Source organism: Rattus rattus, chromosome 4 (genome assembly GCF_011064425.1).
Source record: "Rattus rattus isolate New Zealand chromosome 4, Rrattus_CSIRO_v1, whole genome shotgun sequence".
Taxonomy (NCBI): Eukaryota; Metazoa; Chordata; class Mammalia; order Rodentia; family Muridae; genus Rattus; species Rattus rattus.
In genome coordinates this window covers 123,185,103-123,315,865 of record NC_046157.1, presented here as the reverse complement: position 1 = coordinate 123,315,865, position 130,763 = coordinate 123,185,103, and the positions used below count along the sequence as shown (strand labels likewise).

The window sequence follows — 130,763 nt, the reverse complement described above, 5'->3', positions numbered from 1 at the left end:
TGTCCCTGAAGCCTCTGAGAGCCTCACCTGGTAGGAAAGGTCAGACCATCGAGAGACTTTTGCAGGGAGAGGTGGGCAGCACCTGAGAGTTGACACTCAAGATTGTCCTTTGGCCTCCATGTGTGTGTGCAAACGATCAATTCTTCTTCACCTCACATGGTTCAGGATGCCTGTGCATCCCTTGTAGTAGTAGTTGACAGAATTTTTGGCCAGGCATAGAACTTTTCTGTATCCATGAATGGATAGCGACATAGTCCAGACTTAGCAAATTGGGTACTGCACACGCTTACTCTAATTCCTGACACAGGGTAAATATTTTTTAAGTTGGCCCTGCACACATAGTGATCCAAATGCTTGCATTAAAAAATATGTCTTGTCAGTGTAATTAATATATAATAAAGTTAACTTTTTATCATGCCAGTATGAGCTCTAACAAACCCAGAGTTTGGAATCACCACTGGAAGGCATAGACTATATATGCCTGGATCCTGAAGAAGGAAAAGTTTTCTCATGGATAACTTCTTGTGTAGACAAAGAGTTCCATTTAACATCAATGGGGGGCTAGTGCAAAGGTTCAGTGTGTAAAACACGCCATAGAGCCTGACAGTTCAGTTCTGAGACCCCACATACAAACTGCAACGTCGCAAGTTGCATCTGTAAGCTGTGGCAATACAGAAGGCAGAGGCAGACTGGGTAGGAACTCAAATGTCAGCCTGGAGCATGCAGGCTGGCAGAAACAAGAGGACACTCCTCAAAAACAAGATGGGAAGAGAAAACTTACTTCTGCAAGTTGACCTCTGACCTCCACATGTGTTCTGTCCATACATGTGACTGCACTCACACGGGGCAAACATCATACAAATAATAAAAAGTAACAGCGCAAGCCTTCACTTCTGCTTGAAGTCTCTGAATAACTCATATCACTCCACGTTTCACTGGAGCAGATGAGTAGAAATTCAGGGGCTCATAAATCCAAACGGCAAAACCCATAGCTTTACTTCCTCTAACTTCTAGTTGACTTTAGATGCCCATCATTTTTAATCTAAGTGCAGCAAATTATAATATACCTTTATATCATATTACAGTTAACCCCATTACATAGTTACTTCAAAATATTGAATATGCAAGGCATGCTTTAGAAATTATGATAGTCAGCCCCACCGCTAGATCTGAAAGGCCACTAGTAAAAAGCACTTACGCTTTGTCACAAAGGCGGTTTTAGTCTGGTTTTATGTGTCACCAACTTCACTAGATAATATATTTCAGTATAGCCGTTTCTTTTCTTTCTTTTTTTTTTTTTTTTTTTTCGAGCTGGGGACTGAACCCAGGGCCTTGCTTTGCTAGGCAAGCGCCTACCACTGAGCTAAATCCCCAACCCCGGTTTCTTTTTTTAATCTTATGAATTTTATTTTATTTAACTGAAGACATTCTCTGAAGATCTTCATAGGTAAAAGTATATTTGACACCGTACCTCTGAGTAAGGACAACGACTCTCAGCAGATCTTTCCCAAGTCTGGAAGCCTCACCTCACGCACTTCAGCTACATCCTCAATTCTCTAATCTTGCGGTGTCTACCCTCTCCTCATATGTCACACATGCTTCATGGTCACATGTGCTTCAGGCTCTAAATAGCCTTCCTGCCAAATGTTCACATGACTCAGCGGAAGAAAGGGTTCAGGCCGTAGCTCCTTCAGCATGGTGTTCCCTCCTTGTCAATGTGCTCCTTGTTTGTCTCCTGCATGCACAGTGACGAAACCCCATTAGCCACACTATCCCTAGAGTCCGGCACAATCCGACCTTAATAAACAGTTAATCAGTGTTTGGACATAGGCTCCAACTCTCCCCAACTTCCCTTTGATTTAGCTATCTCCCAGCTATACCTAACAGCTCACACGTCTGCCCATTCAGAGATGAACCCAGTGTCCTGAAACATTCCCTAACTGCCTTCATTAAACTCATGTCTGTTGCTACTTAGGCAAGGCCAACACAACATTCTCTCGTCAGGATCGACAGTCATTGCCTTAAACATCTTGTATACTTCATTTGTGAAGACACAGAGAAACCATCTGCACAGGGTAAACAGACATTGGGTGTGGGGGTGCTATAAAGAGCTGGCTGCCTCATTCACACTGTCGGGAAGACTTTCAGAATGTATGTGCACGGATCGGTAGGCCTCGGGGCCTGTGGTAAGGTCTGCATGGCTGAATTAACCTGTGATTTCTACCCCCCCAGTGTTTCAATACAGCAGGTATCTGTTTTTGATCTTACGAATTTTAAGTAATGACATTGTTATTTGAATTTAATGATAGCAATTCGTTAAAAATAGTTCCGAGAACTGCTCTGTATCAAGCATTACCCTTCTCATACATGATTTTCCACCTGAGTCACAAAGATTTCTGTGTCCATTTGCTCAATTCTCCCATGGTGAGCATACAGTGTCATTTTATATATTTACAGGAGAGAAGGTGTCCTGACATTACCATATTCTTGGTGAGGATAAATGAAGACAGACAATAATACTGGGGTGGGGATGGGGGGTAGATTTAATAAGTGTTATGAGGGTTATAAAACTGCCATTGAAAGAAGTCAGCAGTGAAGGCCTCTCCTAGCAGGAGGCAGTCCTGCTAGGAGAACTCTGCCTGCTGAAAACTTGGGGGAATTTCAGGAACTCAGCGGCAGATACGCCAAAATCACGTAGGACCCTCTGCAGGGAAAGCTAAAGACACTGCATTCTATTGCAAATGTAGAAAGCCAAGAGAATTTTAAAATATAGGAGTGGTGATATAACATTTGTTTCTTCATTCTGTTTCTGTTCAAATGAACATCTAACAAGGATTCTTTTGAAATAAACATCCCACCCCCACCATTCCTCTGTGTGGAATGGCTTCTACAGGGCAGGGCATTTAGGACTTTGTTCTTGAGTTCCCTGAAGGACTGTTGCTTCAAAATCCTTAATAGATCTTGCTTTTAGTCTCACATTTTCATTTTGCCCTGGGCTCTGCATACTATGTAGATGCTCCAGTGTTCTAATTTGGGAAAGAAACCTGCTTTTGCCTTGTGGGATTTACATATAAACTGTATGTGTGGAAGTCGGGTGTGTATGTGTGTCTGTGTGTGTGTGTGTAATCCCTTCCAAAGAGGCAGGGAAGGGCCAGCTAGGCAGGTCCTTTCACATACTGCCAAAACTAGCACCAAGTTCACTAAGTAGGGTCTTAGTTAAGGAAAGCTACAGAATCTCAATCCCTTGTCTCCCAGATCCAGTTAAGTCATATACATGGCAAACAAGGGCCCAAACTGGTTTTTGTGGGTTTTTTGTTTTTGTTTTTTTGTTTGTTTGTTTGTTTTTTGGTTTGGTTGGTTTTTTGTTTGTTTGTTTTTGTCAGTCAAAATCAGAATAGTTTCCCAGTGTGACTAAACTATTCTCCTCCCTTTGTTCTTCTCCCAAACTACTTTTGTGAACACCCGGAATGGCAGAGGGTGTAAAAGCAGTAGGACATCAGGAAAGGGTGTGCCCTTTAGGCTTTGATCCAATGAAGAGCCCACACCCCCACCCCTGGCTGGAGATCCTAGCTCAGGTGTGCAAGCTTGGAAGGGAGGGTAACCGAGAAGAACATAAATGGAGGGTTAGAACCCTCCGCTCCCTTCAAGTCCCTAGACACGCACTCAACCTCAGCTTTCCCCACGCAGGACGGAACCTTCCATGTCCAGCCAGAGGAGGGGCCCCGAGCCTGCGCAGTCTGCGACGTGCAAGGGGACGTGGGGGCGGGACGGGGCGGAGCGAGCGGGCTGTGGGAAAACCCCCGAGCCCGCGCCTGCGCACTGCCTATCAGCAGACGCTTTCGCTTTTCGGTTTCCTCTCAAAGCAGCAACTTCTCGGTGCTTGCCCAGTTCCCCGAAAGCACGTGGTGCGGCTCTTCCCAGCAGCCGCCTCCCTCCCGCCGCAGTTTGCTAACCGCGTGGCCGCAGCGCCCTCAGTGGCGAACGTAGCCCAGGCCGCCCGAGGGATCCTAAAGTAGAGCCTGGCCAGGGTGCTAATTCTTCAAGGACATTTAAAAAAAAGTATGTGCACGCGATCCAACACTAACAACATTTTAGGGTATTTTTCAGGGGTTTTATTTATTTAAATTTGCAGAATTTTTACAATACAGACTGCCTTTTATTCTTTTTCAGTTTAGCTGTTAGTTGGATCTCTTCCAATGTCTTTGTCTGCATAACTTTGATATTCTGTCATATGAATTGTGCTTTAGTTTGTCAGCTGGAAGACTTTTCAATGATATAACTGGAGCTTTGGTAACTTAATAGATTTCCTATAAATCCAAGAACACTGTAAAAGTTTTAATAGTCTGACTGGATTCTCTACCCGATAACCTTTAAAAATATATTGATTGTTTTTATGTGAATATGTGTATTCCTGCATGAAATTATGTGTACCAAGTATGTCCAGGTGCCCACGGAGGCCAGAAGATGTAGGGTCATCTGGAACGGAAGCTGGGGTTACAGATGGTTGTATGAGTTGCCTGATGTGGGTTCTGGGTACTCAACTCCAGCCCTCCCTAATAGTACGACATGTTCTTAACCACTGAGCTATCTCTCCATCCTCAATATTATAATCTTTGGTAACATTTTGCATGCTGTACCATTTGTAGTTAATAAAAAGACTGTAGTTTGGTGATACATGGCCATTCTCCGAAAAGTGTATTGGGAAGAAAAATATCGTGTGCACACGGCAAGTTTGAAACATGATATGTGCCTTGTGTCTTTGCGAGCTGCCAGATACAGGGCTCCTATAGAATTGCTATTAGCTGGGAAGAGAACCAACACCAAGGTAAGGTATTATCAAAATCAAAAACCAAAGAATTAAAAAACAGTGTATTTCTAGTGTGTTCAACTGTGTTACAGGTAAACAAAAAGGGTGTCTCTCCAATGAAGTGGCATTCTGGGACTGCCTGGTCCCCGTTGCAAGACTTACAATTGGCCAGGAGGGTGAGAAAGCAGTGGCAGGGAGTTTTAGAAATTCCAGTGGATGGACATTAGTAGCAATACTACTGGCAGGAAGGTATGGCTACATTAGAGCGTGCCGACTGAGAATCGAGGGGAAGTCTGCAAACATTCTACTGTAAGTGTATTTGTTGGGTACCTAGCTGCCATAGGATCGAGGAAGAAAGATTCCATATCTAACAAGTTCTTTGATGAGGGTGTCTTACACAAACACACACACACACACACACACACACACACACACACACACAGGAAAAGGTGTTCCTTGAAGAAGATGCTCCAAGGGGCATACTGTGGGAAAGGGAACTAGGCCTGTTCCCCTTGAGAGTTTTCATTTTAGAAATCAGTTCTTAGATGTTCTGCCGCCCGCTCTCCACCCCTTCCCCACCCCACCTCTGTGAGATGTGTATCAGTGATCTGGTATATAGCACATTTACAACAAATGCACCTCATCCTCCAACCCAATGTGGCAAAACAGCCACTTACCATCGCTGGTGAGACTGCAATGGTGGGGAACAGAGTTCTGTTTAACTGAGTCATGCCTGTCAGATTTTGCCTGAGTTTTCTCACAAATTTAAGACCTAAGTGTGGAGAACAGCACTGACCCAACAACATTGGTCCATGTAGTCATCCTTTACTCCCCAAAAGGCTAGCCTGACTGGTCCAGACACGGCAGGATTCTGAGACTCTGTAATGCTACCCTCCAACTGACATGACGCCATATCTGTTGCCTGACATTGTTCAAAACGAGTCACGAGTCAGGCCTAGATTCAAAGGTTAAAGGAAGAGTCCTCTCCATCTGCCAAGGAACTACAGTCACGTTCCAGAGAGGTGCAGACGACAAAGAAGACCATGGCCACTGCTGAAAGTGTGGACCAGACGATTCTTCCTGCATTGGTAGGGCTGTGTGAATGGTAGACAGTATCTAGACATCCGCCTTGCCTGGTTGCATTGCTATATCGATGTATGCTTCTGTTTCTGGTTACTGTGGATACTATAAGTGCTTTGCATAGTTAGATAGGTATAATTACTTAATGTAAGTGGGTAAATGTACAATACAAGAAGGGGTGAATAAGTAATAGGAATGATCTTGGGGTTTTCCTCCCAAGAAAAAAAGATGTTCACTGAATGAGAGATGTAGAATGCGTTCTAAGAGTCTTTCCCCTGTGACATCATGTGCTGGAGTCATTCCAGTGCCTCCATTACTCCTTATACAATTTTATTCCTAGGTTTCTTATCCCCATGTCTTTCTTTTGTGTCCATACCACTTCTGGCACGGTAAATCATAACTTTCTTCTTACCTGATGCTTCTGGTTGATTTCCAGTGACTAAAGGAACCCTTGTCATGTCTTGACAAGGATTGGATTTCAAATCCAAGGCAAGTCTTTGCATTCGTAGTTTAAAATCTACACCATTGGTAAGACGCCCAGCAGCGTTCCAATTTTTTAAGACTATTTACGATGATTATTTTGTCCTTTGTAAAGTAGCTGTTTCAGGGGGTTGGGAGGGGATCTCGGAGATACACAATGAAAGCCAACACTGGACCGTTCTCCACGTGGCAGGCTCTAGAGGGTTCCATGAGCCTCTCTTTTCCGGGTCAGAGTATAGGAACAGCTGCACCATTTCCTGGCACAGGGAAGAGGCAAACAAGAGTGAACTGATGGCAGAGGACGTGGCCAGTTTCAGACATCAGGATTTTTGAAGGAACTCAGAAGTCCGAGGTAGGGCACGGAGAGAAGTGCTCTGTTCTCGGTGAACCCACGAGACTTTAAAGGAAACACCCGATTAGAAAATTGTAATTTACCAGACATGGCATTGTGTTTTTTAGTGTTTTATCTCTTGCCTATCTGATATTGTTGTTACAAAGATTCAGTTTCCCAAGTTGAATGCTGCATGATAATATCCTGTATGTAAAAGTTTCTTTCTTCTAGGTTTCTGTTTTGGTTTTGGTGTGGTTATGTTTTGTTTGTTTGCTTTCCTTACATGTTTTGCCTTTTAGAATTTGAGAATATAATATAATTACAGCTTTTCTCTCTTCCCTCCAAGCTCTCCCTTCTACCCCTCTCCCCGCTCTCCTTCAGAAGCATGGCCTCTCTTTTTCACCAATTGTTTTCGTACGTGTATAACATAAGTAGAATCTCTTCAGTTAGCATAGTTGTGTGGTTCAGTTGTATGGTTTTAGGGCTGACCTTCAGACAACCAGTTGTGGGGAAAAACCACTCCTGTTCCCAGCTTTCCTCAGTTGCCTATAGTTCTTTGAGGGGAGGGGGGTTGAGACCTCATGGGCTTTCCCCTGACCAGTTTAACAGCTGACGTATTATATGGTGGTAACCTACAAAATCAGAAAGTGATTTCCTTCCAGAAACTGTAACTCTTACAGATAATAAGACTTGGACACTTCAAAAACGTGAAAACCTTGAGGGAAAATACAGACAAATATGATTAGGTAATTAGACAATGAGAGACCAGACAGGAAGAAAGGCAGGGATCTTCACCAGGAGTCAGTCCTGTGCTACCTGTGTGAGCATGCATGTATGACAAGGAAATAGACTATATCCGTCTATAATATACATGCACACATATATGTGCATCCCTGGAAAATTATTTAGATCTTCTGCTACCTAAAGTTATGTTGTTGTCCAAGGCTTGATTCAAATTCCATCTGTTTAAAGGAACCAATTGACTCTCTAGGTGTGCCTTCTACGGAGACCTAGTTGAGCCTCTATGGTGTCTATGTAAACAAGTTACATTTGACTTGAGGGGTTTTTGTTGGTTTTGCTTGTGTATTTGGTTGGTTGGTTAGGTTTTTTTTCTTTTTTCAAAACAGCGTTTCTCTGTGTGTCCGTGGCTGTCCTAGAACTCACTCTTTAGACTAGGCTGGCCTCAAACTTACAGGAATCAGCCTGCCTCTGCCCGCTGAGTACTGGGATTAATGCTGTATGCCATCACCACCCAGCTGATCCTAGGTTTTGACATGAGTTAGTTACCCATCAAAGAATTTGAGTATACAGACGTTGGCTCAAAGGACTTTTCAAAGAGAACACTGCTGATGAGAAGACTGAGTTTGGGGAAAGAGTTTTGCTTATTCAAAGAATAAAAATGCTGTAGCAAGCAATGAAAAGAGCTGCACAAACGGAGATTAAAGAAAGTGATAGGGAACACGGCTTTATAGAATATATTGAGAAATTTGAACTGTCTAAGAGCAAGAAAACCCATCATTGAAATTTTTAGATTGGTATGACATGATCAACTTTGCAATTAGATTTTTTAAAAAATCACCAAAATGATGTCTAATGAGTTAAGTGGCAGCCAAAGCCAAAAGCCAAAACCAGGCAGTCATCAGAGAAGCCACTGAAATGATCCAGGTATGAGGATGGGGTGGTGGAAGAAGTAGAAACAGGAGCTGGATCCACCGAGACTTGAGGACCAAGTGTAGGGGACTAAATGGACAACTAAGCTTGGCCCGCATTGTTTTCAGACTAAGACTAAGTATGAGGAGAAAGCTGATGACTTGTATTTTGAGTACAGTTGGTTTACAGACTCTGGAGATATCCAAGGACAGGGGAACTGTGGCAATTGGAAGAAGTTTGGCGTCAGTATACATCTAGGAGAGTTCTGGAACATGGAAGTTACAAGGAAGGACATCAAAGGCACAATGGGAGAAAGATAGATAAGGTTCTTACATTCTTTTTTAGTGGTTTAGTAATGGAGATCGAGGCCATAGGGAAGTCCAGCGAGACAGGAAGGGGCAAAGAGGTCCTGTTAGTTATCATGATGGCTAAGCAGAGCACAGTAATGGAGGTGTCAATTGTATAAAGTTTTATTTTTCTTAAATATCTTAATTAGATTTATTCATTTCATTTCATGAAATTTTTGTTTTGCTTCCTTCTAAGTATGGGTACTTCATGCAGCTTTGGTTCCTGTGGAAGTCAGAAGAGGGCACCAGATACCCTGGAACTGGAGTTGGGAACCGCCATGAGGGCACTGCAAATCCAACCCCTGTCCTTTGCAAGGGCAAGTTCTTCCTAACTGCCGAGTTAAGGCCAAGTACACGGTGTTGAATGTTTTTAAGTTGGTAACTTAAGCTCTGGCTTTAGTAACGAAAAGGTTAATCTCTAGTCCCCAGTTCTGAGTCCGCAGTGAAGCGGCTAGTTATTGCAGGATCTCCAAGACTGAGCCTGTGCAAGCACAGAGTTTCCTTTCGTTTTTTTCCCACCGTGTAAACAGAACCTCCAGTCTGCGGTTTGCACCGGGCAGCGGAGCCCCACGTTTCTCACGCGGGGTGGGGAGAGTGGGCCAGGAAGGCTAGGCTGCCGCTACCGAGGCACGGGGGGAGGTGTTACGCTGCTGGAACAGCCGGCCAACCTAGCCGCTGATTGGCAGAGGAGGAAAGAGGCGGGACGCCTTCTGGCTTTTTCTCCTGCCCGGTACTTTCGGTTTTCTGCGCTGGGCCTGTCAAAGCTCCCTGGAGACCTCGGGGACTGCGCCCCTCAGACCCTCTTGGGACGTAGCTGAGTGGCGCAGGGAGATCTGTCTAGACTCGAGCTCCTGAGTGCAGTGAGTGAGCTCGGGGTGCGGGTCCGGGTCCTGATGCGGGTGCGGATGCGGGTGGAAGTGAGGCGCCCCACACCCGTGGGACTGGGGTCTGCTGCCCACAGATGACCTGTCATGCTGCAGAAAGAACTTGAGCGGGACCGCTTGCCCAGCTCCTGGCGCTGGCGCCCTTGTCCCGCCGTTTGCACTGCTAGGGTAAAATGACTTGTGCAATAACATTTCTCCCGGAAGACACTGCACCTTCCTACTTAACTCTTGCTTGCCTCACCTCCGGCCGGCTCTTTCCACCACTGTAACGTTTCCTTTCTTTCGCAGTCATATCAACACTGTTCCATCCTCTGAGCCGACGCCACTCCGTGCATGCAACGGGCGTATAACTTGCTGTGTGTGGTGGTCGCTTGTGTTGAACCCCCAGTCTGCACCCGGAGACAGCCCAGTAAGTCTTCGTGGACACGAAAGTATTTGGAATCTCAGCTCTTACCGGCTTTCTAAAACTTAAAGGTGGGATTTAGTTCCTGTAGAACCGCTAATGGTATAATTACTATCTAAAATGCTTCCGGAACACTACCTAAAAGTTTAGGGGCAGGTGTATGGATGGGTGAAGGTTGCTTTTATCTGGGAGAAATGACTTGAATCCTGGTGTTTCAATGAGGATCCTAGATTCAAACTTGTAGTTTCATCATGGAGTTTGTCTTTTGCTTTCCCACTCCTACTGATACATAGAAGATTTCAGCTGAACAAACGGTCCTGCGCTAAGTAACACTTATGATTAGGCCATATGCCTGGCACTCTAGGGTCCAGAGGACGCTAATAGCAAAAATATATCCCGTCTGAGGCTCTGATTTTTACGCCACAGCAGACAATCAAAGCTTCCCGTGAGGAAGGTTGGAGCTAATGCTCTAAAAACAGTGCAAACCCCAACAAAGAAAGCTAGATGTGGCAGTGACAGATAACTTTAGAAGTGCCATCTCAGGGGTTGGGGATTTAGCTCAGTGGTAGAGCGCTTGCCTAGCAAGCGCAAGGCCCTGAGTTCGGTCCCCAGCTCCGAAAAAAAAAAAAAATGAAAAAAAAAAAATAGAAGTGCCATCTGTACAGAACTCTGATTGCTGGAAGCAGTGTGGTCCGGTCTGCAGCTCAGGCTAGGTTGGGAGGATAGTTTGGTGGAGGCATGGAATCGGGAAAGAGCCAACTCCAACTCTGTTTGAGCTGGGTCCTGCCAGTCTCAGGTTTCATGCCTCAGTGGAGGGCTGGCGTCCTTTCCAATGGTATTTGAAACGGTAGCTTGCTTTGTAGTCTAGACATTTCCTTACTATACATTGGAGGGACATTTGTGCAGCAGACACGACTTCATTTAGCACACGAGTGTTTGAAAACAGGTATTTATCCACAGTTCCACATGCTACGTCAAATTTCAGACCCTTACTCAGAGGTCTGGCAGTACCACAGTCTCTTTACCTCTCTGAATTGTGGTGCTGTCAGTGTGTAGTGGTGTGTACCCTGTCACATGATGGTTTCTAGCGCATCTTACGACTTCCTTAAATTAGGGATTGCTGTAATTTTTAACCTTTAGGATTACAATGTAGAAACTGACTCCGTAGTTATCTGAAGAGATAAATATTACTTTATCCTTGGAAATGGCATTTGGCAGTGCTGTATGGAAAAAAAGACATTTCTTTTTCTGAGCTAATGACTCACTGTGTAGCCCTGTAGGCTAGGCTTGTGCTCGGTGTGCAGCTCAGGCTGACCCTGAACTTATGACCTGCTTGGCCTCAGCTTTCCCAAGTGCTGTGATTTCAGGTGTAGTCAACCAGGCCTGGGCTGTTGTTCCTATTTTTTTTAAAATCATTATTAGGGGCTCTTGAAGATGGCTTACTGCAAATACTTCTCACTGTGCAAGCCTGAGGGTCTGAATTTGGATCGCCAACACTCAAAAAAGAAAGCCAGGCGTACTGACCTGCATCTCTGACTTCAGTGCTGGAGAGCACAGAGTTTGCTGGTGAGCTAGTCTCAAAAAAATAAACTGGAGGAAGGATTGAGGCTGATATTCTGATACTAACTTTGACTTCTACATGTGCCTGCCAGCACATATTAAAACAAAAACAAAAACAAAAACAAAAATAAACAAAAAAAACCCAACAAAATCAGTACCGAGATTTGGGACTTCTTTGCGTCAGATTTATTGTTTGCTTCAGGCACAAAAGAAAAATTATTTCTTTTAAAATGTGTTTAACAAAAATGCTTTACCTTATGAGTCATAAATATAAAATGTCAGCTTAAGCAAGCGAGACGGTTCAGTGGGTAGAAGGCCTCGCTGCTCTGCTGGAGAATTTCATCTCGTTCCCGGGACTCACAGACGGAAGGAGAGAACCAACTCCTGCAGGCCGGCCTCTGACCTCCGCTCGGGTGATGTAGCACACTTGTACACATACATGTGTGCACGCACATACGATAAGTAAAATGTAATAGTCATAAAATGCCAGCTTTACAACATACTATAATTTGTAGAAAAAGCTTTAGGAACTGCTTGTGAACTATATTAAGTCTAATAGCTACTTGCTTGATTAAAGAGTTCTAATTAGTTTTTAATGTAATATTTGCTGGATACCCCGTTTGTACCTGAAATGGTTCCATCTCCTTTTCTTCAGACAAAAAAAAAAAAAAAAAAAAAAAAAGATACAGGATAAAACATGTGATGAGTCACGTGATAAATACTCTGAAGAAAATCATATTAAGGGAAAGGGTAGTGCTTTCCAGGGCAGAGGTGGTTACCATGGAAATACGCTACCAAAGTATCTGCCCTGACATTTGAACAAATACCTGAGCGTATATTTTCTGTAGAAGAAAAAAAAAAGATGATTCCAAAACTCAACAAAAATATTGGGTATGGATGCCATTCAGAGGTGTGTTTTTCAGAAACCAACAGGATAGGGCAGCAGTTTTCAACCTGTGGGTTACGACCCCCGTGTCAACCCTCTATCCTCGAAAATATTTACATTACAACTCATTACAGTAGCAAAACCACCGCTATGGAATAGCAATGGAAATAGTTTTATGGTTGGGCTCACCGCGGCCTGAGGAGCTGTGTTGCAGGGGCAGGGTGTCAGGGAGGTTGAGAGGCACTGGGATGGGAGTTTCGCCTGGAGCTGGAGGTGTCGTTCACGTGCGTGCTCTTTCTGCAGAGGATGTCGCAGTGGTACGAGCTTCAGCAGCTGGACTCCAAGTTCCTGGAGCAGGTGCACCAGCTGTACGATGACAGTTTCCCCATGGAAATCAGACAGTACCTGGCCCAGTGGCTAGAAAAGCAAGACTGGTAAGCAAAGCACGCTCGCCAGGGAATGGAGGTTACGTCTTAAAAGGATTTGTTGATGAAGCGACTTGGAATTGTGCTTTACAGAAAGTGAATGTCACCAATGGCCACAAAACCAAATTTATGAGCCGTTAAGTACTTTGTATTCTCTCTTTAAAACATATTGTTTGCTAATAGCAAAAACTTTAAACAACCTGAAAATATTTGACATGGAAAGCTCAGGCCCCTGCTGACTCTTTTCCTTCCGGAGAGAGATGCCATGAATAATTTTTCTGTACTAATCATCTGGCGCTCCCTGTAATTTTTCATGTCCGTGGTGTGTGATCGAAACACTATTCAAATTGCTGATAAAACAATGTCAACCTAAAAAGAGAACCTTAATTCCTGCTGTCCTAGGGAGCATGCTGCCTACGACGTCTCGTTCGCCACCATCCGCTTCCATGACCTGCTCTCCCAGCTGGATGACCAGTACAGCCGCTTTTCTTTGGAGAATAATTTCTTGTTGCAGCACAACATAAGGAAAAGCAAGCGTAATCTCCAGGTACGGACCGCCTTTGTGCTTCACTTGAAGGGTCTCTGCTGACTTAAAACCTTTGATTTACCTTAACTCAGCAGACGCTGTTAAGTGCACACCCATTGGGCATCTAGAGAAGTTACAGAAGTGCGGATAAACTCTCTTTGTGTGGCTAATGTTTATAAATCAGAAATAAATACAATATCAATCCTTTTTTATGAACAAAAAAGAGTTCTCAGGTTTAAGTGAAAAAAAAATTGGCTAAAAATTGTTAATATTTCCACCAAAGAGCAGGGCCTTCGTTTTCAGAAATTCTAGTGATCCGTTTGGTCTTCGGCCCTTGTGGGTCCAGGTGAAGAATTTCCAGGAAGGTTTGGCTCATTCAAGCCTTACTCCTCAGTAAGTGAGTGACTAGAACTAGACTCACTTTGCTTCTGGAAGACTTGTCTTCCACTGAAGAGAAAGCCAAAGAAGAGTCCAGAATTCAGGGCCCTCGGACACACTCCCCACACGCACTTAGCCTCGCTGCCACGTCCATTCTGCATTGCAGAATTTTTGTGGTTTAATAGAAATGAAACACAACCAAACATTCCACCCCCGGTGGTTGGGAGCCTTTCACTGTGTTTTCTTTTTGAACATATCTATGAGTTTATACCAGGGAGAAGGAAAAGTAGATTACGTGTGTAAAACTTCGCTCTCTGCAGCCGCTCAGCGGTGACTTGTTATAAAGAGCACGATGGCAGTATTTCGCAAAGTAACTGACAGTGAAAACAGAAAACTTGAGACGATGTCTTTGTTCTGTTGCACAAACAGATCCTGTGTTGAGGAATTAGTTAAGGACAATCGTGGACAGTTCTTATGATGTATCTGTATCCTGAAAGAGAATAATTGTCTTCAAAATGTCCAGGACGATGGATACTAGAGTGAACATGTGAGGTGTGATGCAGTGATCAGAGGGCTTAGCCTACCTGAAGCTCTGTCTTTTAAACATGACACTATACCCAACACAAATATTCCACATGTATGAAATACTGTCCCTACCTTCATGATCCACATGTGAAATACTATCCCTAGCACTCATGATCCACATGTGAAATACTATCCCTAACCCTCATGATCCACATGTGAAAAGACTTTTTTTAATTAAAATTTGTAAGTTAAAGCAATTTTGGTCCTAATTTATAAAAGAAGTATTTTGCGTTTATAAAAATACGTTATGTCTCAGGGGATGGTGGCACATGACTTTAATCCTAGCACTCAGGAGGCAGAGGCAGGTGGATCTCTGTTAGTTCCAGGATAGTCAGAACTACATAGAGAGACCCTGTCTCAAAAACAAACAAGCAAACAACAAAAAACAACCAGATAATAATAAATACCTTATTTAAAATTTAGTAGACAAAAAAGTAAGCTTTCTCAGGGAAGAGAAAAATTTTTATTAAGCCAAGATCTTACTGACTTTATACTCATGACCTCTTTTTAATCCAAAAACGTTTTCTATAACTTCAGGCATATAAATATAATATATATAATATATAAAATAGTTACATAAGTCAGGTTTTTATTGATATACGAGTTTTTGATATACTTGTAATTCTATTGTTAAAGATGGAATCACATTTACGTATAGTTAATGGAGTCTTCGTCTAATATGATAAAATCAAAGCTCTATTAATTTCATACCGAAGGGGACATATGCCCTCTTGAGCGTGTGGTGCTGGCAAGCCTTGCCCTTCTCCTGAATTCCTTCTGCCTTGCTAAAAACCCATAGACTACAGTCCTAAAGCCAGCCCCGAGGTCTGTTTCCTTCTTTGGTCACTTCTTCCTCCTGAGGCTGACTACCAAGGTCCAGCTATCGAAGTATTGAAGTCCATCAAAACCCCCCTTTGGCTGCCCTAGTTAACATCCCCAATTAAAGTTAGACGCCTCACCCTAACTTTTCTACAGCAGGAGTTGTGGCTCTACTGCTTTGAAGCACCGGCCCAGGAGCTGTCTCGGATCTGTGGATGAAAGATACATACATTAGCTCATTTTTAACCTGCCTTCCTGGCTCAATGGCTGGGGTTTTGTAAGCCTCCCGTGGCTAGAGTGCCCTTACCTTTACTCCTAGCTCAACTCCTCTAAATCTTTCCTAAACCAGCTGCCTGGTTACCTTCTGCGAAGCCCATTGGTCTTGCTGCCCAGGATGCTTTCAGGCTGCCCTTGCCCTTCCCACCTACATTTTGGAAGATTTCCCCTGCAGCTCCGAGTCTGTTCTGTCTTTCTCCCCCACCCCCACCCCCAAGTATCTCCATTCTTTTTCTCCTCTCTCCTAGCCTGGGGGAGCCTGGAAGTTCTGCCTCTTTCTTTCCTCTCAGCCATTGGCTGCTGGCATCTTTATTGCTTGATCGAGAACCGATTGAGGGCGGTTCTTCAGAACCACTCTTCTGCAGGGTTCCCCTTTTATCTTTATAAACCGCCCTTTTTCTATGGCCCACATCTGTCTCCACTGCTACCCACAGGCAGTCCTTTGTCCCCTCCCAGGACAAATACCCCTTCCCCGTCTCTTCTTTCCTTCCCTTTCTTCCTCCTCCCTTTTCTGCAGTCTTCGTCTCTTATTCCTTGTCCTTTGTCCCTCTGGGGCAAATAAATCTTTGTGCTGAGAACTTGATTTGGGGTGGCAGGAGGTGGGGGCCAATACCTATCAGTACAGATGTGGATTTGGAATGACAGCAGGGACATATCAAAAGCCCTGTTTCCTATAATTAAGCCATTATGGCATTGTAAGGGCAGAAATCATTGTATGTAGACGCAAACCCCACAGTTAATCACATGCAGTGCTGTTTTAGACCCCGTGACACTGTGCTGTGTGGGGGCGGGTGCAGTGCGCAGTATCCGTGGCTGTGCACCAGGTCTTCAGTGGGGTCCAGTGGGGTAGCCCAGAAAGCATGGCCAGCGCCCACCGAGGCTTCCTTATGTGTCTGACTTTTAACTTAACTCCCAGTGCTGCATATTTGAGAGCCTTTCACCGTTGCCAAGATTTCTGTGATCCTCAAATTCCATTCCACTGCAACCCACAGTCATTCCGTGATTTATTTTTATCCCAACCACCCGTGTCTAGGATAACTTCCAAGAAGATCCCGTACAGATGTCCATGATCATCCACAACTGTCTGAAGGAGGAGAGGAAGATTTTGGAAAATGCCCAGCGGTTTAATCAGGTACTTTATTCTGAGTCAATGCTAACGGTTAGAGACGCATTGCTTGGTTCACAGATAGTACCAAGGCCTCTCTCAAGACACGGGTGAACATACCTTCTGATTTTCTAACTTCAGGAAACTGAGACAGTCAGAACCACACGTTTTCTAGAACTGAGCTTTAAGAAGGTCGTTGTGTAATGGAGCTCCTTCCCAGTGAGAACAACGGCACAGAAGTGAGGCATCTGCAGGTAGTGCTAAGAGTGATACTGTCATGAGGTGACTGGGCCAGGCCTAGTTCTTTAGGTCAGGGTCAGGAAACTTCTCCCACAGAAGTGGAAGCAGGTGAAACCTCAGATCCTGGTAGCCGTGCAAAGGGCTGGTCCTGGGAGGTTCACTCAGAGTTCACAGAGGTGGGAAAGCACACAGATCCAGGCTGTTTTGGGACATGGAATTACCAAGGATGACTCTACAGCTGTGACTAAAGTCACTCGCACAATGGTAATGCTGTCCGCCGAAGGAGAAGTCAGAGAGAGGCAGAACAGGGTTACCATAGGACACAACAGATATGGGAAGGTGAGAGAAAAACTAACAGGAAAATAAAAGCTTCATTTTTAACAGGATTAAGGCACTTGTTAAATGTTTGTGACATTACACCGAGATGAGTCGGAGTTGTAGTCTAATGTTGGGGTCACGGTTTTGCTGGACATCCTGTAGGCCCTCCCAGCACGTGGGTGCAGCAAGGTGTTCGAGTTGCGGTGACATTTATATTTCTTCCTTGAGATGTGTGGTGATGAGACCAAGATAGGCAGGTGTCAATGAAACCGCTGTGGTCCGAGTTCCTCTGTCCCAGCCAGTCCAGCAGTGGAAGGAGAGAGAATGCAGAGGACACAGCAAAGTCTGTGCAGTGCATTTCACCAGCAGATGATGCCAGGTGAAATGTGTCAAGGCGGAGAAGGATAGAGAGCAAACGTAATGCTGGCAAAGGCCTTTCTCTCTGTGTTTGTGAGCTTTTGTCACGTTCCTGGAGAGCCTCCCATGGGTATTTAGCTAACTGACCCCCTACAACAATGAAGACACCTTGACGTGTTCGGTACGTAAATAGCATCTGTCCTGTCGTCAAGCTGATGGTTCATTTGGTACCTCACCTAGAGAGCAATCTGGACATCAGCATTAGAGCTGGCTACCTTGACTCCTTTCAGAGGAGAATGCCTGTCTTAAACCCGGATGCACGTACAGAGCCTACAGAGGAAGGTTTATTCATGGGAATACCTCATTCTAACAGTGGCAAGGGTCTCCTTATATTTCAGATAGACTCTCAAGGATAGCTGAGAGCAGAGCTTGGCAGAAGGACAGACTGCCACCTTTGCAGGTTGCTGTGGCACTCTTCACCTTTGGCCTCTCAGCCTAGAGTGGGCAGAGCAGGCAACCAGAGCGATCTCCGCTCTGTCACACCAGCCCTACCCTCTGGCTAGTCACTGGGACTTTTCAAAAGTTTGCCCAGGACCTTAACGTTGAGCCTCCCAGATGAGGAGGGTTGAGCACCTTGCCAAGGCTTCTTTGCGGGTGGGGTGGAGTGGGACTCCGTAAAGTGGGAGGCACAGCAGGCACCCTTTGCACAGTGCTCTGGTCTTGGCTGTTTCCTCACTTCTGAGGTTAATGTCTTTTCATTCTTACATTTGTATGAATAGGATGACGAGCCTGGTTTATGTTAGAAGGTAACGTAGTTTGGGGGACAGTGGCATTGGTGGGATGTGAGTAAAACACTTGTGTGTGTGGCTCCAACAGGTGGACCATGTTAAATTTGGAAAATTCTGAGTCTGTTCATAGCATTCTGAGAGCACAGAATTATACAGATATGTTGACACAGGAAGCCTGTTATTGCTCTTCTGTTCCATGTATGTGTGCCCGTGTGTGTATGCACCTGCATGTTGAGGCCAGGTGAGGACATGGAGAGCTTTGCTGTTTTCCCTACCACTCTCCACCTTATGTTGAGACGGGATCTCTCATTAAACCTGCACTTCTCCTTGGGCTTGTATGGCCACGACTTCTCAGGATCTTCTGCTTGTCTTTAATAACATTTTTAGAAAAACATTATATACATTTTTCTAGAAGGCTATACATGCTTTACTGCCTTAGATACTTCTATGATTGCAGGGTTCCTGGGTTGTTAAAAGGAAAGTAAAAACAAAAACAACAAAAACCTACCTCATCTAAAATTAGTATCACTATAGGAAGTGCAGAGTTGTCTTAATGATATTGGCATTGAGTGAATACCTGTGTGGTCCCAAAGAAGCAAATTTCTTATAGGACATGGGAATAAGGCAGAGGAGTGGAAGCAAAAAGTAAATAACAGTCACATGACTAGATTGGAGCAGGAGGGTAGCTGGGTTCCACCTCAGTCCCCAGGCTACTCCATTAAGCAGCACACAGCAGTAAGACAGCTGTCAGGGAGTGTATCTCATTTGTAACATGACCGTCCATACCCCTTGTCTCATTGGATAGGCAGGGGCTTCCATTTGGAGCCACACAAGGAAGTGGCTCATTCTGCATGGCCCTTTCATTGCATGTTGAATCTGACATATGGGACCGAGGGTGCCCATTCTTTGCACATACTTCTGATACTGATAGCAGCCAGAAGTCTCAAACTCCTGCTGAAATGAAAGTAAACTTCCTGTGGAGCTTGATAAAAACAGGGCAGGAAACACTTACAGACCAGATTTGCTTATTTGCTTATGCAATATCTGCAGGAGAATCCTAAGTGGAAAGGCATAGAACAGAATTAAATGCCACACTATAACAATTCTGCGTCATCACCAAGTAGGACTTATTACAGGGTACAAAGGTAGACTGTGACTAGGGAATCCATTGGTATAATCCACCATCTTACTGGATATGAGAAGGAAAAGTCTTTGCTTCTCTTCAAAGATGTTAGAAAGTCCTGTGCCCATTCTTGATTATAAAGGACCTCATAGGTGAGAATTGGTGGATTTCTCACAGATGTACTGAAATATGGTATCTTATTCGTGTCACCATGTTCTACAGACAGTATGTCACTAAATTATGCCAGAAACGCTGGTAATGATGACTGCTATTCCCACTGTGATAGGTGCCATGTTGGTGGTGCAGTTATGCAAGAAAAAAACAAAACAAAACCAAAAGCACAGGAATTTTTAAAATTTTTAATTAAAAATTAATTCTTTAATTAAAGAGATAAATTAAAAGTAGGAAGGTCAGGAGTTCCAAGTCACATAGCCTGTTGAAGCCCAGCCTTGTCTGTATGAAATTATTCTAAAAAATGCAAAATCCAAACAAAACAAAACATAGAGTAATTAAGAACACCAAATATGAGCTTTCTCTCGCTTAATAATTTTTATGTGATCCCAGTAAAAAAATCATAGTCTGTTTTCTAAAGCTGTACAAATGAATATGAAATCCGTGTGAAAAATAAGTGTGTAATGAGAGGAAGGAAGGAATGCCTGGGAGACTACGGCGATGCACGGGACTAGCGCTGAGCACACTAGACACCGTCTATAATCAAGCATGGCCTAATGGACAGGCGAGAAGGAGCAGGACAGCCGAGACATAAACTCAGATACGTGTAGACATCCGCGAAGCACCGGGAAATTGTACGCCTCCCACAAAATGTAGCGAAGACAGCTTCATGATTACATTAAATAGAGGCACAAACTTCCAGCTCGGCTTGGTAGGTGGTTTGTATCTATAACCTCAGGACTGAGGATGGGGAGACACATGGCTCAGGAGTTCGAGGCCGTTCTCTGTATGTAGTAAGGTCAGGGTTTCTCTGGGATGCTTGAGACTATCTCAGAACAAGGGATTAAGTTACAAATGTTTGATAGACCTCAATGTGACTAAGGGGCAGCTTCACGGTCTTATTTCACAGTAGAGTAACTGTCGTAGCAAATACTGTGTAGCCAGAAGCCTCTGTGTGTGCTAAACTGTGCACGTGACGCGGAGTGGTTTGCCATGAAGAAATGATACATGATTGAGGAGAAAATATGTTTGTTCTGAGTAAAACATTACCCAGTGGTTGATAGACCGAGGTGTCATGTGATCATTACTGTGCGCGTCTTTAAACATTTTCATCTGTTAGTTTAAAAAGATGATATAGAGGATATCTTAAAGGGTAATAAATAAAGAACCGAAAACACTAGGGGAAAGCATGCCAACTTAAATCTTTTAGTTGGGCAAGCTTTCCTAATAGGAGGTAAAACCTAGTAGGGTCTGCACTGTGAGGGCACAGCACGCTCTGTTGGTGGATCTTAGTCTTTATTTCACTGTTCACAGCTGTGTCCAGAATAGTTCTGACACTTACCTAGCTAAGTGAGCAAACCAGGGTCTGCCCAAGGTAGACACAGGTGCTGATTCCTAAATTTCTGATAGGTCTGATTGTGCCCGGGGGTGGGGGGTGAGGTCTGTATTTACTATAGATTTTGTGTTTGGGTAGGGGTTCCATAGCCCTGGACGGCAGTGCTTTTGAATTTTGATGCACCTCTGAGCCAATAGGATGAAGCTGAAATGGTACCCAGGGAGGACTTGAGTTTGCACGTCCAGCCAAGTGTCAGGAGAGGGTGCGGCAGATGTAGGGAAGACACTTTGGGTCACAGGGTCTTAGGGTAACAGTTCCTGGGCTGTATACATAATCCGAGTGCAGAATTTGACCAGCCGTAAGTAATGGTGCCATTAAACTACATGAATTCATGGAAACCGCCAACAGGAATTTGCCCACGCTCCGGCAGCTTTAGCATTAGTTGGCCAGCATTCTCCAGGGCCTAGGGAAGTGAGGGTTTTTTTTAATATACATATGGGGAATCTGTAGTGAGATGTGCAATGTCTTAGAAGGCAGGCCACAAGGTATGGAATTGACTGTGGAATGTAATCAAGTGAGTATAAATAAGTATATCAGAGAAAACGATGGCTGCTAACAGTGTGTTTCCCATTAAAGGCCCAGGAGGGAAATATTCAGAACACCGTGATGTTAGATAAACAGAAGGAGCTGGACAGTAAAGTCAGAAATGTGAAGGACCAAGTCATGGTGAGTACTGACAGAATACATGTGTCGTTGTTGTTGCTGTGTCGTGTTGTTGTTGTTGTTGTTTTTCTATCACCTTGAAGGGAAGAAGTTTCAGTTTCTCTGAGGGTAAACCCAGTCACTAGTAGTTGAGAAGAAAGATCACTCTAAAGTTCTGAGCCAGAAGAAAACTGGTCAACTTCATGTCTTATGACCTCCGTTTGACTTCTAAACCCTGAACTGCTTTTTCTTCTTTGTGGAATCATGCAGTCAAGGTTGACTTTGCCCTCATTGTCCAACAAGCTGGATGCTGCACTTATCAGCCCTGGAGTTACAGGGGCTTCAGGGTAAACATGACCCACCTTCTACAGCACTGTTTTACTCTGAGACTTTTGTTCGGAAGGTGAACAAAAGCCATTTCGTGCAAATATGTCTCAGTACATTTCTGATGAGAATAAGGTGTCTGCAGCAACTTAAGATAAATCCTCGAGATGGTTGATGGCAGCAAATGCCTGAGGGGGTCCCCTTGCGTCTACCCCAGCTGAGAGGTGTAATCGTGTCTGGGTAACAGGAGCATGGCCTGGATCAGGGGCTTTGGACAGCACCCTTCATAACCCCAGATTCATGCAGCAGCTTTCCTCTGCAGTGTTAGGGAAATGCTTCACTGAGGTAGAAATAAGTGGAAGTAGCCACTGTATACAGAGAAATAAAAATTTAGACCCTGAACCAGGTGATATCAGTTTGATTTTTTTTTAAATTTTCTAATTTTGATAAATGACCTTTTTATAATTATAATTATTTTAGTATTAAAAATATAAGGGACTTGCTCAGCAGTATTAATTACTACATAATCAATTTCATTTCTGCCTTAGGCTAACTTATAGAACTCTGTTCTTTTGGAGTACTTAACTAATAACAATGAAAAACAGCTTTCTGGTGGTGAATGATTGTGGATGATTGTGCAAGAGGTAGCAATGAGAAGGTGTCCTTACTACTGAGTAAGTGGGCAACATCCCAGGGCCGCAGTTTCAGAGTCACCCAGCATAGTTAATATTCCTGGAGTAGATGGAGGACGTGTTCATAGGGAGCTTCATCATAGTCCTTTCTTGTTAAATCTAACAAGTCTGCAGACACTTGTTTTCAGTAGCCAGCGTCAGCTTCTTCCCAGTTAGTTAAAAGTGAAAGTCCAAATGTTCATATTTAAATGACCCACTATTCTTCAAAATCCATAAAATAATCACAACAGATAGACCAAGATTAAATGTCCCAATCATTCCTGACTGTTTTGATCTTTATGATGTAGAGGAATACAATAAACAGAAAACACATTTTTTCATTCATAATATCCTGCTTATTTGGGGTCTAAACACAGAGGCAAGAGGAGAATGTTTTCCCACCATGGTACTTAGGGTGTGGTGGTAAGACAGAATCAAGGAAGTCACAACACACACGCATGTGCTAGGAGCATAGGTGGGCAGCCTGCAACCACTTGTGACCTTCCAAGTCTCCATTTCCGTTCCATCAGAATGGATGCATACGAGCCTCTGAGAAAGTCTTTGACTGTTTGAAATGAGTATTCCTGATTTACACAGTCTGGAACTGGAGGAGCTTGACCAGGGCAATTTGTCTGAAGCTAGTTGGACTAATCTGTCCTTCTTGTAGCTCTGGATATCCCATTCATCTTTTGAGTGCTGACAGACTCAGTATCTCCTATCGGGGGGCACCCATCCTGGCCCACTGAGCCACTTTCTAGATCAATCTAGATCATCAGCTGTCTACAGTCAAGCTCATGTCTGTTCACAGTCGCTCTCACCCAAACACTTCTGTAGCTCGCTTAGACCCAAGTTCAGCTTCATCCTCATTAGCAGAGGGGCCTGAGACCTCCAGACAAACTGATACATTTCTTTAGTCACTCCCACCCACAAAGTGACTGTAGTTCCACGAGATGGGGATGCTGGGAGGAGTGAGGACTGGGCTGCCCAGCTTAACTCTGTGCTGTTTCTCTTCCTCACCTCAAAGGAAGTCTCCAGTCCATCACAGAGTCTTCTTTTTCAATAGACAAGCTATAGATTCTGAGAAAAGAGTGGTGGTGAGATCTCAATCCACTGCTCTCCACTGGGTCAAGAGGGATAGGGTATGGAGAGGAAGAGGGACTAAGATGTGCCAGCATATTATAAGCCCTGAGCAGCAAGTAGGTCCCACCAGGGCTGTTCCTGATCATCAGGCTTGTGGCAAACTTGGCACTGGTACTGGGTGAACATAGTGGTAGATAAAACCCCGGCTCTGGGTTGAAGGGGACGCTGTATGGGTGTGGGTGTCTACCAGGTCATGTGGCGCTCTAGTCTTTACGATGGTTCTCAGTCCTAACCGCGTTTACTGTCCAAGGCTACTGACCAGACTTGCTGGTGCCAACGTGTATTTACAGTTTCTCCAAAAATAACTAAGGCATTACGACTGAAGAGAGGTGCCAGGGTAAATTCAGGGTGCCAGAGGGGCAGGACGCATGCCATAACATGTACCAATAAGCCTTCCAGGCATTTCAGTATATATCATTCAGCCGCAGATAAATTCCTCATGCTAAAACCCTTTTCTGGTTTCTGTTTCTGCTCGCATCTTGATGGTTCCCTCAGTAAAGGATGCACTAGGGCTAACCTCTCCTCACATCATGCTCTTAGCTGGAAGCCACAGGTTTGATCTACTCTCTGAAAAATGTTCTTACGTTTTTATTATTATAATCTTTTGTGTAAAAGATTGGAGTTTCATAAGGATGCCCCATCTTTCAGGGCGTTAGGAAACTTATTTCTGTCTTTATCTGCAGTGCATAGAGCATGAAATCAAGACCCTAGAAGACTTACAAGATGAATATGACTTTAAATGCAAAACCTCTCAGAACAGAGGTAAGAACCCCAACAGTTCCCATTGGTTGCATCCCCCCCCCCGTCTATGTTAGTAAATACCTGATGCTTTCAGATCAATTGACTGCTTTGGACCTCTTGATGACCTAGGCCAGTATGTTTTAATCGGTCAGCTCTGACGATGGTTTGGACCAGACATTTTCCTTTGCAGCACAGTCCGGTGCCCTGTGCTGTGTTAGGCAGCATCTGTGACTGAGTTACCAGAGGCTCTACCCTCCAACCTCTAGTAGTGACAATCAAAATTGTTTCCATTCATTGGCAGATGTCTTCAAGGGAGAACGAAGTATTTGTTGGGAAAGACAAAATGGTCCACAGTTGGAATTTCTAGGTCCTAACATCCATGAGCACTGTGGGAGGGCAGTGTTTCTCCAATGTGGTTGCAACACTGTGTTTTATTGTTGCCACTTGTTTTTAATGATAGGTGAAACTAAAATGATTCCAAAAGGCCATGTACAGAACCCCATGCCCGAGTAATCACTTGGTCAGTGGGGAGAGGTTGTTAGTGTAACTTGGAGGAGATGTGTGAGGAGAAAGCCTCAGCCACTCCTTCCTGGTGTGTCTCCTCCCTGAAGGCCATAGACAGGCTCTGTACACACTCATACGTTGCTTTGCACGTGTGCTCATTTAATCAAAACTTGGACAGTGACTTAAATAGTACACTTATTGTCACTTTACGTGTGCTGGTGAGAACCGGCACTTGTTTTAAGTGTGGATGTTTTCATACCTAGGATACACATCGGTAAACTCTGTGAGGAAATACTCTAACAAAAGCAGCTTAGCCTGTAGTTTTAGCTGCAGGTCCAGGTACAGTTCCTCACTGTGGAGTAGTCAGTCAGCTTGGAGCAGCCGCTCACACCTCATCCCCACAAGGGAAGCAGAGAGACACAAATGCACGCACTATTGTTAAGCTCCCTCTTTCCAGTGTGTAGTCCAGGATCCCTGCCCAGAGACTGGCCATGCCCTCAGCCAAGGTCAGCTTTCCCACGTTAGTCACTGTAACCAAGGTAACCTCACAGGCAGGCCAGGAACCTGTCTCCCAGTGAGCCTTGGTTCTGTCAAGTTTAACTCGGACACCAGTCACACTTCGAGTTTTTATCGTGGTTTACCCGAGTTTGTGTGAATCTTGGTTTTAGCTGGCGTTTATCCTCTTTGCACATTCAGACGCACTCCCTGTTCCTTCATTCACAGAAAGTGAAGCCAACGGTGTGGCGAAGAGTGACCAGAAACAGGAACAGCTGCTGTTGCATAAGATGTTCTTAATGCTCGACAACAAGAGAAAGGTAGCGACCGCTTCCCAGTCTTGGAGCCTACGTAATGAGCTTTAATTACAGTTTACTCTGTGGGGGGACGGAGAGCACAGGACATCTCTGTGACTCTCAGGAACCTGGCTTGGCTTGAGCGAGCGCTTAAAAACACAAAACAGAACCCGCGACGTTCAGTCATTACACATGAATTTATCCCTCCCTGTTCTTCCTCTCCTTCAGGAGATAATTCACAAAATCAGAGAGCTGCTGAACTCCATCGAGCTCACTCAGAACACTCTGATTAATGATGAGCTTGTGGAGTGGAAGCGAAGACAGCAGAGTGCCTGCATTGGGGGACCGCCCAATGCCTGCCTGGATCAGCTGCAAAGCTGGTAAGATTTTCCCAGAGTGAATATTAGCAGCTCATGCAGACCACAGACACTCATTGAGTGCCTTTAGGCTGGTGGTCAAACGGCCCTGACAGCACTGCATTGGAGACCCTGACATGTCCAGCTTCTTGCCCGAGAGCATTTAGAAAGAACAGTGATACAAGTGGCTGTTGCCAAATTCAGCCACATCTGCTCGATTGCCTGATTTTGACCATACAAAAACCCAAATGAATAGTAGTTACTGAGCCCACTGACCAACTTGAGACCTGATCCTTATTAAAAGCAAAATGGCTATCCAGACAGTGGTGGCACATGCCTTTAATCCCAGACCAGGTCTACAGCGCAAGTTCCAGGACAACCAAGGCTACACAGAAAAACCCTGCGTCCAAAAAGAAAAAAGAAAAGAAAGAAAGAAAATCCCAGGATTAAATGAATTAATAGTTTCTTATGGTACATCCATTCAGTCATCTATCCACTAAATAACCTGCGAATGTTGGCTGAATGGTAAACACTTTTCTGGGACTTGGACACCCAAAAGAGATTGAATTTTGGGGCTTTCTCCTCAAGAGCTTCGCACTGGCTGAGAGTGAAGGGGGTACTTTAGGAAAACGGGGAGGAATTCTTTCCAGCAAGCAATTCATGTGGTGAAGACGCAGAAGCGGCCTGCTGACTGGCTAGTGCTCACGAAAACCTCACGTCTGTCTGTCCCTCCCCAGGTTCACCATTGTTGCAGAGAGCCTGCAGCAGGTCCGTCAGCAGCTTAAAAAGCTAGAGGAGTTGGAACAGAAATTCACCTATGAGCAGGACCCTATTACAAAAAACAAGCAGGTGTTATCCGATCGCACCTTCGTCCTCTTCCAGCAGCTCATTCAGAGGTAAGGCCAGGCAGACCGACTGCCCAGAAGACCATCTCCGGTCATGTGGACAGTTCCGAAGGGTTTGATGTGTAATGTGGACTTTGGCTACTCTGCTTTGGCTCTCGGCAGTGGGTCATGTGCTTCCAGCCGCACGTATGTGCACAGGCACACACACACACACACACACACACAGAGACACACTCACGCATGTGCACACACACACACTCACACATGTGTACACACACACAGACACTCAGACACACTCACCCATGTGCACATGCACACACACACTCCCAGACACACTCACACATGTGCACATGCACACACACACACACCCAGACACACTCACACATGTGCGCACACACACACAGACACCCAGACACACTCACGCATGTGCACACATACACACACACACACACAGACACCCAGACACACTCACCCATGTGCACAGGCACACACACACACACACACACACACACACACACACCCAGACACACTCACGCATGTGCGCGCGCGCGCACACACACACACACACACACACACACCCACACACCCACACACATACACTTAGCTTATTTTTGAAATGCCTTGGCTACACAAGGGCTGGGCAGTTCTAATCTCCCACGGCTATACCTTCTAAATCTACCTTTAACTTCACTGCCCTGTTAACCTTCAGTGAGGCTCATTGGCCCAAAATGCTTCTGGGCAGCCCTTCCGGGGGCTGTTTTCCCTTTCCTCCTGCATTTCAGACGATCTTCCCTCTGTAGCTCTACATCTGATCCAACTCTCTCATGGCGGTTCTGTTTCCCCTCCCTGCTGCAGCCTTTCCCTGTGCAAGTCCCACCATGTCTCCCTTTGCCCAGCCATTGGCTGCTGGCATTATACTGATCGATCAAAGACCAATTAGGAACAAGGACTTTCAGTGTCTGGATGTGTAGATTCCTGATTAGAGAACCAAATCAATTCAAAGCATTAGAACCAGTTCCCAAGAGGACGGGCTTACCGGGTTTTAAGGGCACTTGATTCTGTGCACCCCTCTTTCATGCCCATGCCTCTTCCTTCTTTTGGCTTCCTAGGAACGGTATAGTCCTTTGTACTCTTTCTGCCCCTTAGCGTGTGTGTGCCAGGCCCAGCAAGTGTGATGTCAGATGTCTGTTCTCCTCTCCCTGTCCTGTGGTCTCAGCCTGCACCAGGCTCACCTGTCATATCCTGCCTCCCACCAGCCTTTCTCGGTCCTTCCCCTAGGCTCTGAAACGCACAGCAGGATTTTGGTCTGGTCCTTCATTTCCTGGTAACCACGTCAGTTCCTCAGCTACATGTTAGGCCTCCCTTCCACACTGACCCATAGGCTCCAATGCTCAAGTGGTTTCAGTCTTTCAAGTTTCCCATCTACTGTCTCTTTAGGGAAAAGTTATTAATTATTTTTCACTGTAATAACTGTAGTAAAATCACTAATTTATCTATATTTCTGGAACGTCGACAGCTCCTTTGTGGTGGAACGACAGCCGTGCATGCCAACTCACCCTCAGAGGCCCCTGGTCTTGAAGACTGGGGTACAGTTCACTGTGAAGCTGAGGTAATTGACATACAACTCCCTATACTGCCTGTCCCAGAAATGGCACCTTTATCCCCCCACCTCCCCGGCTTGCTTCAAGTTTATAATACTCCTACCTCAGCTTTCCAAGTGCTGGAATACACCTAGCTCTTTAATTTCCTTTTATAAAATGCTTCTATGGAGGGATCTAGAGAAAACAATTTTTGAGTAGTCGTTTTAATATGAAATCTTACTTTGAATAGCCAGGGTCTATGCTCAAAATAGAAGTATAAGTAATATAGTTGCATATATACACATGTGCCTGTTTTTTTCTCGTAGTACATTTTTATAGTAAAAGGATATTAGTGTAGGGAACCTCAACGTTAGATCAAGAATCCCGTGGCCAAGTTCTCAGCACAAAGGAACAGAGGACAGGGATAAGGGACAAAGACAGGCTATAGAGGAAAGAAGGATGGGGGGGGGGATAAGGGAGGGGGGAAAGGGGAGGAAAGGCGAGGGGGAGGGGCTATTTGTCCTGTATTAGGACAAAGAACTGTTTTCTGGATAGAGGGGGGCCCATAGAAAAATGGCCGTTTATAAAGGTAAAGGGGGAATCCCATGTTAGGATGAGGTGTTTATTTTTAATTGGGCATGTTAATTAGGTGATCCAAAGGGGCTTTTAATTGCTGGACTTGACTTCAGCACTTAGATAGCTGGACCTTGGTGGTTAGCCTCAGGAGGAGGAAGTGACCAAATAGGGGAACAGACCTTGGAGGTTAGCTTTAGCAGTGTAATGTAATGGGTTTTTTGCAAGGCAGAGTGAACTGAGGAGAAGGGCAAAGCCTACCAGGGCCATGTTTGCCATACTGGAGCTGACCAGAGTGCCTTCTCTTGGAATTTCAGGAATGTTTTTAGACAGAGTCCCAAGCAGCCTAACCCAGATGTGCACTGGCTCATATGAATCCTAGGCAGACAGACACTGAAGAAGTGTGTGAGTGTAGACTGTGGTGTATGAATGTTTCTGCTGAGTGAATTCATACCTCTCACCAGGGTGTACCAATGTTCTTGATCTAAATATCTGCAGACAACGGCAGTGAATCACCCATATCTATCCTCCCATGATTTTGTCCACATGTGTGTGTTTCACACTTAGATGTGTGTACATAAATATATGGCATGTACAGCATTTCAGTTGTTAAAACTAGGATGACATTTGTACACAGTCTGCTTTTGTCCTTGCTACAGTGGCAGGGATGCTCTGTGGATGCTTTGCTGGGTTCTAGGCAGTGGCTGCATCCGGGAATTACTGCTCAGGAGATGAGGGGCCTGGAAGGGCTGGGCTTGCCCTCTGTGGGGTGCTGCTGTGGGTACATAGATGCTGCTTCTCTGCCAGGCAGCCCTACAGCTTACAAAAACACTAGTGGAGTCTGGAATTCATAATGGACAGGAAAGAGGAAAGCCATGCCCTCACCTGCTCCTCACCAGAGGCCCCAAGCTCCTCCCCAGGTCTCTAGCTTTCAGAGCAGAGGCAAATGGAGTCCTGGTCCACTCTCTTTCTACCTCCCTGGAGCCATCCTGCTGTTTTCTGATTATGGGTACTGGTTGTAATTTAATTTCTTGGTGGTGCTTTATCTTTTCTCCCACCAGCACAGGAAATTATAAGTTTTTTAAAGAGTGACATTCACTTTTTTTGCCCATATAGTATTGATGAGAAGTGGGAATTTTGATTAAAGCAGTGTCGACGGTTATATAAAAAAGCAGCTGTTTTTACTAATGTCTTATTACAATAGAAAGTCAGTGCTGTGTCTGTTAGAGTTTAGTGTTAGGATTTTTCCTAGCATTGCCAGCTAGGAACTGACTCTACAAATATACAAAAGAAAAGCCAAAAAGCTATATAAACTTGTCAGTTCATTTTAATAACCATAATCTAAAAGTGGGGAGAGTGGTTTATATAAAAGTTCACAGTTGGGGAATTTGCATAATAAACACATTTTGGTCAACAGCTTTTGTTAAGGTAATGACTATTATTTTTCTTTCCAGACTGTTGGTGAAATTGCAAGAACTGAACTATAACTTGAAAGTGAAAGTCTCATTTGACAAGTAAGATTTCTTTAATCTTATCTAAGATGCTATTTAAAAAGCTGGTTCTGTTAACCAATCAAATAAGCAGAATGGAAATTCTTTCCAGGACTAGGGCTGTACTGTAGGTCCTGAGGCCATGGCCTGTGAGGAGAGGCACCTAATGGGCTACCAAGAGCCAACACAAGCCGTTCTATCAGACTTCCATTACTGGCTCCTTTCTGAGGATTTGCCTAGAGCATGGACTCTCTAGACTAGAATAAACAAAAGAACAGAGGAAAGGAGATTGCTTTCATCAAGTCATAAAGCAGTTGGGCTTCCCACATGGCATCTCCTAGGCCAGGCCCAGAGAAGGGCCCTTAGTGCAACTCGCACAAAGATGCAGGCTTGTGTATCGTAGTCAGGGGGAGGCTGTTCCTGGAATGAGGTGAGAGACATCTGGGGCAGGCATGAGGGGGTGTGATGGGGTGGGTGTGAGGCACAGTAGAGCCTGCTGCATTCACTTACGTGTAGTGGCCGGCACTGAAGAACAAAGAATGGGAACACTATCATGTTATTTTCTCCAAGTCACTCCAGACAATAAGGAATGAGAGAAAACTCACTGCTTTGTGATATCCTCTCATTTCTGGGGCAGCAGAGCATTGCTGTCTGTGGGTCACTAAGTGCTGAGACAGGGGATGTATATAGTTCACTGAGCTCCTTAAACCTGTTAACCATTTACACCCCACAGGTCCCCATAGTGTAGAGCCAGCAGCAGGCTGAATGAGAGAGAAATGTCAGGCAGGTGGCTTAGCACCCGAGACATCCAGTGTTGCTTGATCTCACTTGTGTGGGTGGGAAGTGGACGAGAGGACAGGGGCCACAAGCATAGGCGATCTGCTATTGTCTTATACATATGTTATATGTATATTTTATACATATGTGATGTAGAGACCAGTCTTGCTCTGCAGCACATGCTGGCCTGGAACCCATGGTCCTCTGCCTCTGTCTTATGTGTGTTGAGATTCAGGCGTGTGCCAGTGCCCCTGCTCATAGATCTGTTTCTTCATTCCTCGCCCCTCTTCTCTCCTGCCTTCCCTTTCCTCTCCCTGTTTTAAAGGAAGGAAACATTTACTGAGTAAAGCACGAGAGGCAGTGAGCTAGGAATTAACTATAGTACCACCCGCAGCCGGTATATTCGTTTCCTCTGTTATTTATATGTCTATGTAATCATATGCATCTATTGTGTCTACTAAATCTAATTTCAAATTTACATATATCTTTTTACAGAGATGTGAACGAGAAAAACACAGTGAAAGGGTAGGTGTAGCATTTGCACCATACTTTGCTGTCTTGTTTGTCTAGTAGTTCGAAGCATTTTAAGGATTTATGTCTTGCATTGTATAGATTCCGGAAGTTCAACATCTTGGGTACTCACACAAAAGTGATGAACATGGAAGAATCCACCAACGGAAGTTTGGCAGCTGAGTTCCGACACCTGGTAGGTAGAACAGTTTGCCGTCTTGAGTCTCCTTGCTTGCTTTGACAGGGGCTGTGCCAATCTCAGTAAAGTGCTTTATGATCTCACATGTACATAAATCATATGAGCACTTGTCTCCTCCTTTGTGAGCAGCCTCTATGGTTCCAGCAGCATTCTAAGGAAACCGTTCCCAAGTTCAGTTTTCACCTCTCCTGCCTGACTACCAATGTTGCAAGAGAAGGAGGCCTCAAATAAGAAAGGGAGTTGGGGGCTGGAGAGATGGCTCAGCAGTTAAGAGCACTGTCTGCTCTTCCAGAGGTCCTGAGTTCAATTCCCAGCAACCTCATGGTGGCTCACAACCATCTGTAATGGGGTCGGATGCCCTTTTCTGGTGTGTCTGAAGACAGCTACAGTGTACTCACATACAGTAAATAAATTAATTAATTTAAAAGAGAGAGAGGGGGGGGGCCTCATTCCACTGGGTAGAAGGGTGCTACTCTCCACCGGTCTCCAAGAGGGGGCTGAGCCTGAAGGGAGGTTAATGGTACCTTTTCGCTGGGTACCAGCTTGTGAACTACAGACTTCACAGCTTGGGAGCTACACGTGAGGTGAGAGCCTCCATCCGGCTTGGAAGTCTGTTAAGTGCCCAGACTGGCCCTTTAAAGTTCAAAGATTGAAACCGAACTGGGAGACTAGGTCAGCCTGGTTGCTGAGCCTGGTCTGGAAGATTGCAGAGACCAGTAAGAAGCTGTTCCATGGGCTTGGGGACTTGAAATGGCTGCTGAAGGTGCCTGGAGTACCATTGCGTGCAGAAGGAACGGGCCTTGGTTCTGGGCATCACCTCTCTTAGAGCACCCACACCCCAGCAGGCTTTGGGAAAAGGCACTTTCCCTCTTGTTCTGAGGAGACTGTCACACCTTTCTTTCTAGTTCTGACTGAGGACTGACCTGTGAATAAACATATCAACTCTGATGATTAACTTGCCATTTGGGTTCTTCTTTTACAGCAACTGAAGGAACAGAAAAATGCTGGGAACAGAACCAATGAGGTACGCATCTGTGGGTGGCGAGCAGGTCCTAACCGAATAGATCTGCTCCAAGAGGATGCATCCCAGAGTCCTGGGCCCTGGCATGAAGGGCACTCAGGGTGTCTGTGGGGATGGTACAAACACTCTCCCGTGTGCTTGCTGTTGGAAAGGCAGTGTAACCCACAGTCTCATTGACCTCACATCCAACCAGATGGGGCCTAGCGAGCTTTCACATTGTTCACCTGGGTGAAGAAATGAAGACCCAGAGTTAGCATGGTTTAGCTCACAGTGCACAGAAAAGCTGGAGAGGCTGAAGGTTAGGGTTCGAGGTCTTGGTTAGGGTTATTACTGCTGCAAGGGAACTTTGAACAGAAGCAGACTGGGGTGAAAGGGTTTATTTGGTTTAACTTCCCCATCTCTGAAGGAAGTCAGGACAGGAACTCAAGCAGGGAGGAACATAGATGTAGGAGGGTATCTGGTGTTTGCTAATTTTTGGGTTCTTTTTTTCTTCCACCCTTTTTTACCCCACCCTTTCAGCCCCCTAATACTAGATAAGAGAGGAAAAGAGGGATAGAGAGAAAAGAAAAGATCCCAGAATAAAGTCAGGGTTGGAAAGGGAGTGATGTTATTGTTAGACTACTTCCTACTGATTAGGGGCACCCTCAGGGCCCTAGCATTTGTATATCCTTTGAAAATGTCCCAGAATTCCAAATGTCACACGATCACAGAAACTCTAGCTGGCAAAGTCGTGCTTCTGCTAATGCATGAAGGCAAACCAGTCAGCTGCTGAGGACAGTCCCAAGCAGCCCCATATCCCCACACCTGGGATTAAAACAAAAAAATACTCATAATATTTCTGTGGTTTTTTAGAGAAACCAAAATGTCAGGATTTTCACTACCCAGGAGCTGAGGCAGAGGCCATGGAGGGGTGCTGCTTACTGGCTTGCTTCCTAAAGTTTGCTCAGCCTGCTTTCTTATAGCACCCAGTCTAGGGATGGCACCACCATCCACAATGGGCCGGGCCCTCCTCTATCAATCACTAATTAAGAAAATACCATATAGCTGAACCTTGTAGGGGCGTTTCCTGAATCGAGGCACCGTCTTCTTGGATAACTCTTGCTTGTGTCAAGGTGACATAAAGTTAGCCAGCGCAGTGACTTGTTCTGAAGATCTAGTATTGCAGAGGGTTCCCTGCCACTGCGTCTCCTACACTGTGACGTTGCCTTGTCATAGATCCCTTTTTACATCCTGGGCCTTAGAAGCTATGTTCATGATGATTGAAAGAAAATGAGAAATGGTTGGGCGTGGTAGTGCAGGCCTTTAATCCCAGCAGTCGGAAGGCAGAGGCAGGCGACTCCCTGAGTTGGAGACCAGCCTGGCCTACAGAGTTCCAGGACAGCCAGGGCTGTTACCCAGAGAAACCCTTTCTCAGAGAGAGGGTGGGGGAGAAAAGAAGGGAATGAGAGGGATAGCCTGGGCCTGGGCTGCTTTGAAATTGTCCTTGGAGCACTGTATCATTGACTGTCATTCCATATCACGACCAGTGGAGGTCACTGCAGCTCCGTCACAAATGCTGGCCTGTGCAGCACACACACACACTGTCGGATGAGTTTTGCTCCTTAGCTGTCTTTGTCACCTTCTAGGTCTAGTAGCTGTCTCTATAGTTCCAAGATGGTGTGACACAAAAGGGATGTGTATGAAGTCACTTCAAAACTGTCCCTTTCTACCAAACCAAAGCACTTATGACCAAGCACATGTGGGTCAGTTAGCACTTCCAGGAGAGGCTCTGACTTGTAATACCCACCCTCACCTCCACTCCCCCTGTGAGGTGTGAGGTCTGTGGGAGCAGGCAGATGGCTGGAGGTCAGGGGGCCATAGCTTGTGGATAAAGCCACTTGTAGTTGCCACCTTCCCACTGGCGTTTCTGTCTCTGAATACATAATCCTCATCATGATTTACAACCATCTTTGAGAGAACGCCAAGAAACTTGGAATAGTAAAATTCTGGGGTATCGAGTGCTGAAGTCCGAGTTCTGCCTCACAGCTGATTTTAGGATCTCTACAACCTTTTTTGGTTTTGAGAGCTGCTTTCTTTTCCTTTTGGAAGGGTCCTCTCATTGTCACCGAAGAACTTCACTCTCTTAGCTTTGAAACCCAGTTGTGCCAGCCAGGCTTGGTGATTGACCTTGAGGTAAGATGACAGTTTCCTAAGGGAGAATACATTTTGTCTTTACTTCCACACAGGTTCATCTTTCAGTTTTTATTTCAGAGTTACTTACCTAATTGTTAAAAATGGCGACCCCTTTAAAAATTACTGCTTTTAAAATTTTGTGTTTAAGGATGTTTTAGCTGCATATATGTCTGTACACCACAAGTATGTGTGGGGCCTGCAGAGGCCAGAAGAGGGTATCAGATCCCCTGGGACCCAAGTTACAGACATCTGTAAGCCACCATGTGAGTGTTAGGAATCAAACTTGGGCCCCCTGGAAGAGCAGGCAAGTGCCCTTAACTACTGAACCATCTCTCGTGTCCCCAGAGTGATCTTTTCCAGCTAATACTATGTTGACGTTAATGATGTAGGAAGCTGGAGGCTTGAATTAACCTTAAAATTTTGCAAAAGAAATGTTAGGATCCGTGCCAGCCACTGCTGAGTGTTTAGCTATTCGAAGGGAGAGTAAAGTGATTTCAAGGTCTTTGTTCACTTTCAGACCACCTCTCTTCCCGTCGTGGTGATCTCCAATGTCAGCCAGCTCCCCAGTGGCTGGGCTTCTATCCTGTGGTACAACATGCTGGTGACAGAGCCCAGGGTATGGAAAACACGTGATTCAGTACAAGGCTGCTGCTGCTGGCTGCTTCCATTACCAGGTGTCGGGGAGAACAGTGCCAAGCTCCATGGCACCACTGAGGACCTTGTGTGACAATAAAATAGTCACATATATGTGCCGGGCATGGGAACAGTGATTTTCCTTTCTGTGTGGGCGAACTCAGGCAGTCAATGGCTGTATTCCTTTGGTTGTAGAGGGAGTATTACTTGTTTTAAGATGTATGCGTTTGTTAAATGGGTACGCATTTTCTTACAGCAGGAACACACTGCAGACTGGCCAGTTGACTCTCATTAGGAAATACTGTGTTCAAGTAGTCAGGAGCTCTGGTTAATCAAATACAGAATCATTGCTCCCAGGGGGAAATGTAGAGCTCAGCTTCTGTGAGCTTCCAGTCCCAGCGTTCTTGGCAGCCCACCTATAGGTAATGGGAGGATGCTTCTTCTTAGAGGCACCTTATCTAGTCTATCTTGACTTGTCACACTCTAACTCATGCCTGAGGGACGTTATCTAACATACTCTCTCCATAATGTCCCCCGCAGCTTTCGTGTGCCTAGCACCATTTTAAACAGTTCAGTCACCAACAAAATCACAAAAATGTGAAAACCAGAGGGGCCAATTGTGAGCTACGACAAAAAGCCAGGATGTTGTTTCATTCTATCTTAGCCAGGAACATCAATCTGTGCCCACAGACTTGCCTCAAGTATTGATTTTGGAGTTATAAGAAAATCGTAGTGAATAAATAGATTAACAAGCGTGAATCTGCTAATTCTGAGGATTCTAGTCGGCAGCAGGGACTGCCTGTGCGTCACATAAGCCAGCACTGAGCTCTGGGGCAGGCTGTGTCTGAGCTTTACCTGTGGCAGGTGGCTCCTCTGTAACCCCAGCTTCTGGGTGTTTTCTTTCCAGAATCTCTCCTTCTTCCTGAACCCACCGTGTGCGTGGTGGTCCCAGCTCTCAGAGGTGCTGAGTTGGCAGTTTTCGTCAGTCACCAAGAGAGGTCTCAACGCAGACCAGCTGAGCATGCTGGGGGAGAAGCTTCTGGGTATGATGGACATGCACCCACGAGTTGGCCTTCCCCTCAGTTCTTTATTCTGTTTCTTAGAGGTAGAAGAGTGTTAAAATCAGTTGGTTTTTAGCTACAGTCAATTGTAGCCAAGTGAGATCAAGGCTTTGAGTCCTGAAAGAAACAATGACTCTCCCTTTCTTACACACATATGAGCCAGGACCTTAAGGGGAAAGTTTTAGATTATGAGTCTGAACTAAGATATCAGTGAGCAAGCTGAGCTCTTAACTATCCTTAGAAGTAGAGGAAAGGCCCTTACATATTAAAGTTCTAGACTTAAAACCCCGGGGTCTTGGGCCACCTGTGCCCTTGTTGCAGGAGGCAGAGCCATGGTTTTGTCTGATCAGGCGGTCTGGAGCGTGGCAGATAGTTCTATCTGAGTGGCTAATGTCAGAAGACTTACTGGCCTTCTACCATCAAGGCCTCACAGACCTTCCAGTGAGCCGGAGTATCTGAACCATGTCTTTAAAATTCCATCGACACTGTTGTCCAGGTTTGCTCTCTGTGTAGCAGGCTGCCCACGGATGAAGTGGGACTTCCTTAACTGGGTGCCCCTCAGCAGGGTCTTCACCCACATGTGCACATTAACCAAGGTCTAGGACCTTGCTCGGCATCCACATTTGATGAGATGCCAGGATTTTTTTTTCCCCGCTTGTTGTAGCTTAGCTGTGGTTTTCTTTACACAAAGTAGTGGACTTAACACAGCTCAGACCACAGGCTGCATTAATTCACATGGCTAATCGTGTTTATGGTTTGTATCCGCTTGAACCACTTTGTGAGAAGGCTGAGGGAAATACCTCAGTTTACAGTAAGCTTATAAAATCCCCTGGGGGTGATTTCAGTCTTCTTTTGAACTGTACATTTAGTTTGTGAGGCATTTTGTGGGGAGGGACTTCACGTAGGCAGTTCGAGAAACAGTGGGGAATGGTGCTAGGTGGGGACAAAGGGGGCTTCTTCACAGAGCCTTCAGGGAGACAGAGATCACGCCAGTCAGATCAGCCCGGAAGAGTGCATCCTGGGGAGGGATTTATAGAGATCTGTCTGCTCTCTGAAAAAGGAGCTAAGAGGCACCAGATGGCCAGCCTGATGCTTCAGCTGTCTCTGCACTTTCATAATCAGATGCTCAATAAGTCCCCATGCTTTCCTTCATGCTGCTGGGGTCAGACCAATAGACAGCAGTGCGCTGATGCACATCTGTAATCTCGGGCTGGGGGAGTTGGAGGCAGTGAGTTTGAGGCCTGACTGGGTAGAGAAGGTTTGAGACTGCTTGCTGGTCCTCTCAGTCTGTGCGGTTGCCGTTCCATTTCAAGTTAGCAAGCCAGACAGTATGATGTGGTCATAGGCCTACGATGTAGTCCCCCACTGCAGCAGATACAAGAGATCGCAGTCCAACTAGAGCAGCAGATCAATTTCTGTTTGGTAAAAAGGCTCTTATTGTTTGCTTGTTTTTGTTTTGTTTTTAGGCCCTAATGCTGGCCCTGATGGTCTTATTCCATGGACAAGGTTCTGTAAGGTGGGTATTCTCTGGGTTTTACACCCTGAGTCTGAGTTCTTCCCGTTCTGGGAGCTCTCTGTTTCTCACTGTGGTACTTCACTGTTTGCTTACTCTGGAATGTTCATCTGCCCCACGCCCCCACACCCCCACGCAGTTTGCTTTCCTACAGGGCAGGAGGTTGGTCTGCAAGCAGAGCCAGGCAGGAAGCACCTGCCTGAGTGATAACATTCTTCCACATTCCTCACACCAGCTTCTTAATCACCAGGGCTTTGGCTAAGGCCGTGAGAAATGGAGCCGTGCAGAGCTGCTCCAGCTGAGGGCACTTGCACAGGAAGGCCATACCCTGCAGGAGTCACCAGCTGGGGTCAGCAGCTCATGCTGGGCTCTGCTACAGTGAGGACACTCCTGTTTCCCAGTCATCTGGGAAATCATCTTTGCTGGGTGCTGCTCTTGGGAAGGGAGCCAAGGAGGGAAAAGCTCTAGCAAGTCAGAGGCAAGGGGGTCCAGGCATCCCCACTCAGGAATGACTGCCACTCTGGCCTGACCTGGGGTCTCTTAGGAAGGGCAGGGCAAAGCGGTGCTTTGCTTAACCAATGGTGCACCTGTATACTTCCAGGAAAATATTAACGATAAGAATTTCTCCTTCTGGCCTTGGATTGACACCATCCTAGAACTCATTAAGAAGCACCTGCTTTGCCTCTGGAATGATGGGTAAGGGTCACGGAGGGCTCTTAAGGCTGGGTACAGTGCGAGCTGGTCTTCAGCTTTGGCAGGGCTTGTCTTGCTTAAAAAATGCATGCATACGTGGCATAAGGCTCCGTGAAAGGACACCCTCGGGAGATTAAGCATGTCTTAGGATATATATATATATATATATATATATATATATATATGTTAAGTTAAAAACAAAAACCTCTTAGTACCATTAATTTATTTATTCATCCCCACAAAAATTGTCAGTCTTTTCTGTAGAGCCCTAGGAAAGAATCAGAAACCGCAGGTGGGGTGGTGCAGACCTTTAACTGCAGCAGAAGGCCGAGGCAGAGGAGGCTCACCTCTGCTCACAGCGTAGCAAGTTCCAGGCAGCCAAGGCTGACAGTGATACTCAGTCTTTTTTTGTTAAAATAAAGACAGGAAGAAAGGAAGGAGGATGGAAGGAAAGAAAGAGAAATAAAGAGAAAGTGTTTTGCTCATTCATTCCCAGGATCAACTGATATCAAATGGTACCTGTCAGTTGATCAGATGTGTTTGAAAATCTGTTATTTGAGACTGCATCTCCAGTTCAAGATGTATTTGCAGACATTTTCATGGCGTTTAAAGTCAGCAAGTAACAGCATAAGACTCATTGCCTGTTTACCGAGCAACATTCCCAGGCTGTGTTCATCTTGATTCTTACTTAGCACGTGGCTCTATAAGTGAGACGCTTCTTTGAAGTGCCAGTTAGACATTTTGAAAGTATATGTTTTTATAATATGTTCTCTTGTCAGGTAGGAGAAGTTTTCTTAAACTGTAAAATTGAAAATTAAGTTGATGAATGAAACGCAGAGTGTCTCCATTAATCTCTTTATATCCAGGTGCATCATGGGCTTTATCAGCAAGGAGCGAGAACGTGCTCTGCTCAAGGACCAGCAGCCCGGGACGTTCCTGCTTAGGTTCAGTGAGAGCTCCCGGGAAGGGGCCATCACATTCACATGGGTGGAACGGTCCCAAAATGGAGGTGGTGAGTGAAGTGTCTCACACATGCTGGCCTGCCACACATGTCCCTAATCTACTGCTGAGGATCAGCCCGTTTGAATAGCTTTGGAACGGAAATAGCATATCCTATAATTGCACTAGCTAGCTCTCCATAGAGACCTGAAGCAGTGTGAACACTGGTGATATGCTGCCCGGAAATGTGTTGTGGAAATGATGCATTTCAAACCAAGGCCAAGTTTTTCCTTTCTCTCGGGGTGATTGCCTGCAGATCAAGGATGTGAATCAGTCCTATCTCCTCCCAGTTGTTGGGAAAGACCACATTTCCCACAGTGTACGACTTCAGACTCAGCTCATTCTGGAATAAAGTGCCCATGTGAGGTCAGGCTTTGTGAGATGCGTCCCTGCAGACTCCTCCACATGCTGTTAGCAGACTCTGCTAGGGTGAGGTGCAGCTCCACCCACCTTCGCGGAGAGGAGAGGAGCTGTACCATCATCTCTGCCGCTTATTAGATTTCTATTTAGCCAAATGGCTAAAACACTCCAAACCATGGTATCCTACAGCAGGTTGAACAGAACAGATGGGGAACTAATAGTTGCTAAAGGCTTACGTGGAGAACCGTAGGGAAAGCTGGGTGTCCTAGGACTTTCTGTTTTCTTCAGATAGATTCAGGATAGTCTTGTGATTCTACTGATCTTTGTTCCAGTGAAATAGGAAGCCTGGAATCAGGGCCTAGTAGCAGGTGGGTGCTGAGGTCGGCCTTGTTTCTTTTTTTTCCTGGTAGTTTATGTCTCAAGCCCACTGAGATACGGGGCTGAGAAACTGATCACAGAGGAAGGCACTTAGCGGCCAGGAAAGCTTATACAGGGCAGCACCAGCTACAGGGATTTAGGCTGGAGGAGAGGAGAAGAGAGGAGAGGAGAGGAGAGGAGAGGACAGGAGAGGAGATGGTCAGGTTAAGCTCAGAGGATTGGTGCATAGCCAGAGCTGGGGTTCTGGGCTCCAAACAGAAGAGAACTGAAGCACAGCATATTTCCTGGAGGGCTAGAGGGAAGAAGCAGCACATAGCATCTTGGTTTTATTTCAAGAATTGCTTGTTTTAATAAAATAGGGATTTTATATCTGAAAGGAAAAGCAGAAAGCAAGCATCTTCAATGACTTGATCTGTAGCCTGAGCCTGATGACGTGTGTGTGTGTGTGTGTGTGTGTGTGTATGTCTGTGTGTGTGAGTGTGTATGTATCTATGTATGTTTGTCTGTGTGTGTGTGTGTGTGCGAGTGAGAGTATGTGTGTGTGTCTGTGTCTGTGTGTATCTGTGCGTGTGTGAGAGTTTGTGTGTGTGTGTGTATCTGTGTGGGTGCGAGTCTGTGTGTGTGTGTGTGTGAGTGAGAGAGAGAGAGAGAGAGAGAGAGAGAGAGAGAGAGAGAGAGAGAGAGAGAGATTGATTGAGATTGATTAGGTACCTATCTTGGGCTAGAATTAGAGCCTGAAGGAATGTGGCTATCACCAAGGAAGTTGTTAGTAAACAGTGAAGACAGTGTTTGTTTTCCCTCCTTTTAAAGCAGGAGTGTGATGCCTTTAAAAGTACAGGGGCTCCTGACTCCTGAGTGGACGGCACCCATAGGCTCTCTGATTCCCCCTGGGCTGTGTCTGTGGTACTTTAGTGCTCTCTGGGGTGCCTGGTACTCACTGGACTTCATTGGTTTCCTCCTTGTAGAACCCGACTTCCATGCTGTTGAGCCCTACACGAAGAAAGAACTTTCAGCTGTTACTTTCCCAGATATTATTCGCAATTACAAAGTCATGGCTGCTGAGAATATACCAGAGAATCCCCTGAAGTATCTGTATCCCAATATTGACAAAGACCATGCCTTCGGGAAGTACTACTCCAGGCCAAAGGAAGGTGAGTGCTAAGCAGGCTGGGAGGCCCCACGAGGGAGAGGCAGCGATGCCCTTCCTGGTGCCCCATGGCTCCCAGACAAGTTAATAGCTCACACTGGTCCTCACTGTGCTATAGGTGAATTGTAGTGGCACAAAGGCCAGCTGTAGCACTTCCAAACTGTCATTCTCTTGAACTCATGAAACAGGCTTTTTAAAACAGCACACAAATTCAATAAAGTCGAAATGCATTGACTGGCCTCGTGTGGCTATTAAGAGATGTATTTCTGTCTTAAGGATATTGGAAAAGTCTGTTTTTTGATCTTGTATATTTGTTATTTTTCCACATAAAAGGAGTAAAAGGTAGGATGCAAGGCAATTTCTTCTAGCCTGCTTGGGTTAAAATGGAGGAAACTGAGGTCCAGGATCAGTGAGGGGCCCACTCAGGTAGGCTCAGTTACTTGTGGGAACCTGTCGTTTTTAGCGACTGTATGAACAGGAAGCCTCCTCCTAGGGTACGAGTCTGCCTCCCAGGTCATGGGATTGCATTTGGAAAAGTTCAAGTTAGATCTGTCCAGCTTTGCCACAAAGCCAATAGCCTTTTGGAATCTGAAGTCTCACGATGAGATGCCTTTAGCCCACCCTCAGAGCCGTGCATACCCCATCAGCTAAACCAGAGAGACCTTAGTACATAGGGGCTTCATTCGCTGCCTTGTAGGATTTCAAGTCTTGGGAAGAGGGAAGTGGTTAGGCCCCTAGCCTTTTCCTGGTTGTTTCTCCATTCCAACTAGGATTTCAGTTGACTTAAGCAAGAAGGTTGTGAGCCCACAAAATTTCAGGACAATAAACTGTCAAGTAAATCAGAGTTGATCCCTCAAAGTGACCGTTGTGTTCCCATGTGATTTCCGCTAATGTGAAGTGTATATGGTGTGCTTGCTTGTAGCACCAGAACCAATGGAGCTCGATGACCCTAAGAGAACTGGATACATCAAGACTGAGTTGATTTCTGTGTCTGAAGTGTAAGTGAGCACAGAAGACTGGCTTGTTGAGAACCTCAAGCCAGCCCCATCCCTGGCCGGGGCTCATTGATTGCACTGTCTCGAGGCTTGCTTTCCCAATGTAACTGATGTTGCCGCCACAGTCGGACGTTCTGGAAAGATCCTAACTAGTCCTGGTATCAGTGCTTACTGGCGTTTTACTGCCATAAGATTAAAAAACAAAATACCAGCAACAACAACCTGCCACCCCAAACCCACAATAAACAAAATAAAAATGAAACAAAGTTGTATGTAAGGACTCCCCAAACTGACACTTGAAAAAAAGAAAAAAAGCATGAATAAAAACAACCAAAACTCGACGAGTGGGAAAGCAGTTCTTTTTCAAGCAAAGGCCAAAGTCGGAACTGGGGTCCGTTTTCTCCGCTTGCTTTGATTCTGTCGTTTCAGTCCATAGAAGGTAGGAAGTGCTGGAAAAGTCATTGTCAGTTATTTGCTTGCGGCACTGTCTGGGGGTGAATGGATGTAGCCTTCATGTAGAGCCCTGTGGAGCAGCCTTATCTGCATAGACCTCAAGGTAGGGAAGAGGGATCCCCCAGACATCTCTTGGTGCTTTTCTGCCCAGGGTGAGCCTCGAGAGTCCACCACCTCAGGACAACACCGCACATCTTCACACTGAGGCTCCCCCAGGCCGTAGTGGTATAGGCTTCAGTCTGGCAATTGCTCATGTTTAAATTCTAGTGTATCCCAAGGGGCCGGGCCGGGGACATAAACCTCCCATGATCTGTACTGTGTGAGATTCGTTCTATACAGTGTATGTTTTTCTGACATGAGAGTATGAAGTGATCACTCAGCCTCAGATAGATAAAAGTGTCTCAGCTTGCACTAAGGCCTCTGTAACTCAGGTGTTGACATCGCCCTTTCCTCTCTCTCTATTCCAGCCACCCTTCTAGACTTCAGAGCACAGAAAACCTGCTTCCCATGTCTCCAGAGGAGTTTGACGAGATGTCCAAGATAGTGGGCTCTGAACTTGACAGTATGGTGAGTTCTGTGGCAGGGGTATTTCCACCTTGGGAAGACCTGAGGCTGGCTGGTACTGCATCAGATCTGGAGTCTGCCGTAAGGAGCCCAGAGAAGGGTCTCTCCCTCTCCCTCTTCCTCTCCCCTCCTCCCTCTCCCTACCTCCGTCCTTCCCCGCCCCTCTCTCTTATAAGCCTGTGTTTAAGCTAGCTGCCTCATCAGCAGGATTTTCTTCCTAGCATTTCACATTCCTGTCCCCTGTGAGGTAAAAAGGTCTGGCCGTGTATTAAGTTCACACACTAAGGGATCAAGATTGTTTTCAGAGGCAGACGTTTTCCCGTGGCTGCTGTTTCTATCTGAGCCTCAGTAAAGGACTTACCGTAGGAAAGGATGGATGCCTGCCAGTTACATCGACTGCACACTACCTAGCAGTGGTAGACAGTTCTGCCTGTGTTACTTCCGAGACCTAACTCATTCTGCCGGCTTCTGAGGCTATCAAGGACTTGGGCAGAATGAATGGCTCGGAGGGTGACTTACTGGGTATCACTGTCTAAATAGAAACACGTGCTTGCAAAAGAGAACGTGTTCTTTCGGGAGAATGTTTTCAGTGGATTAAATAGTACCGTTTGTCCTTCAGCCTGAAGGCCTTCATCCCACAGGTTTTGTTTGGGTGACTGGAGTTTTGCTGATGCTGATTTCAAGCTCTGGAGTCAGTCCAGTTCATTTTTCAAAGCTTGCCTGATGCGTTCAAAAACAATTCCCTCAAAGCTACTGCAGGCTTTTCTTCATCAACACGCGCTTTGTGCATTTATCTGTTTGTGTTCAGTAATGAGAGGGAGGGTCAGAATAGGGGATGGGAGAGAGAGGGTGCAGAATGCATGGCTAAATTCGTGCACACGCATTCATGTGCTGGGGCGAGCTAGAATGTCACCTCAGTGTCACCTCAGTGATGCGTGTTTCTCCTGCGTGACTTTGACTTTGGTCTTCACCTCACTGAGCACACTACGAGTCATAGAGAACACCTTACAGCTTTCTGACCCTTGAGCATTCCTAGTATGATTCCAAAATAGCTGTTTTCTTCATGAAATGAGACTTTGGTCCAGGTAACCTAGCACCGGTTAGTTCTGTGAAACGTGCTTTCTAAGTCTCATATGAAAATGGAGTAATGGTGAAGCTTGATTCAGAAAACGTAAAACAGATCAAAGGGGCCACCACACAGGGCAAGCTTTCACACCTCCTTTGCTCAGAAAGTCACCTTACCGTCGCCACCCCTGCCACCAATGGGTCATGCGTGTCAAGCTTCTCCCATGCACCCGGCAGGAGCCGTTTGCGTCTGTTTGTGAAGGCAGTGCCGGGTGAGAAGCCTTTGATTGGAACTTGGCATGTGGTGTTCCAACTGTCATCACCATTGTAGTCTGTGACATAGAGAACTAAGCTGTTAGTTCCTCAGTCTGTGCAAAGAACACTGCTCAGTATGCCGGAAGGCGATGGTGTGGGGCCTCTTCCACCCTCACACAAATTCCAGGAATGGGTTTGTAGTCTTTGGACGCCCCATGTAGCTATTGTATTCCAATGGGTTTTTTTTGTTTGTTTGTTTGTTTGTTTTTTTTGTCTAACCTATGGAATAGATACATAGAGATATAAAGATACATTAAATTTGTGTGTAATAAATGTGCACTCATCACAGTCGTCTCCAGGCAGACCCCAACAATCCCAGGGACTCTAGCAGAGGCCCTGCTCTGCTTAAACAAGGGAAGAGTGAGACTGCCTGTCAAATCCCTGTAACTACCACCACGTGCTCTGCCCCCAGCCTTATTCTTGACTTCTGTCCAGCATTTGCTTTTAGAATTAGAACACATGAGCTAAGTGAGATCCAAGCAGTCGGGAAGCTGAGACAGGAAGGTTTCATGGTGGAGGCCACGAGACTACATATGGCTACATAGAGACTCTGTCACAAAACAAAAAAATGGACTTAGTTGTGTGCTCTGAGGTGGAGGTGGTCCATGATTAAAAAGGTAGTCGGAGTTGGTGGTTGGTCCAGCCTTGGCTCTCGAGGAATTGTCCAGTACACTGGTGCTCTCTGTAATATGACCTGGATATTTATTAATCTAACATTTCCAAACAACAAGTCTTGTCCCTCTGGACTGGAATAGACCTAGCCTACTTGCCTAGAGGCCTTTGTCCAGAGCTCATGCTAACAGATTGTCTACGATATTTTATACATGCTTTCAGTCTTATACTTTGACCAGACCTATGTGTTAGGCACTATTAGCCAACTTAGCACATGAAGGACTTGAGGTTTACAGAGGTTAATAAGCCAGTCGCAGAGTAACAGGATGTGGGTGTTTCTTCATCTTTCTCTCCCCGTCTCCCTTGCTTCTACAGTATACCATTTTAACTGCCCATTTGTTCCATCGGCCAGACTGCAACTGGGGGCAAAGGCTTCCATGTGCTTTGCAATCTAAAATTGACTACAAACCCATTTCCTGGAATTTGTTTGAGGGAGCAAGAGGCTGTGCAATCTAGCGGTGTTTGTATTGGTTCTTCTGGCCCGGGGCTGGGGAATTCTCCATTGTGGTGCTGTCCTGCACCCTGAAGGGTGTTTAGCAGCAGCCAGGCCTCGACTCTCTGGAATATATGATGTCAGTGGCACATACCCTGCAAAGGTAGTGTCACAAATGCCTTCAGAGTAGCCGAGACCCATCCCTGAGACAGTCGGAGTCAGCGGCAGGCCAGTGTTCTCTGAAGAACAGTGTCCTGTATCCAGGGCAGCTAGGCAAACTAGGGAGGGAGCTGAAGTGCTTCATAGAGATTTCACTTCTGATTTACTGGCCCACATCTGAAACAGCGGCTTTGTTTGTTTTGCTTACTCAGTGGCCTTTAAGGGAAAGTCATCAATTCCCCCTCTCTCTCTGGCACATGGCTCAGCGTTTCCTCACACTAGTTTTGAATGAGCTGATTTGCCATGATCTGTCCCCAGACTTGCAGAACAGCAGAAAGCTTTATATAGTCTGTCTGGGTTGAGTCACAAAATTAATCCAGCAGGCCAGACAGTACTAATCCATCAGTTGAGGTGGTGTAAAGGTCCTGATGGTTCCAGGAGAGGGATAGGACATACTAGCCCTTCTGGTTCCATGGTGGTAGTTTGCTGAGGAAGCATTGTCCTGCTCTCCTTTCTAGGAGGGCAATGGTGTGAAATATGTGAATCACATGTCCTTGTAATAAACCTAACTACATTTTGTCTTTTTGCAGATGAGTGCAGTATAAACACGAATTTCTCTCTTCTTTGGCGACATTTTTCTTCCCATCTGTGATTCCTTCCTGCTACTGTTCCTTCATATGCTGTATTTCTAGGGAAATCAAGAAAGAACAGCCCATTTGTTGAACCCTGTTGATAGCAAGTGGATATTTCTCTAATTAGAAACCTGTTACTCTGAAGGACTTCATGCATCTTACTGAAGGTGAAACGGAAAGTTACTTATGCAAAGTGGATTTTGTAAACAAAAACAAGAGAGCCACCCACGCCTCAGGACCGGAGTGTGAGTGTTGTGGGAAGGGTGAGGAGTACAGTAACTCTAGAAATACTCTGTAGTCAGTGCCTACGTGCTGCACTGGAAGATACTTACGTGGGGAGGGACCTTCGTGATGTGGGGATATTTCTGTCCTGGAGATACATGTCCCCTCTCCTCTATGGCTGCAAGTCTTCCACTGTCTTACGTATGGCATGGTTCAAAGTCAACTTTAGATACAATGATATGTCAGACTGGAGTGGGCATTCTTCATCAGAGTGGGAAGGAAACAGTTGTGTTCCTTAATGCAGCTTCTGCATTGGCCATGTTAATCTTAAGGCTTGGTTGCTCTCTTCAGGATTAGCTTTGTTGGTGGCTATGGCTGAACAAAACTAAACACCAGTAGAAGTAGGAACATTTTCATGAGTACTCTTTTCAGTCTGTACTCCACCAAGCTAAACAGTTTTTGCTGTCTTTTTGGTCATTGGTTGAATAAAATTGTCTTTGCACATCTATCAAGGGGCCAACTTTTTTTTTTTTTTTTGGTTCTTTTTTTTTTCGAGCTGGGGACCAACCCAGGGCCTTATGCCCCTAGGCAAGCTGCCACCACTGAGCTAAATCCCCAACCCCGGGGCCAACTTTCTTAAGGCAAATTTTTTTTTTTTTTTAGTTGAAATTACAGATATAGGTAAACCTAGCAGTTTAACTCATGTTCTTTAATGGGCTGATTTTATTGGTTTTAACTGGTTGTCTTAATTAGCCATAATCTTGGAAAAAGCAGTAACTACTTGAATCATTAGCCAAATATGAGTATCAGATAATTTTAAAACACTCCCTGTAAATTCACTGAAAACTACTGTTAGCAATGAATGTGTTTTTCTGATAACTAGTCACAAATGGTTGCAAGGTCTGTCCTGTGTTTTGTCACCCTTTTGAGGGGTGATGTTCTGTGGTACAAACACAGCCTGGTGGTTCTGGTCTCAGGTTGGTCTTCTGGGCAGCTTTCACAGGCTGCCATCCACGAGGTAGAGTGTTGTCCCATAATCCTTTGTTTTACTTTGGTGAAGATTAATCCACCTTACAACCCAAGTGCAAGAGTGCACCACAGTTACGTGTGCACCACAGTTACATGTGCACCACAGTTAAGTGTGCACAGTCCTTAGTGCTGCAGGGAAGCAGAGGCCTCCTCTCTATTCATGTCAAAATAAAATGACCAGGAAACAAAACATTTAAAAAATATTGTTTCTAAATTCTGAGAGCTAACCATTGCTTATATTGTTGTCTGTTGAAACAGTTTGTTACAATTTCATTCCGTTGAACTAGCTGAGACTTTAAGAAATGTTAAAATTGTGTTAGTTTCCTACTATTATGTAATATAAAGATATATGTAAAGTGTCTAGTATTGTGAGTTGGTTTTATATCTCATTTATGTATCAGTCCTATTTTAAGTGCTTTTTAGAAAAGATTTATTTAGGTCTATAATTTATGTATATGTGTGTTTTATCTGAATGTATGTATATGAGAAGAGGGCACTGGATCCCATGAGACTACAGTCAGATGGGACCAGTCAGGTTATTGTGAGGCCATGTGGGTGCTGGGAATTAAAACTTAGGGCCTTTAAAACTTAGGGCCTCTGGAAGAACAGCTGAACCATCTCCTGAGACCCATATCACTTCTATTTTAAAGGAAGAATGATATTTTCCAAGTGTCACCCTTGCTTACTATCCTGCAGTCACAGTAACTATGGCAGTTTAGTCAATGGGCAGACACAGTGGTAAGGCCACTTGCCAGGTAGAGGCATCGGGATCAGGAGTTTAAAGTCATTCTTGGCTGTGTATAAAGTTCAAGGCCAGCTGGGCTACATGAGATCATACCTAAGTCAGTGGAAGACGTCCACGTACTCTTAGATAGCTGACTGTTGTAAGGAGTCACCAAGCACGTCCTAGCATAAGGATGTTTGTGTGTTTGAGTCTGACTAGGGTGGTATTTTCTAAGTATCGAGCATATAGGTAGCACTTGGGATAGACTGATTTAGGGACTTCCTGAGGTGGCATTATATAAATAGAGTATATTGACTGCCTGAAAACTGCTGTGGCATGAAGGCATGTCTCAGTAAACAGAACAGACCTATGGCATCTGACTGCCCCAGGGGAGCACCTGAGCTGGGAAGCTGTCCCCGATCCTGAGGGCATTACTGACCTGCAGGCATTTTCTTGTTTAAGATTCATTCATTTATTCCTCAGATCTGTTAAGTACCTGCCTCGAACCAGCCACTATTCTAGAAGCTTGGAAGGCACTAATAAAAGGAATGCCGACATTCTAAGACGCTGGGTCACATGCCCAACACAGCCACTTTACCCATTAAAGTTTCGTAGAGATTTTGTGAAGCAAAAATAGCCAAAGGAGCTTGGGAGATGGGTCAGCAGTTTATAGAGCATTTGTTGCTCGTAGATCCAGGCACATCGGTCTAGCACCCACAGGGGTTGGCGGCTCGCAATCATTTAAAACTCCAGTTGTAGGGATCTGACCTCCATGGGCACCAGGCACTCACATGTACATACATACACAAATGCAAAACATTTATACACACAGTCTAATTTTTAAACTAGTCAAAAGCTATAGATAATGTAACTGTTATAGAAAAATATACGTAATTTCCAAGAAAGAAAATTTAATCCAGCCGCGGAAAGCTGCAGCTAAAGCTGTTCAGGGATACTTTAACTTGGGGTGGTGTATATTGCACTCAGACTTTAAAGGACTACGTAACTTATTGTAGGAGAAATAACCATAACTCATTAAACTTATACTACGAACACAAAGTAAAGCTACCCAAGGTAGAGCAGCCCCTGTATTGTCAGACTTGTGAGCTTTGCACTTTCTCACGCTGGGACACTTAATTCCCCATTGCTGCTGTGTGGGCAGCTTCCTCCAGGTCTTTTCTAGAAATGAAGTCATGATATTTTGGAGTCATGAGTCTCTAGCTTCATAGGGGACTTTCTGCTGATCAAGAGGCAGCAAGAGGCATGGCTAGCTCCATGAAGTCCAGAGTCAGGTCAAACCCTGGAAACAGAAACGAGCTCTTCTTGTAATGCCCTTCTAAGCCCAAACACATAGACGCCCACTAACTTACACACTCAGTCCTTTCCTACCCAGTCCTTTCATAAAAACAAGTAAGTGCCACCCAGCACATCCACGAGGTGTTTATTTCAGCATCCCTGGTTTATGAACTTACTCATGTTACTACAAAGATTAACAAAATCAACCTAAACTTCTAAAAAGTGCCATAAAAAGTATGATCAGTCTATTAACAAATACAACTTTTCACGATTGGAGTTACTTGTGTGGTCTGCACCACTACTAAGCTTCCACCTGCAGATACACGTGTGCAGTAGCAGCTGACATATGTTGCAGGGCTTAACCATGTAGCAGTCATGCTTGGCCTCGAAACTCACCTGAGAGGCTTCAGCTCGTAGTTGTTAGCTGACCTGAGTAGGTGAAGATGTCAGCTGTAACTTTCTGTCAGGGGTCAGGGAGAGAATATGGGAGTAAGAGTTCTATGTCATGGTCCGCTCTTGGGTCCCATCTTACTCAATGAAAAGTGTGGGTTAGAGAATTTCACATGCCATCGACACAGCCTATAACCAAGTGGCTTTGTGGAATATAACTTCTGTAGGATGAAGATGGAATTGCTATGGCGTGCATGTAACTGCTGTGGAGTTAGAAGGTAACTTTACACCCAAGAGGAAAGGCTTCACCAACAGGGCTTTGGGGCATTGGAGTTGAAAGCACATGAGGAATTCAGGGAGGCTGCCAGCTAGTGCAACTCAGGCCTGGTATGATCGGACTGGATCAGCCCTCGAGGGAGATTTCAATGCTCTGTGGAAACATGTTTTCATTCAAGAGTGCTTGCCGTGGCATGGGTAAGAGCACGTTATGAGCTTCTAGAGGACTGGGCTAGCCTGCCCAGCACTAACTGTCACAGCTGGTCCTCAGTTCTCATCTTGGACCTGTGGTCTACGTGCCTGGCTCACGGCATGCTGGGTGTAAACCAGTTACAGACTTCCAACCCAACCTCAGTTATCTGAAGAAAAGTCATTTCTCACAGCTTGTTTTCAATACACATATTTATTATGCTGTAAAAAGCAACACTACCTGATCTCATTTAAAATAAGTATTTCCCAATTTCAGAATACTTACAATTTATAGTTTTAAGATTTCATTTTGGGAAATGTTAGAAGTAAATACATTCATAGCTGTGGACTCCCCAGCAGGGACCTAGGGCAGACATCGGTTATCAGGTCCCTGACAGACGTCTGGATCGACAGTGAGTCCAGCTCTGCCGCTAAAGCAGTGTAGGCAGTAGTGGGCGTAGCACATCAGCAGACAGGGGCGTCAGAACCGGGACAGCAGGGACAGCGGTATGCAGCGACCGTTGAAGCCACACGATCATGTAATGGGTCTGAGAGGCAGAGCCATCACCTAGGGTTGTAAAGCCAGAACACACATCTTTGGAGTTTACTGATGGCAGCAGTCAGCGACTCATTCGCACACTTACAGGGTCCTTGCTGTTATCAGCCAGCAGCGAACAGCCAGAGCCAGACCTGGCCCGGGACAAAGAGCGCACTCAACCACGCCACAGAGACAGCGCGGAGCAGCACTGAGCTGAGCAGAGACGAAAACATTTGTCTCAGATAATATACAAGACCATTATCGGAGGGAATCCTCAAAGTCACTGGCAATATTTAAGTCGCACACTGAGTTCCGGAAAGCCGGCTGCTGCTGCACAGCGGTATGTCCGCTGACTGCAGCGCGCTCACCCTTAACCTGGGAGGAGGGTCCTGGGGAGGATGCTCCGAGTACCCCACCACCTGTCCTGAGGAGGAGCACGGTGACGGGGCTGGCTGCCCACTCACATCCTCCCCACAGACTCTGGAGCTTAGAAACTCGTTTGGGTGCCTTGTCTTAGTGAAGGAACACCAAGGAATGGAGGGGATGGCTGAAGCTGGCTTTGAAACAGGATCAAAGCAGCTGGAGTTCCCCGGGGGGAATAATGAGCCACCAGACATAAAGCTTGGATGCAAACAGTGCAGATAGTGAGGGTCACAGAAGATACTGTGTTACTGTGGGAACCAGTAGTATCTGTGCAGTTGAGAATGTTGCTTATTTCATAAAGCATTTTCCAAGAAATCCGTGTGTGTGTGTGTGTGTGTGTGTGTGTGTGTGTGTGTGTGTGTGTGTGTGTGTGCGTGTGTGTGCATGCAAAAGTGTGGTTAGTATCAAAAGTCCTCACTAACATACCCTTCATCTCTTGGAGGTAGAATAGGGTACGTCATGTGGGACTCCTAGACAATTACGTTCTTACAATATTACAATTATGTAAGGTTGCTTTTTACCTATTATCCAAGTTAATCATAAATTACCTTTTCCAAAACAAAGAAGGGGTGGGTCTAAATTTAAAATAAAGTGTCCTTTTCTTATTGAACAATATAGCTAGCCCACCAACAGTCAGGCAGTAGAGGAAGAGAAGATACCTGGAACGCCACAAAGGAGTGCTATCTTGATGCAGACAGTTGACATCAGGATTAAAAGTAAATGTTATTTGTAGCTTTTCCTAAATATATCATTATAACTTTGGTAACTGGAAGCATTTCTGAATTTTTCTTTATTGTAGAAGCGGAGAAGACCTTGCAGTCATCACTGTCTTTACTCCTAAGACTGATGACTAATTGAGATGTAATTTTGGCTCGTCTTCCTCAGATAAACAGCCAAGCTCTATCTCTGATGGCAGAAATGGGAGGCTTGATGGCTTGCTGAGGAGACCTGAAAACTGCATAGTAAGCCAGTGCTCTCTTTCCCAGCTGAGGGGGACCGACAGCTACACACCACAGAGAGGCTGGCCTAAGCCTTGTATGGAAAGAAACAGTTTCAAAGTGCTAGAACCACAGTCACACATATATTTTGGTCACCAAACATATCTTAATAGATTCCCTGATAAAATCTAATCAGAATCAGCATATTCTATGAACAGTTAGTAGTAATTATTTTAATATTTAAAGAGTCACACTGTGAAGTGAGGTGATAGATATTTTAAACACTCAACCATACAAGTGCAATGGTCTCTCAAACACTCAAACTAAATCTATGTGTAAAGTTCTTAAAGGTAGCACTATTTTCGTCTAATGACAGCATCGACCCTATGGACAGACTGTACAACAAAGCTCAATCCTAATGCATATGAGCATATCATCACCAGGGCTTGAAAATGTACAGAACACAAACCATGGAAACCACACAGTTCAGCTAGCATTGGTAACTACTCTTTTACATCAAATTGTACAACGCACGAGGTAACTATTGCTCACATTATGAAGGGAGGCTACTTCATTTCTATTTTTTTCCCAAAGAACTCAGATTTGTCGTGTGCGCACAATGAAGGAGGCTCCGGTAACACTGCAGGGACAGATGTTGTAAATACACATTACTACCAGATAGAAACACACATGTTCTCCATAGCCATGTTCCACAATGGCTAGGTAAGTAATGTAAGTCTCGCGATTCAGACCATTATAACAACCCGTCAAGATTCTTGTGGACAGTCTGGTTTTCTTTTCCATCATCGGAATCCCCTTGAGGTGTATACTGAACTTGGTATTCCTGGAGGATTTTAAAAACATCATGGTGTCCAAAGTGCAGTGCTTCATCCATGGGGGTGTTATTCCACCTGCAGCACAGCACAGCACACAGATCGTTAGTCAAGTGACTCAAAATGGTGCTGCAGCACCCCCAGGCTTTCCACCAAGCTCCACGGCTGCCCACGCTTGCCTACGCGTTAGCACTATTACAAGGGAGTCGGCCCCCGAAACACAGAAGAGTCCTCAGGGTTCAGACACTGGTCTGAGAGAGACATCCTGATAATGAGGATAATGGAATGGCCTGTCTCCTCACCGAAATGCTAAGGGGGCCTTTGGAAGCCACATCTACTGCTGACCGACATTTAAAAATCAGGTAGTGTAACACCATCCTAACCTGTCACAGAAACTTATGTCCTTGTGACTTCAGAAGTCACAGCAAACACTAAATCTTCCAGGTTTCTATTGACTTCATGACATTAAATGCACGTTAGATGAACAAGATGTGCCCAGAGGAAGTGACCCTTTCACCGTAGCTAGCAAGGGAAGGAAGCTGCAGGCTCCACTGGCCCACTGCCTGGTCAGAACTCCTAGTCCATGTGCTGCATGAGGGGTTGCTGAGCGTGAGTCAGCTGAGGTCTGGGGAAGGACATGGATATAAAAGCCGGGGCCCTGTAAGGGCCAGACATGCTCCTTAGCTGCTGCTTCCTGCCCAGCCAGTGGAGCCTGCCCCTCACCTCCTCCCGCTGGCCTCTCTAACGCTGGTTCCTGTCCCACCTCCTGGCCTTTGCTTCTTCCCATCATTCTGTGTCCATCTAGAACCCATCACCTTCTTTATAGAGCACAATGTGAAGCAAAAAAGTGTTTTATTTCACATTTTAAATGTTTATGGTGGCCTGCTCTTAATTTTTGAAATCAGGTAAGTAAAACTTTACATGTCTTGTTTCTCAAGAGACAGCTGAATTACTGATTTTTTCCCTTTGGTGTGGCTTTTCATTAGGGAGTCATGGGCTCTCACAGATCAAGCATGTGTGTCTGCTTTTGGGAAAACTGCCAGGTCACCTTAACATCTCTTCCATGGCGTAATGAGCACTAACTCCGCCTGTACGAATACAGTGTTTCAGTCTTGCTGATTTATAACACAGGTGACACTGATTCTGTATGATGCGGAAAACACGGAGCTCCAGTTCTGGACTAGGTGAACACACATTTACCAAGTTACTCAACTATCTTTTGTCTGTAAGATGAAAAAGTTCAACTTCTATTCTCCAAGGCCAATTTGGAATTTACATATAAATATTTCCAACATATATTAAGTAGTGTTTGAGTTGAGATATAAACACAGGAAGACACTTTTAAGTTTTTTACTCTAGAAACCTGGTGGACACAATATTGGGTATATAGGAGGTCTGTCAGCCTACCTTGAGATTTTGGAGGACGGCCACATAGCTTATTTCAACCCTTCTTTTAAATAACCATAGGAATGGAGAGAGAGCCAACACGTTACTACTTCAGAAAATCACTAACACACTTCAGTTACTGATGCCATAAGTTGTCATTTTTTTGGTAACCTGAACCAAAAAGATTTAGGCCCCTAAAACAAAGGCTTAGTAATCCAACCGAGTTGGAGAGAGTCAATTTGCTCTAAACTTTGTGCAGCTCTTAGGCTTCATTCCAAACTCTACACTTCAAACAGCACTAAGCATGGCTCCATTGCATTCTTCTGAGCCTCTATCCTTACTGCTACAGCAGTGGCTCAGCCATTCAACTTCAAGACGGGATGCCCAAGTGGTGAGCACAGTTTATGGCATGCTTAGCACAGCCCTCAGCCTTAGGCCACAGGGCCAGGAGAGAAGCACAGAGGAGCAGGGTGTTCTAGGTGACCCTTCCCACTCCAGGCAGAATACTTTCCCTCGTTCAGTGCCTTCAAATCTCTCCTCTGATGGACTATTTACTATCCAACTGCCACAAAGCCAGCTTAGACCAACTGCAGCAAATCCCCAAGCAACTACAGCACTCGACATCGGCTTCCTTACAGACTTTCCTACGCATCTGTGTCGTCTGTCCTGTGTAGTTACAAGTTCCTGAGAACAGAGTTCCCATTTTCTCTTTTCAAGTACGAAGGACTGTCTTCTTCACGTGCTCATTGGTCGTCAGACCTAAAAGTCCTGAACAGGACGCCACTCTTGGATATGGGGTTGGATGTCACCCACACAGCAAAATTCTGCATGTTCCTTTGTCAGACACCGTGGACGTAAGCACTGCTTGACACTTGAGTCTGTGTACTCAACTTGGGACGTAGCGGCTATGGGAGCCAGTAATTTAGACACTCACCTGTCCTTGGGGAAGGGGTTAACTTTGCAAGCTTCCAGCAAAAACTTGACAACTTCAACATGACCTACATTCCCCAAAACACAAAAGATGTCCGTTAGTCTCAAGTAGAGTCTCAGTCTGTAAAAGCTCTAAGTGGTTCATGCATTTCCTACCTTCTGCAGCAGCCACATGGAGGGCTGTTCTGGAGTCATAATCTCTCTGTTCCATGTCCATGGCCGACAGAGCAAACCTGACAATTCATAAATAGCTAATCACCACATGAGATTGATTTGGCTCAGTGGTAACATTTACCCCATCAGTTCAATCGAGGCCTCTCATTCAGGTTTCCTGTGTTACCAGACTGAGGGTAAATACCACGTGACGGCTCTTCCTCAGCTTTGCTACTTTGGAGTAAGATAAATAGCAGTCTCTCCCAGAGCTAAGTTTTATCCCATTATTAGTGGCATAGCTGTATTGAAAGGGCAAAAATGTCTTGGCTAAGCTACATGTTTTCATTATGACTCCCAGTCTTTAACCCATTTGCCAACAACAGATGAGACATCAATAGATTTCTAGCATGGAAAGCAGCCTAGCCATATCCTCTTCAAAGGTCAGTTGCAACTCTGAGAGGGAACCCATGCTCACTATCCAGTATTTCATGGCCTTTCTCATCCTGGTAACATGCACTATACCAAACATCCTGGCTCCTATCTCAACAGAGATGTTACAGTAAACCACTCGTCAGTGGGCTAGTTACCTCAGCGATCTCGGCAGGTCTGACACACTGGAAGTGGGGGTTAGTGTGTATATAACTTGGGTAGCTTTTATTATAGGTGTCAGTGAGACTTTAACCTTAGGACAGCTGCTTGACCAGATGCACCTTCAAACACCAAAAGCCAGTGTTTGCACCCTGCCCGCATACCTTCGGAGGGCAGACACATCTCCAGTGTACGCAGCAAACAGGAGGTTTATCACCGACTTTACCTGTGGACAAACAAATGGATACTTGTGGGAGAAAGCAAATGAGGCCATTGCCTATAGTTTCCATATGCTTTGAAGACCAGCTGGATTGGCCAGATGTTATCCCAGGCACACATCTAAAAAACACACATGGCCTTAACCAAGACTGAGAGAAAATTAAGTGGTAAGATACATGTGGGAACGACTAGAATACTGACACAGAGTGGAGGCTCATAACACGTCTGCAGTGAAGAAAACTAAGTTCTTTAGAAAACTCATGTAGTATGTATGTATGTCTCACTCCATTAAACAAGTCTACATGGGTAAAAGTCATCCACGCTAAAACTAACTCAGGCTACATAAACGTCTCATCACTGCCAGCACCATTGTCCTCTCTAATTACTGACTTCCTTATACATCACCATAAACTTAAGAGCAAAGCTGCTCTTCAGTGGGGAATCTTGACTATTGCCTGGATGATTAGTGCAACTGGGGCACGCTCAGAACATATGACACTGCATAAAGGGCAAGACCCTGCTATAGTGTGGACCATGGCTTAAGGTGCATCTACTTTTGATAGTTACCTGCTCATTTTATAGTTAAGTGGAATAGGCAAGTTATTCTAAGATATCCAGTTTTGACCTGCTTTCATTCAGACTACTGATCCCTGTTTATTGAAAGCCCAGACAGTACTAATTATAGACTGCCAAGTTTACACCCTGTAGTGTCAGCATTCATTCTGATGACTCAACTTAATGGGACTCAGTGGTAGACATATTAGTCTAACACAGACAGCACAGGATAGCCCAGCTCTCCAGGAATAAGGCCACAGTTGTGGGACTGCTTCTCTCCAGACCTGAAACCTGACGTTGCCTTCCTCACATTACAGCTCCCCTTTCCACAACCTGTGAACTTTAAGGCTGGCTGCTGAACACCGCTGAACACCTCTGACTTAGCGTTCAAAGGGTTTCCTGGAAACTAGCCCAGTAATTCTCCATAGAAAAAAGGACCCTATGGTTAGACATGTTCTTAAAATACTAAATTCCCCTATTGGTGATTCATGGGCAGGAGCCTGTCTAGCTAGGAGAGTGGCACATCCCTAAACACCACTCTTTACTGAGATCACCTCAGAAGTCCATGCCTACCTAGTCAGTACTTCAGCGCACAAACTCCGTCCTGCCCACTCTTTGCTCCTGCGAGCCTCTGTGCCTATCCTGCTCCAGAGCTGTGGGAAGAGGGCGGGCTTTTACTATAAAGACTCTAAGAGCATGAGGACATCACTCCTCCATCTCCTCACTTGGAGAAGAGTGATAAAAACAGGTTCTGTTAGTCTCAGTGACTTTGATAGCTCGGCTGGTTATGAGCCACCACTCATGAATACAGTGCCTGATGTGACCAGAGAGGGCTCTGGATACACTGGAACCAGGGTTAGAACAGTTGAGTCACCCACAAGGGTGCTGTGAATTGGGTCTTCTGCAAGAGCAAGAAGTGCTCTTCACAGAGGAGCCATCTCCCAGCCCAGGACGTTTTAATCCCCATCTCCCCTGTGCTACCAGTCAGCGTGAGACTGATCGCCTGTTGTTAGAAATCACTAACTTCCCATTGTCTGCCACTGTTTCTCTTTCCCATTCGTTCCCTTTAGACTTTCCGCAGGCAAAGCCCAGGTTAAAGAACCCCACTGGTAACACTGATTAAAACTACACCGACCACATTAAAAGCCATCTTCACAACTCCCAATACTCTTAAGCAAATACCATCTCCTCCTACTCTTCCTTCTGTCCCTGCCTCAGACCACAGTCTCATTTCTTCTGCACTCATCCATCCTTCTGCACTCAGGCAGGCACTCTTCTAGATGGCCTGCCATACTGCCAGGGAGGGTCTTTGCTTCTAGATCTTCTACATTCACCTCCTTCACTTCTTCCAAAATACACAGAAAAACCTATTCATTCAGCATTTTACCCTAAAGTTTCCCCCTTTAGGACATACTTTCTGAATGTGTCTTTTATTTCCCTGAGAATTACCTTCACATCTTGCTAGCAGTACTCTTCAAGCTCCACTGCCTTTCTAAGCCAACACATCTCTGGTGGCCTCTCGTGACACTGCAGCACCCTGAACACCTCCTGTTAACTGCTGGACACAGTCTCCACGGCCTCGTGGTACTCCAAAGGCTGTCATCAGCCTCATTTTTAGCACAGCATCCCTCATAGGGTTCATAGGTTCTTCCAGGGAGAATGACTTCCCATTCTAGATCTTGAACATCCAAGGCCTGTTCCTATATCCCAACTGTTGACTCCACCAGCCTACTCAGCTGACAGTCCATATTCCACATCACAGCCATGACTTACTCCTGTTTAAATGGGTTTGGGTTTGTGCTGCCTTTCTCTCCTCCAGGCTCTCCTGGTTTGTGAGACACAATTCAGCACTTGTTCATTCTGAACCCCAGAGGTCAGAGCTGCTGACTTTGCTTGTGGAGTCCTCCACAGGGACGGCTGGCTGAAGTCCAAGAGGATACCCAGTAGCTGCCCATCCCACCTAAGTATTCTACACAGAGTACCTGCTGAGGGAGAGGCCTCTGGTAACCCACATCTAGTGCAGCATATGCAATTAATCCCCCAAAACATTTACCAAGACACCAGTTTTACCACCCATCACTACTGCCATAGCTTATCTAGGTCCCAGTCTTATCTCAAGTGGAGGACTGTCACAGCCTATTAAACTCTTATCATCTAGTCCCCAGCCTGTTTATCATCTTTGTCCCATTTAATTTAAGCTCCCTATTAGCGGAAATCTGGTGTTTTCTTTCCTGACTGTAACCAGTGGCTGCTGTGTATCTGTTATATTAACACTGAATTAAGTGAGCATTTTCTTGCACAGAATCAAGCATTCAACACTATCACTGCCTTGGGTTTTTGCCCAGCATTTAAGGTTCTTCAGTTTTGCTAATCTGTTTTTCTCTCTTTATATTGACACAGCAGAGCTGGTCTTGCTCACTAAGCCCTTGTTTCTGTGCCTGCTTGTCCAGGTGTCTTCTCCTTACTTAACCCATTCACACTCCTACCTGCCATGCCACAGCATGAACTAGGACCCATCATTAGATGTTTTTCTCCACAACCTGAATAGAAATTCTGCTCCTCTGCAAAAGTGCAACTTAGGTCTGTCAAAGTGTGGCCCTCCACCCTTTCTCCATATGCCCTAGGCACCCCTGTGAGCACTAACACAGTATGTGACTGGAAGTAATCTATGTATGTATGCATGTGTATGCACCGCCACATATGACCCTAGGGTATATTCACTTTCTATCTTCCCTCCCCCATCACAGACGCAAGCTACGGATTCTGATATGCATATACCCACACACCATATACCCTTGATCCTAAAATGTTAACTTTTCCCAAGCAGTCATAATCCTTATCTGTTTTAGTTACCATATACATGAACTACCAGCCTGTGTTCTGGGTTGTGTTTGCCTTTTGTCCAGTGCTAGGGACTGAACTTAGGACCTTGCACATTTGAGGAAGATGTTCTGCCAGGCCTTGCCCGAATTTAGACCACACATCTTTGAAGAATGTGTTCCTTGTTTAGTTACTTAGTCATTGATAAAAGAAAAAAACAAGCTGAAATTTTCTTGTAAAGCTAGGGAGGGCTTATTATACAATGCAACTAGCCTATGTTAAGTTTTACTAACAATCCTCAAGCATGTTTCAGTTCAGAGATACAAACAAATTGAAATTAAATGAGAAAGCAATGAGTGCAACAGCTAGTTTTGTGATAAACAGGAGGGACATTAAACTTAACAAAAGTTACAAAAGGAGAACTAACCAATAATAAACCAAGTTTATTACTATTCTCATTGAAAACAAAAAGCCTGAATTTGGTTCAAACCAGTAGAAAAAGTTTAATCATGAAGTGTGTGTGTGTGTGTGTGTGTGTGTCTGTCTGTCTGTCTCTCTCCAAGACAGAAGGCACTAGAAAGTATCACATGCCTGGGTACTGCTTAAGAATACATCACAAATTCCTCCGTATTTCAGACATACTTTCTCTGTTTAAAGCCCTGGCTGGCTTTGAACTTAGAGCCTCCCACCCAGCCTGTAGGATCCTGGGATTATACGGATGTGCCATCCACATCCTACAGTGGTATACGTTTTAGTCTATATAAATTAAGTATGAGCTTTAGGCACCAAGAAATAAAATGAGACCAACAACTTCAAAAGGAGTATCACATTTACTGAGGGGTAACATTTCCTGTTCTGTTCAGTGAAACCGAAATGTCCCCTAGAAGGTACATGGTAATATCAATGAAGGAAAGGGACACCGCACAGCTCCCATGCACTGTCCGGCCAACCTTGCAAAGGATATGGGCCTGCTAACAGTTACAGAGCTCTTTCCTAACTCTCCTCTTGACACTACAGGTCCAGAAAACAGTGGGTTAACAGTAACTGCCAGGGGTATAAAAATCTGCTGATTCCTTAGAAATGGAGACCAAACATGGCAGGGACAGGAGCTCTGTAAATTGATGGTTCTAATATCTACCTTCCCACAGTGAAAAATCCCACTGGGGCATGGATCCATCAAAACTTTATAGATTAAAAGCTCAGAGTTCCCTTGTCTTACATGTTTTCTAGTACTATGTTTTCTTTATCAAATCATGTCAGAACTTGCCAGAACCAGACACTGTTATCTTAGTTTATTTGTACAAAGTCATGATGACCATAGGACAAAAGAATGTTATCGTTCACTTGAGTTCACCTGAATCTGGCACGTGTGGCATGCTAAAACCTTACTTGTTCTGCCAAAGCTACAAGTGCATTGTGTGTATATTAAGCTTACTATTCTAAAATGTGTCAGAAATCTAACATCATAACGTCTTCAACCTCTTATTTTGAGCTTTACAAGCTCAACTGTGACTTGTTCCCCAGATACCCTGCTAACTGCCCTTTAAGTTATGAATCGTGCTGAGTTTTTGCAGTGGGTTAATTATGAGAAATTCGATGTTTAGTCATTTCTGAATCTTTGACAGGCCAGATGTTAAATAGATAGATGGCTATGTTCTATTTATTAATTGCTGCTAAGATGAAGAGCCTTCCTTGGTTAACGTTCTATGATATCAACTAGTGACCAAGCATAGAACCCGGTATCTGCATTCTCAGTCTGTACTTATCCCAGTGATTCAAGGCCTTGACAGATCTCATATTCATAACCAAAGGTGAGAAGGAAATTGAACAATTGAGTTCTAATTCCTAAGGGCCTTTGCTAACTCCTGGGAGGGGGGAGCTGGGAGAGTAGGAGGGACTGGGTCACTGGTTTCACTTTTATCCCAATTGTGTGTTTTCTACCTCCATCACCAGCTCCTGTGAACCTGGCCCCCTGATTTCTTTTCCTTAGTTTGTCTCCACACTAAAACTTACCAGCTCTATTATAGGGGTTTAATGTAAAACTTAGGTAACTAAAAGGCTGTCCTGTCTGACCAGGCTGTTCTCCGTTTCTGCCCCTGCAGTATCGGTTGCATGGAATGGATACTTCTGATAAATAAACCATGACTGAAGATCCTGTTTTGTTTTAGAAGTCTCACTCAACATTTCTCAGCAAAGTGTGATCTAAGAAACCTTGCTAAAAAAATGATTACCCACTAAACAAAATATTGAGATTATGCCATTACAAAATAAAGAACAAAACAAACAAAACACCAACCAAATAAAGAAAGCACACCCTTCCTCTCCTTAGCTGAATCAAGGACTTCTAAATATTAAATGAAAATAAGTCCTTGGACTTCTTTCATCAAAACCTTTCTTCCTTTCAGGTAAAAACACACTTACCTACTCTAATGTGGCTAAAGGACACTTTCAAGTTGACAATATATGGAAACCAAATGCCTTGCTGTCAAAGGTAAAAATATATATGCAGTGTTGTGAGCAGACATGTCTTTTATGAGCCACGTGACTATCAGCAGAGATGCAGAACACAGTTTTATAACACTGAATGAAAACAGGCTGAGTGAGAGGCCACCTGCTCATAAGCTTTCCCGTGATTTACTCGACAATGCTATTCAAGAGCTATATATAGACAGAGCTAATGCAACTGACCTGATTGGTCAGAACAGAGGATTAGAGACAATCCTTTATGAGTAATGGGAGCAATTTCATGCTCATATTTACATTTTCCCTGCCATAAACACAGGAAGTTCTCCTATGGTGATTTCAGCAGAGAAATCAAATAGTCAACTTTGCTCTAATACCAAATTCCTACTCTACAGGAATTTCACTTTAAAAATACCAGGTGAAAAATGGCACCTCCAAAGGGCATTCTATTCTTCATTTAGCTCAAAAATAAACTCTGTTAAGCAAGCCAGTTAAAATTTCAAGAATATATCATCTAAGAAGTCCTGTTAAAAAAACAACTACTCGGGCTGGAGAGGTAGCTCAGTGGGTAAGAGCACTGACTGCTCTTCCTGAGTTCAATTCCCAGCAACTACATGGTGGCTCACAACCATCTCTAATGGGATCTGATGCACTCTTCTGGTGTGTTTGAAGACAGCTACAGTGTACTCTATTTATAAACAAAAATAAATAAATCTTTAAAAATTACTACTCGTTAAAAAAAGGAAAAAGAAAAGAAAAAAGTAAGATTATATCATTAAAAAAGGGCAGAGTACCTCCTCTCCTTGACAGCTAGGCATGTAAATGAAAATCTGGGTATTAGAGCTGGCAAGTGGCCCACAGGAGTCTGTCTGATGCCAGGGACCTTTATCAGGACAAGAGATGTCCTCTAAAAATCTTAATACCAAGATGAAAACATGCTGTGATAGCAACTCCGAGATCTTCATTTTTATTAGTGTCAATTTTTCAATGATGTAAAAATAAGGGAAGAATTCAGTTTGTTATAGCAAAACCAAAATCAAATAAATGCAGAGATGTACAGAATGTATCTTTGTTCTTTGCATTTAATTCTCTAAAACGTGAAATGTGAGTTCTGGGTCAATATAAGAACCACTAGCAACCAACAGCTGTCTCCGTGGATCTGAAGTCCCTGCCAATGCCATGGGCTAGCTTGGAAGACTCAAGGCATGCAGAGGCATCCCCTTTATGCTGGGCTACATACGCAGCCGACGGCTAACTCTGTGCTCTTAGGAAGAGGAAGAGGAAGAGGAAGAGGAAGAGGAAGAGGAAGAGGAAGAGGAAGAGGAGGAAGAATCTGGCTACCAAATATTTATATGTTACTTCAAAGAAAACAGCACAATCAGGCCCACTGAAATCCAAGGATGGCTACAAAGGCCTTGTCTTGGGTAAATTAAAACTAAACACAAACACGGTCCTTAAAATGGATGGGGTTCTATTCATCCTGAGACACAGTAATGGCAGCAAATTATACCTTCAATTCAGAATCAAATTCTCTCCCAGAATGTCCATTATACTGACAGATGGTCATGAGTTTTCTAGTTACTGCAATCACAACTACATTAACTGCCTCAACATTAGGGGGAATCCTAATTCCCACTGGTCTATGGTAAAGCATACTTGTTTCACTTTTGTGAAAGCTCAATGGTGTACTGTATGCATCACATATAGAGAAGTTCCACTCTGTTTCCCTAATGTCTTGCAGGGTATTTTAATAGCCACCCGAATCTGATCATAATTCACATCACAGTGCCAAGTTCTACATGTTTAGAAAACTTCTGGATAGATGTTTTACTATCTTCAAAAATAAGGTTTAGATATGATATCTGTGTACACATACATCATTCAACATCTGGCATAGGCTTTATTATCACCTAGCAACTGTCCTTATTTTAGCATTTACAATGTTTTTTCTTGCCTCAGCCTTCTCGAGTGCTGGGGCTACAGAACTGCACCACCATGTTCTGCCTAGAATTTATACTCTTCTGACAATGTTTTTATTCTGAAAGTAAAGAAGTTAGGCATGGACAGAATCTACTGTCTATACACAGTCCACTTATGAGTCCATGATGAATCTGTGCAAAGTTCAAGAAGAGGCACGTTCTAAAAAGGACAAGCAGGGGTACAACTAAAAGCATCTCAAGCCTTCTGTGTGGGAAGAATCTGAAGTAGCTTCCAAAGCCTGCTAAAGAACACTGTAAAACCCTCTGCTTTCCAGTCTTCTGCTAAATCCAAACTCAAGGTCCAGTCCCAGATACTGAGCATGTCCAACTGTCCTGCCCCTACCTCGGCGTACGTGAGGGGCACTGTCCAGTCTCCTGCCCCCTTCTCTGTAAGAACTATTCTGAAACCTTGAAGTTTACCTCCAAGCTCACGATTTATTTTCAACAGAAAGCACCGCCCTTTCTCCAGGGGAAAAAAGCTAACATACTCCTAAACCAACCATATCTTCAAATCTGCATATTTTTTGGAGGTACTTTCCCCAGTCAAAGCTAATCTTTCTCTCACCTGAGAGCTCCAGCTCTTTCCAGGAACCCCATTATCGATTACTGCCTCTCTAGGATCTACTCCAACCTCTAATTCTTGACAGGATAATTTTTATCGGCAGTGATGAGTTCTGAGAATTTTACATTTCAAATCAAGTACCAATTCTTTAAACTAGGAGGCAGGGCTAGGTTACCCAGCCATAAGATTGTCCATAGCATCTACTCAACACTTTTTAAGTAAAATGGCATCTTAACACCATGGGGGGGGGTTGAGGTGGGGGGAGACACATGAGCACAATGCCTTCATCTCAGTTCTCCACCGAGTTCACTATTCCTAACTGCCAGAAACACTTTTCTAGACTTCTGACAGTCCTTGGGTTTTCTCCACTGGCTACTTTTTTTTATTTCCAAGTGAAGGTTCCTTCTGCTCTATCCTACCTAGAAGTTTCTAGGGCTCAGCCTGAGGTCTGCTTTATTTCTCACTTGTCCTTTTCTCCTTGAACAGTAACTTCAGACCTCTCCTACTGCCCTCCTAAATATTCTCATGTTCACGAAGTCGAACCTTAGCATACACATCCCTACAGCTCATCCACTGCTCCTGGCCAGATTGGTGTCCACTTGCAGTAACAATCTCTGTTGCAGGCAGCAATGTGCTCAAATAAAACGTGTCCTTACATGTAGTCCTGTCACTAGAGTGAACAGTGCCAAGTGGGTTTCTGAGGAAGGTTTTCCTGATTGAAGGTGCCTCTTTTCTCCCTTCCTCCACTTAGCTGTTCTGCAAAGGCCAACGCAGCTCAGACAGAGCAGCCTGCTTCCAAGTATAAGGTGACAGGCACGAGATTCAAAGGTTGGTTGAGTTCATTCACCTTGCTGTGAGTACTAGCCCTGGAAAGGCTACTTTACCCTGGTGTTTAGAAAATAACAACCCTTGCTACCTATAGTTAACTCTTTTAAGAGCTGAAGATGAACTACTTTCTAGCCCCTCCCAAGATGTGCTTCTGTGGTGTTCGTGGGAAGGGCAGCAGCTTTAGTCCTATTGCTCATCCTAGCCATGGCAATGAACTTGATGTCACCTTCTTCTCACCCACTGTATGCTAAGCCTCTCCTAGCACATATCCCAAGTACATCATCAGAATTTTTATTCTCCCTCTAGTACATTTTCCAGTGTTTAAAAACTGAACCATTCTTAAAAGCTGTCAAGGCTCACATGGCGGTTTGTCTAAGATCAAGTCCTTAAGGTGGAATGTAAGACCCTGTATAAACGCTTCCCAAACTATCCTGAGAAATACGGTGACAGAAGATCTAGAGCTTAACATTCTTTACTGCAGCCCTGTTTACAACAGGAAAATTATGGGACCTACCTAGGTCCTTACTGATAAGTGGGTAAGTAAAGATGAATATACATATAGCAGAGTATTCACATATTCATAAGACCACACCTTCTGTGAGAAAACGGTTGGAATTGTAGATCACATTGTGTAACATAAACCAGACACGTGTTTGTTTTTTCATACTAAATCAATCATAGGTAAAACACAATAAATACTGGAGACTAGAGAGATGGGGTAGGGGTTAGTTAAGAGCATGTCTTGTTCTTGCATACATCACAGGTTTGATCCAGCACGGTGGCTCACAACTGTCCCTACTCAGTTTGAAGAGATCCAATGTCCTCCACTGACTTCTGCATCAGGCATATATGTGATATAGTCATACATGCAACAAAACACATACATTTAAAAAAATCTAAATGTTTTTAAAATAAAGACATACAGGCTCAATGACTCAGGAAATGGGTAATAGACAAGAAGAATAATGCCAAGGTTAATTTATAAAGTATGAAATTACTCCATCAAATTAAAATAGCTAAACAGATTTAATTAAATACATGCTATTTAAATAAAAACTAGTGAAATGCTAAGAGTAATAATAACTTTCTCATTTTAGTTCTTACTCGACAAGAAAAATGCTTTAAAAGGCTATACAATATATATGGAAATACAATTTCAGACATCAGCAGGGAAAATATATATATGGATTATGTATGTGTGTATGTACATGAGCATGATTTTGCAGTACCAGAAGTTAAGAGAAGATATAAAATCCCCATTAATGATAAAGGACTAAGAACCTTCTGGAAGCTATATAAAATACAAACTGAGAATACTTAATTGGAAACCTAGAACCCACTGCTCTTATACTCACACAAACAGGAAAGAACTTCCTAAGAGGAACGGACTACTTAAACTCACTCACTGTATCCTTTACCTACCCATCTCTGCCTATCTGTCTTAACTATCTCAAAATCAACACCCAACCAGAACAAGTTATAGTGGGCACACTGACAAGGAACTTGACAAAAAATAACAAGGGACAGTTCTTACAGGATACCCCTAACTGCAGTACTATGTATTGAAGACTCCCAGACAGTGCTTTCTGTATTCCAGTGTTGTGATTTTGCTTCAACCCCTCTTCCACACCCTACCCTGCACACTTAATTTATCACTAAAGTCAAAACCAAGCCAATTATTCAAGGACAACTATAGTAGGTTTTGGTGAATAGGGAAATTTCATGCTCATCACTGAATCATCATAGTTTTGATTCAATACAGACGCTAAATTCACTCTTGGATAATGATATTCCAGTTCATAATCAAGAACTAGAACAGAAGTAAATTCTACTTTGATCACTGAGATCGGAGTTAGTGAAGATTTTCAATAAGTAGCGTTAGGCTAAAGAGACAGTTTAGGGACATGAATTTTAAAACTCAATTTCCAAAGTAATTTGTTCTGAACCAAACAACTTCCAGTGTTTGCATTCACTGTAGTGTCTATAATATTTAAATAACCTAAAGAATGATTCCAGAGGTAGACTGGGATAGAAGCGGCCTACGCTCAATAGACAGCTGACCATTCCAGGTCACATCTGCTCTGATCATGCTGAAAACTTTCTGAAGCTTCCTATCACTCTTAGGTGAGGGGATCTAGGAATTTTTTTTCTTATGAGTACAGAATACACTCATATAAAATTATGGAATGTTGGTGACATGGCTTGTAAGCACTTATTATACTATTAAGTTCCATTAAAAATTAAATTATAAAACACTGAGAAGTTTCTTTAAATTCTTGGTCTACAAAGTATCATCCCTTTGATTTTTATAGAACATTTCCATCCTATTGACAAGTACAACGGGACACAGCATGGTCTATGGTCAAATATGACCTGCTTTCCTGATGATGCACTCTGGAAGCTGTGTGAACCTAGAGGTTTTAATAACCTGTCTAGAATCCAGAGACAATAAAATATTTAAATGTGCAATGGACCCGCTTCCTGGTTTCCATAAGAATAAAAGTAATTCTGAAACATGCTTTTCAATGGTGGGTGACCCACAGTAAGCACAATCTATGTTAGCTATTACAATGATTCTAGAAGCCAAACTATCCAAATTTTAACTTTACACTGCCTCTGCAATGTACAGAAAACTCAACTACCTAGGCTAGCAAGACAGACAGACGACTTGAACAAACCTGGGCCACATGTGTCCAGGCCCAAACCTTTTGAGGACTAAATTAGCTCACGTGTGCACATCTAAGGCTCTTATAATAATAGTTTTTGGCACTGCAAATAAACATGGTTAAGACATTTTCTCCCGTTTTAAACTGTGACAATTTTAGGTACACCTGGTCATTTCAAACTTGTAGTTAAGACCATGTGTGAGGGCTGGAGTAAAGCCTTAGAAGTTCAGTGAGTAGTTGGAGTTCTGTTTTCGGCACCCACACCAGTGGCTCACTACTGCCTGTAACTCTAGCTCCAGGGAGATCCAACAACACTACTCTCCTGTATCATAGGTACATACACCACCCCAACGTTATTAAAACAAACAACTACAAATGAAAAATAAAAGAAATATGGTATCTCTTAATGAAGCCAGCTTTACTCACACTCTGGTAAAAAAAAAAAACGTTAGTCACAGAACTAGTAAACAGTATGTTTTAAACATACTGTTAAAATAGTGGTTGCAGGGTTGGGGATTTAGCTCAGTGGTAGAGCACTTGCCTAGCAAGCGCATGGCCCTGGGTTCAGTCCCCAGCTCCGGAAAAAAAAAAAAAATAGTGGCTGCAGAGCAGAATGAAACATAAAAGGATTTCTTTTTAAAAGAAAACATGCCCATATAGGGCAGCCCACCCAAATACTAATACTAAACCTCCTTCCTAGCACCTGCAAAGAATGCTGAAGATGTAAATGGTATGTGAGAAAACTCTGCAAAGCAAATTATCCAGAGCCCCCGAACACAAGGTAAGTGCACTAAGTGGACACTGACACCTCTCTTCCAACAGTCATCTCAAACAGTATTCAGTCCAAACTCTAGATGCAAACACTAAATATTTAAAATAATAAACTATAACTGCTGAATAAAAGTTTGGGTTATATATTTCAGGTAGATTTTCTTAAAAGGCAACAAACAAAAAGTCTCCCAAGCAAAAGGAAACGACAGACCAACATTACTGAGCAGAAGTGGGAAGAGTCCATGAGCAACATGGTAACTTAGAGGGGGAATCCCTTCGGGGGTAACTCATCATGATAAAAAGTTAGAAAGGTTTCACTCTGCCAGAAGCAAACTATGTATGAAAAGATTACAAAATGAACAGGCATATTTAAATACACATTTGGCTTGTCTGTCAGGATTTTTAAGTTATAAGAACAGACCCATAGAATTCAATTAATTTGTATGCCATGGTTTTATACATTATTAATCTCACTTAAGGGAAGAAAGTCTAAGATGTAAATTTTATTTTGTCCCCACACATGACACTGCACAGTAATGACTAGATAGGCACATATAAAACACTTAAGACTTAACTGTAAACTACAACCAAAGAGAATTTTAACAAAAGACAAAAGATCAAGATTTTAATTTTACAATGCAATAACTCAATCATTATTTATACTTGTACATTGATGCTAATATTCCAGCTTTCTAATTTTGGTATGTAGGCTAGCAGAAGTTAGAATTTACAAGTACAGCAATTTCTTAAAAGCAGAGATTCGTGTACCTGTGAACTGGCAGGGAAAAGACTCTACCCAGCACATTTCAGCTGAGACACAGAAAACAAACCCAGCCCCCTCCTCCTTTAAACTTGGTGCTTGGCCTCACCCAGAGTGAGCACATGATCAACACCATGCTACGCAGCTACCAGAACAGTACCTTTTGGATGGTGTTAACTCTTACATTTTACAAGTCAATAAAATCCTTAAAAAATGAATAACATTTTTCTCATGAAAAAATGAAAATTCCAAACCATAAAATGAAGTCGTGTATGTTAGATAATATGCACTAGAGACGAATCAGGAACTTTGTTGCAGCAATTCACAGGTGCAAATAAAAATGTGCGGCAGCTTGTTATCTTACATGTTCTTGGGAAAACCTAACACCCAAAGAAAAATAATACTTGCTTCTGCCAATGCTACTTTGAATAACCTTTATATTTTAAACTCCAAAGCGATTTGTTTTTAAAGGCAGTGGTGCAACATTTATTTTTAGAGTCATGCTTCTTCTACACTTACTTTTCTTTCAAAGGTTCCAGGGTAATATTTTTATTTTTAGAACTAGGGTGTAATTATAACACTCATCTCTAACCTGACCGGTTTTTATAAACTGCAGCACTATTACTTAATGAAGAATAAAATTAAATGGTTTTAATAAATGTTGATGCTACAATCAACTAACTTCAGTTGTACCACCACTAATTATGTTTCTCCACACCGTCTGTGTAAATGAAATACTATTCAATATTCCATCATCACATGTGACTGTAAACACTAAGGAGCAAGCAGGGTACTACAGAACACTGTAAGTGCGAGCTTATGCCTAGAAGCCTTGAAGATTATGTTCGAGATCATTATAGTGATTCTAAACAAATCAAAACGGCACAAGATCAGAGTGAACCAAAGGACATCACAGATTTACACATTCATCTGATTTTTTTAGTAGAAAGGAGGTAGACCCTTCCGCTGTTTATAGACTACAAATGTAATTAGTCTCAAGTATTACTTCAGGGAGAGAAGAATTTTACTATAGAAACAAAAATCAGAAATCTAATATAAAAATAAAGACTATTTCAGGTAAGAATTTTTCCTTTCAAAGGCTAATAAGCCTTTCAAAAATAGGTAATTTTAATCTGGGGAATTAGAGGTGGAAGCATTTCGGTAAGTTGATATCAATACTTTAACTCCTGTGTACATTTACGTGTGGGTGAGTTAATGTGTACCAGGTCACGTAGGAACCCATGGGGCCCAAAGGAGGACACTGGATCACCCCTGGAACTGGAGTTAAGGTGACTGTGAGTTACCAGTGGGTGCTGGGAACCAGGTCCAGATCCCAGGCAAAAGCACTAGGTACTCTTAAGAGCCATCTTTCTAGCCCCAAAGACTACGAGGAAAATCTTAAAAAGTGTAAAACCTTTCCCTTTGCCACAAAATTTTAACAGAAACACTGCAGACTTCGTTCAGCAAGCTCATGGGATTACTGGCAGAATTAGCGGACAATAGAAGTCAACCTATGGCTTCATGGGCCTTTATCACTAAGTCACACCACAAATCCCTTACCACAGACTTTTAAAGTACTAAGATCACAATGTTTAAAAATGTAAAAATTGTAATTTAGCGTTAGACATAACTACAAAAATAAGTCTTTAAGAGCAATATACCTAATCCATATTCTACTTAATTAATGGTAATGAGCTTTGAAGCCAAGCTACTGTTGAAGTTTTAAAAAAGTTATGCTTTATAAACATGACATATGAATATTTAAAAAACATCTATTAATCACAACTTGAAAGTGCTAAGATACAAACAAAATGTATTAAACAGAAATGGCAAATATTTCTTAAACCTGTTTCTCATCCATCTGTACACAAAATATAAATGGAAAAGGATTGACATCTGTAGCAACCCAATTACTTAAAAGACTTATGATCAGTCTTTGTTTTAAAAAGTACTTTTTCATTATTAAAAATGTTAAGAAACATCAAACTTTAATTAGATAGTTTACGTCTCTATTTTACATTAGATAGTTTTTCAAATTTCTTCAAGTGTGATGTTTCCAGTATTCACATTACTAAACTACTGGGCTTATGTCTGGGAAAGGGAATAACGTTTGATGTAAATAAAAAAAATATCCAATAGAAGAAACTGAAAGTAAACTACCAGATCTGGAAAGAAAAAAACTTCCCATAATACAACTAAATTTCTTACATTTCTAGGAAGTAGAAGATATAATTTTTCAAACTGCTGCAATTTGAAATGAGAATGACTATATTTCACACATAATTACCCTTGGCGGAGAACTGCCATGTCAGAAAATAGTGTCTGCGTGGGGTGTGTGTCTGTTCTAAATAAATCTTAACCTCTCGACTGTAGGATCATGATGCATGGCAGTAAACTTTTACTCTGCATCTTCAGGTAGCTTTGGTTTTGTCACACAAAGCACATGTAAGATTTAATAGAAAGTAGTAGAAAACTGGCGGGCACGGGGATCACACGTAAGTAAACTAATCATAACTCTTAAAATTTTCATTCTTCAACTTAAGGTCATCTAGGAGACATATCAAGATTCTTAGAGCAGATTCTCGTAACTCAACTTTGCAGTGAATTAAATAAAACTATTCCATAAAGTAACTATTCAAGCTGAGCTATTCAACTATTCAAGTCAATATAAATAGGAATAGGTTTTGCTAATTTGGGACTAGCAAAATTTCTAGTTACGGCAAACACTGTAGCAGGAATACAGTGATTTGATAAATCATATCTAACAGACTACGTGGAACAGGTGGTCATTTTCAGAATTAGTAAATTTAAACAGGTACACGCGCTCCTAGGAATAACTGCACTGTTTAAGTAGCATTTTCTCTTTTTCCTTTACTTTATTCAGTGGGTTAAGAAATCTATCTTTAGCTTAAGTAAACATACACTATTATAAATATAACGTGAACCACACTTAAACTTGTTAATTAGTACTGAAAGTTATTTAAGTTATTAATGCTAGTTAACCCAAACAAGAATACTTTTCTCTTTGAAAATACTTAAAATGTACTTAGGGAAATCGCTCTTAACTATGGTCTAGACAAACAGAAAAATGTGCCAACAATGCATGTATTCAGTTTATGTAATTTGGATGGTAATTTGAAATGAATTGTGAAAATATACGAAAGCTCCTAAAGTAGACTTTTTATTAGTCAGCCCACTCCATATGAACAACAGTGTGATTCTGAACAAAGCAACACATCTTGCTGACTTGGCAATGGTTCCGCCCCCACTATTTAAACAGCAAATGGCATCAGTTACATTCTCCCTCAGAAGCAGAAACAGCCTGCAAATAGAATAAGGTGGTTTTTTATCTTGTTTGTTTCTTTTCATTTCTTTTTTATAGGACTAAGGGCAGGTCAGTCAAGTCTTTATTTAAATAATCCAAGTATAACCAATGGGAAAATTCCTCCCTACTATACTTCATTAAAAGTTAAAACTCAAATGAAGACTTTCTGGTATTTCTAGTTTCCTTTTCAGGCAATCTTCAGAACAGTAAATACCTTCACAAAAGATAATTTTTGTCTAAGTTAAAACCCCAAGTGTTTTGTTGTTGTTGTTTTTGTCTGTTTGTTTGGTTGGTTTTTTTGATTTTAAATGTCACAGGTGTTTCAACATATATATTAAAAAAACAATAAAATCAGCTTAAAATAAATTTATTGTACAATACAAAATGTAGGCATACTGGAAAATAAAGGTACATCATTAAATATACAAAGCAAATGAAGAAAGCTCAACAACACAAATGTTTTAATCCAAACACTAAGATAAAATGCACAACATTTATGCTAAAAACAAAATATTTCAAGAATATGCATTTCAAATGAAATGTTAATGATGGCAAAAAAAAAAACAGAAAAAAAGAAAAAGGAAAAATATGCTGTCATGTAAATGCTTGAATATCAAGAATCAATAATGGTAGGAAAAATTAAACCCAACAATACTGGGTACTTCTCAAAGAACTTTATTTGAAAAGAGATTGAGAATACTGAAGGGAACTGAGATATATCCACAAAGTGGCAAAGCTTTTCTTTCCTCTTCTTGTCTGCAGATACCTTCCCAGTACCTCACCTCCTCTTACACTCACATCTTCCTATACACATTTTTGAATGCTTGTTCTTAACAGCATTCTTTAAACACAGCAGCTGACTTAATCCTACTTCATATTTAAGTGTACATTCAAGCATTACCAGAATTATATATAGGAAGTGCCAAAAATTAACAAGTTTTGAAATTTACACAAACATGCACACAATATGAAAATTAAGTCATTTTGTAAAGTAAATCCAACTTCTGAGTGAAACAATAAAATGTTCTCATAGAAAATGGAGGGAGAAAAACCTAAAATCCTTTTTCCAATTAAAGTGTTCAATTACCTGAATCATAAATAACCCTGGATTTAAGAAAAAGAAATGCTCAGTGTCCGCAGGCAGGGCAGTGGCAAGGCTTTAAAGCATCCAGCTAGGAAATGCATCGGAACACCAAAGGAACAGACAAACAAGCCTTTTCTAAAACTCATTATGTAATTATTTAAATACAAATATTAATACTTAAATTAGCCTAACGGCTTTAAGGTCGAACTTTTGAGAAGGAACCTTTTCTTAATATCAGAGTTTCCAATTTCAAATCAGATCATCAGGATTTTCCTGTATCTTATTTAGAATCTATATTAGTGAAGTATTTTTTTCCTGCACTTTATTTAGTTACAGAATTTTCTCTAGTGAACATATGTCACAATTTTAAAAAGCTATAAGGCTTTCATTCTCAATCACTTGCCCCAAATTTACAAGCTTAAAAGTGAATTTGAAAAAACAAACTTGAATTGTGAGAAAAACAAAATACACGAAGAAAGACATGTAAATAAATCCAGAACTTTAGTATCATTTTGCCAAGATAGATTTTAAAAATATGTATGTTGTTTACAACCAGATTAAATGGAACCTATGGTTCTCTTGAAAAAAGTTTTGATTCTCAATATTGCATTTTAAAAATAAACAGAAGCATTCCAATTCAACAAATATTTTAGTTATATACTTAATACCTTCAGACTACATTCATTTCGTAAGTATGCTAATAAAAATTCAAAAAGAACAAAATTTATGAGATGCTATAATTATCATAAAAGAAATGTTCATTAGCACTCATGAAATATAATAAAATTACTAAAAGCTAAAAAACCAAATTACTGTTCATACTTAAATACAACAAAAAATTACATGAATAATATGAAAATACAATCCATTTTGAAGATAGTCACTGTCTCTTTTTCTGAGCAGCTAACCATTATAGCTTTTAAATAACAGGACATGCCATTCTCACATATCTGCAACTCTTTGGCTGGACTGTTTCAGTGATGTGAAACATTCCTAATACATTGTGATTCTGACAGAACAGAAAAGTTTTAAAACAACAGAAAAAACCAGACATTTAAAAGTATTTGCATTTTAAATATTCAAAGCCAACCTCACCACTATTACTGGCATATATGTAAATTAAAAAGCTAATTTTATAATCTACTGCTCTTTTAAATAAAATAGTTTTGATTACTTTGCTTTTTCAGTCTTGTCTTTAGCACGGAAGTACTTACGACTGCTACTGCCAATATCCTATCAGTTATAGTAAAACTGAAAAGGAAAAGCACTTCTCAATTTAATATGCAGGCTTCAGAACTAAGAAAGGCAATGTGATTACCAAATTATATAGATAAAATTTTAATGTAACTAAGGAAATTGCATTAAGTTTTAAAAAATAAAGCAAAATTTGCTTTACTTGTAAATGCTCTTTCAAAACTTAAGAAATATTTTTATACAAAGATTACAAGTGGAAAAAAAATTCCACAAAACCTTTTTAAGTTTATGGTGCCAGTACCCAAGGTTAATAACAATCGAATGCTTGAATAAATACTTGTTTAGAAAAATAAACAAGAAAGAAAACAAATGCCTAACGATGTTTCCGATGTTAAAAGGAGAAACGTTTGCAGCTAGAGCCCACCTCTAGCTCCTCTCCCCCAGACTTTCCATTCTATACACTATAGTTGTAGACGTGTCGTCACTTGACTCAGGTGACACTTTTTTCCACACTGTGTCTTTTAAAGCAAGTTCTTGCTGGAGACTCTCATAGTCCAATGGTCCAAAGGAATGCTAGTTGTTCAAGCAACATACACAATTTATTAGTGCACTTGAGTGATGAAAGGTCCAAGCTATAAAATGTATTTTTCAATGAAAGTTATTAAGATCCATTAACATGTTCACCCATCACTGTCAGCGTTTCAAAGTTTTCAGATATTAGTAAAGGTTACTCTGATTGGAACTAACACAAAATAAAGTTGGCACTTACAAGATGTACTTAGTACACATTAAAAATATTATTTGTGTGTTTCTAATGTACACGGTAATTTTACTGTACATTCTCTTCATGTGGGATGCAAAGGAATGGAATTAACATTCTCAACAGCAAGTCCTTTGGCCCAATGAAAAAAAACCTGAAATCCTGATTTTTCGACTAACTCTAAAAAGAAATGTTTGTGCATATGAGGCCACACAGTGATAATAAACAAGACCTTAAAGGTATTTAGCATAGAGTACTACAGTTTTCTTATTACAACCACCAAAATCTATCATTAAACATGTTCTGGAAAAAGTGTTGTCTCCAGTGGCCTTTTTCTTATTTAGTCTAATATACCTGTCCATTTACATATTCATATACAAACTAGACAATGAGCTAAATTTAATCCCAAACAATAACTAACAAATATTAGGAGTAAAAACAAGGCTATAAAAATTAGATGCATAGTACATAACATCTTCCAATATATTCTTTTAATGTAATCGATCAAAAAACAATTCAATAAAAGCAGCAGAAAACCAGTACTGCTAAGCTACCAATTTCCAGTTTAAATATCACAAATGATTTTAATATCTATGACTACAATAAAAATAACTTACTTATTTGAAACTGGCAGACGAGGCTGTTAACAAGCTGGAATTCTACATAAGCAGGGGAGGCTACTTCCTCATCTTAGAGGACACTAAGAAGCAGCTAGGGAAGGAGGTGGCTTACCCTTTGATCACCTCCTTCTCTCCGAGGATCAAGTTTTTTTGCAAAGTGTCTCAAATTATCATAGTTATGGAAGTTACACAGAGAAACAAGATCCTGTAAAGAGTTACACAGAACACATATAAGAAACCAGCTATTCACTGACTGTTCATTCATATTTCAACAAGTCATGCCTTACGTGTGCAGCTTCACTGCTACCTCCTAGCAACTACCTGCAGGCTAGTGTGACAGACCAGAGTCAGGGAGAGGACGGATCGGGAAGAGAACAGAGATTTAGTTCTAATTCTCTACTGCTAAGTTTTTGAAGACTGAAAATAAATTATAACCTGGGAAATTAAAACACTCAGCAGTTAAGAGCAATGACTGAGAATCCTGATTCCAGAGAATCCTGATCTGATTTCCAGTATCCACATGGCAGCTCACAACTGTCTGTAACTCCAGTGTGAGGGATACAACAGTTTCTTCTGCAAGGATATTAGTTACAGTGTGCTGCATATATATGCAGACAAAACACACATTAAGTAAATTTTTTAATAAATTAAGCATAAAGTAAACAGAATTTTCTGAAAGAATTAAATGGAACCTGTTTATAGGCCATAGGTTTACAAAAAAAAAAAAAAAAAGGTAAAAAAGGTAATCACTGGATGGACAGCTTAGCTACTATGCCTACCCCCCTTTTTTCCTCACTAATAAAATTTGCTTACGTGACAAAAGTGAATTCCCTTAACACTGTTGCCCATCTTGTCAAGAGGAGGAGACCAACACATCATGCCCATGACGTTGGGGACAACTAAAAGAATACCCCCAGCAACTCCAGATTTTGCAGGAAGACCAACCTGAAAATAATTCAAATAAAAGGACATTCATATAAATATTTTAATAAATAAAGGTTATGTTTGAGAACTGTTTAACAATTATGGCACATACAGGACCAACCTTGACATGTGATTTAAAACCCTGAGACCTACATAGAAGGACAAAAGAGCTTACTCCTTCAAGCTGTCCTCAGACAGATATCCGCAACCTTTCAGCCTCCCAATTATAAACAGACAAACAGATAAAGATATCTTGTAAGTTAAAGCACTTAAATCTGAGCTGTGGAGCTCTGAATATTTTTATTTTTACAGAACTTATTTTCTAATTGTCCTAAAAAATAAAACAAACAAAAAACACAAAAAAACATGAGGTATGAACTCTTCACAAGATTTTCTGTACTTTATTGCCAGAGAAATAGCCAAAAATTAGATAAATGTTAATGCAGACTAATTCCCTGCCAAAAAAATCAAACTTATTATAAGAAACACAAGCGAAAACAGAACAGGCATAAAAGAAAAGTCTATGGAATGAATGACTCAATGTTTTCAGGTAAAAATATCTGTATCTTTCTTTACAGAGATCCTGAAACAACAACAAAAACATTTAAGAAAAGAGAAGAAAAACCCCAATTATGAGCCTCATTTACATTCCAAGTCAACAAAAGGTAGCATTATATAACCATAGTTTATACAATGGTACAGGCAATGTCAATGATTAAATACTGTATTGAATTTGGTGGTAATGTTAGAGTGTAAGAGGAACAGTTTAATATGTGCTAGCTGAGGTTTTATGGCAGTACAATGCTGCACTATGTCTTTACAATTACACGCTGGAACATAAGATAAATAAAAAAAGCAAGTATGTACACAGATGAATCAAGATGAGTCATGTATTCATAATTGCCAAAGGTGACTGGTGAATAACATGACATTCATTCCTATAACTGTACTCACTTGAAAACTGCAGTGTCTGCAAAATGGCTCAGTAAAGAAGTAAAGGAGTTAGACAGTAAGTATGGTGGCCCAAGTTCAATCCTTGGAGCCAAGGCATAGGCATTAATGCACAAGCAGACAAAGTTCTTAAAACACAAAACAAAAAATTACAAAAATTTTTGGGAGAATAGTATGATGCAACTTAGTAGGATCAAATAAAAAATGTCTACATATTTTACAAGTACCAAATAAGCAAAGATTCAGGCCTGTGTGAGCATATTCTGAGTTTACGGTCACCACAGTGCTAAGCATCAGCGATGAAAACCACAGCAAGTCTGGACTAACCTGGGACCATGAAATGCCTTCAGATCATAAGTGGTGACGTTAGGAGTGACTACATTTTTAAGGACATCTCTCAGACTTTTTAACTGTACTCATTTGTAACCAGTTAACCTTAAAACAAGTCTCTGTCCAAAAATAATATATAGCTTTAGAAGCAAAGTTCAAGCTGTATCTTGAATGGTACCAGTCTAGACCAATTCCCTGCAAGAGAAAGCAACAGTCACTTACATGAAATGCAAACTGCCCTGAGAAGTCATACATGCCACAGGAGTGCATTAAGCTCAGGGTATTCCGAACGGCCTCAGGACTGAGCACTCTTTCACCAGTAATTGGGCAGAAACCGCCATTAGCCAAGGTTGCAGCCATCACACTTGCTGACTCACACGTCACTTCAATGGAACACAACTAAAGCAAAGGAAAAACAAACGAGTTTTGAAAATTTAGGCTTATGGCATTTTCATTATCTTAGCTCTTCTAAAGGGATGGTTGTACTCTAAAGCTGACATTTCTAAGATTTCAACCTACCAAAGTTTCTAGTCATTTTAAAATGTAGTCAGATTTGTCCAAATTTATAATATTTTTGTGGCTGAATTAAGTGAGAAAGAGCCAAGCCAGGCTCTAACTTTGTTACGCTTGTATATAGGATTCACACTTGTTGAAATATTGTTTCCTATTATATATTACTGTTAATCTTACTGTGAGAAATAAGCCATATCTTTTAAGATACAGCAAAGCACATCAGCATTATGACAGAAAAATGATTACTAAGTATGGGGGAAAGTATGTGTTGATGATAAAACACTTGACGTTTCACCTATAACAAAGCTTAGTATTCTAATTTACAGAACAACAAATGACAAAGAGAAATAAATATTTAAGACAGCCCTGGCCTGGGCTATATAGTACCCAGGGCTATGTAGGGCCATGAATCTATATAGTGCCACCTTTTAAAGCTCCTATCAATCAACATTCATTAGCCATGGGAAACACAGAGTCTAGCTAGAATGAAATTTTTGCATGTAAATGTTATCAAGGTAAGAAAAATAAAAACCAAGGGTATACTGAATAGTGGCATACTTGCTTTTCAAGTCAACAAAGCCCTGAGTTTGATTCCCAGCATTGAAATATAACATTGACAACATTAATAATTTACCTCACAAAACCCAAAGTTACCCATAAACCTAAAATAATGTTCCTTCACATTTTATTCTTAATTAGCAGCAACCAAGGGGAGAAGAATAGCTTCCCTAATCAAGTTGTTACACTGGCCCACAGAGCAAAAGTCTTATTAGGAAAATGGTTTCTAAAAGAAGTAACATTTAGCCAGGTATGGTTGTAAACAACAACCCCAGTATGGCTCAGTACTGTGAGTTGGAGGCCAGCCAGAACCCATCTTAAAAGAGAGAAGAGGAGCTTTAAATTCCTATTATCACTGCCTGAGTGGGCAAATACTTTCAGAAGTAAAATTTAAATTCCCATTTAAATAATTTCCTAATTTATACTTAGGATTAATCAGAATTTTGCTTTTCATAGAGGATTGAAATTCCCATTATCACTACCTAAGAAGGGAAGAACTTTTTAAAATAAAATAATTTCCCTTAATTGTGTCCTAATTTAGTATTAACCAATTCACTTGTCATAAAGTAATAGTCTCCTAACTGGACAAATCTCAATTTAAAAATGATTTCCTGAAAGCATAATGTTCTCTTAGTAAAATCCATTTCTCCACAGAATATAGTAACACCACCATGGGTGTCTCCTGATTTCTATACTAAAGATTTGAAATTTTACAATAGATTAGTAGTATTAATCTAACTGTAATAGCCAAAATTAAATGTTTTATAGGTTAGAGTAAAACTGACACTAATTTCAGGTGAGTTTTGAGGAGTTACTCACGTCTCATGATATGTTCAGTGTTGTATTTGCTGGTAAATGAAATAGGTCATTCTTGAATTAATGTTATATTGATAGACTGAATCCCCACTACAGCTCTAAGTAAATAAGAATCTGAGACCTGCACTCCCATCAAGCTATCTTCTAAAGATACTATAAGGTTAACAATCAAAGCACCTTCACAGGTAAAGACAAACACAAAGTAAATGAGAAAATTAAAAATGTAGTCTACACATCTCCACATTACAGCATGGTTTACATGGGGAAGGGAGGGATTTCCAAGAAGACTGTCCTAAACTGATGTCTGTACCATAGGAAATGATGTGTGTGGGATGCTCCCGACATTGACATGGATATGAAGAATTAACTTAGAGGCACAGGCATACAACAGGACACATATGCTGAACAATTCTCAATGCCAATTGAATCAGATAAAAAAAGATGCAGTTAAGAGGATAACAAGACAGCAGAAAAGAATGACACTTCAAAATATTGCTAGACACCCTCTGAAAAGTTTTTCCAAGGCAAATATAAAAACTAAAAAAATACAACAGGAGAAATCAGGTTTTAAAACTGTCCCTCTTCATCTAAATGTATTTCTACACTGTTTCCCATCTCCCATTCTCATGTGTGGGTTCTTAGGATATATGGACATGAAGCAACCTTTCATGACATCTGAAAGTCAATGGAAATTTATTCTCTCATGGCCTAGAGTCAGGATTTCTAAGACATCTATATTTTATAAAATGTGACAGAGCTATTTACTTACAAAGATAATTCAAACAACTAAGAGTAAAAATTACCTGGAAATAAAAATCTAGTATCCCAACCATGTCTGTGCCTTCTGGAAAACACTGGAAAAGAGCAAAATCCCAAAATACAGAAAAGCAATGAAAACATGAGCAAACAAAAAACCAGACAAAAAAAGTACACAAAAAAAAAAAAAACACACCAGTATTTAACTTTAAGGTATATAAAATGTTTTACTTTGCCATAAAAGAGTATAATAATAAAATAAATTTACATCATGTTATATAAGATTCCTAAATTTTAACCATTAAATTTATAATCATATAACCTTACATTTCTTTAAAGTAGTTTTATCAACACTAGTCAAATACTGCACTTAAAAAAAAAAACAAACTAACCAGAATTTGTACTAATGTAGTCAAATATTTTAATATTACCAAATACATAAATTAAATATTAATGAGTAATAGGCTAACACTGACTCAAGAGTGTTTTGTAAAAACTTTTTACTTTATATAATTAAAGGCTAATGTAGAGTTCTTAGATGTCCTTTTATTAAACAAAAGTAACATTGAATAGGAAAAAAAATGTAAACCTTCTTTTCTTTTAAGTAATATCCTATTGCAAAATTTCGATCTCCACTTTCTCGTTCAGATTGAAACCTAGAAGAAAAAAATTATGATTGTTCTTGAATTGTTTAACAAAAGTACAGTATAAAGACTGTGATCTAACACTCAGGACTGTTGGATTCTGTCTCAGTTCTCTCAACAGAACAGTTACATTCCCTTGGGCAGCAAGCCTTTTCTTACAATGAAAGGAGTGACATCAATTCATGTTTTCTAAATTTCATACATTCTGAACATAGAAGCTAATTTTAAAATGCCAAACTGCAAATAAGCTGAAATGGCTTGTCAAACTGTCTTTTAGAATCATAATATACAGTGACCTGAGGGAGCTGACAGAATGTCAAAACAGCTGACACATAAAACAGAACCTGGAACAGTCACTGGATTAAAGTGTCATGTCCCATGAAGCAGGAGCAATTACAAAAGTATGAAAGTAGAACCTCCAGGACAATTTTTTTGTTGTTGCTTTTTATTTTTTAAGACACTGTATGTCACCCTAGTTGTCCTAGAATTTACTTTGTAGACCAGGTTGGTCTTGAACTTAGCAATCTGCCTGCCTCTATCTGTCAAGTGCTGTGATTGAATTAAGTGTGAACTACTATAGCCCAGCTGTCAAATATTTTTAATGTCATGTGTGATTGGCCTGCATGTATGTCTGTGCACCACTTGTGTGCTTCATTTCCATGGAGGCAGAAGAGGTCCCCAGTCCCCTGGAACTAGCAGCTGGTTTTTAGCCACTAAGTAGGTGAACTCAGGTCCTTTGGAAGACCAGCCACAGATCTTATCCATGAGCCATCTCATCTCTTCAACCCTTGGGAACCAAAATTTTAGAGGTATTAAATGTCAAAACCTAAAACATAATCTGGAATACTTAACCAAGTTTCCCTGTCAAACTCTGACAGTAGTTGGGGAAAGGGAAAGAAAAAGGAGTGAAATAGCAGACTACTGAAATGAGCTGAAGAAGGCCTGCATTTAAGTAGGAGTTATACACTCAAACAGCTGATTAAGTCTTTCATAGGAAACAGAAGAGACACAGAAGTCTTGCCTTAAAGCTTTCTATAATATAACCTACAAAGGGATCCCTGGAGTAATTAAAAAGAAAGAATTATCATGAAAATAAATTACACAGTACATCTGAGAGATCAAACTGTAAAAGTCCAGAAGCAGAATAGTATTTTTGCTGAGTAGTGGCAGAAATAAGAGTGACATTCAGTATCACCTTTAACATTTCTAACAGTAATAAATAGGGAAAAGCTCTTATCCTGTCCTTCCCTCCTTTCCCTCCTGGCACTAGAGAATACATAAGGTATTTTACATAAGTGCTCCACCAATGAGCCATTCCCCAGCCCTCCTTTGACTTATTATTTGGAGATAGTTTTGCTGTTACCCCAGGCTAGCCTTAACAGCCTGCTGATTAGCTAGGCTTAGCCTGTGCTACAAGGCTCAGTTTTTTATACCTTAAAAAAAAACAAAAAACAAACAAAAAGAACTTAACTTACTGAAAGAACAGAAAAACTCCTTATGAGATCTCCAGAAAGTTCCTAGAAAAAATGTCTAACCTTAGGCAACAGGAACCTCTGGCCCTTCCAAAGAAAACAATCTGTCTGTCCCTGCTCTTTAAAAGCCTGATCTTCAAAAACAAATGAATAAACAAAAATACAACCCTCACAAAAGAAAAATTTAAATGCAAGGATCTAGAAACTGCTCTGTTTCAGAGACTAAACAGTTAACAAATATACAATATTGAGTTAACATCGTTTTCTAAAGTTATTAATGTTCTGTTCTTGAACATATTAACAGCACTGTGATTATGTGAACTAATGAGTCTGACGAGGTGGCAGAGTGCTTAAGAACATTTGCTGCTTTTACAGAGGAGCATGGCATGGATTCCTTAGGTGGTTCACACAAACTTGTCTCCAGCTCCAAGGGATCTGATGCCCTCTTCTGGCTTCTATAGGCACCCCAACACACACACACACACACACACACACACACACACACACACACACACACACACACACACACACCCCTTTTAAACTCACACATACTTACTCTTGGAATACATGCTGAGTGACTTAAGGCTGCAGTATAAACTACATCATGACTTCAAATGATTCAGCAAAGAAAACTCTGGATATATCTCTATTTACAAACATCTAATTACAAACAAACTTCCCCTCTTCCTCTCTCTCACCAAAAAACGAACAGGCCACAGAGATGGCTCACTTACTAAAGTGCTGAGATCTGAGATCAAGTTCCCAAAACCCAACTAAAAGCTAACATGGTGATACTCACTGGCCTATGACCCCAAAGCTTAAAGGACAGAGACAGGGAGACCCCTGAGACAGTCAAATCAACTATTTCTAATTCAGTGAAAGACCCTGTCCTAAAATAAAAAATAAATGTGGACAGCAAGTAAGGAAATACACTTAATATCAAACTGACAGCCATATATGTGCATGTCTAAGCCATAGATGTGATGTGCATCTCTAATTTGACACCCACGCAAACTCAGAAAACAACACACACAACATACAAATTAAGAGCTTAAAAAATGAAAAGGACAGAAGATACAAAACATTCTTAAATTTGAATAAAAGACATATATCCTTTGTTCATTCTTTCAACTTTTCTGTAGACTGAAACTTTCAAAATAAAAAATTGACTTAAAAAAGATCAAGTTAGTCAGGCATAGAAAAATGAGTTAAGACGGGTATTGTATTAGAGCCAAAAAGAAAATAAACAAGCCCAAGTATTTTGAGATAAACTAGAGGTCCCTCTGGACTCTACAATTATTCATACGACATCTATTAAAATTTCTGAAAAGCACTTTTAAATGTTTCTTAGACCTGATTACCTTCTAATGACCATATTCTGAGTAATTACTTATTCACTGAAATAAGTTCTAGGGCCATAAGTAAAGACTGCATACACACACATGCTTACATATATATGTGTGTCTGAATGTGTTTATATAAGAAGTAAAACAGTATTAAAAATAAAATTTTATAGTCTAATTGTCAGTGAATTAAAAAGAATTATGAACAAGTGTAAAGACCCAAGATTAGACTCACGTTGCATTACTGAATCCGACATATTCATTACCAGCCATCTTATTCAAAAATTGCATCACCTACAAACCAAATCAGAAGTATGAGTAACCAACATTAAATACTCAAGGAACATTATGCATAAACATAGTTTGGTGTTAATACTTACATAGTCAAATTTCTCAGCATTATTTACTCCTTGCTGAAAAGAAATAAAAGGCAAGCATGTTAATACAGACACTACTGATGGTAAGAACGAAGCTAACACAATACATACTTTAAACCCCTACCATTGTAATCAATGTGCTGCACAGTGCCTTTACATCTAGGAACTCCTTCTAAAGTAACTATATTTAAACTTTTATACATGTCAATACCCTTATGTTGAAAAATAAAAAATTACAAAGGGAGTATATATTTTAAAAATATATTTACTAATCCCAGAGTTAAAGAATACAAGTTATGCTGGAACCCCTTATCTTTCAAACAGCACATGATTTGTTTCAAAAACTTAAAAGTTCACTCTTAAAACATAACTAAGAATATATAAAGCATGATTTTCAATTAAGAACAATGAATTTTTAAAAATCAAACTCTTTAACCATTATTGAGTTATAAAACTGAGCTCTTACAAAACTGACCCCTTCTACTTCTAGCATATGCAAATGCTGGCTATACTGTCCTAACATGGAGAAAGTTCTACCCTAAGTAACTCTTAATTGTAACAATATTTGAGGTAAAAATTTTATTTCACAGTTCTAAAAAAATATCTTTTATTATATTTAACATTATGCCAATTCATATTGTGGAAGATGTATTGTTTCATTACTTCTAGTTCTGACATGTCTCTACTGCAACTGTCATGAGAAAACGCCTGTGTGATGGAGATCAGTTCAAGTAGCCAAATGGTTTCATTTTACCTCGACGAAGTTTACAAAGCAGTAAGCTGTAGATCTGAAATCAAACGTATTAATTGGTGATATGCACCCAATAGAAACAATACATCTCTAATTTCTAAAACAGGATTCAAATAAAATAATTTGACAACCATTTTAAAAAGCAATTTCTTAAGAATCTATGCTCAAAGTTCCAAAGTACTGTAATTTGGAATTTTGTTATAAGGGAGTTTTTGTTCCAGTGTCATCTAACATATAAAGCCAGGTCCATTCTCCCTATGAGAAGGTCAAGTTATGATTGAGATAAATATATAAAACACTACAAATGAAGTTATTTAAGAAAGTACAATCACAGGTATATAACTAGAACAAGAAGGAACACCAAAGTATGTTATCAAAATCAGACATTAACAAAACTTAAACAATGTAAGAAAAACAATGACAAATAGATTATAACCCCTATAGACTTTTCTAAAGCATCCCAACATGTTAAAAACTTTCTTATATTATACCAGAATTTAAATTGTAGACATGTAACTCCAAAGCCGTTCAATGAAAAATAATTAAAAGAAGAAATTACCAACTTCATTGAACTGTTGCAGTTGTCAAAATATTCCATAGATCCTAATGCTGTAAAATATGTAACAACATTTAAGCCACAAAAACCTTTTCAACCTCAGAAAAAGAAAAGAAAAAAAGAAAAAAAAAAGCACAACTTTTGGAAAAGGATGTCAGCATTTATACTGTGCTGTCACATGGATATATCACTGATTATACAACTTATCAATAGAAAATAAACAAGTTACATTGAACTTTCATTCTCTGACCTAAGCTGTACCCTGTAAAATTAATATAAGTTTTCTTTGTTGAACTATCAAATTTAATATAAAAAAATCAAAAAACAAAAACCATTTCAACTCTAAACTTGCTCACATACTTGGTCTTATGGCTTACAAATTAAACATTTTTTTAATTGTTTTAAAAAACATCTTTAATGTATTATTTATTGCATTCAATATCTATTTCTAAATGATGTTTTTAATAGGCACCTGAAATACTCTAAGCAGGTTTATATAAATGGGGGAAAATAAAAACTGGATGATCATATGGCCTAAAGAGTACCTCTTTCCCACTTAAATGTAATAATAGTATTTCATTAATTTTTGTTCTTGTTAACTATCCTGAAAATCTTTACGTATTAGTTGTCTGCATATACCTTGTAAAGGTTTCATGTAACAGATCAGATAGATAGGACCTAACTTTAATATTTTAATCTTGAAATGTTACAGTAAAAAGCTTTTGTTCAAAGCTCTTAGGAGAAAACCAAGTATACACATACAAAACAGAGTAAATGTGCTCTGACAAACTGAAAAAAAATCAACTTGCTATGGCTGGTTATTCTATTTTATTTAGTTCACGACTGAAATTTTCAAAGTAAAATGTAAGAAAAGAAGATGGTGACTTGTTAATCATCTTACATGCTAATTTGTAATATCTTTTAGAGCATTATCTTAGGTCTTCAAAAGCATAACTGATTTTTAATTCATATTCAAGTTTATACTCTCTACTGCCAGGACAGGGTAAGAATTCTCACCCTATAGTGTATATAGACATTATGAAATCTGCTCATAGCTAATGAGCACACTGACACAGAACAAGGTTTTGTTAGAGCAATCTTAATTACTCAGGCCTTTAGATACCTCAACCTTATCACATAGCAAGCAATATTGTAATTAAGCTGAATGCTTAAGGCCTCATTTCAATTTTGTTGAACTAAAGAAAGGGCAATCACCTAGAATACTGTTACTGGTAACACAACTCAGAACCAGGTATTGATTGTTTCCCTGGCTCAAACACTAACTTAAGTACTTTAAAGTGTTGTCTCATTAGCAACCAAGAGTTTTACCCTAGCAGTCAAGTATAATAAAATGGAGAATACATAAGATGGCCTTCCTTCTGGAAAATGAGACCTACCTAAACCCAAAAGCGAATTATTTAAGAAGGGCATATGCAAAGCAATATTCTTAAACTAGCTATGCTCCTGCCCTTAGTCCCTTCTGTACCAGGATATGTTTACTCCAGCATGAAGATCAAAGTACAAGCACTGTTAAATATTATGTTATTTTAATTCTAGAAAAGTCCACAGAAATTTATAGTAATTATAATTCAAAGAATTTTTAAAAAACTAAATTGGGCAAAATGTATTGTAAAATTCTAATGTATTCACTAAATGATTTCTAAAAGCAATCCATGGTCTGTTTGAAAAGAATAAAAAGGAGTAGAAAATTATATAAATTTAACTTCTATAAACATGCCTATTAAACTATAAAATTTGCATCTCTTGAAGAAAAGTATAAGTGGAATTTTTAACAAGGGTGATAAAGCCTACTGTCTACTAAACCATTAATGTAAGTGCCAGGGAGATGGCTCAAGGCACAAAGCTTGCAGCATTAGAAAAAATAAATTGAAAGTCTTAATTTAAGTATGTCCAAGTATTTTTATATCTGATTTTATAACATTCACGAATGAATTCACACATGTAACAAAAATACTTGGTAACACCAAAAAATGACTCATTAAACAGAATGCTAATCAGCTATTATTAAGCATACTACAGGCATAAAAAGTGAGCGTGCTAACTAAGTAGTAAGAGACCACAGAAGAAAGAGGCAAAGTGACAGAAAATGATTTTATAAAATAGTCTTGGTTTGTTCCTGCCACTGAAAATCTTCTGAAACTAAACATTGCTAAACTACAAATTAGTATTACAGATAAAAAGTAACACTGTTCTAGAGCTGGGGTCTCAGGCTCATTTGGAGACAGGGCCTTGTTAGCTTCAGAGCACTGGGATAAGGACATGAGCTACACTGTGCCCTGCTAAGGGCTACTATTTTTATAAAAAATTTTTTTAAAAAATAAAGGAACAGAACAATTAAGTTAGTTGGAAAAATCTACCTTTTGATTAAAAAAGAAAAAAAAGAAACCCCTCAAATGCGTCAATACAGCACTAAATTCCTGTGCTAATTGTACCAAGCCAGGCACTACTAAATGTGACAGACCATCTTAGAATGTGGGCTTTCCTAAGACACCCGCCCGTTCACAGCTAATATGACGAATGGAGAAGAGCATATAGATAAACTGGCCTTGAGTTTATGGAGCAACAATTTGAAATATTTATTTTTTAATTAAAAATATAACTGCTTCTTAAAACATAAAATATACCCACACAAAACCAAACTTTTTAAAGTAATAAAACTTAGAAACAACTACTAGAATAGTCATAAATATAGAAAGTCATGTAGTTTACTGTATTTCTAAAATTAAAAATATGTGATAGTGACAATTATTTTGTAATGCTGCCCTCAGTTTCCCAGTCTAATACTCAAGACTTGAACTTTTGAGCTAAAAATTAGTTTTTTATCACGGAAAACCAAAACATGTGAAATATGCTTTTTCACGTAAACATAGCTATTTCTCTTATTTTTATTCTTTTCTTTAAACCAAACAATCACACATCATCATCATGAAATCAAACAGACTGAAACAAAAAACTATTCCCTTAAAGTTAGTAGCTACCAGAGGAAAAAAGCGAGTAAGAATAGTAATCCTTGTCTTTTAATTATGTGCATTTTAAGTGTAAAATTACATTTGTTTTTAAAAAGGTATTTACCTATATAGCTTTGTTTAAAATTTTAAATATTGGAGTTTTCCTATAAGCTTAGTGGTTAAGAATTAATGCAACAGGCTCCTTCTGTCCAAATTCTCCTTTTTCCACAATCTGCTAATCCTTTTGAACATTTGCTTTGCCTCTTCCCCCATTTCCTGAGGATCACCACCAATCCTACAAGGAAAAAATATCAATACTACAAAATTATGAAATAAAGAGTCTTACTAAAGACTCTACTTTTTTTGGAGGCGTGTAACATGAGATTTGTTGCAATGGTACCATAACAAAGCCCCAAATTTTGACTGGAAAGACAAAACAACAACAACAAAACATCTTAAAAAGAACTAGAAGCATGGCTGCCTCTAGCAGCCATGGAAATGTGACCATGCTTTAGGCACAAGGCTAGGTTCCTTGGATCTGTCTGTGTACAGATAGCAGGCACCAACTAGAGTGTAATAATGACTACACATTCCCATTTAAAAAGATCTGCAACTTTTAGGCCAATAAATCACTGTGTACAAGTTAAAATAACACAGTATTCTACCTTTATAACTGCTAAAGTCAAAGATATCATTAATTGAAATGGCAATTCAATCACCTGTTATATATAGCACAGTAAATTCTAGTAAATGACAGAACAGACTGAGCTCAAAACCAGATTCTATTGATGACAGAACTCATCCAGTGTCCATTCCCAATAAGGAAGACAACTGGCTCCTTGGCTATGATTTTATTACCTCAACTTCAAACCACTACCAAGTCATCAATGTATTATGATACAAAGACTGCATACAGATACTTAATAAACCTAAATTGTTTCTTTAAAAGAGCCTAAGGAATGTCTTCTTTTTGAGGACAGTTTTACAGATCTATCAAACTCTATCTTTTAAGATTTGCATTATGTTCAATTAAAAAAATACTTGTGAAACAGTCTGAAAGTAGAGACTCAAAGATTAAATATGAATTTGCAACTTTGCTGGTTAAAACATCAAATTTTCAAATACAAGATGACTTTTCTGTATTATTAGACACTAAACTGCATTATGTTGTCTGTGTTTCTTTACCATTCCTAATTATGCCAATGTGGATCAATATGGTTTATGACATATGACTGACCATGATAAATGAAACTAATGAAATGATGGTATGGTATGACAAGACATGCGATTCCCACATGCAGCAGCATATCTGTGTACTTGACTGAGCCCATGAATCATTAACAAAAGGATTTTAACTGCATGCAGTTAAAGAGGTGTTCTGTAAATCATTTATATATGTCCTCTAAAGAGGAATGTACTGGTGTACAGTGTTAATCTGCTCCAAAGTGACCACCCTCTTTGTGATAGGATCTCAATTCCTGTGGCATGGTCTTACTCATCTACCCTCTTTGAGACGGGAACTTACTTCCTGTAGCATGTTCACACTCACCTCAAGCCTCCTAGTCTACTCTGAGTCACTACATAGCTGAGGGTCCTTGAACTTCTGACAGACCCACCACTGCAGTAGTTTTTAAGCTGGAATCCACAAATCATCTTTCAGAGGATTAGGGAACCCCTTAAAATGTATGTAAAATCAGAACCTAGGCATTTTATGAAGATCCAAAAATGGTTTAGAGCCATTCTAGTGGTTTTTTGAAAAGCAAGCATTGACAGAGATTGCAGGCTAAGTTTCCTGAGTTCTAATTTATTACCTGCTCAACTCTGATGAAGGCCCATTTATCTAGGCTTATACTTAAGACACTAAAGGCAGATCTCTTCTTTGTATGTAACTGCATTGCTACTGTCTACAAAAAATTTCACCTCAATATAACTAGATATCATAAACTAGCTACATTAAAAAATATCTAGCTATAAATCTACTTTATTAAAATTTAAAATATTAAGTGGGCCGCTTATAAGTCATTGCCCTAAAATATACATATATTCTTAAGATGGCAATTTTCTGCTTTAACACTCACTGACAGTTAACATAGGACTTCTAGTACAGCAGTTAAATAGATTCTTGTAACTGGGCTCTAAGCCTGTAATTTACCCTTCATCGTTTTGCATGTATTCAGAGTAACCCCCATCCACAATAATGTATGTACAAATCCATGAGTTATGTTTGGTTTTAACCTGGAATAGACAGGCACAAATTTACTGGGAAACATATAAGTGTCCCAAACACAAAATAGATTTTAGTAAGTAACACAACTAAAAATATAAAATGAAAAAAAATGGGGAAACATTTGAAATTGTGTGAAAGTTCCATACAACAGAACCATTTTGAAATAGTTATTTCAAAACTTTAGCTTCCAATTATTAAGGCAATCAATCCAACACTAACAGAAATAAGTCAACATACAATGCAAACATCAAAACTTAAGTAATGTAATAATTGGAAGAAGTCTTACTTCTTTTACTTATGGCATGATATAAGTAAAACAAATGAAACAAATTTAAATGAGAACTGTGATTCCAGCTTATAAAACATTTATTGTTTTTCAAATAATAAATGTTTTGTTCTAAACTTAAATTAGAACATTTGCTCTCACATTTATTAATAAAAATAACATATAGTAAAATGCTTCTGTTAATTCTAGTAAAATTCTTTGTAGAAGCAAAAAAGAAAAAAATATTTAAAACATTAAAAAGAAACACCTCAACTCCCACTGATCTGTAAAGTTCTTAAATCTGTCCAAAGCTTCATACCCAGAAGTTAACTAACAGTTGGGAATCATGTTTTTCCCAACTAATGGTTGGGAGTCATGTTTTTCATTTTGTCCTTGAAATGACATTGGGTGGGTAGGGGGTTAAATAAAATTCTTTACCCAATATAACAAGACTATTTTTTTAATTACAAGAGAAAACTTATTATCACAGTCCCACATAAAGAATCCAAAATATATATTTATTCCTTATTTATTAAAAAATTACTAAGTTAAAAGGAAATGTCAACATTTTACCTTTATTAGTGAAGTCACAACAATTGCTCCGGCATTTACCATCGGATTATGTGGTTTATCTGTAAAACATGATAATGAAATATTGTTTTAAATGCTTGGTTCCACCTCCTTGGATGCATACATACTTTTCTGCAGGGAGACTTGGTTGGAGTAAGGTATACATCAAACCAGTTGTTCATACCCAGAATTCTGCTCTGATAATGACATTGGTAATCCAGTCATTTTACTCAATCTTCCTTTATGTATGTAAGTAGAGACTGAATCTCTCTCATAGTTATAATGTGTTATTTCTGTGTCTTTGCCTACATGTGTGTATCTGCACCATGTGCACACCTGATGTCTAACGAGGACAGAAGAAGCTATCAGATCCCTTGGAACTGGACTAGAGAGTCGTGAGCTGCCATGTTCCTGCTCGAGACCAAACCTGGGTCCTCTGAAAGAGCAGCACATGCCCTTAAAATTTTTAAGCAACTTATACTTTTATGTTCACCCATAATCGTATTTTCTTTTAATTCTTTAATAGAATTTTAAAAGCTTAACTTGCATTACCATTTACTGCATAGCAATTATGAACAAAACTCTTGGGTACAGGAAAAATATTAATTTAAAAACATTATTTCTAGCAAGGTATAGAGGTGCCTTTTCTAATCCCAGCACTCAGGATTGGAGTTCAAAGCTACATGAGCACCTGCCTCAAGAGAAACTAACAAACTTCTATTTGTCAAAGTGACTTATTTGCTCATGGGTAAGCTCACTGAACCTGACAATCCTAGCACAAACATAACCTGTACTACATTATAGTCTTCTTGAATCTAGCAAGTTACACTCCACAAGTCAAGCCTCTAGCTCAATTTGTGAGCTTTGAAAAAGCAGTCAAACATGGACAGACCCATGGCTCCACTGCATATGTAGCAGAGGATGGCCTTGTTGGGTACCAATGGGAGAAGAAGTCTTGGTCCTGCCAAGGCTGGACACCCCAGTATAGGGGAATGTCAGGGAGGCGAGGTGGGAAGGGGGAACACCCTCATAGAAGAAGGGACAGGGGATATAGAGATGGGAAACCAGGAAAGGGGATAACATTTGAAATGTATCAAAAAAAAAATCCAATAAAAACAAAAGTCAAAGAAAAAGCAGTCAAACAGTTCCTCAGAACATTAATTAAACAGAGTCACCATGGGACCCAGCATTCCTCTCAGCTATATGCGAATAAGTCTACTGTCCCTTCAGCTGAAAGGTAGATAAACTGGTCTTATTCATGATTGAATATTAAAGGGAATAAAACTACAACATGCATGAACCCTATACATATTAAGATAAGGAAAATTAGTCATAAAAGAACAAATGTTAAGTGATTCCATTTATCTGAAGTTTCTCAAATAAATCTATACACAAGAATAGATTGCTAGATTAAGGTCAACAAAAACCCAAAAACCAAACCAAAACCCCAAAACAGGGAATAATCACTGATGAATATGGAATTTTTTTTGCAGCTGGTCAGAGTGTTCCAAATTTACTGAATGATAATTTCAAAACCCTATGAAGTCAGTAAAAGCTACTGAATTCTATATTTTGTTACTGCTGTTTGTTCTGAAACAGTGCAAGTAAGCCAGGGTGTTCTCAAGCTCATGACTCATGTAAAAGTGAGAGATGAGAGCACACATGTGTGCACAGCCATAGCCTCCCACCGTACACCCTGAATAAATAAACTGCTATTAATGAGTTTAACTCTAAAGATAGAATATTTTCTGCTTCTTTCTTTTATCATCTAAAAAAAAAAATTAAATCAACAAAGTAATGGCTTTCACTTTGGTGTCTTCACACACATATACTATATATACTCTGCTCACATGCTGCCTGCGCTCTTGCTGTCCTCCCAACCCCATTAGCCCCTTTACTAATGTCTCTTAAATATCTAGACTGTGTAAGAGAAAGCATGTGGTTTTAGATACTTTTCATTTAAAAAAATTAAGGATTAATTGTGTATATTAATTATATCCATTTCCTTCAATGAAGAAACAACAATTCAAAACCCATCCTTTAAAATTGCACATGTTGGATCCAGAAATCCTTCTTAGCGAGTGTCTGCAAAGGGAATAATGACTATATTCTGGAGGCATCATTCTTCTGTGTTCACTCCGTCACTTACTCACCAGAGCTAAGACATGAGATTGACATGCATATGTCTACCAGTGGATCAACAAATCAAGACAATATAGCATATAATAAATATTATGCAACCTTAAAAAATAAGAAAACATTTCATTTAGGTAACACAGATAAACCCAGAGGATATTACGAATAGTAAAACCAGATACAGAAAAACAAATCTTCTTTATGTAGGCTCTAGAAATGTGGAACTTACAGTAACAGAAAATGATAGTTGTTACCATGGCTATATGGGTAGGAGAGAAATGGGGAACTATTGACCAAAGAACAAAATTAAAATTAGATGACAGCAAGACCAGGTTATCTACTAGATTATAATAAGAAGTTTCAAATTTGCTAAAGAAACAATGTGTTCATGCTACAAATAAAGTCTGTGAAACAATTCATGACAATTTGATTCATTCTTTTATGGTACAAAGCACATGTTGTACTCCATCAATGCTTACAACTGTTAATTAAAGCAAGTAGTTTTTTACATTCTAAGTAATTTACCATGAAGACTAGTTCTAAATTAAAAGCCTGTTGTTAAAATCTAAACACTGCAATGCACTAAGATTTTACTTTCCCAAGTAATGCTTAACAAGGGAAATATCCTTTCCCTGAACTTATATAAAATGGTATCACTTGCTTTTTCTGAAGAATGCTATATTATGTGTTATGTATGTCAAGATGAAATCAAAAAAAGCAAAATACTTCTAAATATTATCAACCTGAAAGAAAAGTCCCAAGCCAAGGAAAGCACAACACAGAACTCGATAGTGAAACTACTCTACATATGTACTTATATAAAACCTTGTTAATCTATTATTTCAGACTTCTTTTGTTTTGTTTTATGCAGTCTCAGGTTTAAATTCTTAGAGCTAGAAGGCAAGCAACGTGTGTATATCCACACACACTCAGGTATTTGATAAGTATCAAGCAAATGCTATACAAATTCATCCAAGACTTTCTCAAAGAACAACAAATTATTTCAGGGCACATAATCTTCTGATTCCTCCACAACGGGTTCAGAGTCAAGTACCTAAAGTAGAAACTGGTGAAGACCAGCAGCATTCTGCAAGGCAACAGCACTCTACTTAACACTCGGGAATGTGAACCTGCTGTTTTCTGAAGTAAGGCAGAAATGAAGAAGCCAATTTTAAATTTCTGAACATTCACTGGCAACAGAAATAACAACTTGATGCCATTTGAAGTATTTGGCACACCAGAAAACTAAACACGTGAAACATTTCAGTTTATGGACAGGTTCTTCATTTTAACAAATCTCCAGTTGAACTCTGCAATAAACTATGCGTGAAGATTCTTGCCTCTTTCTACTTCCCACTTACTATGCACACAGCCACTCTACATAGCTCAATTTTATAGTGCTCACCTACATTTTCCCGAATCCCTCAGCTTTATCATCTCACAGAAACTCACTTTTCTTTGTCAAATCCTGTATACATATAAAATATTTTGGCTTTGCTTATTAAAGATCATTACCAATATACAAAACTTAAACTGTCTTCTAAATTCCATTATCAGAAGAACATGATTATGAAAAGCTTAACTCTGCCTTCTATCCTGTATCAGATGCAGTTTGTAAATCTTTCAGTATTAGCTAAATAAATTATACCAAGAACCAAATCCCTTGCAGCCTCAAGCTGATTGATTACTCAACAAGGCTATATAAGTATTAGTCAGCTAACCTAATCCCTATAGTGTAGAAAAGGATGGAGCAGCATGGTGGCTTGATGGGGTAAGTGCTTGTTCTGCAAGCCTGAGGCCTGTGTCTGATCACTGGAACCTATATACAAGTATGAGATACTTGACTCCACAAAATATGGTGTGCACACACCCTTCACTGCACAACTCATTACACATTATTTATACTTTCCTCTTCAAAAGTACATGTAATTACAGAGTAACTACCACCATTGCTTACCTAACATTAGTCTTTATTATTATAATCTTACCTAGCAAGAGTGATACTTTTAACCATGGAACGCTGAATACAGGTACAAACACATTTATTTCTTCCCTATTAAGTCTCATAGTAAAATTTTAAATATGAAAAAGATCTCTAAACTGCTTTGTGTTGGGGCTGATATAAAACCAAGACTCAGTAGCACAGCATCCCTTGAGAACTTATAGACAAGTCCTCTTGTTAAGTTTTATATTTTAATTCTTATGAGAACCCAGTACTAAAATCTTGAATTCTCAACACAATTCTTATACAGACATGAGTAACTTATACTTTTACAAACCATTCATGAATATGGCAAAAAGTTTATTAATAAATGAAAATTCATTTACCCCAACCTTCATTTTATCTTTTTTCTCCCAATAGAAATTTTAAATTTCTCAAAAGTTAATTTGCTATTTCACACGTTTTCCCTGGATGCATGTGTGTCCCAGCCAGTGTCTTAACCACGGAGTCATCTCAACAGCCCCTCAAAAGATTTCTAATATTCAAATTCCTACATTTGTTTTAGATACTTAAATATCTTCCTCCAAATGAATATATCTGCCAAAATGGCTTACTCTTCCTTGCCTTCCAAAGGAAAATATCTCTTATACTATAAAATGTCTTATCTTCTGGAAATAATAGAATGAACATCAATGAGACTAATAAGAAATTTTGGAATATAATATCCTAAATGAAATTGCCAATATATGTTAATTTTCAAAACTCAGCTCAAAGATTATGGTAAAATACAGATGAAAACTGCTTTAAAAATATATACTGTATCAGTTGTGACTTCATTTGAAGAACTAATAAAGTTAGTGATTTTATTGATCACTATGATTTATTGAAATGTGAGACATTTCGTGATTTATTGAAATGTGAGACATTTCAATTTGAAATGTGAGACATTTCAATTTGAAATGTGAGACATTTCGTGATTTATTGAAATGTGAGACATTTCAATTTTTTAATTTGACAGAAAGAAAACATAAGTTTATCTTTTACAATTTTTCTAAACTTCAACTGCTTCCTTCAATTTTGTACCTTAAGTCATTAAATAACTAGTAACCTTACACATACTGCAGGATACACAAAAGGAACCCTACTGAATGAGGTACAGGTCGCTCAGATTTAAAACCTCTGTGAGTAAAGTACTGACTACCTCTGTTTTCCTTCCTCGGTGAACGTCCGTGTCTTGAGTAGTAAGTAATCCAATTACCTGATCTAAGATATTTCTTTCAAATAACAAATGTTATGAAGGAGAAAGACCAAAGTCACAAACAAATCCCACTCTATTAGCTATCATAAAAGCCACAGTACATGAATACAATATACCCTCACATTTCTACCCACGGCCCATATAGAACTGTCCTCAAGTATGAAAGCAGTATATGAAACATTAATACATCATGTGAAAAGAGAAATACCACTCTATTAGAACTTGCTCTGTTAGAAAAACCCATGCTATCTCCTTTCTGTGTTTCCTTTCATAATATAGACATACATTTATTTCAACAGAGTGATTCATATATTTTATACGCAAATGAGGGTCTGAGCCTCTAGCCTCAAAATGGTCAGGATGCTGAATCTAGCTGTCTGTTTCACCTTTGCCACACAGGATCTTTCAACTGAAACAATTAACAATACATTCATAATAGTGAAGACTACCCCAGAACTATTAGCTGATTCCACTAGCTTGTTCTTAAGAAATTCTAGACGCTTTCAAATATTAATATAACCCTTGATAGGTGACAATAATGAGCTTTTTTTTTTTTGGTTCTTTTTTTTTTGAGCTGGGGACCAAACCCAGGCCTTGCGCCCTAGGCAAACCCCAATAATGAGCTCTTATAAACGGACAATGTCTCACGTAGCTAAGGTTACCCTCAACTTTGCTATGCAGCCAAGGCTGGTCTTGAGCTCCTGGCCCTCCTCACTCCATCTCCTAACTGCTGGGATTACAAATGTGCAGTGTGCCCAGCTAGACAATGTCTTCCTACTCCTCTTGCTAATGGCACAAGATAACCTAAAATAACCATTTTAAAAAGTAGATGATTAAACTATCTTTAAAGATGATTAAAAAAAAAAAAAAATCCTATGGCAAATTTTTAAAAGAAACGGTTTCTTCAAAAGCAGACTTCAAATTACTGAGATTGAACAGAAAAATGAGGGATCTCTTTTCCTAGCCAATTTGGAGGTATCCCTTACCATCTTCATTCAAAAACAGCTTGTTGAATCTTAATCCACTTGGCTCCTTCCCAACATAGCGATGCACATACTCAGTTCCCAGGTCATTGACAGCAATTGCATATTTCAGGGGCTTTACACAGGACTGAAGACAAAAGGGAACTTTGGTATCTCCAATAGAATGCCTATTAAAGTAGATTTAAAAAACAATTAGCATCAACTAAAACTGTTACCTGCATGATTTGACTTGTTCTTCTGTATTATTAATTCTAATTTATACTTCAACATTAGAGGGATTGCTTGCCAGATGCTGCTGTAGTAAAGGTGGCCACCACCTGACCTACATAGGACCGACATGATAGAGAATAGATCCCTACCTGTTATCCTTTGCTCTCCACAAGCACATAACAAATGTAAACATTAAAAAAGATTGTTTAAAAGGAACAGTGCAAAAAAAATGATAAAAGCTTAAAGTACTCAACAAAGTAACAGTTTTATTAGATATTAAATAATTTTCCTCCTACTTCAGAGTAAACTGCCCTTTTAAAATTTACTCCTTAAAAAATTAACATGTTTAATTATAATAAAAAACCATTCTTTTTATTATAACTTAGGAATAATTTAATTAGATAATTAAAAAAGAGATAAAAAAGGGAAGTCTAAAATTCTACGTTGACCAGACGAGTCTTAGTAAGCTCTAGGGTACTGCCGGGCACAGTGGAACCCACCTGTGATCAAATAGACACGAGGTGTGAATTCATAAAGTCTGAGAACAGCCTGAGCTACAAAGTAAGACCAGCTCCATAAAGAAACCAACTTAAAATTGGAGAAAAAAAAAAAAAGGAATGAAATGATATCAATATAAATTCATCAAGCTGTATATACAGCATACAGATGTATACATTTTTATGTTAAGCTGTATTTTCATTTTAAAAAGTAATTTAAAGAAAGGATTGTATTTGTAAGCTAATTTTTTTCAGTGGAACAATCAGAAATGGCATAATTTTCTGACATCCAAATTAGAGCTGGACAATAAAGCATTAATGTCTGACTTGCAGCTAAATTAAAGTAGACTGAGCATTGAGTTGTGTAGACATTTTTGCGTAAGTGCAGGTACATGTGTGTGCACACCTGTGAGGAGGCCAACACCAATCTTTCCTCTGCTGTTCTCCAGTTTATTGAAGCAGGGTCTCTTGCTGAACATGGAGCTTGGCTATTCCCCAGTTTTGCTAGTCAGCCTGCAGAGATCTCTGTCTTCCTCCCAACTGCTGGAATTTTAGGGAGCCACTACGTTTGCCCAAGATTCTGTGCCAGAGACTCCAAGTCCAGCCTTCACATTTGTAAGCCAAATCCTTTATCCACCAAGACATCATCTCCCAAGCCCAGAAAGTACCGTTCTTGAAAAAAACATTCTCATAGTTTAGCACTTTTCCAAAGGTCTTTCTTAATTTAGATTTTTTTTTAAAAAATCAAAGCATTCTCTTTATAGTTCTCCCTCATCATAAGACTTTCTGATAATTCTCTAAGAAACCTCTTTTGTCAGCAGCTTGCTTAAAATACAAGCACTTCTCAAATACGGTTTTCACGTATTTATAAAAGACTATATTTTACCAACTGACTTTTACTTTACAAATTATTGATGAATAATGGATAGATTATGCTATATAACTTCAAGGCCAGCTTTAGTTAGTTGCACAGTGAGTTCAAGGGCCAGACTAGGTTTTTAAAAAGTCTCAAAATAAAAATTATCTTCCTTTCTAACTTATTAAACAAAATTCAAGACTTAAAGCTGTTCTTCAGACTTTAAAATAGACTTACCTTTGCCCATCTACGGTACAAACAGATACACCCCACAAATCAGGACTGAATTTGGCCAGTTGAGGAATATAATCAGCAACCTATCGAAAATATTAGAAAGTTGTTAAGAGATACAATATAGGCAGTGTTTGCGCTCACCAATCGCTAGTTGTTTTAGTGTTAAGGAGCTGATTTAGCCTGTCTTAATGATGCTTATAAAAACTAAGAACACTGATCTATAAACTTTGAGTATTTGCATGACATTAGGTGACTTTTCTACCATTCTGATTTCCAATGCAATCTTACTTCTTAAAAATGCAAAGAATTTAAAACAAGAACTTAAAGACTTTTTTTTCCCCGGAGCTGGGGACCGAATCCAGGGCCTTGCTGCGCTTACTAGGCAAGTGCTCTACCGCTGAGCTAAATCCCCAACCCGAACTTAAAGACTTTTAAGAAAAAATAAAAGCTTGCAACCAACCTTATAAAACTGAGGTTATCTAAAATAGTCTGCTACTATTTGGAGTATCTGGTTGAGAGTACTAATGAATGCAGTGCCTAAAGCTGATGTTGTAGTTGGTAGGGTAGGGTGGGTAAGGGTATTACAAGTTCTTCTACAGCACAGGCTGATAGGCTGGTCTCAAACTTGCTTACACTGTGAAGGCTCCTGATCCTCCTTTCTGTCAATCCTATATGATGCTGGGGTTACAGGTAGGCACAACCATGCTTGGCTTTCCCTATATAATTTTTAAAAACTAGAAATAGTTTACTATTTCTAACATTAATGGGTATCAAATCTGCAAAAATATCAAATAAAGTCATTTATATTAATTTGAAAATATGAAGCCACTTTAGTCATTTCTGAATTTAAACAGAGAAACTTTAGCTAGGAATGGTGGCACATGCCTTTAATCCTAGGACAGAAGAGGCAGAAGCAGAATTCTATTGAGTTCTAGGCCAATTTGGTCTACAAAGCAAGTTCCAGGACAGTCAGAGTTGTTACACAGAGAAACTCTACTTCAAATATCCAACCCTCACTGCTCCAAAACTTTAAACTTGGTATCTTTCTAGGCAGAATAACAAAGGGTTAAATAGTTATAGTGATTTAAAAAGCACTGAGTTTCTTAATTTATACACAAAATATTCAGGTTTATTGTCTTTATATAAAACATTTTATATTAGGAAAATATGTGTATCCAAACCTTACCTTCCCTCCAGACTGCTTTTTAGCACTTTCATATAACTCATCGATGTGTGAGGTAAAAGACATAAAGTCGGGGATGACAAACTTTCTTCTAAATGCTTGTGTTAACAAAACGATGTTGCTTTGAACACACCTGTGAAATGTGATGGAAAACAGAGTGGGTACCTTTCAGTTATCGGCATCCACTTAATAGGAGAATATATTGTTAAATCATAAAATTATACAAGTCAAATTTAAAACATGTTCTTCCTATGTTTTCTTTCCTTCTAGCTTATCCTGAACAAAGAAATAAACATGCCTAAAATTTTGTCAGATACTAAAATGTAATTCATCCTCTGAGGTTTAAGTATTGGAAAAAATTTGCATCCTACCAGAATTAATAAATACTCAACATGAGATCTGGTTAACAAAAATCAACCTTTAAAACACCACAAATGAGATTATGAATATTTTTCAATATTAAGTAACCTCTGACATATCTTTCTTAGCTCCTATATAATCACTGGGTAATTTTCACAAAAATATGACAGTATTTTAATGCGTTTTTCCTGAATAACACTTTGAAAGCTTTGTAAAATAAAACCAATTTGATTTGGTCAAATTCATCAACTTTTTTAAGTGTAAATACATGTTGACATGTTTATAATTTGAGTAGGTATTTTATATAAAACCAAAACAAGATATGTATATATATATATATATATATATGTATATATGTAACATTACAGAAATGTTTTCACTGTTAAAAAACATTTCAAAGACACTGATGTAAACCAATATTCTGTTTTCTTCTGAAAAGGATTAAGCCAAAACTAATGTTAGTGTAACCTAAAGAAGTTTGTGTGTCATAGTACATTTTAAATTCTGAGCTAAAAACCGTCTTAAGATTTCTGAGTATCAGTAACTCAGTCACGGAGCATTTAACTTATGAAAGACCAATCACTACACATGAACATCAAGATGCAACACCAACTATAATATTTTAAGGCAAGTCCCATAATAAGATTTAAAACAAAGAAATGTTGAAGTCAGATCATTGCTATGAGGAAGTTATTTACATAACTATAATCCTCACAGATAAATAATGTTTTAAGGAAAAGGAAAAACAATGGGCACTATTAATGATCTTAACCTTAAAAATACCAATACCTTCTAAAGAATTTCTCTGCTTCACAGACAAGCAAATGAAATTAAGAAGCCAGGAAATGTACTAGTAAAATTATCATTGATTAAATATTTAACCTTTAAATATCTCAAACAGCTTCTAAAATTCAATTTTCAAAAATCGAAGTTAGAAGGAAAAAATTACTAGCATACCTTTCTCAAATAAGAAAGCTAAAAGTAATTCCTAAAAAGTACTATTTATTTTTAAATTAAGTAAGTTTCATTTTCAAGAAGTTACAAATAAAATGAGAAATACCAAGCAAATTTAAATTATCAACTCACTACTACCTGCCCCCACTAAAACCCCAACACACACTAATATTTTAAATATTTAAAACTATTCCAGAGGCTAGAGAGATTGCTTAGTGGTTAAGAATACTGACTGTTCTTCCAGGAGACTCTGGTTCAATTCCCAGCACCCACATGACAGCTCACAGCTGTCTGGTACACCAATTCCAGGAGACACATTCCCTCTATTGGCCTCTACAGGCATTGTATGGATGTGGTGCTCAGACATACATGCAGGCAAAACACCATACACATAAATCTCAAAATAAACAAACAAAACTAATCACCACCTTTAGCGAGGATTTACAGTCAACAGAACACTGCACACAACTTTGGGTATGGTGTTTGTTCTAGCATATTTGTAAAAACCACGTGGAAATAGCCTTAAATGGGTTAAGTTACCATAATAAAATTTCAGCCTTCAGAAGACTCCAACTACACATAATGACGGGTGTTCAAATAGTAAAGATTTTTGTGGAAATTATTTTAATATAGATCTCATCAGTGTACTAGAAAATAGAAGTTATTTAAAATGAATTCTGAGGAAAAATACTTTTGCCTTTCCACGGGCACCATTACTTTCTTGACAACTAGGTCTTACAAATACAATGTATATTAATATATTAAAATTTTTTTCCTCACATAATTTTTTACTATTAAGTAATATTTAAGGTTTTAGAAAACCAAATAATTACAAATGTAAACCATTTGCTGTCTCTAAATAAACAATTCTTAAAAAAAGGTCATACATTAAAAACAGTTCTTATATTTCTATAGTTTAACAAAGAATGAACAAGTGAATAAAGAATTTGCTGTTAACACAAATATTTTCTTCCTCTTGTAACTTTAATGAATAGTAATATAAAAATAATGACTTCAAAGATAGGCATAGGCAGTCTCCAACTTTTAAATGATACAATTCATTTACCCATGCTTTAAATAGTCACATACGATACTGGTTTCTCACTGTGAGAAACCAGAATTATTGATCTTTATAATTACTTCTTTAAGAAAAAAGGAATCCCATGTTTTAAAATCGCCATTCCAGCAAACATGGAATGATACTGTTTATTTTTGGCAACCCCAATGAGGTAACTTCTTATACTTGAAATCAGAAGGAATGTCTCTGGAGTCATCATCTTTCAAAGTGACCTAGAAAAGCTAGTAAGAGGTTCTCAGTTATTTCATTTTAGAAATGAAAAGGAAAAACCCTTTGTCTATGACCTGCTACAAAAGACTACTGTATTTCCATGTTAAACTGGAGACTGCCTACATTATAATCATAGGTTTTTATAACTCAAGTTTGTATCTAAAGTTATGCTAATTAATATAAATTAATTCAATTACATTTTATGATAGTGGTTTCTTGGGTTCATAATTGAGAGAACATTTAAATTGCTTTTAATTTTATAATGAAACAATATTCATAAAGCACATTTTAATGTTTAAATGTGCAAATTAGTTATTCCTTTAAAACTTACAAAGCCAGTTCTCTATATTCACAATCCAATCTACCAGCAATTAACTAAACTCACAGATAAACTAAAATACCTTCCCAGAAGACACCATAATCAAGAAAGAGTATGCTGCACAGATTATTCCTAGGACAAATCCTTATTACAAAAGCATCAACAAACCTAGAGGTGAGTTCATTCTTTTCACAAAATAAACAGATCAACAGACTTAAATTCCTAATACCAATTACACAGTAAGCATAACAGCTATATTTTAAAGTTGGCTGCATTAAGAGAACCAAGAGCTTTAGTTCAAAATTGGCAGATATCTCACAAACATGGCAAAAACTTCAGAGAACTTTATTTAAACCCTCCTAGGGACTCTACGATATTCCCAGGAGATCTACAACAAGTCATTTAATACACCAAAGAAAAGGTAATTAAACCACACACACACACACACACACACACACACACACACACACACACACACACACACACACAAAAATAAATATAGAAATTCCTTAGATCCATCTCAACTGAAGCCTGTGGCATCAGAAAAAATACCGTCTTATAGTTGTTTATAATTGTATACTGCTTTCTGTGAACTAATAAATTAAAACATTATTTGACTCTTTAGGGTCAATTACAAACATGCTAACTAAAGCTTAAAGTAAACTAATACAAACACAGTAATGAAGATATGCTAATTCAGCAATGTCAAAATGTTCTCATCCAACAAAACCAAGGTTTTAATCTTCCAAGCTGTCTAAAGTTCTCACTATTTTACAGAGAGAGAGAGAGAGAGAGAGAGAGAGAGAGGAGGAGAGAGAGGACACTTGAAAAAGAGAATTAGGTGATGCAAATATGCAAATACAAGGACTACAGAACTGTTTGAAGTCCTCTCATGGTCATCATCCAAATCACCGGATGGAAACAAACTACAGGCTAAACTGAAAAAGTCGGCAAATCATGCAGACAGAATAGAATAGCCAAAGTATACACTCTCTAGGCACAAAACAACATGTATGGCTAACTTTCATTACAACGAATTTAAACCCAGTGTGTAACAGAACCTTAACATACACCATCACTGGTTTTCAAAGAAATAATATTTACAAATCCTTTTCTCAATTATACTATGGTCTTTAAAAGATAAAATTGTGTTTTAAAAGCAAAATCATCATACAGCATAGCAAATCACCATTAAAGGTTTGGCAGAAATTTTTACTTTTTAAAAAGATCTTTGTCTAGCATGACACCATCTGACGTTGTCTGAAGAGTTAATCTTAACATATCCATACACTCTTTCAACCTGGGATCAGATGTTCGCAATCCTGTAGATTTGAGTGCCTGTTTTTAAAAAAATAAGAGTTTGTAAATATATAGCGCAGATAATATATATGCTTATTCCAACTATAAGTTTCATTCCTGCATATAAAAGTTTCTACCCAATACTTGGTCATGAATGTGGTATTTGTATCACAATTATCCACTTTCTGGACAAGTTTCTCATTGTTTCCTTTTCTTTCATTACCTTGGAGTGAGCATAATAAAAATTTGAAAACAAGAGAAACACTGTCAGTCAGAAACTACAAGTCAGTAAACTTTAAGATCATATTTCAGTAATACTGTATAATGAACTTAGCATTACTTCTTTGAAAACAGAGAAAAATGTAAAAACTTACTGTAATAAACTTGTGAACAGGTATCTTTTCTTGTCCTTCTGCAATTGTATAGAACAGCAAATCTTCCAAGCTAGGTAACAGACCCTGCTTTATTTTACTAAAGGAGAAAAAAAATAGTACAAAATTAATCCTTGAGTAAATATTCTAATCAATCCCATTATTAAATAACCACTGTACCAGATGAAATGATACATTCATGAATACTATAACCATAATAAACACTGATTCCCCAAAATCAAATCAGGGTGGTGCGGTGTTTGGAGAAGAGGGGTTGAATCCAAGTCTTGAAGATGTTTAAGCTCATGATTTAGGGAAAGTTGGAGAGGTCAATGTCAATGTCACCAAAGATGATGCCATGCTTTTGAAAGGAAAAGATGACAAAACTGACATTGAAAAATGTATTCAAGAAATCACTGAGCAGCTAGACATCACAACTAGTGAATATCAAAAGGAAAGCTGGATGAGCGACTTGCTAAGCTCTCAGATGGAAGAGCGGTGCTGAAGGCTGGAGGACAAGTGACGCTGAAGTGAGTGAGAAGACAGGGTTACACATGCTCTCAGTGCTACAGGAGCAGCTGTGGAAGGAGGGGCTGTGCTCTGCTTCGGTGCATCCCAGTCTTGGATTCATTAAAGCCTGCTAATGAAGATCAGAAGATAGGTATAGAAATTACTAAAAGAGCAGGTAAAATTCCTGCAATGATGACTGCTAAGAATGAGGGTGTTGAAGGATCTTTGATAGTGGAGAAAATTCTGCCGAGTTCTTCAGAGGTTGGTTATGAAGCCATGCTTGGGGATTTTGTGAACATGGCAGAAAAGGGAATCATTGATCGAACAAAGGTTGTAAGAACTACTTTACTGGATGCTGGGGTGGCCTCCCTGCTAACTACAGCTGAAGCTGTAGTGACAGAAATTCCTAAAGAAGAGAAGGACCCTGGAATGGGTGCAATGGGTGGAATGGGAGGGGGTATGGGAGGTGGCATGTTCTAACTCCTAGAATAGTGCTTTGCCCTTATCAATGAACTGTGACAGGAAGCTCCAGGCAGGTTCCTCACCAATAACTTCAGAGAAGTCACCTGAAGAAAATGACTGAAGAGAAGGCAGGCTGATCACTGTAACCATCAGTTAATGGTTCCTTTGACAATATATAATGGTTTACTGCTGTCATTGTCCATGCCTACAAATCGGTTATTTTGTATTTTTGAATAAAGACATTTTGTACATTCCTGATGCTGGGTGCAAGAGCCATAAATCACTGAGGCATCTCTACTGTTCTGTTAGCATCAGGACTGTATCGCTGTGTCACCACATGAGAAGTTCAGAAGCAGCCTTTCTGCGGAGGGTGAGAATGATTGTGTACAGAGTAGAGAAGTATCTAATTATGTGACAACCTTTGTGTAATAAAATTTTGTTTAAAGTTAAAAAAAAGAAAGAAAGAAACCACACTGGAAAAGTTAAAAAAAAAATTTAGTAGTTTTCAAATGTCAGGTCATTTTTATTTTCATACATATATGTAATTTTAAATCTAAGTTCTACTTATAAAAATATAGTATGTCTCCTTCTGACGTGTGGCTTACTTCACTTAACAATGATTTCCAGTTACATGCATTTTCCTTTAAATGCCTGTAAATGATTTCACTGTATTTTACAGCTCAATAAAATTCCACATATATACACACAACATTCTCTTTATCTGTCTACCTGATAAGCAACTACACTGATGCACTTCCTCGCTGTTTGACTACTACAGCGATAGAAAACGTGTGTGCAAGGATATCTGTGGTTTGTTGAACTAGAGCCCTAACCAGAGGAATGACAGTTCTTCTAGTTTCCGTCTTCTGAGAGGTTGCCATACTGATTTCCATAAAGCCTACACACGTTTCTATTCCCGCTATCAATGAAGAGAGTTCCTTTCCCCCCACATTCTCACTTATGTATATAGCCTCTTTTTTTTTATAGCTATTCTATAGAGTAAGATGGAATCTCAAAAGTATTTGCAATTTGCATTTCTGTATTAGTTAAAAATGGTAAACATTTTTACAAGTATTTATTAATTATCTGTATTTCTTCTGAAATTGTCTATTCAAACACTATGCTGATTTAGAATAGTTTGGGTTTTAGTGCATCCTGCAATTCTTCATTTACCTTAGGTGTAGTATCCTACCTGATGTATAGTTGGAACAGTTTCTATTTCCACTCTGTAGGCTATCTCTTGACTCTGCTGACAATTTTCCTTTTGTTCTGCAATAGCATATTTTCACCTAGTCGCATTTTCCAATTCTTCATGTCTGATTCAGAAAGCACTTGACTATGCTCATGCTTAACTGTTTTCCCCTAGCAGTTTCAAAATTTTAGATCTTAAGTCTTTGATATAGTCAAAATTAAAGTTGTGCAGAGTAAGAGATATCATGATTCTATGTACAGAAATACAGTTTCCTAGTTTCCTGTTTAAAGTTCAACACTGTCAGGTTAATATTTAGGTTGCCAGACAGCTAATGCTTTACCTGTGTGTTACAAGTTAGCATCTTTTCTAGCAAGCATATTCGGTTTAATTACTCATGACTAATTAGAGATCAAGAGATGTTCAAGTAGTAGTCTACACCTGATGTATCTCTATATAATATTCAAATAGTGACCCTAATGGTAAAATCTAGAAGAGACATACACAAGTTCTTGAACCCTGACTACTAATACTATGTAATCTATAGGCTACTTAATTAAACTTCCTACAATTCAGAAAAAGGAGGATCTAGTGTCTGCCTCAGAAAGCTGCCATAAAGACAGCTAAATCTATATACCCACCACTGTTAGAACACTGTTTGACAGAATGTAAACACTCCGTGCACAGGAACTGTAGTTGTTTTTTACTTCTCTTTTATGTGCAAGTGCCTGAAAAGGCCAGAAGAGAGCATCAGGTGTCAGAGACCTGGAGTTACAGAAGTTGTGAGCTTCTTGACTTGGGTGCTGTGAACCAGACCTGGGTGTTCTGGAATAACCAAATGTTCTTAACCACTGAGTCATTTCTCTAGATCTCTTTTAGTTATTCCTAAAGCAATGTACACTTGCATAAAAAACAAAACACAGATTATAGAGTATAGAAGAAAGATTTACCAGAAACTCTTAATAACTAAAGTAACAAAAATATGCTAAGATTAACCAAACTACTAAACAGAAAAGCAAATTCTCCTTTGTATTGAACAGTCTTTAAGTACACAAATTATCACACACCAATTTAATGTCTTTGCGGGAAGAGCTCTCAGAAACTGAAAACACTCCATTATTCCAATTATCAATCTGACATAAATATTATAAATATAATGATAAGAATCACAGGTCTCAGCAAGGCATAACTAACACCTGCAAGCCAAGCCCCGGAAGATTCACATAGAAGGATTATCCCAAGTTCAAAGCCAGTCTGAGCTACAATTGAGACCCTGTTTCACAATGGAAAAGGCAGATCAATCACCCTGCCTACCTATCACAACTCATAAATATATACAGGAGAAAATATATATCAGAAAAGCAAAAAAAAAAAAAAATTGAAGAACTCTCATTTTTAAATACCATCAATTCTAGACTAGTCACAATAGCAACTTTCATGGGTAAATTGCATATATTAATCTTGTTAAAAAATAACAGATGTCTGTTAATAACTGTTTCTGTACTATTGAAAAGACCTTTTTAGATGTCTAAACACATAGGCACTTGTTATAAAAGACAGTAAAGGGGCTCAGCGGTTAAGAGCACTGACTGCTCTCCCAGAGGTTCTGAGTTCAATTTCCAGCAACCACATGGTGGCTCACAACCATCTGTAATGGGATCCTATGCCCTCCTCTGGTGTGTCTGAAGACTACTACAGTGTATTCATATACATAAAGCAAATAAATAAATCTTTAAAAAAGATAGTAAAATAGATGATTTACAAGCATGTACACTTATACATAAAACAAGATATCTCCTAAAAATATTAATATTGCATCAATTTCATTTATATTTGTTTTCAAAACACTGTTATACCAACCTTAAGGTTAAAAAAGATTTTTTTTTAATGATTGCAAGTAGGCATGAGGCATGAAGGAAGTCTGAAATAACTTTCAGGAGTCAGTTCTCTCCCTTCAAGTGGATTCCAATGATTCTACTCAGGTGTCTGGGCTTGGGTAGCATGTGCTTTTTATCAGCAAAGCCATCTGCTCACCTCACTAGCCCCAAGTAAAACAAAAACAAAAAAATAAACGAACAGAAAGAAACTTAAAAGTACATTTATCAACACTAGTATGTTTAAAAAATTAACCTTTATAAAAATCTAATGACAGAACCTGATCTAACTTTGACCTCAGACTACATTTTTTAAAAAAATCTACAACTTTTCATAATTAATAACTGAAAATTATTTACATACTGTGCTAAGTGTTTTACATTCTAATTTAATCCATTTTAATTTAATGATCTGATGACAGAAATATACCATAATCTCTGGTACTGAAGAAGTTTACTTGCTGACACTATCTTTTCTCTACAGATGGAGAAAGAGCTGGAAGGGGTGAGGAGCCATCCCAGGCTGCCCAACAGCAGACATGGATTCTGAGTGTCTGTTTTTGCTGAATCTGGGATCTGCACTACTAATCCTCTGACTTACTACCTAGTTACTACTTTTACAAGCTACAAGCATGTTTTCTAGGATTTATCCTGATCTAATAGCCTTAAACAAGAGTTCAACAATATTGATGACCCAATATTTAAAGAAAAATTGAACCAGCTGTCAAAATCAGTGGATAATAACATACCAATTATTTACAGAAAGTGGTTTGTCAGATAAAAATTTAGATAATGATAGTTTATCACTTTAAAAACTGCAGAACAAGCTTTCTACATATTTATCACACCGGTAAATGGTATTTACTTTGCCTAAAAGCTATGTAAATAACATGAATTATACACTTCTTTCACTTATGGTACATAGTAAAAAAAAAATTTAATGGCCCTTTATTACCATAGCTAGCAAAGTGAGTAAATATTTTCTTTGCTTAAAAGAAATGAAACTAATTTGTATGTGTAAGGGAAAAAAATGTAAGTTGTGCCTAAGATACATGATCATAAAATTGTCAAGACTAGTATAAAAGCTCATACCTATAAACCCTGTACTCAGGAGGCCAGAAAAAGCAGAATTTTAAGTTCAAGGTCATTCAAGGCTATCTAAGGCTACACAGCAAGTCTCTGTCAAAATACAAAAAAAAAAAAAAAAAAAAAAAAAAATTCTACCCATAGAAGTTACTACCGCTTCCCCAAACTTTCAAGAAAGCGGAAATCACACCAAAGTCTTTCTTACCTTGTTCTGTTTTCTTCTTCCCTAAAGCATTGCCCTTATGTTGTCATAACCATGTATTTTGTTATTAGAATTCAGAAGCTAAAAACTAGTTTTAGAAATTATATTCTAGATGACTATTTCTTTTCTGCCTTATCACAGCTTCAGCTGTTGACACAAATCTAGAGTCACCTGGGCTTCCCAGGGCCCCTCGAAGATTATGTCATACTGTTCTGTTGTCATGTCTGAGACATTTTCTTAGTTTCTAGTTAAAGTAGGAGGTCGGACGCCCAGAAAGATCTATCCATCTCATGACAAAAGGACATGCATCTTCTCAGAAATGCACCTGAGCAATTCAGTGTAAACTCTGGTCTTAACCTACAAGATTAAATAGAACCTTTTTATTTTCTCCCCAATTTAGTTTTGGTTATGGTGCTATGTGGGCTAATTATATGTCAACTTGACATAAGCTAAAGTCATCTGGGAAGCAGAAACCTCAATTGAGAAAATGCCCTCATCAGATTGGCTGGTGAGCAAGCCTATGAAAGAATTTCTTGATTAATGATTGATGTGGGAAGGCCTAGACCACCTTAGGTAGTGCCACCCCTAGTCTTGGATGCTATCAGAAAGCAGGCTGAGTAAGCCATGAGGAACAATCTAGTAAGCAAGCACTCCTTCATGGCCCCTGACCAGTTCCTGCCCTGACTTCCTGTGATGGTGAATTGTGATATGGAAGCATAAGCGAAATAAACCCTTTCCTCCCAAGTTGCTTTTGGTCATGGTGTTTTAGCACAACAGAAACTTAAGAAATAGGTTTATCACAGCAACAGAAAACAAACTAAGAATTGTTAAAACAAGCTTTTACAAAGCAAGGAGGTAATTATGTTAAACAAAAGCCAGTGTTTCATTGCAATCACTTTGGCATCACCACAGTTGACTTATTCAGAACTAAATTATAGGGAGAAGTTAATAAAAATCAGACTTTAGGTATACGTAAGGGAAAATCAAATTGGTCTGAAAATATAATGAGCACCCTGCACTCCTTTTACTCTTGTCAAAGTATTTCAATAGAGGTAACAAACAATCTTTACAAACTGTAATAGAAGTGGGGTGAAAACAGAGGCTGGAGAGATGAACTTTTAAAGTCTCTCCCAAACCTAAGCCTAAAAAGACCAATTAATTCAATAGTGTTCCATTAAACCATCAATAAGGGGATGAGATGTGTTTGCGTGCATGCTATATGAACTTGCTTAGGTAATTTATTCTTCTGGGGTATTTTGTGAAATACACAAAGTGATGTAGAATTAAATGATCTGTGATCTCATTTCCTCATTCTAATAGCTAATGAGTTGATAAACTTCAAGCTACATGTATTGTTATATTTAAAAATTGGATATAGAAGGTAATAGTCAAGGATGATTGTCAAAATGAAGATGGTAAAATTAATATATCCCAAGAAAACCAGTCTTAAAAAGAAAAGAAGCAGAGTATCAGAGAATTTTTGACACTGAAATACACTTCAGTGTGGGATAAGCAAACTACAGCCATGTAGAGAATTAGCTAACCACTCTGCTCCCATACTTGCTGCACCCACTCAGGAGCTCTCTGGGTTTGAGACACACACACACACACACACACACACACACACACACACACACACACACACACAGACACAGAGACACACACACACACACACACACGTTTAATTTTGATATGCTGTGACTAGCTTAATGGCTGGGCATTTCTAATCCTTCATGCTGCTAGACAACAGTCCCCTCTGGTACTCCTGAGTATCTTTTAAAATCTGTATTTCATCTCTGGTACCCCAAACACAATTGGGAAAGTGGCCCCTGTGTTCACTTTCCCTGACTCTCACATGTTTGTGGGCCTTTAGGTCTGGTCTTCTTCCCCATCATGGTGATGTCTGCTTCCCTCCTCTCTCCCAGTTCCTAGCCTGCCCCAATCTCAAAGCCCTGCCTCAGTCTACCTGGCCAACCACTGGCCACTGGTTCTTAACTGATGGATCAAAAACAAACTGGGGAGAAGGACTTTCAGCATTTGGACACTTAGATTCCTGATTTTGAGGGTTGGATTAATTCAAAGCATTAGAACCAATCCCCAACAGTCATGATCACTCCTTTCTATAAATGAAGTTCACAGAACTGGAAAACAGAAACACTCTTCATTTACCCACTAGCGATGACCACTTTGTACCACCACTGACCTGAGAAATTCTAAGAACCAGGGAATCCCAGAAAACTGTGAATCCACAGTATCTTGCCTTTAACAGAAAAAGTTTATCAGAACTTGTCTTAAAGTATCATTCTACTAAAGCATAGTATAGACACTTCATTAACTAGCAAAAAATGTAATGAAAAGCATTAAAACTTTATTGTTTTAATGTGGCAGAGAAATATCTCCAAAAAGACTTACATCAAAACTAAACTAGAATTTACAAGTTTAATGTTTGAGGATTTTATTTTAGCTTGTATGACGATAATGGGTAATAAAAAAAGAACTGCCCAAATCTATTCTTAATAATTTTACATAATTTCTTGGTGCAATAATATTTGTTATTCTTGTATAACCAGATACAAGAGGTTATCAAATTTTAACTGATAAGTGTCTTGCATTTTTAAAAATGTTTTCACTCACAAGGGAAATCCTGCTTAGAAGCAACTATTAAGAGGTGGGAACACATGTACATTCTTCTAATACTGTCATTTTTGCTGTCCTATTATTTCTTTTTGGCTTTCTTTAAATTTTAAGATGATATAGTTCATAGAAAAATCTGTATTCTAACGGCATTAGTACTCCATTTCCTCATAACTTAAGAAATGGCTAATTAAGTATCCCCACTGGTGCTGAACAAGGGAACCCCTTATAACTATACATCTTAACCAGGAGTAAGCTCATCCCTTTCTATAAATGAACTATGTAAGACACTATATTGACAATATTAAGGAACAAATCTTTATATATTTTAATTTGGATTTTTAGCCCAAATTTCTAAAAATATGAATAACCTATGAGTTCCTTGTTAAGTTAAATATCCTCCAAAGTCTGTACTACTTTAATAACTTCTACAAAAAGATTCAAGGAACTGCCTGTCAACTATTAAGTCAAGTTTAAAATCCTTAAAACTGTACTAGAAACAAGTAGATGAAATATATACCTCCTAAAAGTTATTAATTGGTATTCATTATACCAAAACAAGCTCTATGCTTTGAAAGTAGTACTTTCATGTAAACATTTCTTTAGAAATCAGTAAATACTGAATGTAACATACCAAAAAGAGAATAGCTAAATCCCAAAGGAGTCCATTTTACTCCTACTTTCAACTCCAGACATCATTTCTATACTGTACCATAGCCAAACCAATGTTATAATGGAACAGTGTAGGGTAAAATCAGAGTAAAGACCTCTATGTGCAACTGTGTGCAACATTGACAAATATTAATAATCATAAATTTCAGAAATGTTATTTTCTTAGCTTAAAGCATTCATCTTAATAGAAACTAACTTAGATGAAAATATGCACATAACTATGAAATATGCCCTTGATTTATATAGAATTTGATATTGCTGAACTATTTAAAGAACATTTTTTCACCTTAATATTACAAGAATATAACAGGCTTTTTAAAACTAATTCCAAATGTCTTAAAAACTGAAGAAACCCAAGTATCTTCACAAACCTGTTCTTTCAGGTGACATTTACTTTTCAGAGAAAAACAATGCCCTTCCTTGCCTCATTTTAAAAACAAAAAATGAAACTGTAGGCTAGGATGGCTCAGTGGTAAAGAGTACTTGGTGCTCTTACAGAGGAACCAGGTTCAATTCCCAGCACCCACAGGGTGACTTACAGCTGATCCAAAGCCCTCTTCTAACTTATGAGGGCAACAGGCATGCATGTGCTGTACATACACATTTATGCAGGCAAACCACAATAAATAATTTTTTTAAAGGTGAAATTCCATTTGGTAGCTCTCTGAAGTTTATGGGTGTCAGACTTCTAAATAAGCAAGAAGCTAAAATTTCAGGATTCAAATTTCTGTGTTCAGTGCACTCTATGTAAGTTTGTTTATATTAATACTATTCAGTTAATTATAAATCATATTCATGTTTATCAATGACTTCTGGATGCATGGTTTAATATCAATATTAGGCTTCAAAAATGACATTTTCATAATTCTATGGTCATAGTCTTAGCTTCCCATTAAAACTACAGCATTGAAAGGCAGTTTAGAAGCATAACATATGCCGATATGTGAAAGATCTAGGCTTAATCCTCTGCATTGTAAAAACAAAAGCAGGAGGAAGGTTTACTCCTAGTGAACCATAGAACGATGACTAAGAAGCACGTGTGTGTGCGCGCACACACACACACACACAAGATATTTTCCCAATCCTAACTCTTAAGCAAACTGTAATACTTTTAAAAGATTTATATTTTAAGTATGTGTTTGTGAGTTTATCTATGTGAGCATGAGCTCATGCATGTGCAAGTGCCTGCAGAGGCCAGTAGTAGGCGTTGGGTCTCCTGGAGTTGAAGTTACAGGTGCGGGACATGATACAGGTGCATGGACTATGATCCTCTGGAACAGCAGTACATACTCTGTTAACCACCGAGTCATCTCTCCAGCCCTGAATTGTAAATGTTAACCTTTAGAAATTCAAAGGAGATGCGAACAGAAGTATCATAAAAGTATCTGCCACCTATTTCAAAAGTTATTATCCAATACCAAAATATATTATCTACATCCGCAATTTCATTTTCAGTACTATTTGAAGTATATATTACTAAATCCTACTTTGAAATTCAATTCTCACAAAGGACAATGCAAAAATTTCTGTGTTCCTCATATTACATTTATTAAAAGGAAGAACTGTGAAAATATGCCATACCATACCATTTGAAGCTAGGTGAAATCACTTTGTACTTAAAAGCACATTTTTAAAATGCCATACTTTGTGGAGACATGCAAATACAGCCAATGCATAAGGGGTGTGGAGTTGTCTAGCAACCACCAAACTGTCTCTAAAAGAGTGAGCAACTTTATACTTTTAACCAGCAATGCAAGGTGTCCTATTTTCTATGTTGGAATCATCTTACTTAATACCTGTTAAATTGACAGAGGAAAATGGTCTCATGACTACTTTAATGAAATTATCTTCAACATTGCACCTTACAAAAGGTATGTTTTATAAAGAGTGCATACCCATTAGTATTTCAACCTAATCCTTTTCTCTAATAAGTAAAATATCAAAAATCAAAGGTAGGGGGAGGAGGACGGGATGGGGGCTTATGGACAGGAAACCAGGAAAGGGAATAACATTTGAAATGTAAGTAAAAAAATATATCTAATAAAAATTAAAAAAAAAACAAAGGTAATTTAATGTACATAAACAACACACACACCAGCCTTTCCTAAGGATCATTTACTAAAAGACTTTGCTGAAATTAAGAATTTCACGCCTAACAGAAGATATAAATCTGATTTCTTTGAAAATGTCTGTTAAGTGAACATGCAAGTTAATCAAAGCTCTTAATGACACAACATATTTGTAACTGACAATGTTCATTCTAGTCCATGTTAGTTTTCTGAAAGGGATACCCTACATTAAGATTCTAAATTCAACTTCACAAACTATTAGGAAAAAATGATGAATCTGGCAATGAAAATTTAAAATTTCAAGTCACATCATGAACATAAAGGACAGAGCTTGTCCTAAGAAACTAAGGTATTATCTATACAAAGGTAGAATCAAAGCTAATGGAAAGGAAGTCCTGTTAAGAAGGTAAAGTGGGAAAAGACGTAGACCTCAGTAAGGAAGGAAACCCCAAAGTGGCCAGGAAAGCAGACAGAACTATTTGAAAATTGGGGTTGGGGGACACAAAACAAAAGCCAAACCATTTGGTTTTTAATGATGGAATGAATGATGATAACAAAATAAAGTAAGACCACTACGGAGAAAGCTGAGCAAAGACCATTATGCTTATCTTTAGGTATTAAATGTTACTCATGTAACAACCTTATCAGACGGAAAGACAATATAATGTAAGGTGATACTGGTTCAGAGTTTTACAGGTTTTTGGAAAAAAGATAAGTAGACAACTTGATCATATTTCAACGTCTACAATTTAAGACAAGGTTAATAAAAATATAAAGTCTGAGCTAAGAAAAGAAAAGCAATATGAACTAATGAGAGTGCTGTGCTTAATAAGCATTAAGTTTGCTCTAACCTTATTTCATAGCAAAGTTTAACAATGTAAACTGCTCAAATCACACAGTTTCAGGTAAGACATGTGTCTTTCAAGATTAACTTTCTCTGGGAACTAAAAATAAAAATTGACATAAGTCAGAGATCAACACTCACAACAGGTTTTTAGGGTAAAATTGTTATTTAGTGAATAAAGTCATGTAGTTTTCAACACATGCCCATTGTACAAAATAGCAGCTCTTAATTTTTCATGTGTCTATTTCTTACTAACACTATAAATCTGGTAGTCCTGTGGGCTGCTGAGCACTGAGAAAGGGATAACTGGATCAAAGAGGAGCTGACCTCCTAGCCTAGATGAGAGAAATATACAGAAGATGAAAGCGTTCAAAGGAGGAAAACTTTACTTTTGGAAAACAGATCAAACAGAAACTTCAAAATTATCACACTTTCTTCCTATCTTCATTTTTCTATACATTCATGACAGTTGTGGCTTCAACCAAGTCCTTGACTGAAAACTCTTAGAATTCTTTCTGAATTGTTTCTGAAACTGTTTAGTTGTTATCTAAATTTTGGTGCAAACACACACACACACACACACACACACACACACACACACGCGCGCGCGCGTCTAGTCCTTTAACTAAGGTAAGTAAGGTTATCTTATTGGCACTTAACACTCTCCATGAATCTGAGCAAATCTTGGGAAATTCCTTCCCTAAACTAGGTTCTTCTGCTAGGCAAGATGAGGGGGAACAGGATAGAGCATTAGCCAAAAGAACATTCCTAAGTTGTTGCTTTGAGAGGATTTATTAGTAATATGAATAAAGTGTGTGATGAAACCAGAAACTTCTGGGTAAACAAAAACTTCATTATCCTATCTGATTTTTTTTTCTTTTTAAAAAGGATAATTGGGAAAACAAAAACAAAACAAAACAAAAAAACCATAGAACCAGAGTACTTTAATAGAAAGCACCTCCCATCCTGCAACCTGGGTATTACCTATTAAGAGGTAGTATATGCACTTTACAGTTCTATTAAGTGTAAACGTGTTTTGTGCCATAAGCCTGGTAAACCAAATGAAGGTTAGGTGAAGGTAAGGTATTTGACTAAACAAACATAATACATATTCTACTTTCTAAAACATTAGAGGTGCAAATTTAACCAAAGTCTAGGTTTTAAAAACAATACAAAGCCTGGAAGAGGTGGCACATGCCTTTATTAACCCAGCACTCTGGAGGCAGAGGCAGGCAGATCCCTGAGTTGGAGGCCAACCTGGTCTACAGAGTGAGTTTCAGGGCAGCCATGGCTTCACAGAGAAATCCTGTCTTGAAAACCAAACCAAACCAAACCAAACCAACAAGGACACCAAAAGGGATTTGAGTCACCTAATCCAACACATGCAATAATGTGCCCATGACCGTGAAGCTGGCTTGTGGTACAAAGCCATTATCACGGAATACCATTATTAAGTGGGTTTTTTTCTTAAGGTCTCTTTGTTGTTGTTTTGTTATGTTTTAAATAGCATTTTTCACTCTGGGTAAATAACCAGGAATGTTTTGGGAAAGTACCAACATCAATTGCAGGAAACATCAAGCAGCCTGATATTGAAGTCATAAAATTCACACTTTCATTTTGACTTAAGCTACTGTGCAGGGCTGAAAGAGAAGTAAGATGCAAAACAGGATAGGGTACATCATGTCAGTAAAAATCAGAAAAACAGGGTACAGAAAAAGCCTAAAAGACGGTGTTTACCTATTTGGGAAAACTATACCACACAAAAGCACTCAGCAAAGTGTCATATTTAAGAAAACTCAATTTTGTTTTTCAGGCTAAATTCCCTGGCTATACACAATGAGTCAACATCCTATCACAATAAAATCCCCAGAACTACTTAGATTTTTTTGTGTATTTTATGTCACACTTAACTTTTGTGCTTTTAATTTTTTTTTCTTTAAAAATTTGTCCACCTCACAGAAGACATCAGACAAGCTATCACTGATGCCCGTAGGAACAGGTGGTCCATGCTGCGTGCCTCGTCCTCTAGGCCACATGTCCCTATTCCGCCTAATCTCATTTCTGAAGCATTATTTCCGGTGGCCCAGATGGCTCTACGCACGCCAAAACGATCCACCTCAGAAGGATTAAGAACCCTAGGTCACATCTGGCATCCAGTGGGATGGTGGCGGAGGCTTACTGACTGGGGTAATTGCGGCCTGGCAAAAGGTGAGTTGGGAAGGTAGAGGCTCCCCCGCTCTACGCCCTACTCCTCAATGTCACTCCGGAGAGATGGAGGTTTGTGTGGCATCACCCTCGCAGAGCCTGGGCGCTGAGCACGCGACGCGGTCGGACAGTAGCCTCTGCTCGGCAGGGGATGCAGCAGGCAAGACCCTCCCGGAGCTCACCCGTCATCCCGGGCCGACTAGCGCCGGCAGCGGAGGGGAAGTGGGAGCAGGCAAGGGGCGCGGGCGGGGCCGGGCCTAATCACATGGCGCAGCCGTCGCAGGCCGCCTGGCATCGCTTTCTTTCTCTTCCGCGAACCTCCGCTGCCACGCCGCGCCGCCGCCGCCCACCGCCCACCGCCCCCCAGCCCGATCCCTCCCCTCCGCCTCACCCACGCAACTCACTTGTCGCCCGCGGCCACCATCTCCTTGCCTTCGCTGTTGCCGAACGCGTCCGTCTCCCCCGGGCTGTCCTTGGGGCCCGGGGCTGCGGGTGGCGACGCCCCTGGCTGCTGCTGCTGCTGCTGCTGCTGCTGTGGCGGCGTGCCCCCCTTGCCCAGCTCCTGCAGGATCTCCGAGGGCGAGCTGGACAGGCCGCCCGAGCCCGGGCCCTTCGCGCGGCCGCCCCCGCCCCACCACGGGTGGAGTCGCGCAGCGGCCACCAGGCCAGCGGCCGGCCGGCTCCCGCCCCGGGGGCGCCGGCACAGCGTGCCGAGGGGCTGCGCGCGCCTCAAGACGGCTCCGACGGCGGCAGGCGGCCTCAAGAGCAGCTCTCGCAGCATCGCCGAGCCTCGCAGCCGCATCATGCCGCCGGCGCCCGCTCGTCAGAAGAGGATGCTCGGGGCGTGGGCGTCCGCTCTTCTCCCAGAACGGTGTCCCGCACGGCGGGACGAGGTCTGAGAAGAAAAAAGTCCGCGGTGGGGTGTGGCCCCTGCTCCTCCTCCGCCGCTACCGCCGCCGCCGCCGCCGCCGAGCCTGCCACCAGCCTAAGTTGCTCCGGCCGCCGCGAGCTCCGCACTGAGACGGACGCGCAGGGGAGGGCTGGAGACATACCGCTCTCACCAACCGAGGGCGGGAGGACGCCGACGGTCTGCCCCCTGCGCGCCCTCCCATTGGCTCAGCCTGCCGACCTCTCTTCTGATTGGCGAGCGAATCAGTCAAATTCGTCTCCGCGCCCGTGCGCAGTCCCGCGGGTCCTGGAGGGCGGGGAGAAGGGCGACTGACGTGTGTCAGCCCCGCCAGCCGCTCTTCCCCTCGCTTCGGGCCACCTGAGGCCACGCTGGGCGAGGACCCGCGGCTCCGGAGTCTGGCCATTCACCAGGCAGGTACGCTCCAGGGAAGCACGTCCTCGAGCTATTGAGGAAGCTGGAGTGCGCCAGTCCGGGCCTCCCAGGGCCGGAGGGAGGCCGGCGGTGGCAGATCGCCTGATCCAAGCCAATTGCTCATTCCCTCGGCTAGGGGAATGTGTCTGCCCTTCTGAAGGCGTCGGTCCTGCCAAGGCCGCCCTAAGGAGCTTCATCCCTCTCCCAAATGTGCTTAAAACTTTCCATGGTTGGCTACTGCCCAGAAACGAAATGTTTTGGAAAAAATGAGCAAAATCCTTTCAGCTATGCAACTTAAGACATTTAGAACGGTTGAGCGTAGCAACAACGAAGAAAAGAGAAAACCCAGAGTAAGGGTGGATCTCTTCTATCATCTACACATTTCTCCAAATTTTTTCAACAGTGACTATTTCATTAGTACTGGTTGGCTTGAAAGCAAAATACTGCAGATCCCTTTTCTATTTTAAAACCTGTTTTAAAATGAAGCATCTGACTACCCTGTCTCAAAACTGTTTCAGCATCACTCCATCCATTTCTTCTTAGATCTGTGCAACATATAGTTCCTGAGCCTGTACACACATTCCGCTTCAGAATAAAAATGTTTTTAAACCATCTTCTGAGACAAAATGGCTTAAATGAATAGATTCACCAAGGTTAGCAGGATATTTATGAGATGGGAAGGGCGTAATTCACCAGATTTAGTAATCCAATGAATCTGTAAATGCTGAACTGGATTAGTAACCAAAGAATCTAACTGTGCCTACATGTTGTATTACATACAGGATTGCCGTGTTCAAGTTGTTTTTTTCAACCTGTTCTTTAGATAGAAAAATGTGAGGGAAGTGACCTTGTAGAAAAGAAAAAACAGAATTGTAAATTACTTGGGTGGCTTTGATTATGGCTTAAGGTTAACGTCTCAAAAATATATATTATTAGTAAATCAAAGTTATAATGTTTTTAAGAAAAACATCACATTGTGGGAGAGAGATAGCAAATGTTACCCTTAATAATATCTAACTTTTTCTTTCTCTGATGGGTGGCTTCCAAACCTTAGTGTTGCTCGGTTTCTTAAAAACAACTAATCAGTTTTTTACTGCCTCTGTTTTCCTTTTTCTCAACCACATCCAGACTATTCACTAATCCAGTCAACGTTTTCATGCCAGTTTTTCCTACTTTCTCAACCATTGTTCAAGGAAATGACTTCTGATGTTAAAGATTTAAACTCGTTCTAGTATATTTAACAATTAGGAACTTAGGACGTGGCTCAGTGGGTAGAGGGGCTCCCTGCTCAAGTGTGAGGATCTGCAGGTCAGATCCCAGGCACTTACCTAGAAATCAGGCCTGAAGTGGGGACAAATGGATCCCTAGGACTCAGAGCTAGTCACGCTAGCTGAATTGGTGAATTCCAGAACCTCTAACCTCCACACAGAGTAAAGTGTGCTGCACACATGTGTGTGCATGCATACAGACAGACACAGAAACAGCACTTAATGGTAGATTATTTTTAGAGTTTCTACTTTCCAGAACGAACTGATAAGAAAGGTCACTCTAACATTTGGAAGATCTGAATTTGCTAAGGTTTAAGCTCTGAGATAGTAATAAAATAGTCAATGAGAACGCTATAGCAAATCAGAACTATTACAATTCGAATAGAAATATGGCAGGATATGCCCCTTTTCTTCATCTTAAATATTTTTATCTTCAATGATATTTTAATCATGCAACGTTGGAAACAGTGTTTGTATTATATTAATTTAGCCATATCACCTGTAATCCAAACTATCAGTATCAGAACACTTTATACACATAAAATAATCTAAGGAAATACCTGCAAGAAGAAATGTTACACTGTTCGGCTATCAGAGACTCTCTTGGACTTCTACTTTGCTAAGTGAGATGCAGAGCCACAGTCTCATTGATGAGACCTTCCGAGGGAGTAACTGGAATGTGTGTACTCTGCTTCTGCTCTAAGCTGAGGAATGTCACTGAGCTTGCCCCTGAGCATCTGTGTTCTTCATGGCCAGGAAACACTAATGCCTCAAGATTGTAATATAACCTCTCAATACATCTTGTTTGTTCCCATCTAACATTGAGCTTAGTGATTGTTGTCCAAGAGGGAAATAGAAAGTAAATTCTTCTTAGACCAGTGACTCTCAGCCTGTGGGTCATGACCCCTTTGAGGGTTTGGATGACCCATTCACAGGGTCACCTAAGACCGTCAGGAAACAGATACTTACATTATGATTCATAGCAGTAGCGAAATTATAGTTATGAAGTTGCAATAAAAATAATTTTATGGTTGGGGGTCACCACGATGTGAGGAACTGTATTAAAGGGTCACAGAAGTAGGAAGGATGAGAACCATTGCCTTAGACTGAAGCCAAAAAGACCTGCCTGACACTCTTTCTATTGGTTTGTTTAAAATTCTTCTGGTTGAAGTGTAGAAGGCTTAGGAAACCTTTAAATAGTCTTCCACTGCTACTTCCTGCTTTTACAGGCCTGTATTAGCCTTGTTGAAAAGCCCTGCTGGACATGACTGCTTTTCCCAGTGCTGAACTTAGGTCTACATTAACTACTGTAAACCTTTCCTTTCTAAAATGTGAGTAACATTTGCACTTGTAGGGATTAAATGAGCAGCAAATGTAAGTGCATAGAACAATACCACTACCACCCTGTTAGCTATGATTCTCTTCTGATGGGTAAATTGTTAGGTGAACTGATCAGTCCTTATATCCATTATTAAAAAACTAAAAAAGAAACCACTTAAGCCATCTTGAAAAATACTATTTAAAGAATTAGAGCTAGCATCCAGAATGAGATCTTTTACTTCCTTTTAGAAAACAAATTTGAAAATACCTTAAAATAGAAAAAGAATGTGGAAAAGACTGATTCCTTTAAACACTGGACTTTAAAATCTGCCATTTTAAGCTTTCTCAGTAACCTTCTCATATATGTCATCCATATGAAATTAAACCTTTGTTAATTGTAAAAGCACAAAAATGATGAACTTTCATTAAATATGTGTCACATATTTGAATGGTCTGGTTGAAAATACCCTTTTTGAGGATCCCCTGGTGGCTAGAATGGAGGGCCGAGAGATGACACATATAATTTTATTCAGAGAGATATGGTAAATACTTCAGTTAGTTGAATTTGTAAATTGTTATTGTTTGTACTTAGACTAGACTGAAAGCCACAGACTTTTTATTACCCCTTAAGTTTCAAAATGATGTTTTTATTTTTCTATGGATACTTATTTAAATTTAAAGCAATTAAACCTAGTCCAGAAATAAAAGGGTCTTATTACTTGGTACATTAGCACCCTTCCCTGGCTTTTGTAGATAATACAAAAGCTAGCCGAGTGACACTTGCTCAAGAAGAAAATGTCCTCCATGAGAAAGAGAATGTAATGTTGTCCCCAAATATTTTTTCTCTCCCCAAGAGAAGCCTTTATCACTTCACTTTTTTGGATCAGACTTGTCCTTGAAACACACACAGACATGCCGTGCTGTGCTGTGTCAGCATTCGGTTCTGCCATCTCTCTTTCAAGACTGATAGGCATGCTGGGAAAGGGTTTCATTTTTTTTACCTGGCCATTCCACTAACAAACACAATGAAGAGAAATGAACCTTATTGTAATTCACTTAGAGTGGCAGGCTGTTACCACTGAATAATTTAGCTTACGCTAACTAGTAAAGTGTCCAACCCTATGGATTGTCAAGAACATTTGAGAACTATAAACACAGTTGAAAGCTGTCGATCAGCTGAAACGGAGAATCTCTGAGTAGCTGATGACAGTGCCCATCAGGACAGCATCACGTTTCAGGGACAGTTAAAAGTTCAAGTAGGGAATATTTGATTGACAATTCAATACACCATATGTATTCGGATATTTTAAGTGGAATTACATAAAATTATGTAATGTTTGGTGCATGATATTTAATATTGTCTGATCTTCTGAAATTTGTCACATTTTCTCAGCTCCAGAAAAGAACTTTTAACTATGTTTATGCAGTAGTGAGATGGTCTTACCAACCTAGAAACCAATGGCTCAACTCCATGGGAATTGTTTTATGGAACTGATTCCAAAAGTCAAAGTCCATAAGCATTTTTAAACATTCACCCCCCCTCCCCATTCCCCACTTTCTTGCTTCAGACGTCAGACTGTAACAGTTGGTTTGTTATTAACTGATTGTCATATGACCAGCAACATGGTGTGTTATGTGTAGGGCTTTCTTCGCATGTACCCGAGCACGACAACATGCCTCCATACTTTTTTTAAATCCCTAGAAAATAACCAAAATGTTTGTTGGTAGGAGATAGATGAAAATGCATTTCTACCTAGAGTAATGTACACTATTTTAAAATAAATTCCTAGTTTCATTTATTGAAGTGGATAAGACACAAAAGTTAAGGAAAAGCTAAAATAAGTTGGATATGTGTATATTATATATAATGCCAAGATTATAAAAATTTAAAGCACAGGAAACAAATTTTTGTTTATGAGCAGAAAGTATACATATCTAGTTTGCAAACGAGTCATGCCAGAAATAATGAGTAACAAATTCAGGATAGTGGCGCTTATCTATGGTTGTACATAAGGGGAAGTTGGACGGCAGAGGCGTGCCCACGAAGTTGCAACTGTATCAGTAATCACTGAGCTCTTAAAATAACACTTTGAAAAATCTGAATTTGAAATATCCGAGGCAAATATGGAATGTTATACTCACTTTTACTCTATTTGAAATATTGCAATTAAAGAATTTTTGTTTTAGGGTCGAAAGCCATCACAGCTCTCTAACAATTATTGTAAATGATAATTGATGTCAACTCTTGCTGTCAACACTGGGCAATAGGTAAGCAAGGGAGCTACACTGTAAATAGTTTTTAAGAAGACAATCTACAAGAAATTGTTTCAACTGCAGATTGTACATAAGATACAAGGTAGTATATTTAACTGAAACCCTTCTAGAAAGAACTATTAATGGCTAGCTCAAACAGAAAAAGAATTCTTTCCTCAATAAAACACGAATTTAAAATCCATTCTTTAAAGGTCAAAGGTATAGTTTATCTTTGTAGTAGTCCTGTAGCACATGCCAATTGCTTAGTTTTATGACTAGAAAAATTATAAGTTAATAAGGACACATGGCTAATTAATAGAGCTGATGGAAACATGTCCTCCAGCTAGAACTGACCTTTGACCTCATTTTATTTGAACCGCCAAAGAAATGCCTAAGAGGGTTGTGTTTGTAGATGCAAAAGCACCCAAGAGCTCAAAATGTCTTCTTTGCTAGTAATTTCCTCAAGTGTGGGATTAGTAGGTAACCTGAGCAAAGCAGACCAAGTGTGGCACAATAGGGAGTGAGGACACTGCACCAAGAAGGAGTTGGAATTCTCCATCAACAGGGCAACAACAGATCTATCCAGCAGCTTTTAGCTAGCATGGGCACAGTTAACTTTGGGTTTCCTAGATAGTCCAAATATGTGAATTTTAAAACTAAACTGTATTCTATAGCTTTTAAAGTGTTTGTTTATAGAAATGGTCTATTCGTGTGTATACTTGCATGACAGAAGAGGGCCTCAGACCTCATTATTGATGGTTGTAAGCCACCATGTGGTTGCTAGGAATTGAACACAGCACCCCTAGAAGAGTAGCCAGTTCTCTTAACCACTGAGCCGTCTCTCCAGGCTCCATTCTATGGTTTTTAAGAGTTCACTCATTGGGGGGCGGGGGGTGAGACAAAACATCTGTGATAATCATTTGGCTCACAGGGAACATATTCAGCTCTTCCACAAGCATCCCACATGGTAATAGCAGTGTAACACTTGTTTCTGTTTTTGTTTTTGTTTTTGTTTTTTTATGTCTGTTCCCAATGCTGATTCTGCTTCCCAGCCTTGGTCCTGACCAGACACGAACACTGAATTCCCTTGAATCTGCTGCTGCCATCCTGGTATCGGGAAGGGAGCCAGCCTCATAGCAAACCCAAATCACTAAAGCCACTTAAAGGAAGAGCTAGAGAAAGAACCTGGAAGCTCCCTGGCATTCCGAGGCTATTTTCCGACTCGGCCAGTTCTCCAGCCTGATCCTCTGGTACTTCTGGTGCTACTGAGTCAATTCTGGAACTTCTTGTTACACCCGAAACAGCAACCTTTCCTTGAGTTTGATTAAGTATGGGGTCCTATTAACATATCCTGATTCAAAACCACATCATAGAAATTTCCACACGTATTTCAATCCTGGTTTGCTTTAGGGCCTCCTACATCAATTAGCCACGAAAATGTCAATGCCTTCACGCCAATCTGGTACAGTCTATTCTTTTATTGACATCCCCTCTGCCCAGGTATGTCAAGTTGACAGAGAAAATTGGCCATCACTGTATCTTTCTCTCTCTCTTTGACCTAAGTAGAATTTACTGTAGCCTCTTAGCTGCCCACATTCTTTAAAAAGACTTATTTTAATTTTATGTGTATGTGTTTTCCCTGCATATATGTATGTGCACCATGGGTATACCTGGTGCCTACAGAGATCAGAAGAGGGTTTTGAATCCCCTAGAACTGGAGTTATAGACAGTTTTGAGCCACCACATGGGTGCTGACCACTGAACCGCAGTTCTCTGTAAAGGCAGTGGATGTTCTTAACTGTCAAGCTTTTGCTCCAGCCCCTCATACTTAAAAAAACTACAATAAATTTTATGTCTGTTTCAACCAATTTAAACTTGATGAAACTTCAGTGGTTTAGGGGCTACATATGATACCTTATATCATCTAAAAACAGAGATGTAATTGAAGATATGGTAAACATAAAACCTTATTAAGCTTAGGTTTGATCCATGAATGACTCCTATAACTTCATATAAACTTCCTTTCTCTCCCTGCACCCCACCAAAACGTTGAGCTACACTGAGACAATAGTCCTACCTTCCTGCTATCTAAGAGTCTTAGTTCGCTTTCTTTTGCTGTGATAAAACAGTGTGACAAAACACACCTTCAGGAAGAAGGTTTATTCAGCTTACACTTCCATATCACAATCTGTCACTGAAGAAAATTAGTGCAGGAATTCAAAGGAATTGGAGACAGGAACTGTATAGCAACTGTAGACTAATTCTCCCTTGCTTCTCAGAGCTTACTCAGCCTGCTCTCTAATACAAGCCAGAACCGCCTTCTCAGGAGTAGCACTGCCCATATTAAGTTGGGCCCTCCAACAGTGATAGGATAATGTCCTCATCTGCCTTGAAGACTTGCCTACCAGCAACCTGATGAGGACATTTTCTCAACTGAGGTTCCTTTTCCCAGGGAAGTAGCTTTTGTCAAGGAGTTGGGGAGTGGACAAACCAGGACACCGAACTTCCATACTTCTGTCAGAATAGTTAATGTTTAAGTATTCAATTTCTGTCCTTCACGCTTACAAGAGCAACGATTCCTCTGCCTTATTTTTTCCTTCTTTCATCTGCAAGTCCTAAGCCCTGTGTATCCATAATAAATTTATGGTGTCAGTGTTGCCTCTTCATGATATTCTCCAATTGCAAATAAGTCTTGAAACAGTCTGTTAAAATATGATCTCAGTGAGAAAGTTGACAGAGAAATGTTAAATCCACTCAACAATTCAGAGATTTGCCTTAAATGCATTATGTATTTCTTGACCATACAACTTTTGCAAGAGTCTTCCCCATTTACCATTTCCACTTCAGGATACCTTCTGTGCCCTAAAATTCAGCTCAGTTGCTGCATCCTGAAAGGAGCAGTCTTGACCTTCCTAGGAAATATTTACTTAGAAATATACTCTTCTATCTTATTACACCAACAGCTAATGTATGTCTACCTTCTAATTAGATATGACTTACACTTTTTAAAGTCATCTTGTTTTAACATTGACTTATAGTCAGGATACAGCAGACACTTAAAATGTATTAAGTTGATAA

General features: G+C 40.3%; 2 protein-coding genes across 4 annotated transcripts; one reads left to right on the top strand and one right to left on the bottom strand.

The window, feature by feature from the left end:
* Positions 1-9,399: 9,399 nt before the first annotated feature.
* Positions 9,400-48,073, top strand: Stat1 (signal transducer and activator of transcription 1). The gene is made up of 25 exons (XM_032901090.1): positions 9,400-9,555; positions 9,868-10,053; positions 12,732-12,862; positions 13,256-13,400; positions 16,471-16,569; positions 21,512-21,601; positions 24,396-24,474; positions 25,681-25,772; positions 25,977-26,128; positions 26,842-27,000; positions 28,466-28,558; positions 30,557-30,616; positions 31,865-31,894; positions 31,982-32,075; positions 33,061-33,102; positions 35,188-35,271; positions 35,789-35,887; positions 36,812-36,947; positions 38,432-38,481; positions 39,080-39,174; positions 40,038-40,183; positions 41,874-42,059; positions 42,978-43,053; positions 43,971-44,070; positions 47,302-48,073. Exons 3-25 carry the CDS (start codon positions 12,735-12,737, stop codon positions 47,314-47,316), a joined length of 2,250 nt encoding a protein of 749 aa, XP_032756981.1. The 5' UTR covers positions 9,400-9,555; positions 9,868-10,053; positions 12,732-12,734; the 3' UTR covers positions 47,317-48,073.
* A 3,591-nt stretch (positions 48,074-51,664) lies between these two features.
* Positions 51,665-122,527, bottom strand: Gls (glutaminase). 3 transcript variants are annotated; one of them, XM_032901086.1, is made up of 18 exons: positions 121,928-122,527; positions 107,780-107,876; positions 107,323-107,444; positions 103,189-103,318; positions 102,006-102,085; positions 100,209-100,372; positions 93,890-93,948; positions 86,552-86,584; positions 86,407-86,465; positions 83,302-83,368; positions 82,760-82,810; positions 80,292-80,468; positions 78,678-78,809; positions 77,977-78,069; positions 57,423-57,484; positions 56,674-56,750; positions 56,522-56,585; positions 51,665-54,279 (listed from the first exon to the last, which is right to left on the bottom strand). In XM_032901086.1, exons 1-18 carry the CDS (start codon positions 122,326-122,328, stop codon positions 54,123-54,125), a joined length of 2,025 nt encoding a protein of 674 aa, XP_032756977.1. In that variant the 5' UTR covers positions 122,329-122,527; the 3' UTR covers positions 51,665-54,122. The 3 variants fall into 3 exon arrangements, with proteins under 3 accessions (XP_032756977.1, XP_032756980.1, XP_032756978.1); XM_032901089.1 differs by lacking the exons at positions 51,665-54,279; positions 56,522-56,585; positions 56,674-56,750; positions 57,423-57,484 and adding an exon at positions 74,558-77,116; XM_032901087.1 differs by lacking the exons at positions 51,665-54,279; positions 56,522-56,585; positions 56,674-56,750; positions 57,423-57,484 and adding an exon at positions 74,558-77,057 and having other exon boundaries at positions 121,928-122,379.
* Positions 122,528-130,763: the final 8,236 nt, after the last annotated feature.

What these genes read in the sequence shown, in the direction of transcription:
- Stat1 (XM_032901090.1), top strand. Translation starts at nt 12,735, where the DNA reads ATGTCGCAGTGGTACGAGCTTCAGCAGCTGGACTCCAAGTTCCTGGAG. An exon ending in ATGCCCAGCGGTTTAATCAG is followed by an intron (nt 16,570 to 21,511) that starts GTACTTTATTCT and finishes TTCCCATTAAAG; the next exon opens with GCCCAGGAGGGAAATATTCA. An exon ending in GCTTGGTGATTGACCTTGAG is followed by an intron (nt 35,272 to 35,788) that starts GTAAGATGACAG and finishes GTTCACTTTCAG; the next exon opens with ACCACCTCTCTTCCCGTCGT.
- Gls (XM_032901086.1), bottom strand. Translation starts at nt 122,328, where the DNA reads ATGATGCGGCTGCGAGGCTCGGCGATGCTGCGAGAGCTGCTCTTGAGG. An exon ending in TACTAGATTTTTATTTCCAG is followed by an intron (nt 80,469 to 82,759) that starts GTAATTTTTACT and finishes CCTTTGCTTTAG; the next exon opens with TTGTGTTCCATTGAAGTGAC. An exon ending in AACCCCTTCCCCAAGGACAG is followed by an intron (nt 54,280 to 56,521) that starts GTGAGTGTCTAA and finishes GCTGTGCTGCAG; the next exon opens with GTGGAATAACACCCCCATGG.